Below are 126,960 nucleotides of genomic sequence, written 5' to 3'. Positions count from 1 at the left end.
CCTGACTTATTTAAGTAACAAAAGTGGAGGATTCATTTGGCTTTTATTTGGTTAGTTAAATTGGTGCACAGGACTATGCAATTGTTCTGAGGCCCAGCATGTGGCTCAGTGACAACTGGGGAAGAAAGCAGCAACCCTGGCTGTTCAAAATTACCTGCTGTGTGTTGTGGTGTCAGAGGGAGGGCCTTAGAGTTCTGTTTAAGTCTTGTAACACTGAAGAATATGTAATTTAACGTCAGCAAAGACTGACACAATCCAAAAAGACTAAATTTTGCCATTTCATATTAGTGTTAACTTCGGGTGCTGCTAGTTACATCTGAACATCAATGCCTTTTCATTATGAAAATAATGCAAGAAAGTTAAATATGCATAAGAAACCTTTATACTTGCACAGTTAGGAAAGCTTTTTTACGTTTATAAACCGTATATACCTTATGTGAGTTTTACTGCTTCAACCAAATGTTAGCAATTGTTTAGCACAATTGTCCAGGGTAGACATTTGAACAGTAGCTTTGGTGGTTCTTTGTCAAGGTCAGGGTTGGGTTGTTTTTTGTTGGTTTTTTGGTTTTTTTTTCTTTTTTTTTTTAAACTACATGTAACTTAAGAGCTGGAACATAATATATGCAACATAATCTCAGATTAATTTTATTTTAAATAAAATAAATGGTCAATCGTAGCACTTTGGGGAGGGGTTGGGGAGGTCTAGGATTTATAGTGCAAATAATTATGCATGTGTGTATGTATGGCTGCTGGTAAACTGTAAAAAAAAACTTTAAAAAGTATCCTTTTATAAGAAAATCAGTTGAATACAGAAAATGAACCCTGAAAATGTGTCAACTTGGAAGATTCCTAATTGTAGTATTTTTGAGGTATTTCAAAACCTGTAGATTAAACTTTTCTAGTTCATCTAGCAATGTTACATACTATACATAGCCAGTTAAGTAAAACTGCCCTCTGATACTTGTGTAAAAATAAAGATTACTGGCATTTGTAAATAATGTAAAATTTGTAAAATGTTTTGAAAAAATCTTTTATTTGAAATGACAGTATTTTTATGTATGAATAGCACAGCAACAACTGTGAATATTAGGACACTTATTTTTAAACATGCATAGCAATGTTCGTACTTGTGTACAATGAGCAATATGAATGCCTATTACCAATACGAATGGATTTGGCTTCCAGTAAGCACAACTGGTAAACACCTTTTAAAAGTAGCTGTAGTAACATCGATGTATTTCCAGTCTCCTTGCTTTGCTTGAACTGATCTTACCAGACAACTTTATATGTGACCCATGTTTACCAGGTATTTAATTAAATAATTAATTAAAAACAGCTAATTGAGGCACCTTTGGTTTTATATTTGACTCCGCACTCCATGTATGTATGTACTTAATAGTTGGTAACTAATATGTGATAACTTAACTTTCCTAGGGTGCCTGTTTATTTTTTAATAAATGTTCCCTTCCAGACATATATTTGTATAAGAGCCTAGACAATTTTTGTAACAGTAAAGACATTAACAAGTCTTGTAATTTATATATTTTTTCAGTCTTTAGAATTATTTTCTTGCAAAGTCCTCCTTATTCTAACTATCAGATAAAAATTTAAAGTACCTTTCTCTCCTGTTCCTTTTGTATTCCACATTAAAAAAAAAAAACAAAAACAAAAAAACAACCCCAAAAACTAACCAACCAAACAAAAAAAACCCTGAAAAAATGGAAAGATGGCTTTCCAGAGCTACATTTTTAAATAGTGACAGACTGATACTGCTACTAATGGTCCAAAGTCTTGCAGAGATGATGGTTCAATTACATTTTTTCAAACAGCAGAATTCAACTTCTGAAGTATTTCTTCAGTAAGCTAAATAGGTTTGTATCTGTGAAATGCATAGGGCAATCTTAATTCCATAATCCCACAGCCTTGGGTAACAACTGATTGATTAGTTACACAAGCTGTTTTGCTACCTTACGCTTTATTATGGATAAGTGAAATTTGTCTTGATGTATATATTCACATGCTTCAGGAACATATAAAATAGCTTGAGCCCAAGGCACCACACAGCCTGCATTTCATTACCTTTAAGTTTTTTTGAGCTAAGTAAAACCTTCCATGCCAGATCTGGCTGAAGGAGAAAGTTAAATTTCAGTGTATCTCCTAATAGTTTAGTTTTCTAAAGGATATTTAGACCTACACACGTGTCTTCCTTACCAGAAGAGAAATGGTGCAACAGTACTTCTCTAATAGGTTACTCCCTTGGGATTTCCCTGGTGAAATCATGTTAGGGAAAAAGAGGGCGGGGAGGAAAAAAAAAAAAAGTGAGCTAACTGTAAAACCTTTCTGTTGGTGAGAATGCAGTTGCAGTTCAGCATTCTTCCACACCACGAGCCAAGGTCCCAGCAGCCAAGATCATAAATGCTAGCTTCTTAATGGACAATGAAATGTCAAAGTCCTGAAATCTACTTATTTTTTGTAATTATTTGTGATAAACACCCAATAATTATGAATTGTACTTTTCAGAATTAGAAACTAGTATTCACAAGGGAAAAATACTCAAGATAACTGCACCCCCTCCTTCATCCACAGCTGAAGACTGTCTTCCCTAAAACCTGATGAGGTATAAAGCTTGCTCCATGTGTTTACATTCCTTTTCTTCCACTGGAAGGAGAGATTCCTTAATCTAACAGAGTTTTGAAAGTCCCTATAGTGAAACAGGAAATTTTGATGCACACCTGGAAGTTGAAACCTCTGTCCACTTAAAGTCATCCATGGACAGTGTATGGAAGAGGGTAGTTTGCATATCACCTGCCAGCTATTCAAGAAGGCTGCTGACAGAAGGTTGCTCTTTCACTCTTTATTTCAAAGAAAATCAGAACCTGGTTTACCTTAATTAGTGAGTACAGTAGGCTGCTACTGCTGTTAAACACTAGCATGTTTCAGAAGGCAAAGTAATTGCTGCAGTAGAAACACATAATAGAAAATCAAACAGCATCAAACCCTTATGATTAATTTCTGAAAGTAAACCAGCTGGGTCTGACTTACACACACTGAAGCTGTTAGAGCTGGATTTTTTTCTCAGCCATTCTACAGTCTGTTCTTTCGGTTGATTTTATTCAAACAGCATGGATGTTCATCTCTGCTTAACAAACCTTTAGGTACTAATTACAAAAGTACAGTCAGACTGTCATACATGACCCTTAAGACACAGTACAGGATACAGGTAAAAACCTGAACTGTAATACTTGGGATACAGCCACAAATATTGTAATGTATGTGCATTACAATACGATACAGATATACATAATGTAATATATATGCTTCCTGCATTCAAGGGAATAGTGCTCCCTGCTGTTTATGCTGCACAAACGGGCCTCCTCTTCCTCTGCTTGTTTCTTAAGGTGCATCCTGTGATTAGACAGTGGCTCTACAGGGAACAGAAAAGCCCAGGTTACTTTTGCAGTACTACACAACTCCTTTCAAAGATACAGCAAACATGAGAAAAGCATCAAGCATACTGTGATCCAAGACCTGATACTTTTTTTTTCGTGTTAGCACAAACAAGAAAAACCCAACCTTCTCTTTTGAAATTAGTTTTACGTTTCTTTGGGGGTATTTGTGCTCTCCAGGCCCTTTGAGGTTGGGCAGGGACAGGAAAAGCTGCTCCCAGGAGCCGCTCCTCAACTAGCAGCGGTATCTTCACCCGTGGGTGCCTCGGAGACGCACGGGCCGTCCAGCTGCTCACAGCGGCAGCTCCCCGGCCGCCGGTCACACCCTGGCCGCCCGCCGGGCCTCCTCCTCCCGCCCCGAACCGGCTCCTCAGTGCAGCACCTGCTCGCTACAGCTCGCCCTAAAGGCTAGGGGGAAGCCCGCGACAGACCGGGAGCTCCCCACCCCGCTGCGAACCGGCCGTGAATCCGACCAGACGCATCCGCTCCCTGGCGGCGGCTGACCTAGGCCCGGCATCCTCAGGGCAGCAAGTAGATGACCACGAAGAGCGCCAGGTCGAAGAGAAGGAAAAGCCACAGGTCCAGCCAGTAGGACTGCCCCGACAGCGACATCGCCTGCGCCCGGCCGCCATAGTCCGCCACATCCCACGGCTCCCGCCGCCTCGCCTCCGTCTCCATGTCCTGGAGGGTCGCCTACCAGGACCGAGATACTCACCACGCAAGCTCCAGCTATACTTCCGGGTAGGCAGCCAATGGGAACGAAGCGCACGTATCGCTGTCACGCCCTGCGGTCAATGCATACAGACGCTGCCTTTGCTGCCTAGCGCCGCGCTGTGCTTACGTTCTGCGGAGGGCGGGGGTCGGTGGGAATTGGTGGTCGGTGGGGTGTGCGTGGCGGAGTCCTTGTCGTTGTCCCTGTCGCTGTCCCTGTCGCGACCCTGTGGCGTGGTGGTGTTTTGCCCCTTTCTGCAAGCACGGCTGCTCTGCCTTCCTCGTTCCTGTCCTGGGAGTTGCCGCCGCGATGGGTACTTCCCTCTTGCTGCTGGGTGGCTAATGGCGGTGACCGGCGGGGTGGTATGGTAAAAGCCCTGGACATGGAGGGAACTCCTGCTTCTCTTGCTAGTTCTGGGAGAAGCGCTGCCTGCGGAGGCTGAGTTGGTGACTGACGTTTCTGCGGTAGTACTTGTGTACCACTGGTTGCCGCTCCCTGACAGGGCTCTCAGCCGGGGGAGACAGGTGTGGAGAAAAGCAGGTGGGCAGTCGTGTCAGACCGTGTTGGTTTTCTTCTGTGAAGCTGTACTGGGGCTTATGTGGAAATAGACATACACAAGTTCATTCTAATACGGTTTCTTGGAGAGCCGATGATGACCTGGAGGAAACTGAAAGACTTTTTTGAAAATCCTGATGAGCTTGAGGAAAATTCAAATCGTTCCAAGATGTTCTTCCTGTCCCTAAAGGTTAGGTTTCCTGTACACCCACAGCAAACAGGAAGGTTCATGCAGATTGTGTATACTGTGTGCTTTATTTACTAAATACATTGCTGCATGAGAACTTAAAAAATGTATGAAGTTTCACAAGCTGTATAACCTGACGCCATGCTCATAGTTGGGCTGAGCTACCCTTAGTCAGCCAGTACTCAGCATTGGAAGGAGTGCAGTTATTGTGTTCAGAAGAGAGACCAGCAACTTGGGACTGTACCAAGAAACCCTGCTTCCTTAATGCAGCTATTAACCCTCTTTAGCCTCATAGTAAAGGAAAAGGTAGTACTTATTGCAGAATGCAGAGCAGGTGTATCTGATCAGTTTAACTTCTCATAAACATGCACTTAGGGGTAGCTATTTTCCTTAGTAAGTTCTATCATTAGAAATAAGGATGACCTTGAATTATGTAGGACATATCTGGTAAGCACGTCTGTGTTAGGTGAAGTATGTAAGAGATTTTGGGGGGAAAACAATGACAGTACTTCCCCTTTAAGTCTTTATTGCTCATTTGAGCAAAAGGAAATGTGGGTTGTAGGCTTCCCCAAAGCAACTTACTTCCTATTAGGTTGCAGTGTAATGTAATTCTGAAATTACTGCAAAGGGAAAAAAAAGTCTCCTGCTCAAATTTAACTCATTCACATCTACTATAATCTTATCTGTTAGTTTACCATATCTGTACCGCTCTCCTCCATCTCTTTAATGATCTCAGTCTCAAGTACTGGAGACTGAGTCTTTAAAAGATTTTTCCTTATTTTTTTTGAAGTACAGCTGCTGTCCAGGCATGTCTGAAGGATTTGGAGTTGTTACATACTTCTGCTGTATCTTGGTTTTAGTAAATAATTACCAGTTTACTTTTCAGTTTGTAGTCTTGTATGAAGCCCAGAATGAACTAGATTAATCTCTCAAATACTTATCGAACAAAATACCCTACTGATTATGGGAGCCAATCAGTCAAACAGATCTGATAACCTAGATCAAAATAACTATGCATCAGGGTTGGGTGTCGCAGAGGCAAGTGCATTAATAGCAGGCATTGATAAGTATCCTCAGGGAAGGAGGAGAAAATGTATTCAGAAAGTTAATGTAACTTTCATTCCAGCCAGTAAAGCCTCTAATAGAAATAAACTGGCATTCTTCAATTTCCTGAAGCCATTGAAATAATTAATTGCTAATATACTTGTATGCAATTTAGAAGCAGTGATGACATGCAAATAATTACAAAGGTCAAGTTCTGTAACAGCACTTGGATGATTAGGGCTTCTTATAGTTTAGTCTGCTTTTTCAGGGCACACAACTGTCACAGAGTGTACTGCAAGCCGTATTTCTTTGTCCCTCTCCCTCTTAAAGGCATTAGTATCTAAACAAAATCTAAATTATAGGATGTTGTTTTTGTTTGGTGGGGCTTTTTCTAGTTTTTCATACCTTTGCTTTTCAGTTTAACATCTCTCTGTACTTGAAGGACTCTTTAAAATAGTACTCTTCATTGTGATATGTGTCTAAATATACCACTGAAAAGTGATTATGTAAGAAAAAATGTACACGGGAAATGTCATACAGTCAGTATCTGGGAGAGGAAATCCAAGGGTCGTCTGTCTTACTCCTAACTTGAGTACTATTAGCGTCATGAGAGCATTTTTGCAGTAGAGGGAGCTGTGAGACGCTGAAGTCCGGAAAAACACAGGCTGAGAGAGGATTCGGTTACAAAAATAACTGAAGGAAAACACTGATTTCTTTTTTATTCGCTTATGGCCAGCAAAAAAAGTCAAAGAGAGCAGAGAAAACAGGGGAGTAAATTTTGTGAGGTATTTAAAAAACCCACTAAAATCATAATGACAAGTATGGTTGCGTGTGAATCTTAGTTTAGGCCTCGGGGCTGTCCTCAGGCTCGTGTGGTATTGTGACCTTTTGGCAAAAAAACCTTACATGAATCAGCCTTTCAGGGCTTGCTTGTATGCTGAAGGACAAGAGTACCGGCAGCACACAGGTCTGGCTTGCTGATGCATCAGAATTGGTTCAGGACCAGGAGGCAGACTGCCCTTTAGACATGGGGACAGGACTAGCTGACCATTGGGAGGCATCGTTAGAGGGACACAGAAGATGTAACTAGCGCTGATCCTCAAGAACTTTTACTGCAGCCCTGAGGAAACAGTGCAACTCAAGGGGTGCGACGCTGGGTTGAAAATAACACAGACTGGACAGCATGAGCCGAACATGGTGCTTATTTGTCACCTGTAAGGAACACTAGTGTTTGGAGTCAACGTAGTTTGAAATTATTCCTTATCTTGTTAAGATCCTTTCAATATTTTTGTTCATGTCCTAAAAGAAACTTGCTCAGAGCCTGCTAATTCTCTTCCTGACACAGAATTATATGAACCCCTGATAAATGGCAACAACTGAAAATCTCCATGTTTAAAAGCATGGTCATATTTTTTGAAACAAACACAGTGAAATTACTTTCTGTGAGATACCAGAATATCATCACTACATGCTTTATATTATTCCTGTTGATTAGAGGAATGGGATATCATTTAAGACCTCCAAGTGAGCTGTATTATCACATCATATTTTATGTTTATTCCATTTTGTGCTTACAGAGACTTAGGTGCTCTGAGGTTTCTTTCGGGCTTTGCCATCCATATTACATAAAATTTAATACACAGAGAAAACATTTATCCATATAAATAGTATGGTAAGGAAACTAAGTTGTCATTTGAGAACCAATGCAAGAAATTATTTAAGTTCTGCTTACAGAAAATAATTTCTGTGACCTTTTACATTATGGCACTCAGATAGGACTTGGTGTAAACAACATTTTAGCATTGGTATCAAATTATAATTAGATTTTGTTTATTCAAGGCAAAACAATAAACATAAAGAACTAGCCTGTGTTTTCAACAGGGATAAGTAATTGCAGCTTAAGAGGTGCTGTGAGGGGATAAAAGTTAAAAAAAAAAAAAGGCAGAGGATATATAGAAAGATGGTCTTTTTTTTTTTTTCTGATGCTGGTCTGGGTGAAGTTCTTAGGCTCTTTTGAAGATTCTCTTGGCTTCAACTCCTTCATATATGTAAGTCTGTTAAGAAATTAGGAAGGAAAATCAGTGACTGGTATTACAGTTTCTTTCATGGATGCTATTGAGAGATGCGCAGTAGTGATTTAATGAATTGTGACTTGTGGCCGTGAGGGGCCTGCCAGTCTTGTGCAGACTTTGGGGAAAGAACATGAGAAAAGCAGCCTGTTGTCAGTAGTCATAAATTCTCTATGCAAGCATTTGGACTACCACAGGAGATCTTTTGGGGACTTAAGAAAAAACCTGAAGTGTTGAAGTCCTGTGTTCCCAGTACCACTGTTTAACAGGTTTCATCTCTGTGACTGTTCTTGTTAGAAGCACTGAAGGGTTGGACTGTATGTTTTGGTATCTCGTGTCTCACAACCATGATGTTGGTGTTGTGTTTTTTTTATTTTACCCTTTTAAGAAGCTTGTGTCCCTGTAACAGAGGGCATCCTAAAGCATTACAGTTCAGTTCAGCTACAGAGCTGTGAAACATTTCCCTTTTGTCTCAGACTTAGCCCTCTGTGCATCGTCTCCTGCCCCAACACCAAATTTGTTTCAAAAAGGGCACTTATTGGCCATTGATAGCATTACTCTGTAGTAAGCTGATGTGATAAGGCTTCTCAAGGCAGAGACTTCAAAAAGAACATACCTACATAGTCTGTATGTCTGTCTAGCTCGCTGTCTCTCTGTCTGTTTATATATATCTTCTGTATACAGGTTTTATTCACAGCCTTAGAGTGCATTGATAATATACAGGTCACGTGGGTAGAAAAACAGTAGTCACAGGTTGTGTGTTTTATTTTAAGTTGTTAAATTTTGATAGATTAGTTGATTTGAGAATTTTACCTAAAAATATTTTATTTGGCTTGAAGAAAATATTTCCCACTTTCAAAGAAGCTTTTAAGTTTTTTCAGTTATTATATTGTAAAGTTGTATGTAAGTGACCACTTAACTCACCTGAACAAGTTCGTCACCTATGATTTCTCTGTTTGCTTTGAGTACTTTTCCATTATCTTTTCTAGTAAATGTTCCTACAAGTTTGTTTCCTTCCATGTTCCAAGAGCCCTGTAATAGGAAAAAAAAAAAAAACAACCAACCCAACCCTGCAAATGTTTTACTATAGATATGACACTGATTTGATTTAAAAACTGCAGGAATGCTTAAAAGTGAGGAGAGATTAAAACAATGTAATACTGCTTTTTTGGACATTGAGAGAAAGGCTGGAAAAACAAAATTGTAATAAATCCACTAGTTAATTGCATAGTAGTCAAGCAAGATGTTCTTAGTGCCCAGCACTCTTTATTTTAATTAACGGTATCAACAAATTCCATATAAATACTGACTCTGCCCTCTAGCTTCTGGACTTGAGTATTGCAAGTAGTAAAATCGCATTTGCCTGGATTTCATGGGAAAATTGCTACATTTTGCTCTGCTTTTTGGACCCTCTGTGGAACCCTGAGTTTCATGGTACAGTGTTGAATCATTAAGACTATTATTGTGGTTTAAACCCAGCCAGCTACTAGGAAGAAAATTAATTCTATCCCAGCCAAAACCAAGATAAATACCTTGTGGTTTTGTATATAAGCTGTGAGCATTCCTGAACAGTCACACTTTAAAAGTAAAATTTAAATTAAAAACTAGGAGACAAACTATTCATCTTGAAACTGTACTTCATAAAGTTATTGCCATATATAATAAATATAATAATACAGGAAGTATCTTACAGCGAGTTCAGTCCCATCAGCCAAACTGTACTCAAAATCGACTCCCAGTGTGAATTCAATGTCTATGGTACGGAAGTTGCTTGATTCTTTGAGAGTAAATTTTTTCCCATCTTGTTGAAAAGTGATCTTCAAATTATCATGAGCTCCTAACTTTCTTTTCATCATGTTAACACCTAGGAAAATCAATTAACATAAATCAGAAAAAATAAAAGAAACAAAACCCACCACAAAAAACGGAGCATCATCTTTGTCTCTTTTTAGTGACTTCTATGTGGTGAAATGAGTTTATTCCAGCATTCTAACCCAAATTTTCATTCTTCTTCACTTTTTATTGAGGCTGTATTCACCAATACAAACTATCCAACTGGAATGGATTATGTTTATATCCATATATTGCACAGTTTATAAAAACTTAAAGTATCAGGATGTTAAAATTACTCGACTCATGTATTTCTGTAGAACTGAAGAATGATTTCCTTCCTGTGTAATTTTAAAAGTAGTTTCATGTTATCAAATTGATATTCCTGCTATAGAATTCTGCTGAAAGCGTATTCAGATTGTCTGAGCCTTTTACTCAAATGTAGACTTAGAGATTCTTTCCTCTGTTGAAGTGAATCTACTGCAGTTAAGTTGCTTAAGATTAAAATAATATAATTAAAATCAGAACATTTCACAGTTTCCCCCCTCCCCCTTGTGATTTTCTGTAAACAAATGCAGTACACTATGCAAGGGCAGAGCAGCAAGCAGCAAAAGGACAGGCTAGCCAGAAGGTAGTTCATAGAAAGCTTGAATTTGTATTCAGTGATAGTGGTATTATTCTTGTAGAAGGCATTGGAAAAGTAAGACTTACCCATTGCCTCCATGAACTTTTCATAGTTTTCATTTCTTTCTATTTTCCAAGTACCGTTAAATGCCATGTTTCTGCTAGTTGGACTCTTCTGAAATAACATACCTTTGCAAAGAGAATTTATGTACTAGCTTATCTTGACAGCAGTTTACAGGATGATGTGGCTGACTAAAGCTCAATGCACTAATTCTTTTCAAGGAGAAGATTACCTTACTTTAATCAAATTTCCAGTCATGACCGCACTGCTTTGCTGCATCTCCCTTACTGCTCTCAAATCATGACAGCATCTTTATTGCACATCTTAATAAAGAATTGCTAATCTGTGCATTTTATTCATTATATTCGAGTTATAGTGAAAATTATCAGTAAGGTAGAGAAAGGAGCCATACTTTAAGCCAAAACAGGGTGCTAGAAGTTGACCGTGCGTTACAGTTAAATTTTTTTTTTTTTCCAGACCTTTTGGTCTTAAGATGAGATTTGATGCAAGCTGGTGTGTTGTAGTTGTGAATACACATGTTCCAACTACAGCTTTTCCAGTTCAAGAAGACTCTCGCAGCAGTAGTTTGCAGAGGTTATCTTCGATCTGTCAAGGGAACTCCTTTGATGAGTGTTCCAGCTGCTGTTGTTTGACTTCCTCAAACCTGTGGTCTTCCATCTTAGAAGTGCCTTTTTTAGTTCAGTGCTAGGAAGAAGCAGCACCTGCCACTTTTCCTGTGCTTTCTACCTCTTCTTGCAAGGTAAAGAAGCCTACCAGATGGAAGGTGTTCAGGTGGTTTACTGTTAGTGGTGGTGAGGGAAGAATCTCACAATATCTATTTAAGAACACCAGTTAGGCCTTATTATGTAGTTTTTACATGCTTTTTTACATGTTTTTTTACAGTTTCTTCACACAGTTTCATGTGTTTTTTATCGCCTTGACTTACATGACAGTTATAAAATTTGCAAAGAAGAAGGCATAGTTTTACTAGAGAAAAATACTGGCTCTATATAAATATTAGAATTCCAGAACTAACTTTTTTTCGTGAAGGACAAAATTGAAATACTGCATCTCACTGTGAACTGAAGCCTTGTCTGGTATAGGCAAGGCATTTCAAGATATTTGACTTAGGGAAATATATGCATGCTAGCCCCTGGAACTGGGTAAAAATTAGCTAACTCTAAAATGCATAGTTGTGTTAGCGTGGTGATAAATCCAAACTCAGTGTCTCAAAAAGTGTCAGAGCCCATGCCCAGTGCTCTACTAATCACAGATGCCTATCGTACCTTTCAGGCAGCTCAGAAAATGGGCGAAATGAGTTTCTGTTAGAGTCAGATTACCTCTTTTTATTGCACTGGGGTGTTTCTTGACCCTTGTAGTTATCATTGTCAATTTATATTATTTATTTGGTATATATACATAAACAAAAATAGCCAATGTCTGGTTATAGTTTATCCAATTTATTGTTGAGTAATAAAGTTATTAACTCTCTTTACAATCTTTGCAGAAGGGCTCTTTCTGACAGTAAGTCAGTGTAGTGCAGTGCAACTTTTGAACCACTTCTCTTGTATCCAGTAGAAAATTGAAATTCACATTATTTTAGGTATATATAAAGTCTAACAAATAGGAAATTACCTTTATTTTGAGCATTTCAAGAAAGCTTGTCTACTTTTCCAGTGGGTTCTGCATTCTCTCCAAGAACCTGCCAATTCATTTCATTTAAGAAATGCTAAGTTATCTGAAGTAGTGTTTCTATATTTAAACAAAACTAATGTTAGTGATTGCTTTCCTCATTTGAATCCAGTCTGTCTTCTTAACCTTTGAGAAAGTAACTCAGAGTAGTGACATTCTGCAGGTTAAGAATGAATTTCTGCATCAAACTTATGTCAGCAGTTTTTCTGAACCTTAAAATACGGGGAGGGTCTTCCGGAGCAAGTCCTCAACTAAGAGGAAGATCTCTTAGATGTATTTTTTTTTTCTAGTCAGTTATCTCACAACTTGCCTTTCCCCCCTTGTGATTCTAATCTTCCTCAGAAGTCAGGCTTACCAAACTTTTTTACTTCAAACAGTTTTATCACGTGAGCAGCAAGTAGCTGGGTCCTGAATTTCATGTCAAAACTTGTTGCTCCATTTCTCTCCCATTTTTCCTTTCTGTAACATATCTTTTCATTGGGCATGAATCCTTAGGATCCTGTTCAGATCAGCCCCACAGATCTGTCAGTTAAGTAGGAATCTCCACAGGTGATCAATATTTATGAGCTTCATGGTGTCTGTATGTTGGTGTAGCACTGACAGGTCTGTTGGAATGTCAGTGCTAGAACAAGCAGCCATCTTTTTAATCTCTCACAATTTACATGAGTTACTTAGGACTATTAGCACACTAACATTTGAGTTCAGTTGTCTTACCAAAATCATATGATACACAGTTTAATCAGAATTCTTTCGAGTTCCTTTAAAAGCTGGGTTTCCTTCTAAAATTATAATTTATATTGTATTTACAGTATTTTTTGTTTAATGTTGGAATATTCCACAATCTTTTTCCTTCTTCTATGTCATCCTTGTGTGGTTTTCAAGACTACAGTTTTGGCTTAGATGGTGCATTGAAAAACCTGGGGTTTAGTGTTTCTGGTTGCATGTAAGTCATAAAAGCTAAGGGTGTGTATTCTTGGCTTTGTGGCTTTCTTTATCGTGTAAGCTTCAGAACACTGAAAACAGACAAACTTTTTAACTTTGAAGTTTGATCTTTAAATGAGGTGGATAGAAATAAATAATTAACTTATATGGTCATGCCAATCTGATCATGCCAGTCTGTGGTAATCATGCCAACCTGTATCATGATGGTAATGGACAATGAGGGTCCAAAGATCAGGGTGACAAAAATGCTTTTGTAGTGTGTTACATTCATCTATCCCATTTATTTTGTGATTTGTCTTCAAGTTGTTCTGCCTAAAATTAACCAGGACAGTAGATCTCGGCCAAAACTCAGCTTTACCATGGAGTGGTTAAGGCCTGGTGCCAGCATAAACATAATATGCTTATGTAAATATTATTATATATAATATTGTATATTAAAAAGAGATGAATCCCTGTCAAAATCATGCAGATTAACTGTTTTCTGTCTGGTAGCTGTGAAGTGATTTGTCTATATGCATGTGTTTTACTGCATGATTCTTCTGTATGTCTTGGGATGGATTGTGAAAATGGTTGGGCACTTAAATCATTCAAGTTCTCAGGATCCCTTATTGTGAAGTTTTACTAAGCATTTAAACCACAATACTTGATATGGTAAATAGGTAATTCTGTTTAAAAAGTAGTTGGCCAGTAAAGCCAACTTTAGCATAACGATGGGTGGCCTAGCAGCAAGGAGGTCAATGGAACTAAAGCCATCTCTTGGGTGAATAATTTCAAAGTAGGTATTTTAATTGGATGTTGTGTTGCTGCAGGATTAGATCATACTTGAGCTAGATTTTGTCCTACCCCAGCTGCCTGTTTGCCAAGTTTATGGTTTCATTTTCAATCAAGGAGAATCTCCTAGATGCTGTTGATAATGCAGTGTGCTCAACATGAAGATTCAACATTTGAAGATTATTTAGAAATGTGAGTATACATCCATTTCTCTGATTAGTTAGTAGTGGGCTGTGAATCTTAAAACTTAATTGTCAGTATACACTCCTGTGTAATGGCTCTGATCCATAAAGTGCTGCATGTTTTTGAGAGTTGATTATTGAACAGAACTGAAGTGCATGAGCTAGTAAACGCCAGGTTAGAATATCTAGAAGCAAAATACAGGTTTTTTTTTTTTAAGCAGTTACAACTCTGGTATTTACCTCATCCATTACTGTGTGCTAAAGTGAATCCTAGGATTACTTGGAATAGTAGAAGCTAACCTAGTTTTAATGAAAATAGGGTGACAGTGGAGAACTGCCAATAAAGACAAGCGTGCTTTCCCAGTAAAAGTTATATTGATCTCTAAGTATTAGTGCCATTTGTCGCTTGTCACATAGAGACTGGTATGTTGGTTGACCTGTGTGCTTTGTGTCAGGTTTATCTAAGGTATTAAAATGTATATTTTCTAGGCAAATAATAGCAGGCACATTTAGGGAAGTAGTTTCTTTTAGTTCAGAATATGGAATGTGATCAAAGTGTAGGACTGAGTTATAGTCCAATGAACTAATGATGTACAGTAAGTAAAGTCTTCATCAGTCTTTTCGGTTTCTCCAAAATTTGAACTGGACCTGTAGTTCATTTCACCACAGCTATTTGCTAATTATACACTTTTGCTCTTGATTATCATATAGCTCCAAACTCCACCAAATATTATTGTGATTATCTGGATTACTGACTTGAATCTTATCTCACGTGTAAAATAGTAAGCTTCAGAGTTATTTTGAGCTCAGCATCATAGAAAGAGAGCACCCTATATGGCTTAGATATTTAAATATTTATATATCCAAAAGGAAAATACGTCTTCAAAACAAAACATTCGTTTAATATCTCATATAAAAGCAGAATGGACACCCAGATCTTGTCTCTATTTCCAGCTGAGAAAGAGACTTTGTATGTGCCCTTGATCAATTTGATCCCTCTACTTACCTGTAAAATAAATTTCCCTGCCTTTAAAAAGCCATATATATCATAATGTGCCAGTGATTTGGTTAACTACTACAAAAGTTTTGTGAACTAATGCCTATATATGAATGCATCATGTGTAAATTAGTGATATGATTTAACCATGGATTTTAATACTAGTTTTTGTTAAAGATCTTTGATGATAAACATCATTAAAGTGTAAATGTATTTATCAGTGATTATGCACCACTGGGTGGGCAGTAGCAGGATATCGCTTAAACTGATCATCCTCATATTTCAGCAGGAAAGAGGATTTTATCTTTACTTGATAGTACAGATTCAGAACAGAAAATAATGCAGCTATTTAGAGAACAGTTCAGTCTTTCAGGAAGTGTGAAAATAAATTTGTCTTAAATAAAATAAAAGCTTTGAAATAATGGGGGGGAAAACATGCCACCAGGCATTTCAAGAAATTATGGATTGTAAATATCGAAGTGAAAATTTACTATGTTTATAACATGGTACGTTTCAACTTAAATTGGAATTCTAAAGTTCTGCATATGGCTAAGAAATGCCACTCTCCACTGAAGGGCTCAAAATCTCAATGGCTGTCAGATTCCATAACTTTAGATCCTAAAGCTAACTACTGTAACAACTCACACTTTTGAATTATTTCTGGAGAATCTTAAAGGGTGAGATTTCACAGGAATGTGAAATGTATGTCAGCAGTAGCTGTCACCACTGTTACTAAAAATATGGCTGGAGGAATGAGTTATTGTCTTTTCCATTTGTTAAAAAGGTATCATAGTTGTGCAGGATGTGAAGGACCAAGTATAATACTCTTTTTCACCTTTTCAATAACAATGCCCTCTTTTAAGGTTATATTCTTTTCTGGGTTGCGTAAGAAAGGTACTAGTACTCCCGTTGAAAACTGCACCATTTCTCAGAAATTAATTCAAACATTCAGCAAGACTAAGTAGGAGCATGACTAGGTTGGTGAGTGGGCTGGAAAGATTGTAGTCCCAACAGCAAACGATTACCTGATCAATGTAGATATACGCAGACAGTTGTTCAATTGCACTCATAAACTGCAGTTGGTTCAAGCAAGCAGTGCTTGTGTTTTGTGCCGAACTAAATCTGCCCTTCATAACTTTTTGAATGAAGCTGTTGTTTGTCAGGGATGTACATACTTTCTGGTTTTGCCTACAGCTAAAAAAGCCAGAAGTGTTGGTGTGGAGAACCTAATAGACAAAGAAAAGAAATTGCCTGGAAATCCATTGGTCTAGAATTACTTCTAGGATCAGCAGCTCACAAAGGATGAGGCTTTTGTTGTCAAAAATAGTTTTGTCACACTTTTGCTTAAAGGCATGGGGTTGACTATTTCCATCTCTCTGATGTGCTACTCCAGGGATACTTGATACTTGGGGTAAGAGGATGGATCTGTGTAACAGTTGTATTTGCTAGTTCTACTTATCCAATAAATAAACTGGTTTCTGACAGCTAGTAAGTGTAGTTGCAGTGCTCTCTGGTGGTTAGAAGCAGTGAATTATTTTTTGATGTTTTTAAATGAGAAGTACTGTACCACTGGCTCACTTACTTAAGTAGTACTTAGGCTATAAGTATCTTGATATTAATAGTAAAGTTTTTCTCTTCTGGATTTCTAGGACTGACAGAAGTTATTGTAAAATACACATTTACACAAGCAATTATTTGAATCAGGAAGCAATGTTTTGTTGAAAATACAGCCTCAATACTATTACTTAACAAACAGTAAAATTTGACATTGTCCTTTTTATTTTAAAAAGCATGAAAACAGTACAAAGACAAGAATGAGGAAATAAGTAATAAGCAGCAGTTTGACCTTAGAGAATAACCTGACTATATTCTTTCAGCTGTACAGTAAGTACTAATGATTCTCTTATGTAATTAGTTTTACTAAGCAGTCATAGGACAGAAGCAAGCAAGACCTTGTAACATTCAGAAGACTTTAATACTGCTTAAAGGCAAAGCATAATATGCAGAGTAATCCCCTTAACCTAGTACAAAAAATACTGTGCCCGGAAACAATGTATTTGTTCAAATATTTTTAAAAAGTAAAAGCATACAAATAGACAAACTCAGTGGCTAGGGACTGTGATTTAGATTTTTATTAAACTATAATAGAAATATATATTAAAACTATTTACAGTGCATTTCACACTACATACTTTGAGACATACGCAGATGTCTGCCATGTGAATAAATAGAGGGCTCAAATTCTAACTTCAGTTACATCTGTAAGGTACCTCAGGCCTCAGCAGGAATAGCTGAATACAGCAAAGAACAGGTGAGGCAGATGTTACCAAGGGTAAGAGTTTGGTCCCTCTTTATAGGTAAAAAAAAGGCGGATTTGACTCATTCCATCGCTTTGTATACAGCTCAGTCAAACTCCCACAGACCTAAATAGGAATCATCTAATTGACTTCAAATGGGCATTTGAGCATGCCTTAGGTGGCATGACAAGCTCATGCTGTGAAAGTTAGTGGAAATATTATTTATTATATTATAGCAAAATATTATAGCGAAAATATTATATAGCATTGTCAAAATGTGGAAAATAAACTTTCCTATGAAATGTCGATTCATCTAGGAATTATAAAGATCAGATATCTTGCTGTCACAATTTGCTGCATTTAGCAGGTGTCACTGATTACCAGGCCAGATCCTGTAATGTTTCTTGTTCTGTGAAAATCCAAACCAAAAAATCCAGTCCTCGTCATTTGTCATACTCTGGCCAAACTGATTTTGTTACTCAAGCTCCAATGTTCATGCTTATCTCCACAGCAGCCTTCCAGTATCTCAAGGGGGCCTACAAAGATGCCAGAGAGGCAGTCTTCATCAGGGACTGTAGCAGTAGGGCAAGGGGGAATGGGGAAGCAGTAGGGCAAGGGGGAAACTGAAACAGGGGAAGTTCAGGTTAGATACAAGGAAGAAGTTCTCTACTGTGAGGGTGGTGAGGTACTGGCACGGGTTGCCCAAAGAAGTTGTGAATGCTCCATCCGTGGCAGTGTTCAAGGCCAGGTTGGACAGAGCCATGGGCGCCATGGTCTAGTGTGAGATGTCCCTGGGGCACCAATCAGATGACTTAAGCAAAATCTCCTAATTTTAAGGGGCTAGGGATGACTCTTCGTAATCCTTCTGCATAATGGTTTGGAAATTCAGTTACCTACTAATTTTGAGAAATCTTATGTAGAAGTCAGACAGTGTTCTGATTTAGTCTGTGCCATTGCCAGCTAAAGTGCATTGAACTGGAGTTCAGAAGTTTATCTCCACATGCACACAGTTGCTGGAGGGTGATGCATAAAATGAGGCTTCAGTCCTCTCTTCTAAAGAGAGATCAGCTGGTCATCAATGAAAGAGCATTCACTTTTATCACTAGCCCACTTGTATTCTGTGAAGATAGGGGAGTAATCTGCTCTTAACTTTAAAGTGCTACAATGAAAAATCAATACCAACTCCAAAATCAACATTATGTTATGTTACCCCTCCATTCTTTTATTGTGTGAGATAATACAAAACCTAGACGTTCTACAGCCAATATTGGATTGGATTGCTGGAAAAGAGGTACTACAACAGCTTAAGAGACTCGCTGTTAATTTTATTTAGAAGAGGTAGGGTTATTTTGTGTATGTTAATACATATGACAAGTAATTTTTTCAAAAGGGGAAACAAAGCACAGAGCAAAGTGTACTTTAAGCATTAAACTGTGCTGTGGAGTGACTTTTAAAGAAAATATGTCCACATCTGAGAACAAATAGGCTACTGACTTAGAAGTCTTCATTGAGACAAGTATTACAAATTAATGGAACAAATCCTGTACCCGAAGACTTAAATATCACAGTGGCTCTAATGGACTTAAAACTGAACTGACAAACTGATAAACTCCATTGCAGCTTGTTTCTTGTATGATCCACACTGATTACTTTAGGTCGACAATGTAAGTTGGGGAGAATATGTTTGAGGCCTGACAAAAAAAAATTAAAACTCATAATGAAATTAATGGCAGCTGTATGGCTGTAATCCATGAGCTACATTTGAAAATGTTGAATTCTGAAGGCAATTAATTCCAGGCAGAAAACAACCTGGCTTTTCTTTTTTTTTTTTCTTGTCACTTACCTACATTATGAAAGGACTGATTGGTTTCTGAAAGCAGTTCACACAAAGCTAACACGAAACCAGCATACTCTGCCTTCAGGCAGAGTAAGACGCTAGATGAAGAATATGATCACTGAAATTTTGTTAAGTACAGCAGCCTATGCTTTTAAGGTTCTCAAAACAACAGTTTAAAGGGTTTGGTTTTGTAAAAATATATACAGGTCTTATGAAATTTAAATGGTTCATTTACTAGGAACCACATTTCTATGTATGTTCCAGTCTTTGTAGCGGAAGAGATTCTGTGGGATAAATGTGTACAGATATGTAATTAGATATATGCACATAATGTAGACCTGTTAATTTTATGTGAACCTTTGAAAAAATGCAATATCATGTCCTTTTTTTTCAAGTCACAGGTATGAGCCCAGCACTCCTTTGTAATAGCTATAAATTTACATTATACTAAAGGTTTGCTGAACACACAATATAGCAAAGAAATGCTGGGATCTTAATGGAAATGACATGTCACTATACTGTAGTATCACTGTAGCTGATTTGCCATGCTGTCACTATGAATTACTAGTCTCAACTGTACTAGCTAGAATGCACATTTATATACATACACTTAGTCATATTTATATTAAATATGTATCTCATCAGTTACCATAATAATTACATTTCAGGATGTAATTACATTTCAGTATCTCAAGCATTCAAGGAAAAGAATATACAAGGACTATGCAAATCCTGAAACAAAGTTTCCTGTTTATCAAGAAGAACCAAAAAACTTCTTTCTGGAGAGTGTGTTGGGAGGGCAGGCTGCTGTCATGTTTCTCAAAAGCTGTGACATACTACATACATACATTGTACTGTGTGTGCATATAAACACACATATGGAGCACTGCATAACAGTAGCCCTGGAAGTCTATTACTGTTTAATACCTTTTTTTTTTTTTAAATCTGAAAAATAATGAGAAATATTCTGTAGAATTTTTTTTTCAAATTCAGTTGCAATAATATTGCATAATATAATAGTAATTACAATATTGGTAGTCATTAAGGAAGTTTGACATAGGATTTAATCAGTGACAAAAAACTTAGGTTGGCAGAAATGCTGCAGACTATCAGAATACTTTGTACCTTGGGGTTGGTCTAATGTGTATATTATCTTGAATTGTCTCTCAATTTATTAGTCATCTTCATTTAAATAAAATACCAATGTTACCTTTTCCACTAATGCAAGTCAATAGATTTCCTACCTTTCGGAACATTAGTGGCTCAAATAAAAATGGCAAATCCCTGTAACATTCTTGGCTGGTTTATGCTTTCAGTATTCTTTTTATCCTATTACTTTAAGGTATTGTGACTAATCATTGTTAACATTAACTAATGATAAAAATGATTTTTAAAATATGTTAACATAAAACTTAGAGTGGTCATAGCCATTTCATAAAGCACTGGCCTCAAGAATTAGTCATTGATAGTCACCAGAAGTGTCACCATTTCTGCATCATTCTGATTTATCTCTTTCATCTTTGCTCTTGCAGTTATATTCTCTTCTATTATTCCTGCCTATGATTCAGTCTGTTAAGATGATGTTAAATTCAACTTCCAAAGGAAGTTAAAACCAGCATATAAAAATGACCTTGTTTAGTTTCCATTTCTCTGTGTGCTTCTTGCAGCTTTCTATGACAGCTGTCAGTTATCTTGTGACATTTCATTGACCTTCAAGTAATTTTCATTATTCATGGATATTTATGACACTCCTACCACAAAATTCCTAAGCCCCCCATTGCTTAGTAATTCACAGGTTTGGGTTTGGTTTTTTATATTTCTCTAAATGCAAGACATTTCCTAAGATATTTCTCTAGTCTGAATAAAACCTACTGGGTGCACAGATTCTGGGACTTTTTTCACTCTAAAGCCCACTTTCGTCTCCTGAAAGAGGTGAGTATAGTATATACTGGATTAGGCTCCCTAGAGGTAGTCCCAGTCCTTCCTCTGAACCTCTGGGAAGAGAAAAGGCAAGACTGCTCATTACTTTTAAAATGTAATGCAACAAGACTAGAAGAGGAAAAAATATGTGAAATGCAGCAGTCTTTAAGATACTGGCCACAACATGATCACTAAACAACTATATACATCTGTAAAGTAATAGGCTCCTGGGGACAGTCAAGTAACTGCATTTGTACATTCTCACAGAATAAGGTAGCAAAAAATACCCTTGCAGACATTTTTCCATCTCCGTCAGATGTAATAAAAGAAACACATTCTTTATATAACCTTGGCACATACATGGTCATGCTATATCTTGAAATGTGGAAAAAATAACACAGCAGTGGAAAAACATAAGCCAGATTCATACAGTGTTTAGCAAAATGCAGAACTCCCCTATTACTATGTTTTCTATGTGAACTCAAACTCGTGGTTGTTAAATCAGCATCTCAGTTCCGTTTGGCTTGATTGCTTTCTCCATTGATCAGATTCTTCTCTTGTTGTTCAGCTAAGGATTGCCATTTCTGCCTATTTTTTCTACAGCCATCCAGTAAAGGGTAGCAGGCCTCTGACAAATGCGTTAGGGCCTGAAATAAATCAAGAATATGTAAAATGTATTAAATTTAACAACAAAGTAAGTGTTCTTAAAGATTACCATGAGAGACCAGAATGAATTAAATATGAGGTATATATTTAATTGAAAACTAACATGTATTTTAAACTTCAAGGAAGACTTCCTGCTGCATATCAAACATGAACAAAATTACCTGGCAGTAGTGCAGATTAGACTGAGGTATGGAAAGAGTGTTTGAGCCCACTGATTCTGTAGTTACTATGACCAACGGCAAAGTACACAGAGAAGAAACCTGGCCCCTCTGCTGGTCACTATACAAAATGTAACATCAGTCAGAATCTCACATGCAATTCAGGTCTTGCTGAAATAACTTGAGGTAGCAATGTCTAGTTCTCCTGTTACTTTATATACAGACCCTACTGAGTTCCCAGCTTGTATAAATCTCCATAGATCCTTCTGGTTTTATAGGCTGCTGCATTAGTTCCAGTAGACCTAATTGAGTTATTGTTCATTTACACTATAAGAATAGGGCTGACATCTCTGTAGTTTTCCTATTTTATTTATCTGTATATATCTAAGCAGCATTTAGAAGTGCTAAATGGTATTTTTCAATTAAGAAAATGGAAAGAATGAAACACATTGCTTTTATTTTTTCACTTAAAATAAATACTTGTAGATCGTTCAGTTTAACTGTACTGATTACCTAGCTAACACAAGCCACAAAACTTCAGTTCATAGGGACCTGACCTACTCTGAATAACATGGTCAGTCACATACTCGCAGTGCTGTATTGGAAACTCATTTATGTTTGTGCTGTGTGTCACATTCCTACTGACTGGAGGAAAGTGAAGAAAACTCTGAAAAAGCTGTCATTGCAACCCTTGTTTGTTTTTATAGCATTTGAATATTGGGTGAGTGAAGTGTTTGCTTTTTCATTTTCAAAGTAACACTGAAGTTGTTTTACCATTTATTACTCACTAAAGAAAACAAAAATCTGTGTAAGCAGGTAGTATTCCCTACCTGTACACCAGTCAAAAAAAACCAAAACACTGGATCAACTCAAACCATAGCCACTTCCTTGAATTTACCAGTGCTATTACTGGTTTTGCCACTTCTTCCCCATAAGGCTCCCCATCTTCTTTAGTGCTCTCTGCCCTGTAGGTAAGTCACTGTCACTTATCTGTTGGGTTAGGACACAAGCTGGCATATTCTGAACCTATGTGAAAATCCCAGACACTGTCAGCCATGTGCTGTTCCAGTTCAGGTCAGACTTTGGAACAAGATGACAAAGAGTGATGCACTGAAAGCTGTAAGAGGCAACATGTTCTTATATCAAAATGCATTAATCAGACAAATATACCATTAATGATAAATGCTACTGTAATAATTTCTTCAACTGAATAATGAACCATATGTGATATATAACAGAAAAAAAAAACACAAAACAACCTTTTTTAACTAAGGGAGTAGTTTTGTACGTGATTTTTATTCTAATTTTAAATCTGCTACAGTGAGCAGTTCTGGATTTAGATGTTTGCAATTCTTGCTTAGGCATCATACCTCATACAGCTGCAAACAAATAGCATCTATGAATCCAACCTGCATGCTGGGAATTTTATTTTTCTTCTCTCTGTTCATTAAATCCTGCAGATAAGAAGCAAACAAGCTCTGTGTTTAAATGCGTTAAATAAAACCATAGCCAAAACCAAAGAGAAAGGCTGCAATTAAAAAGTGGCACCTTAACACGCACAGCAAGCTCATCACAGCAGGGTATCCGTACTTCTGTTACAATGGAAGTAATTTGACTGAATGACTTGCCTTAGGAGATTGTCTTTGGAATGACAGAGCCCAAATAGCTAGACAAATAGACACGCTTACTGGGTTTCCATAGCTTGCAAACAGGTACCAATTTAGGAATGTATTTCCTAGACAATACTGATTTAGAAGAAATAATGCAGTCTGTTCTTCTGGCTCAGAGATAACACCACATGATTGGTGTTTGAGAGCCACAGAAGAAAAGTGACTACTAGGAAAGAGCTGGCCCTGTATTCTGGTCAGTGGGAGAAATTGTTGCTTTTGAAAGTAATGATGTGAAGTGCCATTTGTAGAGGCCATTTTGAAAGAGGTGATTATTCATGACTTGTCACTTACTGTTGGTTCTATGTTGAGTTCCTTCCGCTCTTTATCTCCTTGGTCAAAGAATTCAGTAGCTATAAGCTCAGCAATCTGTAAGAGATTTCACACATGGAGAGCCCTAAAAGTTCACTAGCTACCTACAGCCAAAAGCTATTATTTCCTGTCTTTCCTTAGGATATATTGAATTGGGACCCCCCATAATGAAACTCTCCAGCTTAACAACTAGCTTTTAGGGTTCTTCATGCACACATCTGTACACAAACGAAACACCTGGCGTGCTGATATTTACTCTGACAAAACAGAGTAAAATGGCACATAGGCATCTTATCACTGATATCAGCTGCAATGATCAACAGAGAAAAAGGTCAACTGATACTAAGGTGTTGTATCAGTTGACTACTGCCTTCTAGTAACACAGAAATGTTGGAAAGAACAGGTTCCTGATTCACCTTTAGGTTACTGCTAACATGGTGACATAGCTAAATGCACAGATCTTGCTATAAAGACCTGAGAAAGTCTTCAGTCCACATACAGCACTTTGCAGGAGTACTTCCTAAGCATTCCACCACTGCTTTTGCAATAAGGACTGGATGGAAGGAGCAGAAGCTGTTACGCAGTATTTGTATTTAGCAGATCTTAAATTAAAGTATATACCCGTTGCTGAACTGGCCATGGTTTGGTTATGGCTGATAAATCACAGGCAGTCATCAGCATTGCTCTGTAGAAAAAAATAAAAAACAACAGAAAAAAACCCTATGAAATGTAGCCACCAAGTCAAGTGATTAATAACAGTATAAAATTTCAAAGAACATCAAAGAAACAAGTTAAGTTAAAGCGAAGTTATAAAGGTATCCAAGGCTCAGTGATGCAGCAGACTTTGACTTTTTGTGTGAAATGAGCATGCAGAAATGAGCAAAGCTGGACCAGCTTATTCGGTGGATTCACATCAAATGAACTGTTTCATTCTGTTTGCTACTGGACAGACATCACATTTATTTATTTATGACATTAGCAGTGACTGCCATTTTATTGACAGTATGAGGGCCAAGAACTGGAGTAAGAATAGATATAAAACATGACTAAATTAGGCTGTTTTTTAAAGGCACTGAATTTGAAATACGGCATCTTTTCTTTCCAAGAGAGCCTATGTAAGCCTGGTTTTCTGTAGCTGTGCATTACAATATGTCTCTGATCTTAATGCTTTCTTTTCTTCCCTGCTATTAAGGAATCTGCTTCAAAACAAGCTGCCTGTCCTCAATATTTAGCTATTAGTTTCAACAATTCTATATTGAAGTATAAAGTATCCACAGCAAAAGAACATGCTACATAGGCAAGAACCCTACACTCTTCTGGGAAGAACAGAAATGTTCACAGAGCTCCATGTGCTACTTAACAAAGTTTATTGTACAGGTTGCAGAGTTTGTAATTCAGACCCAGGGAGTCATTCAGTGACTGACCACTGGCCACTATGTGCTAGTGCCAGTTTGTACAAGCCCAGAGCACACAGATCTGCTGGTTTTAATGAAATTCACAGCAACATGGCATTGAAAATCAGGTACCTAATAATATTAGCTGACGACTTCATAAGTCTGCTTTTACTTACAAAAATAGCTCTTTCTGTGTAGGATCTTCCCAATTAAATTGCTTCTTCCTTAGAAGTTCAAAAAATTCTCCTCTTCTCCTTTAAGGAAGTTAAAACAAAAGTTTTTGCAGCATGCTGACACAAATTCAAACATCCAGCAATGACTATCCAGCCAAAGTTGCCTTTGACTTACTTTATGAATAGTGCTAGGTCTGTGGCAAGAATGGCTTGTTTTATCATTTTCAGTGTGGCCTTGTATTCTTCAATGGAAAGGCTGCCGAGAATCTGGTTTCCCTTTTACAAAAAAAAAAAAAAAAAAAGAAGCCGGGGCTATCAGTAAAATGGGCAACAGCACACCAGTTTGTTAAAATGTCTCTTGGATACTAATTCATTTGAGTTGCTTGCTCATATCCGATGTCATTCTTTTACCCTGCTTTCTTTTGCACATTCCCCAATTTAAAAATAAAAATTCCAGTCTTGAGTAATGGCAGAAAGCAGAACAGCAACAGCATCCTAAGCGACTATTACAAAACAAAACTCCAAGCAGAGCAACATCAAAGCCTTTGAGTTCATTCCATTCATCAAAATTAAATTTGCTGCTAGCTGTATTGTAGCATTTCTCTCTCATCTTCCTTCTGATCCTTCCCTGAAGCAGAGGCACTACAATAGATTCCAGTACCTGCCTATACACCTCACATAAATGAAAATATTTTCCTTTTATGAAGCAACATAACAATTAAATTCTATTACATAGTAATATAAGCTCAGCAGCCCACGGTTAAACCAAAGCACTATGGAGCTGGTGAAATAGCAACTTGCCTATATTTTAGAATTAGTTAATAATATAAACCAAGAACTTAGTTTCACTTGCATATTTACTTAACTTGGGTTTGGCTTCACTTTGGAATGTCAACATTAGCAGTGTTTGGTTTGGTCTCATCAGAACTGCTTTGTGTATGTGCAGGCTGGAATGTTTTTTGAAATGAGAGCAAGGACTTGGGTTTGTTTGGTGGTTCATAAGAGGTCATGAAAATGACAACAAAGCCTTTTGTTTCCTTTGGTCCAAGGAAGCAGGTACTCAAAAGGATATTAGCAAGGCTTCCCTTGTCAAGCAACATTTGGAAAGGTTTGGCGGCACTCAGCAATGGAACCGTGATTTCAAAACTGCTTCATTTGCATTCTTTACCCAAAAAGGAATAAAGATCACTTAGGAATGTAAAGGGTGGGAATCTATCCAAAAGCTAAAAATAAAAAGTAAATTAGGGAATAGTTTCCTTCAGTGTGCAAAAAATGTGGCACTCACTGGACTATTCAGGATCATAAGGCATTGATCAAAATGATGATGCTCCATGATTGAGTGGCAATACAGTTGAGCCAGTGGATGTTCACTTCTGCAGAGCAAAAAGACCGATCAGATTAAGAAATCAAATTAAACATACTACTAGTCCAGAAATGACTTCCCTCTTAATGTTATTTTCTCATTAACAGTTTTTCCAACCCACCCAGGTTTGTGCTTAACCAGTTCCTTTCCTCTTTCTGTGTAAATTCCCAAACAAAGCAAATACATTTGGAAGGATGCAGGGGGTGTAAAGGCAAAAAGACAATGCTGTTACTTTTCAGAGCATTGACAGCTCTAGTTTTCTGCCTTCTGTTATCTGTAGAGACCAGCTGCACACAAGGAGTGAGAATATAATACAAGGTTTTATGAAGAGTGAAAGTTTTTGTATGAAAGGGGAAGGCAACAAGGACTCACAAGCAGGGCCCAAAATTGTTGATCGAGTAATTTCCCAGTATTAGTAACTGTACCGGTAATTCATCACCACTCTCTTCATGACCAACTACTGCAATATCTTATCTTATCTTATCCTATCTTATGCCCAGGGTAAAATCCAAAAGGGAAACAAGATGTTGGCTGTACTACAGTCAGAGAAAACCAGCATGAAACCAACTGTGCCAATGCAGAATTTAAAGCTATCTTAGTCTAGAAAATAGAATTTACTGTTTGAGTGGCTTTAGATAAAGCATATCTAAACTTCTCCTTTCTGAGGGATTCTGATTTCCCCTGTTCCTCATTACACAACATTCTTAATTTTTTCTACTGTATCTTCATTTTCAGACCCTGGTCCCATGTTGCTTATGTCATCTCTTCAATAGATCTCAATTCATTTGCAAGTCTCTTTGGCTGCTGATCCTGAATCCATTACTCTTAATTATAATCTGGCCTACAAATGTTTAATCATGTCAGAAATTCTTTTTTAGCATACAGTTCCTTGGGACTTTTTGTATGGTTAAGAATCATTCATATGAATTAGTAGCTGCAGGACTGGGTCCCTGTGTAAGTGACTGCACACGGAGACTCAGTAAAAGTCCTAAGAGGAGGCTGGGAATTTCAGAAGCACAAAAATGTGTAGAAAAAGATGGAAAGACAAACTAAAATGCAGAAAGGGATATTAAAGGATGCAAGCCCCTGAGGATTATGGGCTGACTGCCCAGTTCCTCCTCTGAGACCACTGCAAAAGGCATACAGAGCATATTTACTTGTGTGTTTCTGGAGGGAAAAAAACTGTAGTATGGTGCTAATGCATGCTGGGTGAAAATTCCCATTGAGTTAAGTCGAATGCATACTGTGTCCCCTAAAGTTCATCCTGACTGAAGAGAGAAATATGTGAGAAATATCTTTTAGTTTATCTTCCCAAGTTCTGCACCAAACTAGAGCTTGCTCGGTACTTACAGACCCTGGCTGTCTGGGAAGACACAAGTGCTGGAAGTAAACTCAGGTCCTACTACTGTAGTACACAGCATTTCTGTTAAACCACTGCACTGAGCTAAAGAACACCACTGCCTTCTGAACACAGTGGTTTAGTTATGCACTATTCATACTCTGGGCTTGCCTACTTTACATGTGGGTTTGGAAGAAAAAGAAAATAAACCCTCAGCCTATCTACCAAAAGACCTTTCAGCAGTTTCTTTCCTGTAATTTCTACTACCAGGATTATTTTAATTTTTGAAACCTTGTTGCTTAAGAAAAAAACTATATGCTAAGTATCCACAAGATACTTAAGAAACAAAAGGGATCTGTTCCTAGAAACTTTTCAATGAAATGAGGGATTTAAAAAACAAAATTCATGGAACTTTCCATTGCAAAACAATTATTAAGCTGTAATCATTGCTGCTTTGAAGCATGTGCAAATGTTAGATCTTGCTGTCTGTGATACTTTCCCAGGACATTTCTGAGAGGAGATGACGCATCTCCAGATGTCTTCCAGGAAATTTATTTTTAAATAAATAAAGCAAAAAATAACTAACTGGTTCCAATCACTGCAAGGTTACAGTTACTGCTGAAATCCCCTTTTAAGAAACTAGAAAAAGGTTATTCTTTCAATTTTGGGGATTTTGGTTGTTTTTAATTTGCTTTACACATCAGTCTTAGTGTTACCCTGAACATATCTATATGAACGGGTGGAATTCTGCTTCAGCTTACTTACTTTCTGTCTTTCCAGTATTCTCTGCCTTGGACAAACTTTTCCTCCCCTAGTATCTTACTCTACACACAGTGAAAACAGCAGACAACTTCTTCCACCCTCCAACTCTCCCAGAAAAAGACAGAAGTATGCACTTCCGGGTATCTTTTCCCCATTGCTGGTCAGATCAGGACACATTGCCAAATCAGAGTAATCACATTATACCATGTTTTTTAAGTCAAGCTATTTATTTAAGGAAAGATTGTATACTGTTACTTGAATACTAAATTCACTGAAAACCACATTTTAAGCAGATCTGAAACTACTGATAAATTATAAAAAAACTAGGTATTTTTAGTTAAAAATTAAAATACGGAGAAAATTTTAGGAGAGTTCAGATGCCCTATTTTGATAACTTCAAAATAAAATATTTTCTTTAGTAAAAATATTTTGTTTCAAAGAATGTTTTGACTTTTTATGTTGTAAAAGTTTCTCTGTAATTCTAGAACTGATCAATGTTGAAGAGCATAGATAATACTAAATCAGTGCAAAACAGTCATACATTTGTGATGTGATTTTAAATATGTAACTTATCCAAATCAACTTACAACTCTGCAAAAACATGAGTTCAAGATGGTAGGGAGACACCTTGGTATCAGATAGCTGCGGATCTCAGCTCAGAGACCCACAGCTGGTTGAGACTAAACAGGGAACAGCTGGCTAGGCAGGGAGAAACCTGAAAAGCTCCACATTCCCTACAGGTTGTCCCTTAGCAGTGGGACCTTTTGCTGTCACTGTATGGGCAATGGGGGATATGACTTCTGAAACAGGAGTTTGAAGGTGCTGTCCCTGCACAGCTTACTAAGAGTTCACTTCATCTGCCATTTTAATTAGTCAACCACAGTGGTTGGGCTGTTCGCTGTAGACACTTCTGGCTGTTCTTGCACTTACTACTTTGTTAAAAACCTGCTCCTTTACACAGCCTCACATTGTGAAGTCAAATAGGTTGTACTTAATTTAGTGCTGTGATTTTGGTATTCATTTGTTTTTACTTAATTTCTCTCAGACTTACCTCTGTATGTAAGAGTTGTTCACTCCCCTGTGATCCAAATCATGGCTTAGAGTTGCTATCAGCAAAGCCAGTGTTTCTAAATCAGTCAGCTTGCTCTGTATGTAGACAGTAACATAAGTGAGTTAGCTTTGTGATGGGAATTTATTTGCACAATGTGTTTTATATCTGCTGTCTTGGCTTTACCACACAGCAGATACAGTTCTAGCCCAAGGAGGAGAAGGACATAAAATGGGATGCTGAGAATAAGGGGTATCTCTGAAGTTGTGGTGAACACTAATAATCATTCTCCTACATCTCAATGCAGACATCAATGGAGACATCTAGCCCTGTTTACACTGATGAGGAAGTGACTTGCATATCACCTGACAGTGAAGAGAGAGCGTGAGGAATCATTTAAAATTCTGACCCCATGACTTTTAGCTCAGCTATTCCATTACCTCAAGGGCGTTAGGCTACATTTCAGTATAAACATTTATTATAAAATGTCCTTGGAATAATCAGAAGGAAAAAAAAATACATGCTTTTCATTGATTACTGGACAAATAAGTGAACAGAATTTTAAAACCCATAGAAAACAAAATTAACCACTATCTGACTCATTATTTTGAGTTTCTTCTGGACCTCCAAAACAGATTAGTGAACAGGTTATAGTTTCTCTTTTGTGACTGTTTCGCATCTTAAATATTGTTAAGCACAATTAGATAGAAAATTTATTTAAATCTGTCCAGTAAGAAACAGAAGCTGGACAAAGCTACACTGTTGATGCAGTGTTTCATAATGGGACAAGAGCCACAGGCACAAGAGTCAGTTCAGGAATTTGAAGAACAGGTAGTGAAAGCACTGCCACTGGGGGGCTGCACCCTCTGTACAATCAAAGCCAAGTTTTCTTTAAGCAGTTACAACTTCTGTAGATTTACATCTGTTTTCTAGAAGTGAAGCCTGTCCTTAGTGTAGTTAAAAGACAAATCAGCTTGGAAATGACTGTTTTTATGTTTCTGCTAGGAAGATGTGTCCCCCATCATGTTTTTACCTCAAACTAGAGAAAAAATTAGAAACTTATGATCAACGCCATTCTGACTCCAGAATCTAGGACCCGAAAATCAGTGTGGAGTGAATCCAATGTAGTGAGGAATAAAGGAGTTTATGGAAATTACAGTGGAGACAGACAGGATTCCAAAAATAGCAAGCAAGCTATCAGGATCATCAGATCTAGACCACACACAGAGCAAAACTACCATGTCCACTGCAGTATAGAAGGAATATGAAGCCTTTTCTTTTGTCTTGTCCAGCACCTTTTGTCTTGTTGTTTGTTTGGTTTTTTTTTTGTGAGACAAGTTTTCAGAGGAAAGGAATGCCTCTTCATTATTGATACTAGGTTTTGGTCTACAAATAGGATTTATTTATTCTCTCAGAAGTATTTACTGAAAAATAATATAAACCAACTAATAACAATGGTCTGTAATCAAAGTAAAGAAACACGTTAATACAGAATAAATGGACACATTCTCTTTTCTTCAAGAATATAAAAAAAAATCTAAAAACATATTTTGAAAAAATCTTGAATTGGTATCTTTAATATTCTGGGGATCATATAACTCTTCAATATTTACACAAAAGATAGATTAAGGTTTTTTTAAAAGATATTATATGTCTTTTAAGTGGAAGCTTGAAGCATTGTTCAAAAGCGTTGAAATGAGCATTTAAATCTTGATTTCCAAAAACATTCTACTCTTTGTCTAAAGCTGTATTCAGCTCTGTTTGGACTTAAAAAATTTCCTGTTGAATACTATAAGGAAACACCCTGAAAGAGGGTCAGTCTTTTTCATCTCCACCTTTTTGACTTGCTTGTAGCATAAGAATTAACTTTAAAAAAGGACATAATCATGCATGTGTTTTATTTGAGATTTTCCCACTGTATCTACCTAATCATTTCCAGAGGATTTAACTGAAACTGGGTACATAACAAGATGACAGCCATTTCACAAACCAAGCCCTTAAAGCTGTAAACCTTCAGCAAAAATATGTTGATTTCATTAGCAGTGCCACAGGATGATGACCATCTTACTGACATGGCAATCAAACTATGTATCATTATAAAATTTTTTTAGAAGAAAATTTTTAGAAGATTCTTAATGTAGAAACAGCAAAATGTACCTGAATTTTACCAGATTTTAAAGCAGCAAACATGCACTGCGCTGTATTAAAGGCATGTCTCCAATTGTGATAAGCAACGTTTTTCCGGTAGTTTTTCTTTACACTTAAAATCCATCTGCAGAGAACCTTTAAGAAACAGCATCACATAGTTAACTGTAAATGTATTTGAAATCTATTTTTATGAAAACAAATATTTCTGTAATATTCCTGCTTGAAAACTCTCACAGCAAAAAAAATAGTTCCTTTTAAAAGTTCAAATGTAACATACTTGTAACTGCCAACATAGATAAGAATATGCTTACATCCACTAGTTCAGCCTTTCATTGAGTACGTAATACTTATGTGTTTGGGGTTTTATTACTAATGGCTAAATGTTAATACCAGATGCAGTGCTGTTAATTCAGAAACTGAGTTAAGTTGAGCTAACTGGGAGAAAAAAATCCTTGTTTGTAACAACATATTTGACAGAGAAAATGTATTTTTTTATTTACAGAGCTCTCTTAAGACCTGTTTTGATAATGAACTTGTGGCTCTTCCCTCATATCAGCTTGTCAAAAGACAAGTAGAATAGGACTTCTGAAAGGAAATAAGTATGACAGAAAGACAGCGATCACTGTATTGCTGGCTAGTATTTTTTTTTATGGAGGAAGAAAGTATGTCCTGGATGTTTTACAAAACAGTTTTACAAATTGTGGGTTATACTTCTAAAAACGTGAAAGGTGTGAAGATCAGATAGGAATTCAATGTGTACTAGAAAGGTCCTTTTGTTTAAATGAGTACAGCATACTGCTCTATGTTAAATGATGGCCTTGGTTTGTTCAAGAAAATTTCTAGTATTTCTAGTGAAACACTGTGTACTTACAGAAATGAAAATCCAGTATCATTCACCCACATAAATGATTCCACACAGAAAAAGCAGCAGTGTTCTCTACCTTTCCACTGTTAAAAAAGGAGTGCTAACCTACTGCCAGTTTTCTTTAGCTGTAGTATGGAAAGTTGAAAGTGTAGCTTCAAATCTGTCAATGTTCTCTTGCTTCTATTGAGATGTGTGATTATGTGTCTACTGTCATGGTGTTGTTCTGGTTTTGCAAATCCATCACAATTTTTCCACTAAGAACTAGAAGCCCACCACTTACTGGGCAGTACAAGTTCTTGGCCTTACTACAAAGGTGAAAATAAGTACTGGAATATTCAAGAGATCAGACTAGGTAATACAGTACTCCTTTCAGCCCTTGAACACTACTAATTCAAACTGGCCTATAAACTGGTGATCTAGAAAATAAATACCTGTTTTCTTTTACTAATTTGTTTGCCTATGAAGTCCTCTGAATAAATCTTGCTTTTTGAAACTTTGTAAGTTTTGTGCTAAACTATATAAAGGAAAAATAACGTATTTAAAAATGAAGGGGTTTACAAATAGAAATTGCGTGTATTGACTGGAAGATGCCTAAAAGGTTATCCTAGAGGTCTAATCTAGTCTACCTACAGGGCTGGGAGGAAAGTAAAAATACCTGGCTAGGTCACCTCTGACAGACATATCTACAACTCAGTCTATTAGTAAAAACATTCACAGAAGTTTCCATAGCCCACCTAAGTAATCTGTTTCAGTCTTTACTATCTTTATAAATTTGCCCCTTTTTGCTACTATGGCACATTATTGACTTTTACATGGTTTATAATACCAGCAGCTGTGAAGTCTGTTACCACTTCTGTTTACCATTTTTAATTTATGCATTTGACATGACTGCTACTGCTGAACCCAGGACAGACTGATTTTGTTAAGTCTTTAAATATTTGTTCTTACTGATTTTGAAATATTGCTATACATTCTCAAACTCATTTGAATTTTAACTGAGTCCTCTACTTCCAATCCCCAAGTTTTCTAAAAGTGTTGCACAGACCATTAACCGAATTACTGATTATTCAGTAAGACCAAACTAAGGACACATTCCAGTACTGCCCACTTTACATGACTTCCTAGTTTGCTAACTACTCTTTAATACATATTTCCATTTATATTTATTGTGGACTTATTTCACTGTTCTCCAATTTTCTAATACTTAAGTTGTCTCTTTACGTGAAACAACATTTGACAACATTCATACCTCATGTTTCATTTGGAAATTTTGCACCAGGTTGAGGTCTGTGAACATTCGTATTGTACACAGTGTTGTTTCAAAATCTGATAACTCAAAATCACTGAAGTTGAAGTCAGTTAGGTTGAGAGATTGTGCGGATGGTACTACAGCAGCCTAGAGAAGAATAACAGAACACAACTTAGACTAGGAAAGAAAAGCATAACATAAATACTGGCTTTTTCCACAAAAAAAAAGTAGTGAGATAAAATTTTAACTTTGCATTACATTGAAACCTGATGATTACTTCTCATTTATCTTTCCTTAGCCTTTCTCATTTAACATTGCCTTACATCCTTAGATTTAACACACACTTTGCCATAGATCAAAAGAATAAGGGAAGGATTAGGGAATTTGTGAATGCTCCATCCCTGGTGGTGTTCAAGGCCAGGTTGGACAGAGCCTTGGGTGGCATGGTTTAGTGGGAGGTGCCCCTGCCCATGGCAGGGGGGTTGGATCTGGATGATCTTGAGGTCCTTTCCAACCCCAACTATTCTATGATTACCAGGTCAGTCTGTCATCTAAACCGCCAAGGCAAATTGTAACCAAGAGTATGTATGAAACTGGGAGACTGAGAAGCTACGGCAGTGGAGTTTTACGTTTTTCTGGATGTGCAGACATAAAAATCTGCAACTGTTTACATTTTTCTAAAAATGGTGAGGAAAGAGATGTCAATAGAACAGAATTCCTAACAGAATCCACAATCAGCACTATGGTAGTCAGAACATGCCCACAGGCAGAGCTTTCTCTGGTCTAGAAACCTGAAAAATTAGGCTTCACCTGTGATCCATAATCTTTAAAAACTTTGGACTGTTTTTGATCTAATCTGAATACAGTCATAAACCTTCAATATGAAATGTGAAATTATAAAGTACACAAAAAAAAACCAGCTCTATACAAATCTGTAACTTCTATTATCAGTAACATCTCCATGTATTACATGTACTCCAACTTGGTTGTAATTAATTGACTTTCAACGTCAATGTTAAGGTTGCTAACAAAATAAATGGTAAGTCTTACACTATAGAACACAATTTAGTATCTTTTTCTTTTCAGTAAAATAGAAGGTAGAGTTGTCAGTGCTACTTCTTTACAGTTGTTTCACCTCAATATGAGTGTGGTTTAAAAGAAGGTCAGAGAAAACTGAAATGGTGAAAAAAATAAACCTATGTGTTCATCATCTTCTTTGTAATTCTAGGGGAAAGACATTTCTCCAGCATGGGGAACTGTGTCCTGGAAGGCTGAGACACTGAAGAGGAAGCATGTTTCATAATCTGCAATATTTTTACATGTAGCGTACAAACCAGTTCTCCCCATGTCTACCAATCTCTGTTCCATATAAATGTGCTGTTATGTTTCCTGGGTGTCAATACTGGAAAGTCACGAAAGATTATGAAAAACAGGATTTGCACAGGAAAAAAAATCCATCCCTCTTACACATTTCTTGTACCAGAAATTTTGTGTCCCTCAGTTTGGATTCATTTCGTATTTCACCTATGAGCATGTGAAAGAACCACGAGGCCAGTATGTTCAGTGCAAAATAAAGTGACCATTCACAAACTCTAATGACATAATTTTGAAAAACTGCAACTGCCGTCTGGTATTTCATGAGGAAAGGGGCTGGAAGGACACAGTAGGAGCTCAACAGAACACTTCGTGCCTGTGTTCTGACTTCATTCACAATTTATCTTTCCCTTCCTTGATCTCCTGCCTTTGACAGCTAGAACAGCAAGTTTCATTTCAGCTGAGAACATTTCAGGGTAAAAAACTTGCACATTGAAATCTTAGCTGTTCTTGAAAAGAAAGAGAGGTAACAACTACAAAGAAATTGAATCATTCAGATTTACAAAGAAAATCAAACTGCAAAAAAGCAGAAGATAACTACTTTCGTATTAGGCAACAGTCAGAAAGTCTATATGCCATAGGGGATGTTTTCAGTAATCAAAGTTGTAGAATGTGCACCAAAGAAAGAAAATAAGCTTTCTAAATAAAAGAATAATGCCTAAAGAAGTAATTTGAAGAATGGTCACTGAATTAAGTATCTTGTACGCAAAAGCACAAAGAAGGAACCAAATGACCAATGAAGTGGCTAGATCTGCACTGCTATACACAACAGGACAGGGATCATTCTCTAGCAGTGATGTGAAAGGCTACAAACTGATTTGTCCATACAACATAGCACTTGGTCCGTGGTTTCCTTTGGGCTCTGTGTGGTGCCCTGAGGTTCCAAGATACCCTTATATTTAAGGCCTGGTTTTCTTTTTTTTTTATTTTTCAGCTTAAATTATCTGAACTAATCTGATTGGTGTGTTAAAATTCAGAATGATGGTTTCATAGCATGAAAATCTTCTCTCAGTGAGCAACAGTGTGGTGGGACTTAGGTCCAAAATCTGTACAACACTAACTGTTCCAGAAATAACCTTAGTCTTGTGCCTTGTTCTGTGGCACCTTGCTTGTTCAGTCCAGTCCCATACTGCCCACCTTGTGGTCTTCTCTATCTGCCTTCCTCTCCATCCATCCATCCTTCCCATTTTTTTTCGTGCAGCAGGCTGATGCTATTTCCCCAGAAAGTCTCCTCCAACAGAGAGAACTGAAGAGACTAAGCACAGGCTATGTTTTAAACTATACTTGAAATTTTAGCTATAGTTATTCCTTAGGCAGTTGTTTCTAAACCCAGAATTAAACATGAGCAGAACAGGACACTGCACAGAAAAGTAACTGTAAAAATAATAAAAAAATTATCATCACATTAACAATTAAATTCAGAATTTCTGTGTAAGGCAGTAAAGTTGCACCCATACTTGGGATGCTTGAAATGTACCAAAGTTATAAAACATACAACATTCAGACTTAGCTGCAGAGAGAAGTGTTCTCAACATTTTGCTTCTGAAATACATAATTATTGTGTAACATTGCATCAGCTGTTACTGGCACTCAAACTCAGTTGGTATACTTCTGCTTCTCCTGCAAATAACTGCAGCTCTTTAGCCAACCTGTATCTCTCATTGCAATGTTTCTCTTTTATGTCATGTATTGATTCAACTCAGAAACTGATCAGTTTAAGCTTCACTGTATTTTTTATTTCTGGAAGATGTGCTTCTGCATGTTTAGGGCTCACATCCATGCCTTTGTTGTTCTATTAGTTGAGCATTTCTAACATAATAGTAAAAAATTTAATTACCGCTGTTACCTGCAGCTCCCTCGTTTCCTCCTCAGCAGCAGAAGCATGGTATGAGAGAACCTACAGAAAGAGGAAAGTAGCCATTAGTACAAACAAAAGAGCAATATAGTGAAAAGGTATTTTTCCTAAAGCAGAATTCTCAGTTCGCAGCTGCATGGCTTTGCATTGCATTGCTATTGCTGATGAAATTTAGTTTCTATGCAGCGCCCATGCTGGTTTTAAGGGAGCTCTCGGGAAGCATATGAGGAGATACCTGTAGCTTTCAAAAATCTCGCACAGCACAGAATCTTCTTGAGATAATTAGTTTCTATAAAAGAGCAAAGAACTCTGATTTTTTCTTTGGAAAGGTTTTATGCCCCACTTTCAAAGACAAATAATACACGAACCAGCTATAAATATGAGCCTGACATTGTTGCCATAGTAATCCTTTCAGGAGTTTCTTCAGACATAAAAGAAAGTTTTGCCCTAACTGAAACTTGGCAAAAAATCTGAAAGACAGTATGCTTGGTTTAAATTAACAAAATAAGCTCGTATCCTTTTAGCTGTTGAGAACCAAGGACATGAAAATGTTATACAGGTTTTTTAGCAACTAGAGACTGACTTTTTATGAAAAGAAGCCATCTTATATACCAGCCTATAACCTGTCTGGACTTTCTACGTTACCTATAAAGTGTTATAGTAGGAGAAAGAATTGCTAATTTGCCATGTAAACAAACAACTCTTTTTTTTATGCACTGAAATGGTTTTGACAATAATTTTACCACCTTTTTATTTAACATTGCTTAACAGAGGTCTATTTGAGAGTTTTAACATTTCTTGTAAAGGCTACAGGGTACATAATCCCCATTTAGGAATTCTGTAAACACTCTGTTTACATAATGAATGTTAGGAAATTCAAAGTCTACAAATTTGGGACTTTCAGCTACAAGTTATCACCTCCAAGTAACTCAGCTTCTCAGACTGAAGCCTTCTTTAGCTATTAACAGTAACCATTTCAAAGGCTGAGATCAAAAGATGTTCATCTTGTTATGGTCTGATGGAGTCTGAGGAAATTACTGAAAACCTACATTAATGCCGCTTTTACTCCACAAAATGGTTTGTCTAAAGGACTGAGCCAAAATCATCACAGAAAACCTCAGACAATAAAAGGAAGCCCCTAATCCACCAAACTGTTTCCTCTTCCTATGCAACAGAACAAAGCCATATTTTGCCAATGTGTAGCCTCATGTAGAGGAAAAGATGCATTCAGCTCACCACAAAATCACATGAGTAAGGTTAAAATACAATACCAAGTTAAATAGTCTGCTGGCAGATACAGAAACAAGCAGAAAAATTCCTGTGCAACTCAACAGGCCAAATGCTGTTCTTGTAGGGGAGAACAATTTCTGTTCAGTATCCATGCAAACAGCTGCACTTCTGTGTAGAGAGAAGATCTTGGAGAACTTAGGATCCATTTAAGCTAATGAAAGACTGCCTAGATTTTGAGCTCACCTCTAATGTCACCATTTGTTTGGCCATGGCTCTTTCTACAGCTTCATACATCTGTGTATTTTGGATCCCCAAGCCACAAAAGATGACAAATGCTTCCAGGAACTGTTCGTCATTTCTGTTGAAAGCCTTGATTTTGCCCGAATTTTCTTCCATCTTATTCACAAGTTGGCAAACCCCTATGCCAGGATACAGAAATTAAAAGATGTAAAACAGAGAACTGCTGACATATCACCTATGTATGGAACATCAAGAGAAAAACTGAGGCTACAACAGCTTAGCCTACAGTATAAACCAGCAACAGACATAAAGGTGACACACAGGAGTGCTACAGGATTTTCACCAGAGATTTTTTAGAGTAATTTCACTATATTACAGAGTAAATGCTAAAATGTTCTATATTTCTTAGTAGATTCAAAAGTATTTCTTAGGATTTGTAAACCACAAATATAGGGCTTTACAGACATGATTATCTTGTGAAATTCCAGGGTCATTTTATTATTACTAGTATTCTAGATTGATTTAATCCCTAAAGACAATCTGTCCTTTAGAGGCTAATTAGACTTTCGTAACCATGCCAAAAGAACATTTATGAAAGTCAGAAGAGTAGTACAGAGAGTTTTCACTTCCTTATTTGAGTCAGTACTGGAAATTTATTTAAATAAATGAACTAAACAGAGAATACCCAAGTTGAGGCTCAAAGCTAAAGTATACTCCCTGATTCTGTGAGGATGTGATTGAATTACAGCCTGCTCCAAAGACTGCTGAGCTCACTGAAAAGCATCTTTCTTACTGAATTTGACTTGTTAGGTTCAAACTTGTTGGTAGTTGCATCTGTTTATTTTTTATTAAGAATTTCTGGACTCTTGATGTGCACATGCCACTGACAGGTAACTTCTACCAAACCTTGCTGCAACTTAGATCCTTCACCTAATTTTTAAGCAGAGGGAAATTCACACATATACCTCACTTTAGTTTTAGGCAAGGATTTTTTAGGCAGTTTCTGCTAAGAAATCGAAGTATTAATTAAAGCAGCTGCACTGTAAGTATACATTGTCTTTGGCCAAAACTGCTCTGGGGGTGATTATTCTCTTTTAAGTGAGTCCAAATGTTTTCTCACTCTCATGAGTGTAAGTACTAATAGTTTCAAGCATAAAAGCAAGCATTTTCCTGGTCACATGCAAACTGTGCTTTTAGAAGAACACTGGTGTTGCATGTAGAAGTTTAATGTCTGTTGACAGTGTAACACTGTCTTGTTTCCAAAATACATTTTGTTTGGGGATCTTATTTTAGTGTAAAAGTCACCTGTAAAGCGATCAGTAAAAACATTGTGACTGCAGCTGTAAACTGTTGTGGCAGGGGTGTGGTAAATGAATACTGCAAACAGGATTCTAAACCTTTTTGGAATGAGATTACTATATACTTGAATAATAGTAAAAATACCTAGTCCCAGCAAATAAAGATTTAACTAAGAGCAAGATTAACATACCTGTGGTGAAAGCTTTAGATTTGAGAGAATGAAAAAGTTCTTTTCATCTTTCTTGTCAATAAGATTTGCTCGGTTTTGCTGTGGACAGTTTTTCCCACCCCATGCCCATCTGCCCAGCACACTTAACCAAATTCTGGTAAACAAAATGAAAATCTAAATCTTAAAAATGAAAAAGTAGACTTATAATAGTCTTACATAATATATAATATGCTAATGGAATTTCTGGGTATTGTCCCAAAGACAACTTCTTAACCTTGCCCTATTACAGATCTGAGCATTAGGCAGGCTGTGAAACCTTAAAAGAATTTAAGGAACATCTCCCAGCGAGAATTACTCAGAGTTGGAAAACCGACCTAAATGGGTAGCCTGATTAAAACTTTCAGTTTGAATTTCCACAGTAAATAACAGTAGAAAAAAAATATATGAGGTCAGATGTGACTCTTTTACCAGTACTAAAAGCATAGTGAGATATCTCTACTTAAAGTTCAACAGTTCAATCTTTGTCTTGGTCTTCTAGAGTCTGGTAGAATATTTAAACAAAGTAATAAAAGAACTAATTTGAGAAGCTGATATGAAAAGAAATTTCAGAGAACTCCATCAGGTAAAGATGATGCTTCTATTTCTGCTTCAGGAGTTAAAAGCAAACAAACCAACCCCAACACACTTAACCCCCCAAACTTGTCTTCATGGAAAAGAGACCTCATATTTACTATATACATTGGATTATGCAGTTTTGCCACAATTCTCAAGAAAAATTATTTGAAGATCATTAAAAAATGCATTCTTGGAACTCTTCACATTTACTTGCCAAATGTTTTTTAAGCTGTGGAACCTGGATTCATGCTGCTATCTAGGAATCAGTTTATATTATGTTCTGCTTGCTTGTGGAACTTACTGATGCCAGGAAAGCAGGCTGATACACATTCTACTCTTCATGGGATTGGAAAGTCCTGGTAATTTCCAAAAGCATCATCATCCCTATGTTTAAGGTGAACCAGAAACTCCGTGCAAGACTTAAGCTTATTCCCTGACCAGATCCTCAAAACTTTTTAGGTGTTGTCTTTGAGGACCCAGACTACAGCCACCTAAAAGTTTTAGGAAACTAGAGACAGCTAGACTTCTAAGTTTCCATAAGCATCTAGGCCTAAGTGATGTCAAATTACTTCTGAAAATGCTACACCAGGAAACTATGGCCACTCTTTAAAACAGAAGAAAACTAGTTCTATCAAAATGAAGGAGATGCTGCAGATATACTTACACTGAGTAGCTTTAGACACTTAAACCTATTGTCTTACTATAGTACTATTGGCTCCCAGTGTAATCCACAGATAGAAGTGGGCACATCCAAAGGACAGTTGGTAGTACCAAAAATGGCACAGCATCTCATCTGAGGAAACCGTCAATATTTGTGCAGTTCAGATCACTTTTTTCACATGCCACCACTGCTTCCTAAAAGCCCAGCACTACAAACAGCTCAGGCCTGAAGGGTTTATTTACTGATTTAGTTAGGTCTTCTCTTCCTTTCACTGCCTTGTAAAAAGGTCTGCACAAGCAATAGGGGTAACTGACTCTCTGAACAGGAAGCAATGAAAATTTTACTTACAGAAAGGTTTTGATTGCAAGTATAAAACCAGTGAAGTATCACAAGAGAGCTGTACATACTTGGTAACTTACTAGGTAAGCAATTTACAGTCAAGGTTGCAGTGTATGTGAAAACATGATGATTAAGGACCTTTTTTCCTGGGTTGAGATTCCATGTTGCTGAGATTCTGCAGCGGAGCACAGAAATATTTCTATGAAATGTATATTTTTTGAAAAGATACCTACCTATCACTTTATTTTTTCTCCCATTTTTAATTGGTGCACACAGCAAACTCTTTATGTGTTGACTTACATTTTCTGCACTGTCATTCTGTTAAACAAACAAAAAATATAGTTACAATTTGAAAGACTAATATTCAAAGTGAAAAAAAGTGAAAAAGCTGTAGAGCTGGGATCTACAGCTGTTCTTGGCTTACATAGTCCTTCAAAAGTAAACCATGTGTTCAGAGAGTTTGCACATCTTTGGCTGGACAGTGTAATAAACACCGTATCTGATAAATAAAATATGATGATGATCTTGATTCAGTAGGATTTTACACAGTGGCTTGTGTAATTGTGCTAACAGTGTGCTAACTTTGTAATAGATTCTTTCATAAGAAGGTACCACTTCCATGAAAATTACGAATGGTTCCACTCAGTGCAGCTGAAAAGAGACCAGATGGGCTTTAGGACACCTTTTTACTCTCATCAAGTGATGAGCTGTAAAAGGAATTGACCTTTCCCCTTTGCAGCTATCCCCTCACTTGCAATATGGCAATATAAGGAACAGAGAACAGATGTCATAAAACAAAAGTAACTACCTGACTTTAAGCTAACTGTGCATTTTGTGACTGTAAAATTTTCATTGACCCTTTTGGTTTGTTTGAGATCCCTTTATTAATCCACCAACAAAATGAAAGGAGGCTTAGAGAAGACCAAATTATGATCCTAAGAACAGGTAGGAAAACTACAGCTCTGCCTTGACACTGCTCCTACACAGTGGTGGAGCAACTGGGTGTTGAAAATCATTATCCAAAATTCCTGTGTAAGTAATCTAGATTCCAGGGTAAAATGCAAAAGAACTCTAACCCTGCTGACAAAGTGCAAAGGCCTTATTTAGACACACAGCTGTTTGGATGACTCTCAATTTTACCTTAAAATGTTTTCAAAATAATCACCTTTTTCTTTATTGGTCTATACAGTATACCTGCCTGATTCTGTTTTTTTTTCCCCTCCTGCAGTTAAGATAACTTTGAGCCCTGTACTGCAAAGTGGTGAGCACTCAATTCCTGTGTTGCTCAATCCTTCCTAGAAACCCATTCCAGAGCACCTATGAAACCCTGCACATGGAAAAAATGGAAGAAATGCAACTTCCCACCATGAGCCTGACCCTTCTTTCCACTTACTGAAATAATCACACCAAACACTGACCTTTTTTCATTGTGCATCTGAGGACAGAGTTAGGTAGAGCTATCTGCTGATCATAACAACTCCTCTCCCAGGTAGTACCCTCTCCCTGAGCCCCTCTAGCCAACAGGCTTAAATATAATAAAAGCAGATATCTTTCTAATTTTGGCATTGACAGGAAAATAGGGAATTACAAATTTTTTTTGTTTGTTTATGATGACTGTGAAGGCAACCTGACTGTAGTCTGAGTCTTGCCAAGTGACCTTGCCTCCTAACTCTCCATTATCTGTGTGCTCAGTAGTATACCGTATCGCAAGCTCACACTTGACAAGTGTGAAGCAAAAGATCCCAAAGAAAAGTGGAGTTGTTCCGTCTCCAAAACAGTGAAGAACTTGCATCTATAACATTAATCTTTGCCAGAATAAGAAGGGAAAGGGAGGATAAAAGGGAAGGAACTCATGAGAGTCTCCCAAAAGTCACTGTAAACTACTGAGGATTACTATGAAAACTTCCAACTTTCTTCACTTCAGTGTTTTCCATAGAACATACTGCAAGCTGTCTACATCGCACAGTCTATTTATTGAGAAAATAATGTAAAGCTTTTTTAACAATGGTTGTAGGGATAAATCACCCCCCCAGCCACCTGGCCCACTGTGTGGGTACTATACTGTTTCTTCACTGATAATTTTAGCAAACAAAGCTACCTTCCTTTGTTTTTGCATCATTCTGTGGCTATTAAATTAATAGAAATAATAAGAGGAAAACAAAAAAGGTTTAAAAGGTAAACAGAAAAACACATTTTCCGATTCTGAATTTTAAATCTAATCTTATTTTACATACTGTCCAGGGAAATCTTCTGTCTTTGCAGATATCTGGGATGTTGAGAGGCTCCATTGTATTCTTGACATACTGAGCATACATATAATTGATTTTGTTTGCATCACAGTCCCTGAAGGATACAATACTATTATTATTTCCTTAGTATGAAAATGGATCATTTCATTATACAAAGGAGGCAATTGCAATAACTTTCCTGTATGAGGAAAGAATATAACCAACAGATATATAACAGAGTGGAGTTCAAATCCTGTATCTTAATCCAGCTGTCATCACAAAACAGCAGAGTGGATTGATTTATATGTTCCACCATTTCTTTAATATTCAACAATGTTAACACTGAACACCAAACTTAAGAAATAAACAAATTAGTGCAGTTTATACAGATGAAGGATAAAGAATGAACAACTGGGTTTATATTGAAATAAACAAAACTTTTTGAAAACAAACTCCATTCACAAATCTGACACACCTGAAAAATCAATACTGGATGAAATTCACATTTTTTTAAATGGAGTGCAGCAGGCATGTTTGTGAATTTTCTGCTAAGTTTCAAGTTCGTTTCAAATTTGTTCTAAAGTAAAGGCATAATCAGTTGCATGGGGATTCTGTTACTGAAACAGAACTGTTTATTCCAAAGGAGAACATAAAATACCTTTACCGAATCAACCTACTTTTTTAGCCACAGTGTATTCAATTAAGGCATTTCAGTTCTCTTGGATCCTTTGCCTGCTTTGGAAAAGGACATACGTCCTAGTAATAAACCTATTCTCTTCAAGCTCCTGTAGTTTCCCTGTGACATTTGACTTGGCATTAGCAATCCTTCTGGTGTAAGGATGTTCACAGTGCTGGAGGAAGAAAATTGCTCTTTCATTATTTCCAAAGTTGGTTATACAGGGCAATGCCCCACAACTGTGAAAACTGGTCTGATTTGGGGTTTGATTCAGGGTCCTTGATTAAATAATAAACCTGAAATTTGTTATGTAAATTAATACTTCCCATCTAATCCAATATTTCTGCTATTGCCCAGATCGTGCCCTTGAAGCATAGGGTTCTAACTCCAAGTGTTGACCCACAGTACAGTCCTTGGCATATAACTATGATTATAAGACACATGTGATATATAAGATTCAGATATGCACTAAGCCTCCCAGATTTCTTTTTATCAGTTATGAGAAATAATTTACTGAGGGCCCATGCAACCAGTAAATTATATTTTGAGTCCATTAACTAGTAACCATGAAAGGGATAATGAATAGGAAGGGTAAATTCTCTTTACCATTTCCATGGTGTAGAAGAGGAGGTAACCAGGAACTCTGCCTTTCACCCTGGATCTTACTAGCCTGTGGTACCTCTGTACTTTCTCGTTGTACATTGTCTAAAATTATTCTACAGCTCAACAGTTTTTAGCTGCTCAACCCACACACTTTGGACATACTTTTCCAATACATGAAATTAAATTTGATATAACAAATGCTCACTGCAAAGAGATCGAAGGGGTACAGAAACCTCCATTTTCTCTCTGCACCCTATCTTTGAGTAGTCTTTTATATACAACTGTGTATAACTCTTTTGACATTATTTGAAACAACTGGTTTTGATGGCAGAGAAAAGTAATGGAGACAGTAATTTTCAAACTTCAATACCAAGGTTCAGGCTAGATTTAGAAACTATATAATCTGTTTATTTCAATTCAACTGTGCTTACATCTTTTCCTTCCTCCCAGTTGAACTTCATAATGGTTTCTCAAAAAGTTAGAACTTTATTCTTGATTTAGTCAGTCTTGTTCTTTGAGTCAGTTTCACTATGCATGAAGTATGAGTAATGATTAAAATAATTGATTAAAATCATAAATAGGATTTGTATCTATTAATGTGGCTACAACACAGTTATCTACACAGATTTCTCATAGATTAGTATTAGAGCAGCCCACCAATTTAGATTCTCACATCTTCACACATTCTGCATATTCCCATAGTTTAGCCTTGCAATACAACTATGCACTTAGACCTGACAAAGTGATCAGGCCCTGCACTCCTGTATTGCTCAGACCTTTTTAAGGCAATAATGCTTGTCTATGTACATTTCAGGGCAAAACCTGCTCTGTGAATATAGCAGTAATACATGGTACCCAGTGGAAATAAGGTCTGTTATTACGAAAAGAAAAAAAAAAAAAAAAAAATCATGGTTTCTTCAACATTCTGCTGGGATGTACAAAAGCTTTAATTCATTGTTTTACCTCTTCAGATTTTCAGCTGAATCTTCTAACTCCTCAGATTCCATGTGAAAGACACTGGAAAATGAATCCTGGAATACCAAGAGGATATATTAATTTATAGGAGTATCAGATTATCGTAAGTTAGAATAGTACTATTCATGAAAAGCTTGTTGCAGTTATCAAAACCTCATCTGTAACAAAAGACAAGAGTAAAATTACTTAACTTCATCCAGCAGCAAGCAAACGGGATCCTACCACAAAAATACCTCCTGATACAACTTTAAATATTATTGAAGTGTCTTGAATCTCTATTGATCACTCTGAGAAGACTGTATTTATAGGCTGTGCCAAATCTGACAACACAGAACTTCTTTATTTCAACATTCTAGACCAGCTTTGCTTTGACAGGCGAGGACATCATAACATTTTAAACATATTGACTGACCTCTTCATCCAGCTTTTTTAACAGTTGAGAGGTGTAAATGTAGAGAAAAATTAGATTCTCTCTGTACAAAAGATTCAAACTACAGACTGCAAACTAGATGCTGGAGTTTACCTAACTTGCAGGGACAGTGTGAATAGGTTAATACAAAAATTATCCAAATTCCTCTTCTGTAACCTTGCGTGCACAAGTGACTTTTCTACAGTGAGAGATGGAATTGTGGCAGATGATCGCAAGTATTGTGTGTTACTTCTGTATTACAGAACCTGGAAATGCTTCCTTACTTCTGGATCTTAGTACACCTGTATCTGTAACAAGTAGTAAAGGTAAAACTAGCAAAGCCCGTACAACACAAGCATTGTATTCTGCTCCTTTTTCTGCTGCCTATTTTCAATAGGAAGGAAACAGAGGTGGGAGAATTGCAAGGCAGTTTTGCTTTGCTTCAGTGAGACACAGTCTTGGGATAGGTCATGATTCTCTTTAGACACCTTGTTTGGATACTCCCTCCTTAGACATACTCAAAAAATAAAAAGTACTATCAAAACTGATTCTGCACAGGAAGCAAAGGCTACATTGTTTTTCTCCCCAGCATTTTCCTTGTTTCCATCATACACCTGTAGCCAAGAAAATGAGATATGAAAGAGTTTGAGAGAGCTCAAAGACAGAGTTTGTAAAAAGGTTGCTGCTTTTTTGTCAAAATGGCTGCTTAAAATGGCAGTCTAGCCTACACAAAGACCAAAGCCTCCCAAGTCAACAGCTAAGCTGAGCAGATACTGTAAAAGAAAAGATAGACAAAAAGGCAACAGAACATACTATGGGTTTGAAATTCTATTGAGTCAGAATGGAGGGAAGCCTATGCTGCTATAAGCACTTCTGTCTTCAGAAAAAAACCATACTCACAGTACTATCTTCATCCACTATGAAGATGGTACACCTCTGCACTTGCATGAAGGATATTATAGTGGCAGCTATCTTCTTCAGAATCACTTCCAAAGATTGCTGCTCTTCAAAAATCAGACTGGCAAGATCAAGAAGCACCTGGGGAAAAAGTCTTTTGTGAGATTTTGACTAATTATGATTTAAGCAATAATTATCATTTCTCCTGTCTTTGATTCTTTTCCTCTTGCCTGAATCATTGGAGTCAACATGTATGACTGTGACCAAAATTAAGTTTTGGCTCTCACACAGACTGCAAGGTAACAGTAAATAATAGCCAGTTTGATGCTTGATGAAAGAAATAAATAGCATAGGTAGATGTCTGATGTCTTCAGTCAAAGAGATATAGAATAGATTTAAGCATTAACAGTTCATCAAATGAAACCTGAGAAATCCAGACAAAAGTTATTTGTCCTTAGGAAACCTAATAGTTTCCTATGGCTCATGTGTGCATTCTAGAAACAGCAGTATTTACATTTCTTAGGCGTTTTGAACATAATTATTATCTGCTGTAATTCTAACAGATCGTAATGAACTTGAATGAATGAATTTGGTGAAAACATCATTTAGATAGAGTCTGCTGTATTTCAGAGCTGCCACTGAAGGAGTCAGCTGCTTAGGTGTGTACATATTATATTCCTTTTTTCCTCAAAAGAAGCATGGAGTCAATTTGAAAAGATTATCCAAATTTGTACCAATTTATAAACACCGATGGTCACTTGGAAACTCAGACCTACCAGAAAATTTTTAAAGCAACTGCTGCCTAGTTGTTTCTCCAAAATCTTTTCATACTGTATATAGCAGAAATATCCTCCCATAAAGTCCATGGCATTAATAACCCATCAGTTATAAAGGTGGCTGCAAAATACAGTTACATTAATCAGAAGGAAATTCAGTTTTCCATCTGGTCATTACCGAAAACATGGTTAGTGACTATTGTTGTACTAGACTAAAAGAGCAATCTGTATAACCTCTACTGTGCTGTAGGGATAATTCTTCTGAAATCTCTGTAGTACATACAGAGTATGTACATCTCTGGTTGTATAATACAGTGAGACATGGGATAACTTCAGGCAATTATCGAGCATATTGACATGAAATGAATTTTCTGACATGTAGCTTTACCTTCTTCCCCAACACAGTCCACTTTTCACAGCCCAAGGTGGAAAGTGCCCAGCTACTGCTCAGTGCAAGTTAGTTAGAGCTTTATCAAAGATACACAGCGTTCAATTAGAATAATTGATGATAGCCAATGATAGCTACCATATGAGAACTATGAGTAGCAGCCAGTGATTACTAGCCAGCCACTGTAACTTCTGTACTTTTATGACAAACCTGTTGACAATACCTGATTACGCCTGTTCTCAAGCAAAGATGTCTCATACAATTGAGCGTTGTGAAGAACAATTCCACAAAATGCCAAATACGCGGCAAAATCCTGAAGACAAATGAACATCAGACCTTTTAAAGATAATGTTTCACAGCATCTTAACTCTATTCAAAGATAAGCTACTGCAGTTTTATGGTTTCACTTTTAGTTATTTTTGGCAAACACACATTCAGGTTTGGGTTTTTTTCAGTTATTCCCTCAAAAATCTTGTCTCCCTTTTTTAAACAAATTATCTTCACAGTTTATCCTGGTAAAAGTAGGACTGATATAAGAAGCATATCAGAGGAATCAAGCAATAAAAAATATTCTGAATATTTTTAATATTCAAAATAGGTTTGTTGGGTGTGCCAGGAGAGTTGGAATCAATTAATAAAAAAATTATGTCTATTGAAATTTATGAAACTGCTTTCTAGTACATCTTAGTAGAGTAAGCCTATGTTTCAGAGATGTATGAGAGATACTATGCTGATCCAGAAATTAAACTATTTTACATCCACATTTCTCATGGCCTCATAAAGAAATAAATCTGCAGTATTACCAGAAATTTTTATTTTTTCAGACATGTTTAATTTTTAATAACTTTAAAATTTGATTGGGGCGAAAAGTAATAACACATCCATCCCCTGGGAAAATAGAAAAGACAAATGTCCAGCTTTTATACCTTTTCATCTTGTTCCGTGAAAGTGCCACCAATTCCAGATTTCTTATTGATTGCTTGAGCCACGCCAACAACCTTGTGAATTCCAAATTGAGTGATTAGGTAATTTTTAGGAGTCTGTCATTCGATTCTATTTCTATACATATTTATGAAAGATAATAAATCATCATTAAAGGTATTCATTTGGTTGACATTTAGGTAAGATATTTAAGCCTGTTTTTTTTCCTAATGTATAGCTGAGCATGAACCTGACATATGTATTTTAAAAAAAAAGCAAAAAAAACAACCAACCAAACAAAAAAATGTGGCATGAGTCCTGAACGCTCTATGAAGAGGGGTCAATTTGATCCAAAATTGATTCTGTAAATTGTAGCAATTCCTCACCAAGAAAGACTATAACAGTTTATGCTTCTGCAGTCAGAAGCCAGATTATGCCATAGCTCTCTCTAAAGTCCCATCTACCTGTGGGTGCAGGAAATATCCTTCCTGCTAGCTCTGACAGAATTCCCAAAAAATAGCCTCCTTACCAGATCTGAAATTTGGCTACAGTGACCTTTTTTGCATTTTGTATCTCTCTAAATCTGTCTGGATTTTCATCTGCTGAAAAATAGCATATGAAGGTTGTATTCCTGCCAGACTCAAGTTTGTTACTCGAACTCAGTATGTTATTAAAGGAAGGTTTTTACTAAGATGACATTAAACCAACACTGAGAAGAGATACTTTGTTATGCTTCAGCTGTTAAGACTGTCCTTGCCAAGACATGCTCATACTATGCTATTTTTAATTATTTTCCCTATAGAGCAGCTCATAAAGTAGGGAAGAATCCTGGTTTACAGGTAAAGAAGCTAAGCAAAGGGTAAAACGCCATTCACAGGTCCTGCAGCATATCTATTGGTAGACCTAAGAAGAAAATCCACATGTTCTGATCAACTTTAAAGGCTGTTAAGTAGTCCTTTCTGCTTTTGGCACATGGGTTAAATCTGAGCTTTCAAATGTACTAAGATCACCAGCCAAGAAGCTTCATAAATTAAAGCTGCCCATGTAAGTAAATCAGTGCACAGAGAGTAACAAAGAGGATTTACCTGAACTAGGAAACAACTACTATGATTTACATACTAAGGACATCAACAGACCAGTTCCATTTACTTTCTTTGTTGGCTTGTCTCCTTTCGGATTTAAGTGGAAGAAAATGGAAGCTGTGTGGCAATAAACCAAGACAGATTATATATCTAGTCTTATTCTTACAAAGTTCTGTCTAAATTATATTTCAGGTGATTCTTTTTAGTATAGAAACAATCTGTGATAAAATTTGATTTCAAATTTCTGGACATAATTCAATGGATTGGGAGATTAAAATATTTTTTTTCCCTTTAGGGACAGTCAATTAAAGTCCAAGCTACTGGTGCTTTTGTAACTGCAGGATAGTTAAGCAATAAAAATGATTTCTTGATCCAGGATGTTGATTTAGATTTTTGAAAAAGTAAAATGAATGTAGGAGAACAACAGAGCTGTTTAAGCATGATGTTTTGTTACTGCCGGTCTTCATGGAGTTCAATTCTGCACACTGGTGAGAGCCTTCCAGGAAACCAGTCTGTCCTGCAAACCCCAGGACTCCTTATAACAATGAAAGTGGAATTCAGATTTTTGCTTAATACTGATTCCAGTTTCTAATGCAAGCTCTAGCTCTTAACATTTGGGGGAAAATGAAACTGGGTGGTTGCTTTGGACTTACATACCTAACGTAGATGTCATCTGTGGTAACTTGGATCTGTTTTTCAGAGCCCAAGGAAAGCAAAGGAATTTAAAGAGAACTTCATACATGTCAGTATGAAGGAAAAGTGAGCATTTCTCTAAAAAAGTAATTCACTGGGATAGTAATTACATAGATTCCCCACTGCAGTTATTCAAGTTGTATACTGGCAGTAACCACTCTGTCCTGTAAACTAGCTTAAACTTCTAGATTCTGTGCTTATCCTTGTACTTCCACGCTCTTCTCTTCTGAACCATAAATTAACCACATAATTTTGTGGTTTTGTGGAAATCACTCACTAAAACCCTGCACTTCTTCACAGTTAGACCCTTTATTTATTTAAATGGCTGGATCTTCTGCTGACCTCAGTAAATCTGCTCTGTAGTAAACTCAGAGGCTAGAATGTGCTAGCACAGATGAAGCCCACCTAGACTTGTACAATAACATGAAAGATTACATGGTAAGAAGCCATGAAGCATATGCAAAACTTCTGATTCTTTTCAGATTTTTTGGCACATTTAAAACAAATTATTGGCAAAGCTGCAAAGAACTTCCTTTGTTTGAGATCCAGCAAATGTAAGAACTGCACAAGGTGCGAATGATAGTTCTTTTTTCATCTTGCTTTTGGGGGATAAATGGTATCAGAAGAAAACTGTGTGGTGTACAAATTTAAAAAGCTGTATTTAACTGTTCATCATTAAATTCATTATTGTTAAACTGAAGGAACGCAATCTGTTTTATTTTTGTAATGGAAAAGAAGACAATTTACTATCTCTCAGCCTAGCCTTCCCAAAATACTGATGTTACAAATAAGGTCATCGTTCTGCATCGTGAATCACTGCCAAATGTGGGCTAAAAAACATCTGTCTGAAATGAAGCTTAACTGTCAGCTCCATTTCATACAACCCAGCTTTCCCCACAGTCAACCTCTCATTTACTTCTGTGAGGAATATTTCTTAACCTGCAAACCTTCTTATTGTAGTAACAATGTACAACTAGTCTTGTGTACTTCTGTAGCAGACTAAGAAATCTTTAACCAGTCAATACGTGTTTCTGTTAACCTACGTGTGCAGAGTTCAATAGTTAGGCCTTTTCTCATACTACTATCTTCTGTGGGTATTTTATTACATTTGCATTTTATCTTTTTCAGTTTTGTTCCAGCATGAGCTAAGACAACTTTCATGAGGTCAGAGGCTCCTTAAGGCATCCAAAAGGTACTTTCATATTTTATAAACATAGCCTCTCTGTGAAAGGCAAGTCTGTGGTGCTTAAACAAAACTATAAAAAAAGTTAAAGGACAATATTAATACAGCAGAAAGACTAATTAGGCTCCCTTTGTTAGCACTACAGGTTTCTGATACATTAACAAAGGCATGTGTTCCAAGAGCATTTGGTTATTTTTAGATCTTTGTCAACATCTTTTAATAAAAACTTTTAACTGAAGAGGGAGGAATGAGAATAAACCTACTAAAAATTCACATTTGTCCTGATGATGATAAACATTCTGTGCAGATGCAAACCTTTTTGTTGTTTCAGCTGCATTTTAAGCTGACAACTTTGTAGTGTGTGCCATTTTTTTCATGCAGAACAGTTTTAAAAATTAAACTGGTCTAAATTCTGGCCTCATATATAGCAGTACAAATTCCAGTAAACTCCACTAAATTCTGCAGAATGTGGCATAGAGACAGTAATGAGTAAAAGTTCAGATGGATATTATTTAGCCATTGAAGTCTTGCCTACTACCAGGTATTTAGGAGGAGATGTAGGAAACTCAAGAGGATCTGTTCCTGTTACTAGAGTAATTATGTAGTTAGGAAAAAAGCAAATCATGTGGTAGTATTTTAGGCCATGGAGGACATACGCCTCCATTTTAGAGAATACTAAACATAGTATGAAACTCAAATCCTCATTTTTAAAACTTACTGTAAACAAATCTAAGCAGTAGGCCTGATCTCTGAATCTCTATCTGGGAATTACGTTCACACCAGCAGAAAATTTGAATCAAAGGTTAACTACTGCTCTGCGTTCAGCTATACAGAGAATTTATTCAGCTAACAGGTACATAGAAAGTGTGAAATCTTTGTGGCAATAAACGAGATATTGATATCTGAGATAAAGCTGGGAGAATACTGCAAAAAAACCACGACAGTCCACTCAAACACTTGCTCATGAAAGCCCTGTTACAGTCTAGCAAAGGTGGTTTAAGTAACTTACGCACAATATTTTGTCTTCAGTTCTCTAACAGGCAGTCACCGACTGAACTTTTATGAAAGTTGAGTCCCATAGCAATAAAGCAGAGATATGTATGTATGATTTCTTGTCATTCTCTTACTATGCCTACAGAATTATCCTGCATATTTCTTGGTCACCCATGTCAAAACCAGTAGGAAAGAAAGAGGACAAAAACAGCTAGGGAAAGGGAATGACCACTAGAAAAGCTAAGGGTAGAAGACTGGACTGAAATAAAACAAGACTAAGGGAGAAGAAAGACTGAAATAATTTTATCTGCTTATACTTTGATACCTGTGAGTTTATGACTTAATCCCTAAAGTAACTAGTGAGCTGTTTAGTGCTATGTGCTCTTTTTCACAAGCTTTACTTGAACAGATTACAGAACAAGGTGTATCTATAGTAGTCAAGCAGTTGCTAACAAGAGCCTTCATCCAGGTTTGCTGTATTGAAAGCACAAAAGAAGGAGCAGAAAGGAACACACTGTATGTAAAGTACTTTAGCGGTCCAGCTTTCTTTGAAGTCATTTGGAAAAATTCCCCTTGGGTCAGAAACCAAGTACTTTGGTATTTTCCATTCAGATCATGAAAGAGAGACATACACCATGAAACAAAATTTTGATGATGGAATTGTTCTCTATCACTTAGTAATTGTTGGAGGGTTTTTTTCTCCCTTCTTGGGACTAAGTAATAGTAAGATACTGAGTCAGTTCCACACCTTTTTACCACATCTGATGTAGTAAAATTTCTAACTGCATTCCTAATTGAATTCTTGCTGGCAACAGAGGTCATCTTCCAGTATTGCTACTTGTTCTGTAATCTTTCTTCTCAGTCTGTACCAGTTATCCCATTTAATACAGCCTGATCCACATTACAAAGAGATATTTTTTTCTAATTATCAGAGCTTTATTTTTACTATTTTCTTGCAATAGCTGACTCCTCCCTCCAAAAGTAGCAGGCTACCTAGAGTACTACCTAGCAGGCAATGACTGATGACTTCAGTGCTAATGACTGTGCTCTGAATTTTATCTGGATTGCTTCATGCTGCAATTCTTTGCACGTGATAATTACAGGCCTAACTCTGTGAAAGCTGTTCAGCTTTACAGGAAGCTACTGTTCTTTATAGTTGTTTTTTACTTCAGCTGACTTGACAGAAAAATGTAAGTAGTATAATTTTGCTTCCTAAGAATATATGGTTGTTTTTTTATCTACTTGGCTGGCACATGAAGAAAAATTACAGTAAGCCAAGAAATGGTAACGGGAAGAGGGAAACTCAACTTATATCTCATTTTAAAGATGGGAACGCACTTGAGAAGACAGACCAAGTGGGCTTAACTTTACTTTGCTCTCCTGGTCTTGCGGGGGTTTGATTCAAGCTTGTAAAATTATCCTGCAGGGACAGAACTATATTTACAGGCTTTCATTTTTAATCATCAAAACTTTCCCATCCTCTTTTATCATTCCTGCCAGCAGTAGCCAGCACGATTTCCAGCAGTCTAGCTATTATAACATGTCTCAACATAAACTGAAAATCCACCCAAGAAGCAAATTACTGATCTCCATGCTTCTGGAACTTGAGTCAGCTGCTTGAAGTTACAGCTGAGCTCAGGACAATTGGCTAGATCTATGCTATACTGCAGTGACTGGGATGTATTGTACCTGAAGGATTAGCTGTGGGACAGAATAACTAAGAGTAACATGCCTGGTCACATTTTATACAATAAAATTCAATACAACAGCCTTTTTAAAGGCTGTTGTAAATAGAGTAGCACCCCTAATTTGTTGGAAAGAGCTTCCTACCACAGGAGATAAGACAAAGTAAACAAGAAACTAAACTATTGGAGTGAGCATTGCCAAAATAAAACATTTCCCTGCCAATTAGTAGGAAGTTCAGTCGTACACACTCAGAGCCTGGAAGATTAGCTCTCAATTAATTCAGCTAAAAGTTCCCATATGAGAAAATCCTACAGATTTGAGTAGAAATTAAACTGAAATTAATTTTATGGAAATTATTTTGCACAGCTGAAAAAATGAAAGAATTTAAGACCAAACAAAATCAGAAGAAAGTGCCACTGCATTTACTGACTTTATTAAAGGAGCTCTAGAATGCAAATGAGTAGCATTTATAGCTTCTAAAAAATTAAAGGTTTACGGTTACACCAGGAAAGAAAAGTTACTTTTTGAGATACACAGTGCAGACCTGCCACAAACTTAAGTCTTCTGCCAGTAGTGGTAAGACCCCATTTTCTATATAAGCACTGAAATGGTTAGCATTAACAGCTGCAGCTAAAGCCTGTGGCCAGCAATACCAGCTTCCTCTTGCAAAAGAAATAACCATGATAACTCTGTGGTACAGGCTGGCTAGTAGTAACTTTTAATTGGTGGCTTTTGTACTACTGAGGGTACAAATTCAGTCTGTTTTGAAGGGTTTGATGTGTTCTCTGATACATGTTGATAATCCAAGTAGCAAGTCTTACATACTGATGTCTAGATAAATATATACCTGCTCTTACAGAAGAATCACCAGAAGAGAAAACCTTCAAGGATCAAAATGCAGTCTTTGCCATGGCTTCAATTCACCTTACGACAAATGTGAATACAGGAACAGATGATTAAATTATTTGACTTAGAACCATTATGTTTTAATTGTTACGTAGAATACAATTCAAGTTACCCAAGGCCTTTCTTCCTCCTTGTTTTCTTCAACGGCGATAATCAGCAAATGATGCAGCCTTGCATGCCAGAAAACATCACCTGATAATCCTTTCAATCCATATGATGGGATTGAAAGAATTTCTGTTTAGTTATTAGAGATTGTGTAGGAGGGGTTTACAGATATCAGGAGACTGTACAAAGCCCCTGAAGTGAGATGCAAAGCTCAGTCACTTTGCATTTGTAATTTTTCATGGGAAAATGAGAACTCTTCATAAAGCTGACATATGCAAGCCTCTATGATCTGATCTTAAATAACATAACCAGCAGAATTTTCTGCATCTGAAATGCAATGTGTCTGTGGCATTTCTGTCAGCAAGAATAGGTTGATTAGGGGATTAAGAAAAGCTCTTTTACTATTAAGTGAACGTAATTCCATTCTTCATGCACATCTGTGTGGAGTTAAAGTCCTTTTATTGCACTGTTTTTTTTCTCACTGATACTAGTTCCTGGGTCCTTTCTATGAGCTTTTCTGTGAATCAAACTGTTTTCTTCTTTTCATCTATGGAGTTTCTTACTAGCTGTTATTTTTAAGTAAGACTTTGGTTTCCCACATGCCTCACGGAAATATAAGCAAATGTGAAAAACATCTACTGGAAAAATCTCCATACTTTAGCAGGCCCAGAGGATTTAATAATCAGCTTGAGATTTTCTTCCTTTCAATTACTCTTTTGTTTAAAAAAGAAATAGTATTAATACTAAACAAACACACACACACAAAACCTCAGTTGCTTCTCAGTGTTTATTTTTTGATGTCTTCCCGAATCATCTTTTGACTGTTGTTGCTGACTTCTTGGGCTAAGGCAGCACTTACTAGATTCAGCATTACTAGAGGGGCTTTGAAGATTTTTAAATCTTTTTTATTTTATTTTATCTTATTTTTTAACAGGGAGGAGCCAGTTTGGTTTTGTATTTTCTTGGGAGAGGTGGGGAGGGTTGGAGGAGAGAGGAGGTTTAAACAGAAAAAGCAGCAGAATGCACATGGGAAATTAAGGACTGAGTGACTGACTCCCACATCTCTCCAGAAACATATCAGCCATTTGTTATGGTGTGAGAAGGAGAAAAGACTTCTGGTAGAGACTTTAAAATCAGAAAAAAATTTAAAAGTGCCATCCTTTCCTATAAGAAACACTATAATTTAGCCCCTTCAAATTACTGCCTATGAGTGGAGTGTAACACACTCCTCAAACTGAAGGTCGGCTGAACATTTCAAAGTAAACCAACTCCTGCTTCATTTCCACTTGCTGAAGCACTTAGGAGTAGAAAGCTAGCTAAAGATATGGCCAATTGCAGGTTTGTTCAGCCTGTAAGTCATGGTGTATTGGACCAATATAGTACAGCTCTTACTCTTTTCCCCCCCTACCAGCATGACCCAGTGAGAAGTAACTACTTTCACACTGCCTGGCTAGCAGGATCTTGTCATTCATTCCTGATCCAAATTATATACAGAATAGCATTTTTTTTTTAACAGAAAGTAAATGTGATGGAATAAGTGAAATTTAAAGCCTTGCGTAAGCTTGACATGGATCACTGGTCCCCAACAGCTCTACACACAACATCTGCTTTGCTTATCAGCTGGCCCAGGGCCAGCAATGGCTGCTGACAGAAAGGTGAAGTTCTTTAAGCAGGAGAGGATCAAGTGCTGTCCTTGGAAGAACTGAAAAAAATATTTTAAACCAAAATTAGCAGTAGGTGAAAAAAGAAAGTTCTGGCTCATCATCTGGGTCAGCTAGAATCTTAATTCAACAGACAAGTTAAATCAAGAGTTTAATCAATTTATTTAATGAAAAAATGTTCAGTGCAGTCAGAGTCAAGGTGACATATTCCATGAGAAGAGTGAAAGATGAAAGAGCAAGAAAAAGAAAGTATGATGTCTTCAAACCAATTTTGGCAGCATTTCTTTTTGGAGTTTGAGCTTTCTGGACACAAACTATAAGTACTCTGAAAAAAATAAAGTAATTACAGTACAGAAACTGTCCATCTTAAAGCTCTGACACACCCTACAGAGCACCTTACACTTTGTGAGCATTCTAAGAACTAATGATGTGGCCAAAGGCTATTACGTTTAGGATCCCTAAGTGAAACAGTGGACCTCCCTTTTTCTTCCATTCATTGGCTTTCACTGACTATACCGATTTCACTCATCAAATACTCAGTGCAAGAAGGCAACATTAGTCTTTAATAAGGACCTCATGAAGTTCAACAAAGCAAAGTGGAAGGTCCTACAACCTGGGTCGGGGCAACCCCAGGCACAGCTACAGGTTGGGCAAAGAAGAGAGTCAGAGCAGCCCTGTGGAGAAGGACTTGAGAAACTTAACCTGAGCTGGCAGTGTGTGCTGGCAGCCCAGAATGCCAGCCGTATCCTGGGCTGCATCAAAAGGAGTGTGACCAGCAGATAGAAGGAGGTGATCCTGCTCCTCTACTCTGCTCTCGTGAGACCTCACTTGGAGTATTGTGTGCAGTTCTGGTGTCCTCAACATAAAAAAGGCATTGAACTGTTGGAACAAGTCCAGAGGAGGGCCATGATGATGATGACGAAGCTCAAGCACCTCCCGTATGAAGACAGGCTGAGAAAGTCAGGGCTGTTCAGCCTGGAAAAGAGAAGGCTGCATGGAGACCTCATAGCAGCCTTCCAGTATCTGAAGGGGACCTAAAAGGATGACAGAGAGGGACTCTTCACTGGGGACAAGAGCAACAGGACAAGGGCTGATGGGTTCAAACTTAAACAGGGGAAGTTCAGGTTAGATATAAGGAAAAGGTTCTTTCTGTAAGTGTGGTGAGGCACTGGAATGGGTTGCCCAAAGAAGCTGTGAATGTTCCATCCCTGGTGGTGTTCAAGGCCAGGTTGGATGGAATCTTAGGTGACATGGTTTAGTGCAAGGTGTCCCTGCCCATGGTAGGGGGGTTGGAATTAGATGACTTAAGGTCCTTTCCAACCCTAACTATTCTATGATTCTATGATAATAAGAATTCTCCCTACAGTATATCAGACAGAAAGAGAGAACTTCCGTAAGAAGTAGCATGGATGGGAAATACCTACAAGCATTCAATGATCAGATTCACATTGTTTTAAATTAGGAGTGATACAAGTTACATTACTTGTGGATGAATTTTCTGAATCACATTGATACCGTATGTTTTCCAATGCCTGATGCTAAGCACTTAACATGTTTCTTAGCTCTTAAGTAATAAATTTATAGAATGTAAAACCCAACCTCTTAAGACAATGGTAAAACCCAATTTGTGTTCTCTAAAGAAATAACGTAGATACAAGCCAAGCTGAAGTACAGTAACTCTTAATTGCCGTCTGAGAATGCACTGAGATAGACCAATAAGTATGCAGAGAGCTTTAATGCTGACAGATACTTGGTACAGGAACCAGGAACAGCACTTCTAGAGTTAAATACATATATTCTACTTCTGCATCTGGGATTAAACTCTTCTTGACAATTCCTTTTAGCTTACATTACTGAAACTAGATATGATATTGTTAAATTCCAAGCAAACATAAACAGTCTTTAAAAAAAAAAAAAAAAGAGATGGTTTTATACTGTAAGATAATGACTGCCAGCTAACAGAAGTTTAAAGCATTAGTATATCTGAAAACAGTACTATATGAAGTAATCTCAATACTGCAACTTACCTCTTCCCTATGATTCTTTATTGGCATACAGAGAATACTCTGAGTCTTATACCCTGTGATCTGATCAACTTCTGCATTGAATCTTGGATCCTGGTACAAGAAAAAGAAAAAAAAACAGTATTATTTGACTACTGGCCTATAGACCAGTTCTTTTTCTTTCCTGGTCTAAAGGTTAAGAAAAGTACAATATTTGACTTAAATGTTACCCAGGATAACAAATGTTCCCTCACTAGCTAATAATTATATAAAATTGCTACTATCAGGGTGTTAAAACAACAACAAAAAAAGCATGTATGTGGAACATGATTTCCTGTGGATAAATATAACAGCCAGAAAGAACTGAAAAAAAAACCAAAACACTCATACCCTAGGAGACACCTTTTTCAAGCCTAGACCATCATCATAATAAATGTATACATGGACTAAACATCCCTGGTATAGCTTTTATCATCAAAAAGAAATTACAGAAATACACAAGTCCATAAAGGAACAAAGTTTCATGAAGGTGGTTAATGTTTTTGCTTTTACCAGAGAGTGCTTGTTTTTATTTTTTTTCAGTGGAAAATTGTTAGAAAATGCAGATTTTTTTGAAATTTTTTTTAATACTTAATAAAATAAAACAGACTGTTTTTAAAGGCTGCTGATCTTTCTCTGGTAAATAATTTCAAGTTGAGCATGATGGACCCAATTCAAGAATGAACTTTTAAATCATCAGTACAGGTGATGTCCTGCTGGAAGCATGCACTTAGCAATTTTTAGACAGTTTCTGAGACAGCAAACAAACATTGAAAATAAACCCATATAAAATCAAAGTGCTCTTTTTTGCTTCTGAAAAATCCACTCAGTAATGTTGCCTAGTTCTGTAAACGTGCTCAGATTAACTGAGATATAAAGCACTAATTTTCAGCTCTTTATGCCTTTATTACTTAATTAATTAAAATGTCCCTAAATTCAAAATACAATATGAGCATATCCAAAGACCCTCGAATGAAGAGATGTTAAGCTGAAATGTAAGAGGTATCCTCTCCCAGTACTGGATTCTCCTTTTTCATCTGGCCTTATACTTATATATAACTCAAATTGCAGAGTGTCATTTCATATAGGAGACCTCTATTATACAGTTCAAACTCTTTACCTGGTTCTCAGTCATTCAGCTCCTATTCTTTGTATCTCAGGTATGATAGAATTCTCTGAAGTATTTTTAGTCACAGTGCTCCAGTTTTGCAGACAACTACACTCACAAATTAATTCATTTTGGTGCAGAAGCATCTTACATCCTTACACAAGCAGAAATATAATCATTTCAGTGTCCAAAGATAAAAATGCAAATACTGGTGTGCATTTAGCAGGTTCAAATGGGGCTGATATCTGACTGCTAATGTCAAACATATAATTTATTTTGATGTTAGATAGTCATAGCTACATATTTCTGTATAAGCATTTATCTATTATACATACATTCTAACCAAAAGCATGGTATCAGGTTTGCATCTTGACTGGTTTAAGTCACTATAACTCCAAATACATGTACTAAAATGGCAATATCACACCAGCTGATAATATGGCTTTTTCTTTTTTCAAGAATTATTCAAGATAAATTTTCTTGGTTTACCTCATAGGCATTCTTGATGTTCAGAGGTTGGCCTATAGCTGCCACATGCCCAACAATGCCCTTGTTCCACGCCAGGCGAATGCAGCTGTTGGAAGCTTCTTCCAGGGTAGAGCCTTCTGCCACATCAAACAGTCGGCTTACAAGAAACTTCTCATTAGAGCTGTCCTCACAGACCAAGAAGAGGGAATAGCGATCAGCTGCTATAAGCTCATGAATATGTAGGAAAATTTTATGGCACAGCGCTGTGACATCTAAGTGACTAGAAATATCTTTCACAAGTTCTAACAGTCTTGAGCACTGATCCCCTGCACTGGTCTCAGTTCTTGGAGATTGCAGAGGCATCTGTTCCTTCTTTTCAGAGCCAGAGAGGAAAGTCACTGCTCCTACTGAGTCCTTGACAAAAATTGGCCTTAAGGGTCTGTCAAATTCAGAAGCAGAGATTTTCCTCACTGGGGCCCCAGGGTTGGTGGTCTCAGCACAGACAGGCTGGTGACAAGCACAGAATTCACTCTGGGACTTGATTCCTTCCTTGCAGACTGGGATGGTGTGAACTCTCTCAGCAAACCATGCATTAACCATTTCTCTGTAAAAGGAAAATAAAAACATAGTGAATGATGCAAGTTAAAAGTACTCAAGAAGTAATACATATTTGAGGAGGACACTGCAAAGATAGTAATTTTAGACCTTTTCATACAGTAGACATGAGTGCACCTTTAATGTTCCCCTGTATCAATGTTCTCATACTTTACGCAGCATTTAGCCTAGATTAAGCAGTAATGGCTTATGCCCCATAAAAAGGAAGTTATTTCTGCCTAAAGGAAACAGGTGAACAGGCAGAGGAAGACTCCTTACACTGTGGCTGTGAGGATATACATCGGAAGTTTACACTGTAATTTTGCACTTGAAAAGTTCTGGTCCCTACCATTGCTAAGATTTGGATTTCTGTGTACAATGAATACATATTTAGATGAAGACAAAACTTGCTGGTTTAATTCTGGTTTTCTAGACCATTCCTAACTTCTAAAAAGTCAATTTTGAACCTTAATTGTCTCTGTCAAATCACCTGCAGCCCTTGCTATTTTTATGTCACCTATACACTATTTTTATGTTACCTTCCTCTGCTCTCTCAGGGTTAATGAAAAATGCTGATTTGACTCAAAGCACAAAGTTTTGCTTGAAAACTGTCAGGCAGGAATATGAATATTTCTAATTCAACCTCCCTCAAAATAATGAAAAGGCAGGTTGTTTTCATGCATCTCTCCTCTTTCCTTTCCTTGCAGCTAAAACTCATGCCTCACTCAACTCAAAATACTGAGTACCCACAAAATTACACTTTTGAAGAGTTTGCCACTTAACTTTAGTTTTTAACTAAACTCTAGTATTTATTTCTCAAATTAACTTAGCACTAGAATGCCAACCCTAATAATATGCTCATCATAATAACTAAGTACAGCATATCTTGAATTATTCATAAGCACATGTCATCAATAACATGAGTATACTTTTTTTCTTATCACCATAATATTTTCTTGTCAAAAATCTGTTGGGTTTTTTTTGTTTGTTTGTTTGGGGGTTGGTTTTTGGATTTTTTTTTTTTCTGGTGGTGATGGTTTGTTTTTGTTTTCTTCGGTTTTGTTTGTTTGTTTAATAAAGGGCTTTTTATTTCACTTACTCATTGTCAAGAATTTGTCAGAGCATACGACCAACTCTCAGAAGAAATGTTTGTTTTCTGAATTACATAATGTATGGGCCTATGAACAGCAAAAATTCTATTAAAAGTCTTATCATTTGGAAAACTTTTTGGTGGTCATGTTTTAAATTTGGGATATTTTTTATTTGCTCAGCTCACCACAGGAATTTCAAGAGAGAAGCTGGATGAAACCATGGAAATTAGTCAGGTTAGTCAGCTACTGATCAGTTACATGCATCAACATATGTTCAGTATGAAAAGCACTGTACATAGGCTTTTTTCCTTACAGAACAGCTTCATCTATGTTGTAGAATGCAATAATATAAGTAATTAACCATTAAATTCAAAGTAAAGTAATCAATTAAAATCTAAAGTCCATAAATATAATTTTATTAGCATGCAATCCACAACAGGAAACTTGCTTGTCTTCTATTAGGAAGGTTTGAAAGAGTTGTTCAGATTTTGCAAGCATGTATCATTTGGAGATCTAAACTATAGGCAAACATGCTATAAGAAACTGAATTGATTTGAGAAATCATGTGAGGGTAAAGGGAGCACCTGGGCAAGAAGTCATGTTATTGCACCCATTCCACTTCAGTGCTAGCTACCTGGTAATTTTTTCCCCTCAAGAAGTCTGGCTGAGGTAAGTATCACTAAGCGTAGCACTACAAAACCAAATTCTACTCTTATTCACAGAAGTGCAACTCCAAATAAATGGATGACAGCCTATTCTTTATTTTGGCTTCTCTCTGCACACTGTGGTCCCGATCACGCAAAACCTTATGTACACAGTTAGTATCATTCATAGCCCCAGTGATCTTCAAGGCTGACTGGTCAGTGTGTTCACACAGGACATCTGTGTATCTTCTAACGAGTCCAAAACCACTGAATGAAAAGTTGGACACAATTAATGTGGTGGGAGCTTTGCCCACTGCAGAGCTAGGATTTCATCTCATGTTTTCACATTTTCCATGAAGTTCCTGGAGCAGTGCTAGCTGTAGCAATAATATACCTCAATCAGCATCTATTATAAATTTTCCAGCAATCTAAAGCAAGTCCAGTTACTGGAAACATGCTGCCAGAGAACACAATGAATTCCACTGTTACTCTGGAAAGAGTTTTGGTTCATTGCTTAGCTACTTATTTTTAAAGGAAGCTCTGATTTTTAAGTATATTAATAAAACCTACCAATGATCCTTCCTTATTACAGTAGGAATACGTATTTTCATGGAGCTACCTCATCCAAATGTTCTGCACCATAAAAAAGCATAAAGAACAATTATATGTTATTTAACTTTGACTTTAACAAGATTACTTTATAGTACTTAAACAGGATAAATATTAAATGTGGAGTCTGTGACCATGTATTACTGAAATACACAGTTTGCGTACAGCAATAACACATTTGCAAAAGCTGTTTCAATGACAGTCAAAGTAAGAAGCTAGGATTTGATAATCTTTGGGATTTTCATTTATTAAACTGAGAAGACAGAATCAAAATTTGTGATGAAAATGACCAAAAGTATCATTAAGAAAAATGAAAAGCTTAAAATGCAGAAGTTTATAAGTAAACACAGTACAACCTCTAAAATCAGTGCTGATACTTTTTGTCCTTGTATGTGCTATGTTTATGTTGTATGTGGTTTCTTTTTGTTTTACCCTCCTCTCCTCAAGAAAAGCAATTACCTGGAGATCTTAGCCTTTTCTACACAAAATTTAGCATAAAGGCTGCAGAAAAGAACCTGAAAATGGGAACTGGGTGTGTTTGAAGCCTCAGACACCAGAAAGTAGATAGAGAATAATTACTAGCTGTAAAAAGTTTGTGACTTGACCCAGTTCTAGAGTGTGAGTGCTGACTTGATTTTTTTCTCAACACTGAGGACTGCCATTAACATACAAGATTTAAAAGTAAACGTAATAGCCTGATATCGATGGTAAGCATTCTTAAACTCCAAGTGACTAGGTATAGGAAGCTGTGTACTTTGTCTAGGCATGTCTGAAAATGCAGGTGGGTGAACCTGTATTATTGTGGAGTGACAGCTACTTGTAGAGCAATCTGAATGACTGTTTATTTACACACGAGGAAAGGAGAATATACAATGCTATCATTTAACCTAGCTCTCTTTTATGCTGAATTTACTATGGAAAATAAACATTCATTTCTCTATTTTATTGAGGGTATTGAAGGATGTGGAACGTAACTGTAAAATCATTTACATGAAAGTAATTACGTTTCTTTCATAAGAACTGACTACTTGTTGGGTATCTGCACTATTTATGAAGCACTTTGACATTGAACAGAACTATATGTGAAGCTGCATAATTCTGAGTAACATATTCCTGTCCCCTTTAACGTCTTTTAGATGATAGCCCAATAACTTGCCAACATAGAGGGCAATTCTCAAAAAGCTCTGTAGGTTAACAACAAAAAATCCTTAACTATACCGTTTAAAGCATGGTTTTCAACGTCCAAGCATTTAGGCATTTTTATTTGGGCAACAGGAAAGCCATTCAAATTCAGCAGGAATAAGAACAGTGTTCACTGACCTTTACTGAATGCCTCTTCTAACAAGGAAACTATTTAGCTCGCTTTACACACATGCAGGTAGAAAAACTAGCATTTCACATTAACTGATGTATTCAGACTATTTAAAATCCATCAGACAAGGACTTGACATACATTTGCTTGTTGATAATCCTATTTAACAATGCATGACAAGAAGAGTATTGTTACTAAGACAACTACTTTCTCAGTACAGAATTAACTTGACAGATAACATACCAGACACATACTGAACCACAGGTGAGGTTACTGGATATGAGTAACAAGCACTATGTATGATTAATTAAGACATTATTTTTAAAAGACTGCAGGAAGAAACAAACATGTGGGACTATTCTATTCATATAAATAGTCCTCAGGCACTGAGATCATCAAGAGCTGATTGTAAGAACAAGACGCTTATTGTAGAATTAAGTTTAGAAATTTCAGGAGTGTATTAAACAAGAGCAGATACTGATCCATAGTGACCTACACAGATAGTTAAAACCAATGCAATGTCTCCATCCCAGCACAGCAATTGCTGCATGTTGAGGTGTTGCATGTTGAGGCATCAGCATCCATTCCTGATGAGCAGCATGCATCCTGTACTGCACTATGAATCTTTACTGCAGTGTGAGCCTCCGCTAGAGAAAACTGTAATTTATCCCAGAGTTCATAAACAGAAAGAACTGCATATGAAGTAACCATTATTTAGTCATTACCATCAGCTAAATCTAGTCTTTCCTGTATAAAACACCCTATAAAATTTCAAAGGAGCATGACAATAGTGACTGCTGAATTTCGTTGGTGACCTCATCAGCACATCCCAAAATTGGAAAGGAATTTTGAAGAGATAGGGAGAGAATGGGACGAAAATACAATGTCAGGTAAAACATTTAAAGAAAAAAAAATTGTGGGATCCTCCCCTCTATAATACTTCTTGTATACATATGCACTTGTATATATATGCACATCTGCACTCCATGAGAACTCAGCAACTTCAGAGGAATTAAGGTTCTTTGGCCCTGACAGATCTAACACTGTACAGAAAGTAGACCTGTCCCTAAAGCAGGAAGTTTTCAGTATGAATAGGCAACAAAAATAGAAGATCACTAGGTGAAAAAACACAGGCACAAAGAAGCAACATGGTTTGAGCCAAGTCACACAGAACACCACAAGTAGACCTGAAGTCTTCAGGTCTGTGACTTGATGAGAATCTTGCTTTATTTCTTCTGCTGTATGTATCAAACCACGCTGACCTGACACTATTATTCTACTCATACACTGGGAATATTAAATAATTTATTGTACCCACCTTTTCTTCATTGTGATTATCTTGAAAACACACAGCATACTTTTGCAAAAAAATCCAAACAAAACCAACCAGTACAGATGCTTAAAAAGTAACAGCCAGATTACAATTATATTGCTCTCACATGTAACCACACTACATATGTAAGACCATAGCAATGTGAACCCGTAGCAGGTTTGTGGTGTCTTTGGAGAAAGTGTGCAGAAACAGTAAAAAAGAAACAATGAGATGCAGCAATGACAGCATACTGCATCTTACTTATCTTGCACAAAGAATGCATAATAATTACTGTACCATAAAAGTAGTGAGTAATGAGTAGCTTTCAGTGAAATAACAAATAATTCCCCATTTTCTCTGTTGCTCATAAGTCTTTTATATTTACAATGTGCCACCTTTCAGCAGTTGTGTGGCCTGTTTGCTAATTTGTTATGCAAACCAGCAGCTACCGAAGACACACTTCAGAAGACGGATTCAATACAAACTTGCCTACTAGAAAACACTCACTTTCAAGTATCTGAATTCCTGTGGCCTAATCCTACCAATGCTGAAATCAGCAATATTTTAAACTCAGCTTCATATTTTCTTAGTTGCTTTCCTTAAAATAACCACTAGATGTCTTCAAATTTCTTTCACGCATCTTGACATAGAAATTATTTGAAGCACTAACAACAGCTCAAAAACTATTCAGTTTAAACAAATGAGTTTGAAAGTCAGTGGCACTTGAATATTATGCTTGCCTTCCCCTATGGCCATGGAAACATTTAAATAAACTGTGTAAGGCCTCAATAGATGGGAATAGTAAACTGACTGTAAAAGAAGTGTTTTCAAGTTAACTAAAGAAGTAGATTGACAAAGTCAACAGCTGGTTTTCCTTGAAACCTTTCCAACTGTAGTTACTAGAGATGCTATTGCTAACACTGGTAGGCAAACAGTTTTTAAAGACAAAGCGTAAGTTAAAGTCTCTGTCAATTTTTTGCACAATGCAGCCAAATATATAAGCATACATTTAACTTTAAACATTTTAAGTGGCCTGAGTTCTGTTTGAATGCAGATCTAAATTAAGAACTTTAATTCTTGATTCAAACCATGCTCATGGAAGAGTGAAATACAACTTTTTAGGACTATGAAACAATGTAAATCTTGTCTGAATGCTCATATTATTTTTTAAAAAAGGAGGCAGAGGTTCCTTTATTATTTGAAGCAAAAGTATTTGAAATGGAGGACTACTACTAACAGGCTATTTATTCTTGGTTATTTTCAAGTTTTCTTTAACAACCAAACTGCAAGTTTAGTTTTTCACAAGAAAGCTTTCCTCCATATAAGGGACTTTCTACTCACACTCTAAAGATAGACAGAATAAATTCTTGGGGTCAAATTCTAAAACATGACCTTTATTTCTCCTCCTATTTTTGAGCTTCTTGTTCCAAGCTCAAAAGAATTAAAAATAACTATGTACCTAACGATTTTGTTGTGGAAAGCAATAGGACAATGCTGATGGTTTTGGTGAAAGATGGATTAAAAGTTAAATTCACACCTGCCTTGAGACCTCACTTAAGTCAGGCACCACTTCAGTTCCATTTAAATTCCTAAAATAGGGGTTAAGTAGGACTTAAGTGGTGCAGAGGCTTTAGGATGGCTCTCAGTGCTGGGCTGAATTCAACATAATGCACAAATAAATGGGAAAATATATATCTTTTACTAAATGAATATATTTTGTGGCTATATTTCTGTGCCAGAGCTAACACAAAATTACAGCCACTGAGTTATTCACAAGGGCCACTTTGTATTTTTTCTTCTTTTTTTTTTGTGTTCAAGTAAATTATATAAATGTACAAATAAAGCATTCCATGTAATTGTATGTATACTTCTTTGCCAGTAAGGGAGAGACCTGTATTATGTCATTTCATTAATTATATTTATTCATGACAAAAGCAAAATGCTTCCTCTTTAATGGTGAAAATGAAAATAAGTGGTAGCATATTAGCTCAAATCAAGAATGTAGTATTGTCTAAAATTGCTTTGTTTGTAATTCTTGAGTCTCATATTCCTACATAACTGAGCTTTAATCTACCAGTCAAATAGGCATTAACACAGGCTACGATACATTCTAGTTGATCTGAAGACATCACAGGTGATGTATCATGCATTTTGTCCTTGTGTAGAGAGCTAGCACCATGTCCACACATTATGAAAGTCTCACTTCAGCCTCAAAGTTAGACTCATCATAATTTTCATTCTATATATGTGGTCTTGGTCCTAATCCTGTACAAAGACATGAATTTCCTCCTCACATGGTGGTTCATCAGCAGATACCCAACACAAAACGTTCATGAGCTTCTACAATTTAGAAATATAACATAGGTATCAAAATTTCTCATCACCCACAGACACAATGTATGCCTCAGCTCCAGTTATCTTCCTAGTTGCCAGAAATTTGACCCTGTCCTCTAAAGTGTTCCTAGTAAGAGCAAAAAAAATGGAAATGAGATTTCAAACACGGTTGGCATTATCAAAAGTACTATAATATGAAAACAAAGTTACCCTGAAATTACAGAAGGCAAAAGGGCAGATTAGGTGTTAAAGTAATTCACCCCATCTTATTTTGTACCTGTTCTCTAAGGTTTACCAGTTGTACTTTAATTCATGTATTGTGTATGCACATTTGTTTATTACCTAGGGCAAATATTACATAGTGAAAGCACATTCTCCTTGTAACTGCTCAGTACTACCTGCTGACTAGTGTTACCTTCACACCAAAAATTCTGTGTAGGAGTTCAGGTTTTGGGGAATTAAAGATGTAAATTGCTAGTAAGCTAGTAAGTGATTTTTTTTATCATTTCTCAAATGACAGTTTCTTCAGTCTATAGTAATTGGTTTAGAGAGTGTTTCCAAAATAATCCAGCACAATACTAGCTTTATTTCCAAGAATAAATGCCAAAAATACATAATCACATTTACAACTTCATGAATGTGAGTAACATTCCTTACCTTCTTGGGTGCTTTTTGGATCTGGAGTTCAAAATATTCTGGAAGGATCTTAATACTTTGCAGTTATCAAGAAAGGCATAGAGACATAAACACCTTATTTGTAAGTGGTACAATTATGGAGATGGCTAAACCAACAAGAAAACTTTCCAAGATTTCATAGAAACCAATTTTTTTTCTGTACTTCATTCTTGGAAAAGCTCTGTAAGCATCTAATAAAACCAAGTAAGTGGGAGAAAATATTCTGATCCCTGCATTAACACCACTACCTCCTGTGGTTTTCAAGCCATGGTTGAAAAAATCAATGGTCTGCAGTCTTCTTGTACATGATTTGCTCAGGATAACTTAGAAAAGCAAGACCCCTTTCAGCATGTTTGAACAATCTGCATAGGATTCTGTGCCTCTACTAGAAAACTGTTAGTGGTCCTTCAATCACAGAAGTTTAAAACCCACTGCCTACTTACTAAGGTCATGCAAGGGACAAATATGGCTCATAACCTGTCTATTTTTAGGATTGTTATTTGTATGTCAGCAATATCTCTTGAAGAAAAAACACAGGCCAAAGCACATTTCAATGCAGAAAATCTTCAACAGCTCTGTCTTTGAAAATCCAACTTTTCATGCACTTACTCCAAAAATTAATTTTCTTTCAATTAGAAAAAAACTTAAGTGCATGTATATTACCAAACAAAACAATAACATAATGCATATGATATATAATATTTATGAGGTTGAACTTCAAATAGCTGGCTCAAAATGAAAGACCTTTTTTTAAAAGCCCTCTAGACATGGAGATTAGAAGGCAAATATCCTAAGTAATTAAGTACTCTAGACAGCACATTACGAACTGGTTGTCCACCTGCCATCATTAAGAAAATAAACCCAAACAACTGCACTTGAGTTTTTCTAAAGTAATAAATGGAATTGATATATTCAAGTTGTGCAATCTCTGAATTCCAGCAAAGTACAGTTTTCCAGTAAATGCCACTTCTGGAATCCTAAATTAAGCACAATGAAGTACCATGCTGTTAAGGACATTTCTTTTTCCAAATACAAACCCACCTTCATTCATTTATAAATATTTCCTAACCTTGCTAATATGCCAAGATGTATTTATAATGAAATAATCTTACTTCCAGTGAAAGGCATACAAGACCTAGATTAACAATTTGTATCTATCATGGCATTCATACATTTAGGAAACCAAACAAAAACTGCAACTGCAGTTGCCACTAATTGAGGGGAGAACTTTTACTTTGGCTATTTTGGCAGTCTGCTGCTTCTGATCTCAAAGAGCACCAACAGAGAATTTTTAAGAGTAGTGACAAACAAGATGTTAGAAATTCAGAAGTATTCCATAAGGGTTGAAAACAAGTATTATGTTTGAACACGACAATGCATGGATTGTTTTTCTGAAAGAAACATAAAAAGGTAAAACTTCACGAAAACCAAAAGAATGTTGATTTAGACATAAATGCAGTAGAACTTTGTCGCAAAAAAAAATCATGCCTTTATAGTGTCTAGTGAGAACAATTATATTTGTAGCAGCAGCTACAAAGAGCCATATAACAGTTGGGTAAACATAAAACACAATATAAAGGAAGAACCATTTTACTTCAAAATGTTTCTCCTTTCTAGGAAGCCAGACCATGATAGCCAATTCTAGGACTTTGGAAGGGGAAAAAAATAGCAAGAGGAGCTGAGGAAAAAGAAAAAAGAAGGAATAAAATAAATAGCTAAAATTTAGTAGGAGCTAGGTATTTAGAAATGCTGGAACCCCTAAGCATGCAGTACCAAACTCTCCAGCCAAGTTTGTCAACTAGCACACTTAGTCAACGAAATCCAACTGGTCACCAGCATGTGCTGATGACGTACTTCCTCTTTGCTTTTCTGCACTTCGATCATACCGGTATTATTATACCAAATGAATTACAGCTATAGATATATTATCACTGTATTTCACTTGTACCCCTGCTACAAAATAAAGTAATAACTGATTCTATTGCTTCCTACTCAAGGGATCACAATTTATTTTACTTAAAGGAGGGAGCAATGTAAAGCTATTCTCCTGGATTCTATGCTTGTAGGATTGTAACCTTGTGTTGTACAGGTGGAAGTCAGTCACTGCAGGTATACTGCAGGTATACTGCAGAATATGTCAGCGCACTTAGACACCAAAGCCTTGAGGAAGGCACTGATGTGGCCCGCCTGTAAATGCTATCAAACTCAAGGCATTGCAGGATCAAAATACAAGCATATACTTTTCTTCTACAACACATTTTAGGGGAGAGGAGGAAAGCAGAAACAAATTAATCAAGTAGACAACCTGCAACCCTCCTCCTAAAGAATCCAGAATATGGATTTTTCTAATTGCTGTCAAGTTAAGAACAATAGCTAACACAAGCTAATTGTGAAAGAAAATAAATGTTTTCTTTTCAAGTGCCACCTTGACAGAAAATACAATTTTTATCTAAACCATGAAAACTGATACTGATATCACTGACCTATGCAAAATGGAACAAGAGGTTCCACTTAGAAGAAATGGAACTATTCAAAGACTGCATGACATGATCTGATCTCTATACTTAAAAAAATAAAAAAAAAAAACAACAAAACCAACACAAAACCAGCAAAACAAATCTGCAGCATAAGAGCATTTGTTTTATAAGTGTTATTTAGACACCTAATTAAAACATTTTTTGTGGAAACGAGCTACTGTCTAAAACACTATGGGAATTAATTAGTTGCAGAGAAAAAAAAATTAATACCTGTCATATACTTGCTGAATTAGGCTCTGATTCAAAGTTCATTACTGTCAGTGGAAAGGGCTTGTATTACTTTGTAGTAAATGCTTGTGCTGGTCATCTTTTCCTATTCCTGCGTATAAATATTTAAGAAACAGAGACGGAAACTATCCATTTGCAATTGTGCCTTGCAGTATGAAGTAGAATATGCATCTGTGCTCTGAAAGGTACCAAATTAACTCTCCTTTTAGTCTATTGCTTTTAGCAGCCATGAGGACTTTGGCATGAAGCAAAATAAAAACTGAGAAGCAGTAAATTAAGACTAGAAAACAGATGAAACTAGTTCAAAAAACTCTGCTTTACTTGACAGAGTAAATGTAATGCCAAGTGACAAAACACTAACAGCACAGTCTTTGTTCAATGTATTGCCGTTGTAGAAAGATTCCACTAAAACAAAGCACAGCATTAAATGTTTTGGCATTTAACATGAAATGTTAACATTTAACATTAAATGTTTCCATGTTCTAAATAACACTCCAGTATAGAACATTAAACCTTTTGTAAAGTACATCAATTCCTTCAAACTGCTCAGCTTTACAGCATTCAGTGGGTAAAATCCAGTTACTTGTTTTCTATTTATATCATAAGGACAAAAAATATCCAAAAACCACTCTAAACCATTCCATGCAAGACAGCAGAGACTTTTGAGACACACGCAATGTTTCAGCACTTCAAACACATCCTAGAACTGTGGCCAAGAAAGAATTCAAAGTCAACAGTTTTCCTGCAGAATTGAGAGCATCGCTATCATGGACGCATGCCCAAACTGTATTTGTGACCACTGCCTGTTTCAGACCCACACAAACATCATACTGTGTCCAGTATTAAAAAAAAAGCAAAAGAAAAACAAGAAAAAAAAAAAAAGACCAACCAAACCTGTCCGTGGGGAAACAAATCTGACAAAGTGCGTACTATTAATTAGCACTCCTATTTGTTCACTGCTACTTCCATTTTCCAAAGGAAGTGTTACAGGCTGAACTAATAAAATGGGACTTCTCAAAGCTGCTAACACTGTTTCCTGGGGAAACAAGTTACCCTTCAAATACACACCATGCCCTACTGTTCTGGAGAAGATCATGGTTAACTACTTACACCTATGCATCCAACACCTATGCACAGCCTTTAAAAACCACCAACATTAAAAGACATTTTTAATGGCATCTTTATTACTTTTCTGTTAAATAAACCTAAGAAAGAGAGGAGACTGCATGACAGATGGTCACAAGAAAGCAAGTGATCCTGAAGCTTTCAAGCTCGCCTCGAGTCAATTATTAATGGTGATTTCTCTTCTTACCACCCCATCCCATGCAGAGAGGAGCAGCAGCAAAACCCCGCTATGAATGCAATCCAGCAAGCCCTGCTAAGTGATCTGGGACAGCAGGAAACCAGCATCGGTGAGCAGATGGTGCCAGCGGCTCAGAAGCAGAAGAGCAAAGCGGAGAGGAGGGAAGCGTGCACGAGGAACCAGCCAGAGGACTTACTAACCCGAGCTCTCAGCTAAGATGTTCCGTGGGAGCTGCAGACAGCCGGTGCTCTGCATCCCCACTGCTTTGTTTATCGGAAAATACTCAAAATGGAAACCTGACTCCACTTCTAAAAATAGCGGAATTTACTCGATTTCAACTTTAAGTCCCACTGCTGAAGTGTGAGAACGGTTAGCAAATACCTCGCCTTATCTCCAAAAGGCAACATGTCAAGCCATGAGAGAAAAGCCCAGAAGAGCTCTCCAGGTCTTTCCATTAGGTTCCTTGCGAGAACCAGCACCGAGGACAGGCGCGGCGCAGCCGCTCCCCCCTTCCTTAAACCCTCCCGCCCAGCGGCGACCAGCAGCTCCGCCTGCTCCGCGCTACCCCATGCCGGGGAGCCTCTGCCTCTAATGGAAGACTGCCCTCCTGCCCTACGGGGAGCCTCTGCCCTAGTGAGAGGCTGCCCCCTGCTGGGGACTCTGCCTCTGCCGGGGAGACTGCCCTTCTGCCCAGGGCCAGCGATTCCCAGCTTGCTGATTCTCCAAGGCTGCAGGAAGGAGAGAGGAGCAGAGTGCAGGGACGGTGTGCAGCACGATGTCCCCGGCTGCAGGAGCCAGCTCCCCTCAGCGGCTGCGCTCACACTGCTCCTCGGGCAGAGCTCGGCTCTCCAGTGCTCCCCGTACGGCACCAGCGGCCGCGCACGGCTCGTCAGCTCCCGTGGCGATAACGCACCGCCTCCTCCTCCCGACGTCCGTCGAGCTGTCAAGAAAGGTGACAAGCCCGCGGGGCGACTGAGCTCTTGAAAGAGCAGCGCTTTGTTCAGAGATTACTGAGGAGCGACACAATGCGCCGTCCTGAAGAGAGATGTTATCTAGGCTTCAACATACTTCTGCTTAGTTGGCGGGGAAGGGAAATAGGTATTGCTTGCTACTCGCAAGAAGTTGGCTATGCCTGTTTTAAACCACGGAGACAGCAAAATAAATCACTCGAACCCCGGGCAGGGGACTTTGCGGACTCCCGAAGGCCGGGCTGGGGCTGGTGCTGCGAGCAGCACCACGGCGGCCCAGCCCGGGAGCCCGCGGTATGTGCCCGGCGGCGGCTGGAGCTCCTGCTCGGTTTCAGTTTTCGCTCTTTTGGTGAGGGGGGGAGGGGGAAATCGCTTTTTTTCTCCTTTATTTTCTTTGTAGACAGCTAAGGTTAATGGAAGAGCGACCTTTTGCTGGGAAGAAAGGATCTGCCTTTATCCACTGCCGTTCCAGGCTTACCTCGTAGCTTTCCTAACAAAGTAAGAGCGGGTGAAGTCGCCGTGATCGTCCAGCCACGCTTCCACCGCTTCCTGCTCCGGCAGGGGGGAGCAGATGCTCTCCATGCTCCGCGCCGCCGCTCTGTTGCCTCCTGCCGCTGCTGCGGCTGCTGTAGTCGATGTTCCCCAGTCTCAGTCTTACTCCTGCTGCCGATGCCGTCGGCCCGAGACGGCCGGCGCCCCAACTCTACTCCCAGGTGCGCGGCCGGCAGGAAACACGGTGTTCCGCCCCAGCGCCGCGCCGGCAGCACCACCTCAGCGTATCTCCGGCCTGTCCGCCTGTCCCGCAGCGGACAGCCGGCTCCGGCTAGAGCTCCACCTCCGCCGCGGCCCCGCAGAGCCCTGGGGGTCTGTCGCGCCCCGGCCCCGCCCAGCCTGCCCCGGCGGTGCCCAGCGCGGTGGCGGGCGAAAGGAGATGGGAGGGAGGCAGAAGAAGGCGGTGGGACCGCGGCCCGCTGCTCTCGTGCGCCGAAGCCGACCGGGAGCGGTTGGCCCAGGTGGTCCCCACGGGGCTGGGGAAAAAAAGCGATGAAGAAGTAAATTGTTCTCCCGCAGTCTGGCAAAAGGAGGTTTTTCTCTCCCGTCCGCATTTCACAGTAATTTTCAGCCTCCTTCAAAAAAGTGGTAAATTGGATGTCGCTATAGAGTATTTCACTTTTGGGTATCAATACATGACTTTGGGCAGACCTCGGCTGGGCTATGAGTAATAAAGCCATGGCTTTTCAGTCCTCGTGCCTACACTGAGGCTTTTAGATCTATTTGGGACATTTAATAGGCACAGCATGGTTTGAGGATGCTCAACTCACAAGCTCGTACTTTACTATTAGGCAGTAAGGATTGAAATTTTGGTTAAAGCTGAACATCACTTTCATGTATTATATTTCCATTCTAAGGCATACATGTGCACACATTTATAATAATTTGGAATCTGCATTTACAAAAGACCTTGCCCAAATAGTGATACACGTTTGATTTCCTATGTCATCACATGCAGTATCTTTGAAGGTAAGATAGGAACAACAAATAGCAGCATGTTTCTTGGGAAAGGGATAAACAGGGTCTTTAAAATTATTCTGTGTAAACAGTTGAGAAATATCATATGAAATGTTTTGTGCTGCTCTTAAATCCCTTTCAGTACATCCAAGGCAGTGCACTTCAGATAAAGCAGCCATCCCTGTACACCTTAGCAATTTTGTTGGTGTACTGTCATTCCCTGAATGGTCTCATAGGGAATATTGATCCTAGTACTGCTCATGCCATCTCAAAAAGCAACAGTAGAATTGTCAGAGGGGATTGAGACAGGAAAAATAAGAATAACAACATGTATGGAAATACCTTTTCTGTAAAGATGCAGAACAAGTTTGTTTGCAAAAGGATGAATATGAATATAGAATTTAATTACTGGTATTTAAAAAGTAAGATAGGATTTTCTCTGTGTCTCCTTGGAGAATAACGAGGTAATAATGAAATTAAGTCAGCTGGAATACATAGCACCTCATTTCATGTAATTAGAAGTAGCGCTAATAGAAATAAGCATTCATACTGGAGTAACATCCAATAAGCCCCACAAGAACAGATACTGTACTAAGCACTGTAAACATGTAATATTAAATACTAAGCTAACAGAGAAGCATGCAGCATCTGTGGACTTCATGCCACAAGGTGCTGGGTGGTGTTGGGTGAAGCTGCCTCTACTGTAGACAGCTGCCCAGGTGCGGCCAGGGTATAGAAAGGAGGGGAAGCTGGGCACTGCCACCGCATTGTGTGCTTCGGTTGAGGCTGGCAGCCACACGATTACTTAGCCTACAGATAAGAATCTGTAAAGCCAAGGCAAATTACTGTCTTCCTGTGGATTCAGTGACAAAGCAGCAGTTCAAAAGATTGATACCCAAGCAAAGAATAGCAGTCTTTCCCAAAAGAAATAAAAATGGAACTGTTGGGGGGCTAAAGGGATACTTTCTCTGTATCTGATGGATTTCCATGAATAATAATGAACATGCTGTTTTCATTTTGAAGGTGGCAGGAGGGGATGGAGGCCAAGCATAACTTAGTAATGAACGGTAAAAGTGGAAAAATTATTCTGTAAGTTGGCTTCCAAAGTGCTCTGAAAATGCTCTGTGTATTTTAGCTCACACCCAGCTTTCCAGTTTGTTTCCAGAACCCTGATGACAGACTTGATGTGCAGCAGCTATAAACCTGAAAAGGATTTGTAGTAATGACATACAATTATGTCCAGTTCACTTTTAAAAGCTGGCTGTAGAAAAGCAGCATGCTTTAGAGCTCAGTATGGAAGCCTGAATGTTTTTCCTGCAGTAGGCCATTCTATACAGGACTGGTTGACGGGAAAGCTTTTTTGTCAGAAAGACTTTAGCTGAAGTCTTTCTTTTGCATCTTTCAAAAATATTGTCATGCAAGGAGGTAAGAAAGATCAGGGGTTTTGTCTGTGCCAGGCACATAAATTAGAAATACTGCTAACTTATGATAATCAGTAAGAAGAAATATGGAAGTATGCAGTTGGAGAAGTTTGCATGTGATATTTTATGCTCAAAGAGCTGTATATTTGTTTCCCTTTGAAAGAGAAGGCTTTAGTCCTCTAGTTGACTTACTTGTCTAACTTACTAGGTGACTTGGGGTAGCATTTAGCTTTGCCAAGAACTGAGAATTGGCCCTTTTTCTACGAGATTTTAAATCTGGAAAAGAGTTGGTCTTTTTGGTCCCTAAAACAAGTTTAGCCAGTAATAATAGAATATAATAAGGTAGAGGAAACCATTCTGCTTCGTTTATTAGCCAGCACTTTAACATGCATATGCGAACACACAAGCAGTGGAATAATCCTAATATTAGGAAAGCAAGTTCCTATTTCCCTTCCAGTATTTAAGTTGCATAATGAGTGAAATAGTAACCAAATGCAATTCATTTAAAATCTAATTGTTAATTTTAGTGATTAAAATACTAAACCACAAGAATGTCTTATCAGTTTATTCTCTCAGTTCAGTCCAAATAATTACTGGAAATGCTTCCCAAATAAACATAGCTATGCTGAGGAGCTCACACATTGCATAACCTAGTTTATCCTCTGGGACAACATTGCATACGTCCTGCAGGAAGCCATGTAAAATAGTAGCTTCCTTCTATTTTTATCTGAATGTGATTGAGCATTTGCCTCAATCAAAGTACCATGAAAAATTATTGTTAAGCTCAGGAAAACAGCAGCTTCTCAAAGTTGTTTGTAATACACAGGTATTTGTCTGGAAAATACTGTAACTTTATCTCACGAAAAATTTAATTTAGAATTTGAGTTTAACATATTAGCATTTAATATGTCAGAAGAGCATTATGCTCAGATTTTAACCTTTTCTACTTTGTATTGGAAGTCTCAGGGTAGATTTGAAGACTGTCATCTAGTCTCTTAGCCTTCTCTCCTTTAAGCTAAGCAGTGCCATGTCTTTCAATTCTTTCTTGAACATTGTTTTCCAACCCTCTGATCATCCTTTTTCATTTTGGACAGATTTTCCCAGATTGTCTCTACCATTTCTGTGGTGTCGCACCAACCTGGATCAAGTAATCCAGCTGAATGTATATCAGTAATAATGAAGTGTAAAGGATATTTGGGGTACGTTGGAGGCTATGTTCCTGCTAATATGGTCACCCTTAGATATGCCATCTTGGCAACAGCCTGATATTGTTGGCTTGTGGTGACCAGCTGTACTGCGTTCCATTTTTCTAAATACTTTCCATGCAGTCAGGCATTGCCATACACGTGCTTACTTCTGCCAGACTGCATTTTCTTGCTGTTGAACCTTTTTCATTTCATCCTGTCTTGCAATCCATTTCTCCAATATCTCAAGATTGTTTTGAGTTTTATGCCTGTCCTCCAGCATGTACTTGACCTCTCTGAGCTTAGTGCAAATTTGCTTAAGGACACAGGTGTGGACAATCACTAGGTACAATGCTAGTAGGTGAAATTGTGGGTGGACTTCTCAGCATCATTACTGGTTTAGCTGGCTAGAGCTTCTGGTGCTTAGATGCAGACACATCCCTGATACGAGTGGAGAGATCACGCCATGGCTGTACCACATGGGACAATCTGACCACCCATGTTGGCCATTTCCAGTTGCATTCCACAGTTCCTTCTGAGCTTCTGACCCAGCTGCAAATTGAAGCTGCGATCAACCTGTTCTTTCTTTTAATGTTTATGTGGAGGTTGTCAGAGTTTATATAGAGGTAATAGGTAAGTAGGAAATTTATGCAAGCCAGATTTCATTCCAGGCCCTTCTCAAGTACATAACAAATCCTTTTATTTTTATTTACATGATACATGTAGCAACTACTGGCTAGTTAGTTGTTTTCAATTAGCAGTTGCTCTTATCATTACTTGTAACTGTGATTTTGAAGTCTTACTTTTATACTTCTACTTACAGATACTTATGAAGTCAAATTATAAATTCTTTTTTTTCCCTAACTGTGGTCATAAGGAGGAGACTCAGTAATGAACTATATAAATCAAAGATGAATCAGATGTTTTTCATGTGCATATCCTCACAATTTGAACCGTGTTGTTTAAGATTGTATGGGCTGCTTAAGCATGGGTGAGGAGGAGAGTCCTGACTCCACTGGAGTAAGGGCAGTAACTTCACCCATGTCAATGGATCCAGATTTTCATTTGATTCAGTGTCTCTGTATTTTCAATTGACAGTTAGAAAGAATTTCCCTAGTGTGCAGTATCTAACGGTATCGTTCCTATCACCTTGCAGCTCTATGCTGGTCTTTTTTTTTTTTTTTTTCATTTTTCTTAATGCTGCTTCACTTGAGGCTTTGCAGCAGAGAAATTCTGTAATTGCAGAAGAGAGCAGGATACATATGCAAATCTGTTGAGGATCTGACCAGTGCTGGCACACTGAGCAGCAGGATGTACAGCTCAATGATTTCTGCTGTATTTGTATAACGTAGCCTGCCAGAAATGGAACAGGGGGAGAATACTCTTGTGGGGAAAACCAAGAAGTAAATCCACAGCAGTTTGAAATACAATACATGACAATCTCATAATGTTTTCCTAATAAAAGGCTATGGAGCCTCACCCAGCAGTTCAGCATTGATGCAAGGTTTTAGAAAGACATGTCCCCGAGTATGCTGCTCACATAGTTAGTTTGCTGCTGAATGATTCTTCTGGTTTTGCTTTGCATTTATTTCTTTTTAGCAGACTGTATGGACCCTACTATGTTTTTTCCAATACATGAAAAAGACATCTGCTATCCCATTTCTGTATTCATAGACCATAATTCTCTGTTAAATATCTTGCATACTAAGCTAACAATTGGGATTTCTGTAGACTGCCTATCATCACAAATTATTAGTATTGTTTCTCTTAGGAAAGCCTTTGGTTATTTGAGGTGTTTTGAGCTTTTTTCAGCACATTTTCCTAGTATTGATCTCTCTGAAACCACATAGAGGTGTTATCAGCAACAATGACTTCTACCAGCTATCCCTCATCCTGTACAGTAAGAGTAACTTGCCTACTCTTTGCTCTGAGAACCTTTGTCTGCTTGGGCCTTGTTTCTTTTCAGTCACCGCTTTTCAATTGTCTTCATTCTTTTAATGAACAACTTTGTCTTCTCTGTGTTAAAATCTAGTCCAGACTTCACTTAGTGATCTTAGTTGGTCTCTTAATGGTCTGCCCTTCTCATTATTTATCTCTCTATCATTTTTGTAATCTGCAGCTTTTTCCAGCAATAATTTTATATTTTTGTTTAGATCATTCAGAATGGTTTGGGTCCATTTAGTATTGACCACAGTGATATCGTACATTGCTGGGGGTCTTACAAAAAAATGCTGTAAGGTTGTGAGCTAAAACCTTACAGAAATCTTAAAGAAGTTCCCTTTATCAAACTAATTCATAATCTCATGGGAAAATAGGAAGTTGTGTTTTTTTTTTTCTGACAAAACTAATTTTCTGTGGTGACTGGCATTACTTGTACTATCATCCTTTAATTGTACTCTGATTTCTTCCTGTACCAGCCTTTCCATCAGTTTTCCTGCAATTGCTGCCAGGCAAAATGATCTGCAGTTTCCTTATTAAATAATGGAATAGTGCTTGCTTATCTTCTGTCTTCAGAAACTTGTCTGGGATTTGAAGACGTGTTTTTCTTGGTTTGGTTTTTCTGGATTTTATCTTACTGAGGTGTAGGGTTAATACCTGTTAAACAGGTATTATTTTACTTCCTGATATTTTGGAATCTTAGTAGTGAACATATGAAGGTCTGCTTTGACAGATCACATGAGGAATATCTTAGTGGCACAGAGCTGATTAATCTTTCTGGTACTGTTTGTTACTATCACTATGAAATCTTCATAATCCAAGATATAATATTCATTAAAGCATATATGTAGTTAATTTCATTGTTTTTCATTTCACCATTATATGTAAAGCTGTTGTTTAGTCATTGACCTGGAAACTCTGTGAAGCATCCTCTGTCTAAGCATACACTGTCTAAGGTGCCCAGAAAATATGTATCACAGTACAGTCCTGCTACAAATAGATAAAAGTAATAAATCTAGCTAGTGCCAAAGTTTTAAAACATTTTATGAATCTAAAATTATGCTCTCACTGAAATTGTTTACTTAGAGTAATAGAGGACTTGGTCTTGTCCAGACCCTGAAGTAATTAAACTGTTGAACATTTTCTATTGATCTATGTGGAAGACATTTTTTAAATATTAAGTGTTCCTTTGACTCAGTTTGCACTGTACTTTACTGAATAAATTAACTCGTTCTGACTCATGAGGAAGAAACATACTTTTGTAGAACTGTGATCTGATTTACTCATGAGAACAAGTATCACTGGTATTCTATATGCATGGTGGGTTCTGGAAAAATAATTATGAATTAAAAACTTCACTATACTTTTTAAATACCACGGCTAAGTCAGAACTTCTTTGTACTGGAAGCTGTACCACAGATATATCTCTTGCTTGGGTGGGTATATGCCATGATTTAAGCCCAGCTGGTAACTCAGAACCATGCAGCCACTTGCTTACTTCCCCCCTTCCTCCCCCTGCTCCAGGAGGAATGGGGAGGAGAATCAAAAGAATGTAAACCCCACTGGCTGAGGTAAGAAAAGTCCAGTAACTAAGGTATAACACAAAACCGCTACTGGTACCACCAATAATAACAATGATAAAGGAAATACAAGGGGAGAGAATATAAAACTAAAAGGGGAAACGGAAAAGAAAACAATAAACACAAGTGAGGCACAATACAATTGCTCACCACCCGCTCACTGATACCCAGCCAAACCCAAGCAGCAATCTGGGCCTTCTGGGTGATTCCCCCCAGTTTATATACTGGGCGTGACACGCTGTGGTATGGAATACTCCTTTGGCTATTTTGGGTCAGGTGTCCTGTCTCTGCCTCCTCCTGGCTTCCTGTGTCCCTCCTCACTTACAGAGCATGAGAAACTGAGAAGTCCTTGATTGGAGTAAACATTACTTAGCAACAACTAAAACATCTGTGTTTTATCAGCATTGTTCTCAGGCTAAAGTTGTAAACACAGCACTGCACCAGCTACAGAGAAGAAGAAAAGTGACTGCTACTGCTGAACCCATGACAGAATGCCACCAAATATTCATATATTTTTTTAATGTATGGAAGGAGGAAGGGGAATGGAGAAATTTATAACCTAAAGGTATAACCACAAAATCTTTGCTCTTCTGAACAAGCAGGAGAAATATGTAAAAGATTAATCTGTAACTAAAGCTAATGATGGCTTGGCTTTGTGAGCGAAGTTTTGGGAAGGGCTTTAACCACACTTACTACAAGCACGATGACCAAGGGCATGTGGGATATCCAAATCTGGCTGGAAAAAAAGGCTTCTTAGGCAATCAGGAAGTGTCCAACCATGACTGTCAACTCCTGAGGTAACTCGAGCGACCTGTGCGCTGGTTCCCCCGCATGAAAGGCTGGATCTGCAGCTTCCCATGCACCTTGTCATCTGCCATTTAGACCCTCACCTGTCCGTACGGACAAGTGAGAGTAAGCCCTTCCAGCCTGTGCAGTGGATTTTTTAAGTGAAGCACAGCTTGTGCAGAACTGGCCCCACCCTTTACACCTGAGGTTTAACTGCCACGGCCTAGCTAGCTAGGGCGGTGACAGTTTTACCCTACTGATGATGTGTTGTTGCAATGGTAATCCTGCTCAGTACGAGAGGAACCGCAGGTTCAGACCCCTAGTGCGTGCGTTTGGCTGAGGAGCCTTGGCGCAAGGCTACCATCTGCGGGCTTATGACTGAACGCCTCTAAGAACCCACCTAGATGCTTGTTGTGCTATTGCATCATCGGTCGCTTGTGATTGACCCAGGAGATGACAGTCTTGTTCAGAATGCATGGGTAAAGGTCTTTCCGAATCTTCATTAGCAAAGATAGGTCTTCCTCATAGGAGAAGGAAAACTCCTGTCTTCAAACTAAAGCTAGTGACACACTGCTAAATGGGCTTGTATGGGATTTCAATTGTATGAGGACAGTCAGGTCGAAAAGAAGCTGCTATACACAAGTGTGTGTCTATTTCTGGATCCCATTTGATTGTTATTTTTTCTTTTGGAAGGATATGGCATACTCAGGATCCTTCCATTTTCTCCTTCAGTTTTCATGCCTATCCCTCAGGACATCTGTGGTGTTGACATTTGTTCAGCCAAGGGAGTCTGAGTGAGTGTATTGACAGCATACTATCACTGATCCCAAATCAACTGCAATCTGATGAGGAGGTGTTCCCCACAGTGGCTGCTCATGCTGTCTTACCTCTTTTTTTCTCTAAAGCTTTGGCTGACCTGAGGACTTTGAGCCTTCAAAACCTTTTGATGCTAGGTAACTAGTTTCTGTCTGGTAAATAAAAGAAGGAAACTATCAGAGCAAATCAGCAAAATGGATCTTTAGACTCTCCCATCAAATAGCTTGGGGTCAGCACCACCCTGCCTTTCTGAAGCCAAGCTGTATTTCTCAGGAGAATAGTGAATGATCCAAGAGCTATCAGGTCAAAATTATTATGGCTACATAACTTTTCACACTTGGTGCTTTGTTTTTGAAATGTCTACTTACATTTCATCACTGTCAGGCTTCACACTGTTAGGTTTCTGAAGCAGGGGTTGCCTGTGGCTGTGTGTTTCTGCAGCATTTAGCATAGCCAGTACTTCACGTGCTGCTGTAAAACCAACACAAATGACAGAGTAAAACAATTTTTGTTGGAACCCAAATACTATTTAAATCTCTTCAAAGCTTTTCTATTAATCAGTGTCCCCCAATATTAGATCAATTAAGATAGCAATAGTTGTCACTGGTCCTGTGCTACAGATAGCTCTAACAAAATAGCAGGATTATGTGATTTCACTTAAGCTGTAGAAAAGGTTCCTGACGTAGCTAAAATTACATCAAATGAGTCACTTGTTTTTAGTATTGTGTTTAGTCTTCTAAACCATTGGGGAGCAGATTTTTCATCTATCTGTACTTTCTATAACCATGCAGTTAACACAGCTACTTCTGTCAGTTTATACCGTGTCCTAGGAGAGACAGAAAGAGTTATGACGTCAACAATGCAGCAGACCTGATCTGACATCTTTGTTCCTAAACACAAGCATTTGGAAACAGCACATTCCTCACTGGTGACTGCCTGATCTGCTGGCCTGTGGGCAATTGGTGAAGGAGAAACCTGGCCACTCAGCCCTGAAAACGGGTAGCTGGCTTATCCCTGAGCAGGGCCAAGCTCATAGGGGTGCTCTGAGGGAGCTTGGCAATAGGCAGTTCTGGAGTATAATAGGGATTTAGTGACTGAACGGGACAATGGTATGGATATAGGTGGCTCTGTTCATGCCTTTAAGCATTCGGCATTTGGTTAGATACCTTCGGTTTTGAAATGCTAGCAGTGCCTTATGTAAGTACTCCTGGAAGTCACAGCCAAGTATCACTAACCAGCTACCTCAGATTTTTCACTTTAAAAATTCAGGCATGAATTTATTTTCTTAGATTATGAAAATGTGAACTGTGGCTTTCATCCTTCAAAAGCAAAAGGTTTAATTTCCCATGAAGGAGGCAAAAACTTTAATGTTAGCTGTTTTGGCACCACTATGCCTTCAGCACAGATTTCAGACCAGGGGAGAATCAAACTGTGTGAGAACAAAGCTGTCAGAAAGAGCTAGGTACACAGGACAGTGATGCGGAAATAAGCATGTCAATTTGCTAAACTGTTCCAATTCAGAAAAACAGTGTTAAGGAGACTTTTGATTAGCCTAAAACTTCTTCAAGCTGCTTGTGAGCTACTGGCTGCACCTGACATTCCTGCTTTCCGGCTGCAAAGTCTGGTCTCTTTTTAGAAACCCACAGAAAAAACACTGAATTGTTATTTGAGTTTATTGAATTTATTTTAATCTTATTTATTTTCCAAGTGAAATGGCTATGTGGAAACAGAAGTTTGTGTGGTGTTCTCATGGCTCATATAATAATACAAGCACCCTTGAGGAAATTAAATGTGACACAGCATGGGCCAGGCTGTGAGGAATTATGAGTACTTGCAGTCTACAGCCTGGCTTCTCAGTCTCTCCTGCACCAAACATTCATATTCCTTGCTATTTTCCTCCTTTCCATATGAGAGCGGATGACGATGACAGAGGGTGCAAAATGGACGGAAAGGCAGGATTTGTGTGTGTGTCATGCCTGCTCTTTACCTTTTGTTTTACTTTCCTTTGTTAGTGATCTAGAAGAGGGACTCCTGTAAGAATTTTATGTTACCGAGGGCGGATGGTGCACACTGCCGGTACAGTGATATTAACAGGTAAGAGCATATGCAGAAAAGCATTGCAGTATTGGGCTATAAGTGAAGTACATTTATACAGATTTCAAACTCATTTAGACACTGTGAACTGAATTCACAGTGCATGCATTTCAGTTGTAACTGCCAAAAATCTATTTTATCTATCTTTGACAGCTGACTTTATGGGGTTTGTGAAGAAAAAATATTGCTGATTAAACTTATTGTCAGGATTGGATTCTATATTTACAGGAAAATGGCTACTGCAGGCACCCTTCTGTTCCTCTGTTCTTACTTTAAGGTCCTAAAACCCCAGGATAAATTGGGAAACATTTGCCACTGTATGTTCTTTCAGTGTAAAGGAAACCTGCCATGTTATTGGTAATTGAACAGAATAGTTCTTTTGAACTATAGTCTTCCCTCAATATGGTGTTTAAGTGTCTTTCAGATGTGGATTGATTTATTCTTCCAGCATTTCTGACCTGGGCAAAATCTTTTTGCTAGTTTATAGGAGATAAATCACAGCTATTCTGTTTAGTTACTTAGTGGCTGACTCTTAATTTCTTTATCCTTTTCTCTGTGTGAATAAAAATATGACCTTATTTTGCTACTTGGGGAGTTAAGAGAATGAAGTTCTATGGAAGGAAAACTAGCAAAAGGAAAAAAAAAAAAACAACCAAGCAACAAATCAATCTTCTTGATGGTTTTGAACTTTTAATGAATTGAAGGATATTAATTTTATATGGATTAATATTTTCACTGTGCATGGAGTCTAATATTACTACTAGAAAAACCAAATTTTGCCATTCTTGTAATCTTGTATTTCAGTTGCTTGCTAGAGTATGGATAATTTAGACTGGAAAATGTATAACTAAAAGGATATAAATATGTATGTATAAACAAAAGGAATGGGAACTTAAATTCTATAATGTTTATAGTTACTAATAAGGAAATAAAGTAGACATAAGATTTTCTTAAATGAATCAGTAGAGGTGAAAGTGAATGCTGCAATTTCTCCCAAGTGCTTTCCAGCCATGAAAACTTGTAGAATGTAGATTTAACACAGATGCAGCTCTGTTAAGCACTGAGCTAAAACATGCATGGTATTTTTGTTCTCAATTGCTAACAGTCCTTGAAGGCTTAGGCTGTTTTTCATTCAGAGTGGCTGAAAGCATTAGGGCAGTTTGGTCACTTTACAACTCAGTAGGAAACCTTCAGATTGAAACAACCTCCCCCATTCAAAAATAATGCTTCTTTCTTTTTTCTTGTCTTCTCCCCTTCTCTCTCTCTATCCCCCCCCCCCCCCCCCCCAGTATTTCTGCTGTTTCTCAAGAGCTATTCTTATGAATAGTATTATAAAACACTTGCTGAAGCTTTTACTACTAGTTATTGGGGGGGAAGTGTGAAATATCTTTCAGTTTCTTTGCCTTTGAATATCTGCCAGTTCCTTTAATCTCAGGATCCTTCAAATCCACTAGCCAGCATTAGGCAAATCTGGGGGAAATATGGAGATAAAATAGTCTGAACACCTGAAAAAAAAAAAAAGAGCCCCATTGAAAAGAAACACAGTGTTAAGGCCCTCATTGAGAATCAGTGTGTCACTGAACATCTTGTGAGAGGACAGTACCCACACAGTAAAGCTTCACAGCCTGTGGGCACTGGAGCTTCAGCTGGAGCTTTGTACTACCCCAGATCAGTGTTAGTTAAGCCTCTCCTGTGCAGGTTCTTTGCTCTTTGTGGTTTTAGTATAATTCAATTAAAATTCTGTCAGTCACAAAATACAAATTGAAAAAAATGCATCTGGATTTATTTTGATGCTCTTAGAACAAATGGCTCTCCTGCTTCTGACGGGAATCTACCTGCTGTCTTGCTTCTTTCCCTCACCAAAGGGTTGAGCTTAAACATTTCTTACCCACAAGTTCAAAAACCAGTGTGGAGATAGTCTAAACTTTCATTCGCCCTCCTATTTTTAGTTTCTTCTGGAAGTGATTCGGAGAAAACTCCAGGAACAAACTCACCAACAGTTGACCAGCAGGTATTATGTATTGCGGCTCCGGGAGACACGGGGGATAGCTCCTCCTGACGTGTGTCCCCGAATTGCTATACAGGTCATCCTTATATGGTCACTGAGCATGTTACAACATTTTCCAAAAAGTTTCCGGCATGCAGACAAAAATGTGGTGGTCTTTAAGGGTCGTTTACTTTTCCCAACAAGCTTAATTAACATTACAGACATAGCATCATCCTGGCCTTCTACTTATCAGTTAGTTTAACTGCTCTCATCCTGGACATCTGCTAGTCCGGGATACTCCCTAGTAGATTCTTACACCAGCTTAAGGGGTTTATTAACACCTCAAGCATAGCAATCATCCTGTCCATTTACTTATTAGTTAGTTTATCTGTGCCTACCCTGAACATCTGCTAGTCCCAGATACTCCCCATCCCCGGGTCCTGTCCTATTCAGCTTTTCTCACACCTTTTGTACTGAGGTCCTGAGGGCCTGAAACTATGTCAACTACCTTCAAGCATAGCAGTTATTTTCCATTACAAAGCCATCAAACTTAACATTACTTAGAACTGATTACATTTTGTACTTTTGTGCCTCCTTGTTTCAGAAGGAATCAGAGAAATGGCCCTCTGTATACTGCCCATCACCCTGTAAATACCTCTCCAGATTCCAGGTCAGGAGTGAAGTTATTTTCTGGTATCTCTAGTTTTCTCGCCATATTTCAATATGTTCCTTTTCATTTGCACTCTTATTCTCACCAGTGCTTAAAAATATCTTAAACTCTAGTGCAAAAGCACAATATCCTCTCCTATTCTAATCTCCCTCAGAAAACTCCTCTTTTATAGCATTTAGAAAGACAAGTCAATAGCAGTAGAGAATCATCATTATGACTGTGCACACTGGTGGTTCTTGCTTCTTGCTGTCCTTTTGATCTTCCTGTACACCTCTCGCAGATCCGTGCTTCCTAGTAAAGGTCCTTGGGACATGGACCAGACCTTTGTGTTTTGTACATAGCTGTGTTTCTGTTCCCTGTCTGGATGTCTTGACCAAAGGCAACTCTGAGCCTGTCAAACTGTATTTTGTTTTATTTAATCAAGAATCTTATTCAGAGGTAGCAAATCTCTGTTACAGGCCTGAGATTCTCTCTGCGTACTTGATGCAGAGTTGACCAATGTACAGGGGGGTTGTACAGGGAGGTTGTACAAGGGGGTTAGAGGAATTTGCTTGCTTAAACAAAAGTATTGTCTGTTGTAAATGCCTGCTAAGCAGAACAAAGGCACCTGGTCCTATTGATAAGGAAAAGCAGACACTTGGTCCTATTGATAAGCAGCTATTGATAAGGAAATGCAGGCACTTGATCCTATTGATAAGCAGCTATTGATAAGGAAAAGCAGACACCTGAATCTACTGATAAGGGGGAGAAGCAGATGGTTTATGGCTGGGATACCGACCAAACCCTAAGGCCATATGTGAAGACTGAAAGGTGAAAAGTGCAAGAAGAGGAAGACTCATTTACTTCATCTTGAAGACCCCTACCCACAGGAGGAAGACTCAGTTACTTCATCTTGAGACCCCTGCCCATGACCAGAGGGGGCACTGCGCAGGTGCAGAGGACCTTCTGGCTCATTATAATACGAAGCGGGGATAGGACATGAATATGTATAGGCGTGTTGTGCAACCTTATGAATATATATAATATTCGAGAATAAATGTAGAGGGAAACAACACTGAGGTACGCATGACTTTGAGGAATTATCCCCGTGCATCTCAGCGCTGAATAAAAAGCATACCTACTTTACAACTTTAACGAGTTGTGGAGTCAATCCGCGCATCATACTCTTCATGCCAGGCCAACTTTGCTCACACAAATATTCACGAAGCTCAAATAAAAAGAGCTATAAACACAGAAGAAATGGTTTTCAGAAAGATGAAAATAAGCTTTTCTTAATGTTTACTTTCTTTCTTGTTGACAAGGTTAACCTGTTTTTATTCCAAAAATGAGAAAAATATAACTGATCTGTTATTCCTCAGCAGAGCAGATTAGTCAGTGAGCTAAGCACCACACAATGAAATGAAACAATTTAAAGAAAGCCACTAAAGGTAAAAACATTTGTGTAATCAACAACAATGTTCCCTTCAGTACAGCCATCACAAGAAAGCTGGCTTTGTTTATTTTTACTGACTACAAAGTAGAATAGAAACTTTTTACATAAATCCTTAGGTGCTGATACAGGAAGATGGCTGTGTAACCTGAGCTGTCTGACCCTGGCAAAGTAGCAGACTGTAAGCTCACTGCCTAAAGAAACTATTACAAAAACCAGTGCTGGTAGGAGAACTTGCTGTTTTTGTAATGCTTATCAGATTAAAGGACTGAAATAATTGAAGCAATATGAGCTGTACATACAAGCAGGGGAGTAAAAGGAAAAATTGCTTGTGAAGTGTGCCATGGCCTCTCTTAGAGAGTCTCTCATCAATCTTCCAATTCATCCTGTGAAATAGCTGGCGTGGTGTGTGCTCTGCAGGCAGACGAGCAACATCATTCATACAGCTGTGCTATCTAGAGCACTTGGCCTTGGTAGCTCCTAGCAAGCTTCCCGAGCTTTGGCAGAATCATTTGCAGATGTTTGACACATAGAGGTCGGACAGAAATTCATAAGAAGAGGTAGGAAGTTAATATATATATATACTTATTTTACAGTGTCTTTATCAGATTCCAAAGTCCATCTCTGTGGATCTAGTAGGAAATTATATATGCACATTGCATTACAATTCCTGAAAATAAGTTATATATCCCAGAAATTAAGTAAAGAAGCCCTTCCTGCTTTATTTGTTCATAAGACTTCCAATTTGCTTGTGAAAAGCCCTGAGTTATCACTGCTAGGGCTGAGGTCCTTATCCACAGAACACAGGACATGTTTCACTCTTCAAAGAGCCTTTTACCTGCCTGAACAGTGGCTTAGATGTCCTTGTCCTAGATGAGTCTCTGTGTTCATGTCCCTTGGCTCTCTTAGGTCACTGCAGGTTTGCCAATAGCAAAAGAAGTAATGACTTTCTTATGTTAACAGTGTCTACTGGAAAGGGACTGCAATGAAACCCCTCACTTCTTGCACACTGACAGACAGCCTCCAGATGGGTGGTGGGATTAGCTCCTACTGAGAAGGGACTAATGAGAAATGAGAAGATTTCATTGAAGGAAGGAAGCTGGAGACAGCCCAGACATGTTCTTTATGTATAAATTGCATGCTCTCTTACTAGTTGTGGTTTAACTCATTCTCTGTGCCTGGCTGCTCTGCAGCCTCTGGTGCTCTAATTCGTTGCTGCTGCTGGGCATCTCAGCAGCCTCGCAGAGGCATAAGTCTGGAGTAGCATCCTTCTCAATGCCACACATTTACTGGGGGTGGTTGACTAACTTTCACATCAAGAGCTTTTGCCCACGGAGCAGTTGCACAGAATACTCCCCAGTGCTCTTCAGCATTGATATTAGTGTGGTAGGAAAGTTGCTTGGGATTAATGCCAGCACATGAGAGTCCAGAATTTAGACCAAAAACCTTTCTCATTGTTTCTAAGGACTAAACCTGTCCCCGTAGAAATCAGTGGAAGTAGATGTGGGCCTAAGCATACGTTTATAGGATAAGAGAAAAGCAAATCAGTGACAGACAACAAATGTTTTAACAAGAGAATCTATTTTTTCCTTTTTTCCCACATGTTATGCAATGTATGGTGGAGCACTGTATTTGCTGCCAAAGGAGGAAAGTCTGGGGAAGCTATTCATTTTCCTCCACATTTAAACAAACACTTTCTCATAACCATGACCAAGAAAGGAAGCAGAAGTACTCAGCAAACTTCTATTAAGTGTTCTAACTCAATGTTTATGTTCTGTTCCTGAAAAATATACTGACTGTATTGATAGCATAGTAGCGTTCAGCTCCTGCAGTCTGATGTGGGAGAGGGCTTACAGAATATTTTTTACCTTGTATGGAAACTTAATTTTGTTTTCAAAATACCTGCAGCTCGGAACAGTCTGAGCCATTCTGAGGCAAAATTTGTGGCCTTCAAAGAAAGTTCATACCACTCCCACAGGGTAATCCTGTCTGGGAGAAAAAACCTAGTAGTGTCCAGAGATAGGACTCCTGAGGAAATTTATCGCTTCCCCTAACTTTCTAGCATTTTGGTAATGTGGTTGTAAGAGGTCTTATGAGCACCAAGGATACTCCTATAGGAATGTAATTTCTTTCAACCAGAATACTGTCTTAGATTAATTCCAAATCACTATGCAATGCCACTGCTAGCTAAGGTTTTACAGATTTGCATTTAATGGATAAATCTGTGATTTCACTTGCTAATCTGGAAGCTCCTTAAGATAAACACCAATGTTTACAAAATTGTACTCAATTTGTACTCAAATTGAAATTACAAAATTGTACTCAAATTGTCAATCAAACACAATGTTTACAAAATTTCCGTAAGTCTGTATTTTCAGGTATCATGCCAGAAGTTCTTACTTTGGGAAATGTAAATCAGTTTTTAAATATGTGATTGCAAAGATAATTTTGTCTTGAGAAGCAAAAATATTTAAATTTTGTTTACATTTTATTCTCAGCTTATTCATTTTGAACATTTCATGCTACAGTTCCCTTGTATGTAAGTAAACTACTATTAGTTAAGGATGAGCTGCAGCTTTCAAATGCAATTTCCAAAGAAAGAGGAAAAATAATGAACTATGGTATATTTTAAAAATAAATCTAAAAGACTTGAACAAAATATTTTGATTTCTTTCCAGAACTTATCATCCGAATTATTGAAATAGTAGCCCTGCTGCCACAGAAAGATAAGTCATAAGCTGCATCGTGTGGCAGATCTTGTATTTTTAATGAATAGAGTTGTCATTTTGTGGCTTGGTTTTCTTCAGGGAAGTCCACATCTTTTGCACAGTTGAAACAAAATGTTTTGCTTTTACTTATTACCTGCCTTGAAATAAATTATGTTAATTATAATAATGAAAAAAAGAGGAATTGTGAAAAATACTTTATGGCAAGGAGTGGCTCACTGTTTCTTATTTTGGTGGTAATGATAGGATATGATGCTTTCATTTGTGTCTGTCATTAACCTCACCAAACGCAGTGATGCAGTGGAACATCAGAGGTTTAGGATGAAAAACTGTTGCAGTGATGCCTGGATTCATCTTTGCTGTCCTCTTCACTGTCATATTCTCATCACTACTGCAAAACTAAATAAATCTGAGAAGCACAGTCACTGTTTTTTGGTAAGGGTCAAATTCTTCTATTTCCCCTACACTGTATATTTTGAGTGACTCATTTCACTAGTGTTTATCTAGTAGTGAAAAGTAGAATCTTATTCAAAATGACATTTTTTCCTCTTTCAGAGATTTGCACCTGAAGCAGTGTTTCTATCAGGAGTGTAAGGAAGTGCCAGGGTCTCACGAGAGCAAGAGTAGAGGGTCAGGATCACCTCTTTCGATCTGCTGGTCAAGCTTCTTTTGATGCAGCCTAGGTTATGGTTGCCTTTAAAAGCTGTTACTATGTATTTTTTTTACACTACCAGATTCAGATTTGTCTAAAATACAATTTTTGCTGCTTGTGTACCACAACAGTTTACAGAAATAGTTATGGCTATCTCTCCAGTCTGTCATGGGAATACTTAGTGCTGTCCATCAGTCTGAATATCTCCGAGGGACTAATACAGGGGATAAGCTATATCCGCCCTATGAACTTTGCTACCATGCAGGGAGTACAGTAATGTGCAGCAAGAGCTCAGTGAAGATACAGGTTATCTGTGTGGTCAAATGAAGTAAATAGATAACCTCTGGATTCAAGAATATTTGTTCTGATGTTTTAAGGACCATATTCTCCCTAACTCTGTGAGCTGAATTCAGTTTTACATTGGAAATGAGAGGAGATTCAGGTCATTTGTGCTCATAAATGACAGGTATAAAAAGGAAAACAACAAAGGGTCTTGACAATTATTTCTTGGCAAATCCAACTTCCTGTTAGAAGCAAACACACACACATGGGTTTGTTTGTTTTTTTTTTTTTTCAAAATGATGCAGATGTCTCCTCACACCATAACCTAGGGAGATGCAGATGGACTCATGTTTTGAGAAAAAAACAACAGGCAGCCAGTTTTGAGAGGAAAAACAGGCTTTGATATTTTGTGGCTGTTATATTTTGACACACGACTGCAGATGCAGTCAGCCCTGCCACAACAGAGGGAGAGGCGGGTAGCCCTGCACAAGCACTTCACCCTGAATCAACATCACAGCCAGTGGTGGTGTGAGTCAGTGTGCTCTGCTGTGCATGGGTGGGACGGAGGGAGTGGACAGCAGCCATGGGCCGGGTGTGGTGAGACCTGGCCATCACCTCTGTCCCCATAGTTGGGCTGCCAGGATAGCAGGAGGCAATACTCAGACACAGCCAGAGACCTGTGATGTGGAGGATTTAGCATGGGCCAGGAGCACACGTCTCACTCGGCCTGCTTTTCTGTTTGAATTGGCTTCTTCAGGGAAAAGAAAAATTTCCATCTCACAAATTGATTTATGGCTACAGTGCAGAGCCTAGCAATAAAATACCTGTCGAAATGTAGGGTGGAAAGCTGGAGCGATGAACCAGAGATAGATGCTGAGTACCTTAGTGGCTCAAGATCTCAGTTTCACAAGAAAGGTTTCCAGCAGTGCCATTAGTTCCCATATACAAGCAGGGGTTTAATTATCCTTTCTTCTGGTTTTCTGTCATTTTTGTCTAATTGGCTAATTTTTAATGGCTCAATATAGCAAAGAGTCAGAATTCCTCTTTGCAATTTCTACCACTGTCATCATAGAATCAATCATAGAATAGTTAGGGTTGGAAAGGACCTTAAGATCATCTAGTTCTCACCCCCTGCCTTGGGCAGGGACACCTCACACTAAACCAAGGCTCTGTCCAGCCTGGCCTTGAACACCACCAGGGATGCAGCATTCACTACTTCCCTGGGCAACCCATTCCAGTGCCTCACCACCCTTACAGTAAAGAACTTCTTCCTTATATCCAATCTAAACTTCTCCTGTTTAAGTTTTAACCCATTACCCCTTGTCCTATCACTACAGTCCCTAGTGAATAGTCCCTCTCCAGCATCCTTATAGCCCCCATTCAGATACTGGAATTATTTTTGTTGTGATAATTTTTTATAATTAATTATTGATTTATTTATGGGCATAAATAAAACACAGTCCCTGACCAAAATAGTCCATAATACAACATAAGGGATAATTTACATTATCTATTAATCTTTGTCAGATTAATTCAGATGCAAACCAGGTACAAAATATTTATTTTAATTTGAAAAAGCATTACAAGCTTTCCTTCATGACCAGGAATCAGCAAACTGTCAAACAAGGGTTTATTCCACTTGCTAAAGCAAGGATTACATGTTTCAACATTTCTAACCAGGAAAGAATTTTGTCTTCTTTTGAAATTCCCTGTACTGTTGGTGACACCAGGCAATATTTGCACCAATGTAAAAGAGTATAAGGGAGATCAGAGAAAGGGAGAAAAGGGTTTAGTCAGTATCAGTTCTGAACAGCAGGAGAAGAGAGGCTGTTACTTCATCGCTGGAGTAGATACTACTGTATGTGACCCCTGAAAGACTCCTTAAGTCTTTTATCCAAACAGGCAGTGAAAACTCTTGTATCTCTGTATCTCTATAGCTACAGCGGTCAGGCATCTTTCCAAATGATAGTCTCTTGGCACAAAGTGTGGCCACCTTGTATGTCAGCTGGGTTTCTGCCTTGTAAAAGGAGAGGTGGTAAACTCCACTAATACCTTATCAGGGAACAAGATGGATCAGTGTACCTTAGCACTCCTACCCTCAGTGTTCTAAGGGTTTTCTGTAATATGGCAGGTCATATTCCTACTGGAAAAGAAGACTTGTTATGCCTCTGCTTCTCACAATGCTTTTATTGTCCTGGGCAGTGATTTTACTTCTTTAAATGTTTTCCCCTAAAAACAGGTAGATAATTCACAGCAGAAAATGGTTGGTTGAACCAAAGTGTTCAATATTAATGAAATGGTTAAAGATCTGAAACTATTCAGGGAAATAGGCCTGTTTGCATGCAGTGTTGTAGAGAAGGACACTTTCCTGACGCCTTTCACATCCTAGATGCAGGATTTGTTTCTTTCAGATGGTTGGTTAGTGAGGCTGCTGAGCTGGGTCCTGTTCAAGCTCCAGCTGACCGGAATGATAAGGTTAGTGCCCTTCAGTACAGTTTAAAGTTTCTCATCAAGACTTGCCCTTCTTCCAGAAGATGTTACTGATCCCTAAAACTTGGTTCCATAGCTGTTCATAAAATCTGTGCTAAACACCATTCAATTAGAGAAAAAAAAGGCAACTCAAACAACTCTTAGCAGTACTTAAACTAACCTAGATTATTTTGAAATATCTGTCTTAAGAACCTGTGGATTATATCAACAAACATAAGGAGATGGTAATGTAGAAGTCAGATTATGACAGAAACCTTTTCATCCAGTTGATGTGCAGCCAAAAGAAGACAAGTGGCTTCTTTTCCAAGGCCTTATGGTACTGTCTGAGAAGTAAGGCTTCTCTGAAACCAAAGATAGGCAGAAAAAAAAAGAACAATTTAATTTGAAATATAATTTAGAGTTTAATTTAATGCTGAGATGGAATTCTGAGAAGCATGATAGTAATATAGCTGAGGGAGGGTGAGATAAATAAGCTTGCACTAATGGCAGCACTAATAAGGATCCTGTTTTCAGCGCCTGAAGTAGTGTGGTTAGAACTGGCTCAATTATGTCTGTGCTGTACTATGGCATGCAGTGCAGATAAATTCAAAAAAGTTGTGTCTGAAGGCTAGCTTTCATGGCAACAAAATATTTGACATGATTCTGGATGTGCTCATGGGGAATTTTCAGAAATTCTTCTTTTCAACTTGCAAGGAAATACATAGCTTTCTTTTAGTTACTTAGAAGAGAGTTTCAAAGAATAACACACAAGGATGTGAGTCTCACTTCAAAAGCTGCTACAGTTTTCATGATAATGTAAGAGCATATTCTGTTGTGTAGTGCACCGGATTGGAAGTTAATAGAGCTGCTTTCTAACATTTCATCTCTTGGAGTGTTATTCCTCTTTTACCACTAGTCTGATAGGAACTAACAATCTTAATCTACAAAACAGCCTTGTATTACAGATATTGCACAGTCCTAAATACAGTGGGAACACATCATTCAAGAGCTATTGTAAGACATAAATGATATTAAACAATACCTTGAGAAGTCACTTTTCAGTTTTATGGTGGGAAAATAAATTCCACAGGTGTGGCATTCAGCTGTGCATATGAAGGCTCTGGAAGCTTTAAAAATGCTAGTTGTTTTAAAGCTGTTACTTCACTGTGAACTTGCAGGCGTTTCAGATAAAATGCTTTATTCTTTGAAGGTGTGTGTGCATGGATATAATTGGTCAAGCGTGTACAAAAGCCTACCTACAGAACTTGCCTCTGTACACATTTAGGGAAACAGAGAAATTGTTTCTATAAATAATAATAAAATGTACAAATAGTGTAGAAAATTACAAACATTGTGAAATGTAGACTGAAAATTTCAACCCGGTACTAGATACAAATTGACTTGGAATTCCAAGATCGGGCATAAACTTATTTTTGCCTTTCTAGATTTATATAAGCCACTCTAGATCTCAACTAATTTCCTCTGAGTTCTCAGAGCTGTATTTATATTTGGTTCATTTGGCCTACTCAAGCATCCTTTTCTACTGCTAGTGCCTAAGTTTGATTTTCAAATTGAGTCCTCTTTTGGGGGTGCTCAGCACATCAGTCCCTTGAGGGCTAAATTTGCAAAGCATGGGATCATTTGTTACTATTAACTGCCTTTAGAGTATATTGTAGTATGAGTTAAATGGTAGATTTCCCAAAGCTTCCTAAAGAGCCATTTCCTACTTGGGGCCAGGGCACATGCGTTGCTATCTGTTTAATAAAGTGACAGAAGGAACAGCCATAGTCAAATACCAGAAGAGGAATGATTATCTAGCCAGATAATTTGAACATCTTAAAAAATTGACTCCACAGCACAGTAAAGCAGAATTAGGTTTTCTTCCAGACATTAAAAATGTTAATGAGAAGTCACTATAAATTTTAATCGGTACATGTTCAAATCAACCCAACTGTAAACTTCTTTTGGTGAAATTCTGAAGGTCTACTTTAGTCCTACCTAAATGATTTTTGTCCTGATGTTGTGCTGCTTTTGCAATTCCTTTGTTTTAATACCAGCAAAGTAGGAGGCTGGGCAGCCATTATTCTTTGCAGTAGAAGCTGAAAAGATCAAGAAGGACTCTCAATGATATCTTTAGGAAATAAATAGGCTACTGACTGAGTTCAGGAGTAATGGGAGGTGAGTTATTTCATAACTAGCTTGGATAATTTCCACAAGTTGATTAGAGACAAATGATAGTGTTCTGAAGCAATAGCAGAGAAAGCACAAATAGCAAATTATTATAATGAAAGCTTTTGTAGGCAAAGCCTTTCTTTATAGCTGTTAAAAATGGGCAAAAAGGCAAAGTGACAAGTATAAATATGTTTTGTTTTTTTCTTTGAAGCAATGCCCAGTGTTACTTGAGCTTCATTTGTTCAAGTAAGTAGGAATATAGTGATACAAATGTAGCTGGTGGTTGCTGTTATTAGATAAGAGATGTTTTCTTATCCCTGAGAGTATGCAGTTAAATGTAATGCATTTATAGCCAGGTTGTGTGAAATGCTGAGCTTCCTCAGCTCCCATTAACTGCCAGGGCAACTGGAGGGGCTCAGTACCTCCCAAGCAGTGCACAGCACCTAAGAGTAAAGGGTCTTATTATCTGAACTCTTCACCTATACACTTTCTTTTGAGATGTCCTGATCCTCAGTTCCATTTAAATCACTGTTCAGCATCTTTGGGATCACTCTCCTGTAACCCTTGTTAGGCTTGAAAATAAAGATCTTCCCCTCTTTCAAAAATTGATCAAATGCTATGGAACTGTGTCTAAAATGGTCGCTCGATGCCATTATGTGAATGTAGAAATCCCAGTAAATGGTGACCTTATCGAACCACACCTGCATACATTGCACGGAGGTAATAAAGAGAGATAAAGACAATTTCAGCACTCAATAGAAAATGCTCAGTAAAAATTAAACAGTTCCAGATGCTGGACAACCTCCCCTTGAACTTAACATTTTTGCAGTACTGAAGTATTGGGCAAGCCCTCTAACCAGCCTGGATCTGAGTGTCTTGAGCATGGCCATCCTGGAATTATCTAAGAGATTTTTTTTCTCCTTCAAAGGAGGTTTCCTTTAAAATGGCAACCAGCATTTTTGAATTTATTAATATGGACCCTGAGATAAGGCTGGAAAATGCATAGAAGTCAAAGTCAGATTTAAAGAGCCACTGTACAAGGTTATAAAAGTTAAATACAAATACTAAGTACGCATATAAATATACTCCTTATACATAATGCACAAATAAATGCACCTTGCAAAGCAGGGCTCTGGCAATCGGTGTTTATTAAAGAGGCACTTAAAATTGGGATCACATTGTGAGAAGCATTTGTTGAAGTTATTTTTCCTAGATTTTGTGATCTCAGTTTGACATGACTTCTTCAGCTGCTAACAACCTTGCAATCCCCCCAGCTAGCACAGAGTACTTTTCATCCCCACTGCCACAGCATCCAAGCACTGCACACTAAGCTCCATGTAAGAAATTCCTTACTAGTGATAATTTCATTAGCATTCATTAGGAGGAGTTTCTCCGTGGTTACTACTTACCAAATTGAAATCAGTAAGAAACTAGCTCTTCATTATTTTAGGGCTGGTTGTGTAGCACAATCACCCATTCTTAACTTCTGGATGTTACTGCATACTCTAGATACATCCAATTACAGAGCAGCTCTTAACATACTTTAAGAAAACATGCCCGAGGGTTCGTTCATCCTTGCCTTAAAAGTTTCTAGATTTGTGCTGAACCTCAGCTTTGACCTTCTCTGAATTGAAACAAGAGATAGTGACTTCAAAGTTAATACATTTTCTGGGTAAACAGAGTACATGACCAAGTTTGTATTAGCACATAATATAACATTTTTTTAAATAGTTAATTCCAATATTATTTTGTTTTATTTATTAGTGTTACAAATGTGATGATTCCTTCGTATAAAATTGCAAATTTGATTTCACTTCATGATTCTCAGCATTTTGAAAAGCAGGTTTTCCTTTGTAGCCTATGAAATACTGTCATCTGAAAAAAATAAATCTCCAAGTAATTGCTGCTTTTAAAAAAGTGGGTATCTTATACCAGTGTTCTCTAAATTTCTCTCTTTTTTAAACAATGCTGTACTTTTGTGTAAGCAGTATGCATGCCAGACACTTGCATGAAAAATATGATGTGTATACTGCACTTCATTTATTACTTGACATAACAATGTAAGTTAAAAAACCACAGTAGTTAGCAGGAATTAAATTATGACATAAACCAGACTATTTGTGTCAAGAGAAGGAGAAAATTTGCAATTAAAAACAGAGATGAGGACTAGCTACATAGTTCATGCAAATCTTACGTGAATTGTATGAAAGTATGAAAGTGACTCACTGCGTCCATGTGACAAACTGCATAGTGTTGTCATTCCAGGACAGATCACACTAGCAGTATGAAGTACTGTTTTGTTATGGAGGAACCCAAATACTAAATCTAGTAAGCAGACAAAACCCATTGGTTATGGAAGTCCTGGATGTGCAAATGCTTGATCACCTCCTGTGACCTGTGAGGGGTCTGGGGCCAAGCTCACTGGCAGCACACCATTCCTTGTCTGCAAAGTGGGGAGATCAGTTACTCCAGAACTTTGACACCAGTAGGAGTTACAGCATCACATTAAACAAAATGTATTGTCTGCGTGAACTTATGACATCATTTCAGGAGGAGCAGGCCAGCATGAAATAAATATTTGAGGTTCAGTCCACTTTAGGCAATTTGCCCAAAATAATAAGATGATGGGTAAAAATTATATTTGTTTTCCCAATGCTCATCCAAATGCATTCCGCTTGGCAGCTTGACAGAATAGCCAGTTTTTACAGTTTTATGCCATTAAATCAGAGGTTGCAGAAAGTGTAACTATCCAAACATTAAACTAATTATTACTACCCAATGCCTGTAAAGGGCTTTGTTTCCTGTCGAGATGCCTTGACACTTTATCATAAATACTGCAATTCTTCTCCTTGACCAATCCCTCTCTTCCTCCACCCCAACCCGCACAGGCAGTGGCATTTAAGTAAGACTTTTCACGCTATGTCATGAATATTAATGACACGAAACTCAGGACTTCGTATTTTTCATTAATAGTCCTCCTCATCACTGTTTCACACCCAGACTGTAGCCAGACCCTATGTATGTGGCTGGCGTTTTTTCAAACAATATTGAAGTGAAACAAAATTCTGAGATAATTTATCATAAATTCAAATTGTTGGCAAACCCTTGTTACACATTGTGTGCTTGGGATGTTATTTGGCATGACTTCTTGAATAATGCCCATGTTGGCTTGGCATGGTGTGACTTGTAATTACAGTTTACGCCTTTCAGCTACTCCCTACAATACCGCCAAATGAGCTGTGGGTGGAAATTTGATACAACACTTGGACTATTTTGGAAAAATGAACACATGTTTCCTTACCCTCCAACTTTTCTAGTCATCTCCATAGAAGGATTAATGACACTGTTGGGAATGCAAGATTTCTTTCCTGTGGTCATTTACATCTTTTCTGTCCTTTCAGTTGGAGCTGTACCAATTACTTGAAGCTGTAAATTAAGATATTTAGGACAGTGTTCACAATGTAATTTTCTGTTTTCTATCTGCCTGAATGAAATACATACAGCTCATTCTCCTGAATAACACTGACAGCTCAATCCTACAAGATAATGAGGTTTCTGAACAAGCTGACAGATACTGACATGCTTCCTTAAACAGCAAATATTTGTTCACATTCTTCTTGTTCACGCACTACTTCACATAGGCTTCAACAGGAAGCCTAGGTTGAAAAGCTTTTCTTGCATTTCATTGTTTGCCTGAATAAGGACTACAATATTCACGTCTCATAGGCTTGAGCCTTCAAGTTTCTAGATTGCCACTCAGAAGCTGGTGTTTCAATAAAGCAACTGGTTCAAATGAGAACAATACTCATTTGTCTTTTGCCTTCAGTAGGAAGTGAAAGTAGAAGGTAAAGAAGCAGAAATAAAATGTATTTCACAGTATGATGTACGTTATGACCTTTAGTGCTTTGAATTAAGCAGTATAAAGAACAAACAGCAACTATAGATCATAGGGCTAGATGAAAAATTCAAGTCACCTAATCTGAGGCAAAGCAACAACCTTTGGGTCCTTCATGAGAGGCGCTCATCAGCTGGCCTTGGAATCTTCAGACACAAACCCTCAAGCAAACTCTTCTGCTGTTCATGGCCTTTTCATCATGAAATGTTTCTGAGGATGTAATATGAATCTACTTGCTTGAATTTTAGCCTGTTACTTCTGTAGACACAGAAGTAGCCTTCTGAATGACTGATATAAAGTGTTTCCTTGCTCTTTAGGGCCAAAAATCACACTTATCCAGTATTTTATCATAATTCGTATTTTATAGAGCATATATCATTTTTATTGCTATCTTTGGAGCTGTCTCTGACCAGTTAATAAATTTCTTGAAGTATGGTCCCTGACCTAGGCTCAATAATCCAGTTAGTCTTATCAATGCTTAGTAGAGTGAATGGGTTATTCCACTAGCTTGTATGCTGTCTGCATTCCAGAGTGACATTTCTGTGTCAGCAGCAGCACGTTATTGTTAACTCACATCTGGTCTGTGGTCAGCTGTAATTTCTATACCCTTTTCTGTATGAATTTCTTCCTCCTAAGCTCATCCCTGTTTTGTCTCTGTGCAAGTTATTATTCCTGAGTGTGGTGCTTGCACTTGTACAAGTTGAAAACTACCTGAAGCTCTCCTGTTTATCATTACAGGCAATGTATCTTCTGAAAATCTTCTGAAAGATTCGGCTTGATATGTGTTTAACTGAGTAACCCTTGAAAGCACAACAGTAAAACCAGCATTTTAGATTGCTTTGCTTTTCCTTCAACATATAGTATGAAAATATCAGGAAATACTATTTTGGTGTTTGGGGCTGGTTTTAGTGATTGCTGTTACAGCCCAAGAGCCTTACAACAAAACTGTAAGCCTAAAAACACTGCTTTGAGGTGATGTCCTCATAGATTTGGTTTCAGAGAAATGTGGATGTGTAAGAAGCTATGCCTTGATACCATGCCAAATTTACTTTCACAATTAAAAGCTAAAGATGAGATCTTCTTGTGTGGCTAGATAAAAACTGTATCCTCTCATACAACTGTGAATATATGCTATGTCTTAGTCTCAAATCTTCACCAAGAAAATATTTCTGATGAAATGGGTTGGTCTATTGTTTATTACATTTTACTGCTAGTGTATCTTACAGAAGACTGTATAGTAAGAGCAGAGCAACAAAAACATTATAGGAAAATATTAATTATTTTCCCATCAAATGCTTGAACTCATCTTTATTTGCTTGCCATGACAACATGTTTGCAGAAATAGATTGTTGGACCTTAAATTGAGACTAAGTTAATGATGAGATAGAGTTTGTTTCAAACAAATTTAGTCTGGAAGTCTGTCCAGTCAAGTTGAGGCAACAGTATCAAGGAATTGACATAGGCAAACAGCTCAGATACTTCAATTGTAAATATCGAGCACTCAGGAAAATTTCATTGGGGTTGACGTTGGTTATCTTGTCGAAATGAATAGTGAGCAACTTCACGTATTAAAAAGGCTGGCTGGTACCTTGACTGACATCTCAATCTGAAATTCAGCTACCTCTGCTGCTTCTCTGTTTTGTTCTTCTCACTCATGTTTAGTAGTGTTAATACTTCATAGAATATTCCATTTTAATTAATTGGTTTTATTAAACAAATTATACCTAGCTAACTAAAGAATAAAGAACATGATTTTGCCATTGCCTTCATTCTTCATTGTCTATGTCTAACTGTAGAAGTATCCTATTTTCCCATTCTTACATAAATGAAACTCACATAAGCAATGCTCTTGTTGCACATTCCCTTGGTCTGTCTTGCAAAAATCACTAGGGCCTGACTTCTCCAGAAAAGAGAATGCAGAATGCAGCCTGCTTGTAAGTTTGGGATTCATGCCTCCTGTCAGAGCTACCAAACCAGTAAAAACACTGGAATGCAAAAAAAAGTAAGCATGATTATGTATTTCAGGAAAACAATTCTCTCAAGAATGTTTCTGGAACATATCGTCAATGTTTAGCTATTTCTAGTTGACATTTTAGGGATGGAATGCCTACTGGCACCAATTTGTTCTATGAAATGGTCCCACAGGACATTGCTTTTCTTTAGCGTGTTTAAGGTGTCTTTTTTTCGGATTCTTGTAGCAGCAAATACTTTAGCAGCTCATTACTTAACAGAAACTAAACAAAGCTTCTTACAGGAAAGAAAATGTTGATCTCTACCACGCCATAGTGAACTTCTTTTCTCAAATACATAACACATGCTTTTGGAAAATATCTATGGATTAATCTGGACACTGTAAACTCCAAAGGCAAAACTATATCCTCATTCATCCATCTTGCACAGCCCAAACCTCAAAACTTTCTGGGGAAAAGAAAATGAAATGCAGAAAACACTTCTTTTTGTGTGTGTATAGAAGTCTACTTGTGTGCTGTGACCAGACTTTTGTCTGTCATTCCCATTTAAAATAGCAACCTACATAACTAAGAACTCAGGGGCAGGCTCTTATACATAGATCTTTTTGTAGTACAGTATGTAATTCGGACTCAAAAGCCATGACATGAGTAGCTGATAACTTAATAATTGGTTTTGAAAAATATACAGTAATGACACTGATCTTTGATCATGAATATCATACTCTTAATGTACAATACTTAATTCATTTAGAGCACCATGGGATCAGGAGGAAAGATCTGCATCATGTTTTAGTACTGCTGTCATTTGCAAAGACGCAGTGCACTGTTTTAGTGGACCCATACTGGAGGTGTGCTGCCACGCTGGCTATGACTTGTGCTTTTGCAGATATATTATTAGGATTCTTTCAGCAGGAAAATGTTTCTGCATAGAATAAAGCAGCCATAATGCATAATGCCCTGAGTCTCATGGAAGCAATGAACAGAAAAAAATGACGAGCTATTTTGCAGATGTATTTTGGAAACGTGCTTTCAAAATGTTTGTTCTTTCAAAGCATTAAATTACAAGATTTTATATCTAGGTGTTACTGTTCTGAATTTACACTGTAGGAAGACCTGTTGCTCCATTTGTCCTCACTGTATCAGTGAACTATTCCCACTGGAGAAGTCTCAGCATGTGGAAAAGAAACTATTCCTGCAATCAGAGAACTCTGTTTCAAACTGCCAAAGCAAGGTGCTCCTGTTTCTCCTCCCACTTAACTCATAATTCCTGGAAGTATACAGTCCCAGGTATAAATGTAGAAACACTGAAATTAAAACCATATCACTTGCCTTTTCTTTTGAGGACTGTGAAATTTCATACAGTGTGTTTATAGAATAGCTACTATCTAAATGCAGAATATATAGCAAAATAATGCTTAGTCCTTATGCCAGATTTATATTTGTGACTTTTTTACTTTGAAGTAATCACTTGTGATTTACAGCAGTATTTGTAATAAAATAGGACACAGTATGTTCTACCCTAAAGAACCTAAGCTTTGAAATAAGTGAATAAATCAAGCAAATAATACACCAGATCTGCTATCTGAAGTCCACTGCATTCACTTCCAAAGTTCTGTACCAGTCCCTGGTTTACATTCAGGTAACTGAAGGGCAATTTGCTTAGTACCTCTAGCAGAAGTTTGGGTTTTTAGAGGAGATGATAGTTTTCTTTTTTAAACATTATGACCAGATCAGCCTAGGTTTCTCTAGAGGTTATGCAAATAATTGATGCTATTTTTGATTACACATCTTTCCTTGGTTTAACATTGATAGCTTTTCAGTTCATTAAGTTTAAATATAACATTAAATGCATGGTATGATTATTTGTAATGAGTAAGATGTACAGAAAGTAAATTAGTGCTTATGTTGGTTATATAGAATTATAAGGTTTCCTGAACATTATGAAAGTCATAGTGACATGAATAGGATGACAAGCATTCAGCACATGTACATCGTCATGAAATATTCCCCCAGATTCAGATTATCTGATCTCTTTTCCATAATTTGTCTGCAATACCATTCAGCAAGTTCTTATTACTGCTTATGGCATGTTATCATTGGAAAAAATCCTATGGGTAAAGGGCCAGAAATAAACTGTTTTAGCTGAGTAGGTCTATATTTCATTCATAGTTTTTTCTTTTTAATTAATATTCCTTATTTTCTCTTCCTCTGTTTTTTTCATCCCTCACATTGCTTCTTTGGCTTTCTTCCCAATTTACTATACCAGAACAAATATCTACGTGTAAGGTCTTCACTAGCAGGACTATGTATAGTGCACAATTGCAAGATCACACTTTCTGTCTTCTTCTCTAGCAGAAAAATCATCCACAGGGCAGATTTATACTAAATAACAAAGACAGCCTTTTCAGTCTAGCTGGAAATACCTAGTAAAAAAGAATATTATGCAAAAAATTCTAGCCTGTCTGACAATGTCAAGGTTACAGCCATCTGCTAAAAGTATGAGAACTGAGTGTCCAGTTTGCATATCTAATCTATCACAACGTAACTTCATAGTAACTGATCGATTTCTTCATAACTTTCAGTAATAGAAGGTGTTGAAAACTGTACTAAATTGGGTGCATTTCATGTAGATTTCTTGCCGTGATCCTTGTCCATTGGCAGACATCTAGATTCACTACTTCACTGTCACTCTTATGGCCTTCAGCACAGGTTTAATGCCATGGTTATGTGCGCTAATGAGGCATGAAATCATGGGAAAGTACCATGAAAAATTAACCAAACGGTCCATAAGGTCAATTCTGTTTTATGATTTTGTAGCTGTTTTTGATTCTATATACCTGGCTTGCCAGAAATCAGGATCATTCCATAATACATGATATAGGATTATCAGGTTGGGATTATAGACCCTTCAGTATCTGCGCAGAATCATAGAACAGTTTGGGCTAGAAAGGACCTTAGAGATCACCTAGTTCCAACCCCCTGCCACAGCAGGGACCATTTTGGATTTGTTTTGGAAGGGACATTGAATGCTGATCAGACACAAGTCTCATCACTTAATCTTGCTTTAGTCTTATGAATCTCAGTATGATTCCACAAAGTTCAGGGAAGTGTCTTCAAAACAGAGGCCTTACAGAAAAGAAACAGAGATAGTCCAAATAGAATAATAACTGTTCAAAGCATCCAAAGGAGAAAGACATTTTTCATGTTTTTTTTTCATATTTTAATGATTTTTCCAGATCTCTATATTGCCTTCAAAGCATTTCTCATATTTTCCTTAAAATATAATTCTGGTAATCCAACTCTGTGATAATAATATATCTAAGTAAAATAAGGGCATAGACTGCTTTTTCTTTCACAAATAGCTTTTTTTAATTGTGAGGTTCAGCTGCTGGATATTTCTTGATGGAGGATGGAGTAATGAAGGAGAGACAGACAGGAATGTGTGTTTAGAAGATCCCTTATCAGATCTAAGTCTAATTTGGTTAGGTGGTGGCCTAAGCTATAAAGAATAAATAGCAAACAAAAAAATGAAAGAAACAGCTGATATTTCAAAAAAAGGTAACTAATGGATATTACTATAGAATTAAGTCCTTGTCTATAATTCAACATCTTTGATTCAAACCAATTCTTTAAAAACTGGCATCAAAGTGCTCATATTTCAGCATTTTGTCATCCCTATAAAAATTCCAAATGCTGTTGTTCCTTAAAATGCATGAACGATTTGTTGTATAGCATCTGCACTGCTCTGCAGCCCTCAGTGTTTTGGTAGTCACACTCAAAGTGCATGATTACCTCCTTACTACGCTTTGGGAAATATGTCTCTAATTCTACATACAGAGCATGAAGACATTAAGATAGATTAATAAATAAATAACTAAAGAATTATTATTTTCCTGCTGACAACAAATGCCTTTTGTTTTACCCAGTACCAATATCCTTCTACAGTGTTGGGTTTGTTGTTTTTTTTTTCAGAATACCCCTAAGGTGGGTATGGGAACAATGATGTCAGAAAAGCAAAAGCTGTAACGCTGCTTGGATGTGTTATCTAAATGCACCCATTACCCAGGCATCACATTACAACAGGCATCACTTTGAAAAAATGTTAGACTAGTCCAAGGAAAATAACATGAGGAGAATAGGATAAGCATTGTGTGCTACAGGGGTGAAGATGTGCTACAGCTTTTGTTATGTCCTTTGGCTTTCTGAAGGACTTTGCAGCATGTCCTCCTTCCCCAGTGCCACAGTGCATTGCTATACCTCATAACTCATGTCATGTAAGGACTGCTGAAACTCAGGCGATCCCTCTCTGTTCCATTACACTTCCTGGTAACAGCCAAAATTTGAGAGATTTAATTAAATTTCTGGAATGTCAGGTGGAAGTTAATAAAAATCACATGGCAGTTTACTATTATGTTACTCTGTTTATCTTTTTCAGGTCTTTGCTAGATCTTAAAACTAGCGATCATCCAGACCCATCGGTAGCAAAGACAGAGAAACAACATTAAGGGTCATGAAAATAAGGTTTGCTTAGAAAAGCCAGGAAAACAGGTAGGGAAACATTATTGGTCTTCTACATGCTCTTCAATCACTCAGGGAGCACCAGTAACCTGGCTTCAGGACCAGTCCCACTTTTTGAAAACAACAATAAATGCAGAAAATAAGTCTTATAATTTAAGCCCTAGCTTATCAATTTTTTCTTCTTATACCCTGATAATGAGAGGGAAGGAAGCAGAAGGAGGAAGAAAAAGCTGCAGAAGAACTGGAGCAGTTAGAGGGGAAAAGAGAGATGCATAAGCTGTTTCTCTTCACAAACTTGCTTAGCTCAAGCCATGGCCCTAAGAGTATCTTCAACTATCCTTGATTTGTAAAATCAAGCCTAGTGTGGTTAGTGGTGAACATTTCTGTTTTCACATTCCTCAATTTTTAGGGTTTATGACTCCTTAAGGACATTGTAATGTATCAAAGTTCATCTCTACATAAATAGTTAAGATATGTGGCTGGCTGTGTCTGTATCTAACTTTTGTAGGAAAGCAGGGAAGAAACCTAGGGTGCTAGGTCACTTGTCTCACCATGTTTAGTCATGTCACTCATTAGCTTCAATAATAAATCCATTTCGGGTAAGTGTCATCACATTGACACTACATTAGCAACGAAAATGTTGATTCTAATTATTTGCAATTTTCTGTTTGCTGTAAAAATAAGCCTTTTTTGGTAGATAACTGAAGTAGTAACTAATCCTTTACCCAAATTTAATTTTATTGCAGAATTCTGTAGCTTTATACTAGCTTAAATATTAAATTTCTACCTCAACAGCTTCATTATGCTGGCTGGGCCAGATGTGCATCTGGTATAAATTCACATTGTTCTGTTGATGCTGTAAGAGACAGGAAGATTTCTATCAAGCAGTAGTTGGTTCCTGTATCATTAAACATACATTATGTCATGCATTTGGGTATAAAATGCTTTTGAATCAGGATTGCTTTGCAACTGCTCTGCACTTCATTTACCCTGTATGTAGTAATGGTTATAGAAGGGGTAAAGCAAGGAACCAATCTGGCCTGTATGTCCTTAGCAATACATACTCAGCTGGGATGGGGGAGGGAGGAAAAAGGGTGGCTGTGTCACAGGGTGGTCTAAAGGCATCCCAATGGGAAAGGGATGTTAGAAAGGCAAATAGGTGGCTAAGAAACTGGGGGGACAGTATTTTACTGCTTATGATGAGAACTAGCAAGGATTCAATGAAAACATCAAACAGCTGGTTGAAGATACATGAAAAGGAGCTGGTTTTCACACAGATGTGGGAGTCCTTGCAATTGCATGTTGTGGAAGTCAAAAATAGAAAGGGGTTCATAAAGCATTAACAAGCTTCGTGAGAGCAGGACTATCAGTGGGTCGAAAGTATGATGAGCTGGATGCAAACTGTGCCTTGAGAGGTCACTAACTCACTAATTGCTCCTTGTAAAGCTGAAACCCTATAAGGAAAGCTCACCTGATACATCTGTACTTTCTTATGCTTCTCTCTTCAGTACTCATGACTGGCCAAGGCTGGCGATGGCTATTGGGTCAGCTCTCCTGAGACTCTTTCAGGCTCTATTTTAATGCTGTTCATGATCTGTGCTGTATCAGTAGACATATATATATATATATATATATATGGATGCAAATGCATCAGAACATGATCCAGTGGAATAGATCATTGGCTTATGTTAGTAATCGCCTTGGTTTCAACAGAGATGTGCTGGCACATGGCAGCTGGGGAACTGGCTTGGGAGAAGCTCGTCTGTTCCAGGAATGATCCACCAGAGTGTTATTTAGTTACATGCTGGTGTAGTACTGTTAAAGTTAATGCAATTATAGAAATGTAATATTGGAACAATATAATACAATAAAAAAGTCAGGAATTGCAATCTTTATGGATTATACTTTCTTCTTTATAGTAAGCTCAACTAAAATATGTCTCACTTAGCTTTAAATCCTCTCTTACTAATGCTATTGAAGCATCTAAAAGTAAAGTGAAACTGAGAAAGAAAAATGAGATTCAAGCTGAGTCCTACATGGAACAAGTCATGAATAATGAGAAAGAAACAATGTCGTGTTCTGCCCTCTTCCGTAACACTTTTAAAACACACATTTACTGCAAATGTCTAGCACAGATCAAACTTAGTAGAATGAAAAGTGTGGTGCATCAAGCTAGAGTACCGAAAGTAGAATTAAATATTAAAGTATGTATGATAAATTCTTGTAAGGTGATCCATGTGTATTAATGCCATAATGCTACTCTCAAAAGAAATGATTTGTCATAAAGTTTGCCCCTATGGAAATATTTTCAAACATATGTATTGTGCACCAAGTAACCTCAGTGCAGGGCCATGACACTATTAAATAACCACAGGCTGTTCTTTCAAATAACATTCATCCAAGAAAGTAGGTTTCTCTGAGACTGGTCAAGTGTTTTGTTTTAAAATGTAGAAAGTGAAAATTTGAATTTGAAACTCTGCTTGAGATTAAGCTTGATTATATTCAATTAATACTTCAGTCTCACTAAGTGACATATAGTACGATCAGGTGACCAAAAATTCAATTATTTACATATTTCTACTCAAGCTGTTCAAAAACTTGTTTACTTGATATTGATTTCTACATCTTTTATAATTATATACTCAGTGGATAAAAATGGGCATTTATCATATATATTCTCAGTTTAAGCCCTGATCAGTAACTTTTGATTCTGATCTAGAGTAGCAGCTTCATTCCACAGCAGACAGAGAAAGTCTTTAAGGTTCAAATCACAAGTATTTTCGTATTACCCTATAAACAGAGAAGATTACTGTAAAATATGGCACAACTGTGCATATAAGATTGACAGATTGTTGAGACCTGCTTTATAACAACAAGGTGATTGGTGACAGCCAGCACGGCTTCACTAAGGGGAAATGCTGCCTGGCCAATTTGGTGGGCTTCTATGATGGAGCTACAGAACTGACGGACAGGGGTAGAGCAGTTGACGTCATCTACCTGGACTTGTGTAAAGCGTTCAACACTGTCCCACACGACATCCTTGTCTCTAAATTGGAGAGACATCAATTTGACGGATGGACCACTTGGTGGATAAAGAACTGGCTGGATGGTAGCACGCAAAGAGTTCTAGTCAATGGCTCAATGTCCAGCTCAAGACCAGTAACGAGTGGTGTCCATCAGGGATCGGTGTTGGGACCGGTCTTGTTTAACATCTTTGTTGCTGACGTGGACAGTGGGATTGAGTGCGGCCTCAGCAAGTTTGCCGATGACACCAAGCTGTGTGGAAGGAATGCCATCCAGAGGGATCTCAACACGTTTGTGAGGTGGACTGATGCCAACCTCATGAAGTTTAATCATGACATATGCAACGTCCTACACCTGGGTTGGAGCAATCCCAGGCACAGCTACAGGTTGGGCAAAGAAGAGATTCAGAGCAGCCCTGCGGAGAAGGACTTGGGGGTGCTGGTCGACGAGAAAATGAACATGAGCCAGCAGCGTGTGCTTGCAGCCCAGAAAGCCAACCGTATCCTGGGCTGCATCAAAAGCAGTGTGACCAGCAGGTCGAAGGAGGTGATCCTGCCCCTCTACTCTGCTCTTGTGAGACCTCACCTGGAGTATTGTGTGCTTTTCTGGTGCCCTCAACATAAAAAGGACATGGAACTGTTGGAATAAGTCCAGAGGAGGGCCACGAGGCTGATCAGGGACTGGAGCACCTCCTATATGAAGATAAGCTGAGAAAGTTGGGGCTGTTGAGCCTGAAGAAGAGAAGGCTGCATGGAGACATCAGAGCAGCCTTCCAGTATCTGAAGGGGGCCTATAGGGCGGCTGGGGAGGGACTCTTCATTACGGACTGTAGTGATAGGACAAGGAGTAATGGGTTTAAACTGAAACAGAGGAAGTTCAGGTTAGATATAAGGAAGAAGTTCTTTACTGTGAGGGTGGTGAGGCACTGGAATGGGTTGCCCAGGGAGGTTGTGAATGCTCCATCCCTGGCAGTGTTCAAGGCCAGGATGGACGAAGCCTTGATTGAGATGGTTTAGTGTGAGGTGTCCCTGCCCATGGCAGGGGGGTTGGAACTAGATGATCTTAAGGTCCTTTCCAACCCTACTATTCTACGATTCTATGACAAATGTTACTACTAAATCCTACATCTGTTTCTGATTACCATTCTTCAGTAAAAGTTTTTGTGATTTTCTGTGGCAGCTTTGTTAAGAAATGATGAATGACCATGTTCTGAATAGCTTCAGAGAAGAGTAAACTAAACTCCTTATTGTACTTAAAAATAAATAGATAACAAATTATAATGGTTTGGAGACAGAGAAGATAAAGTGAAGGTTTCTAATATTAATTTACCAAGTCTGATAACAGGCAAACAGCATTTCTAGTTTGATTCAATTTGTTGCAGATATTTCTCAAAACATTCTTTCATTATGGTGCGGGGTGCTTCCAACATGAAAAGAGCAATGATGACTGGTAAAAAGCATGAGGGATCCCACCCATTCATGGTGAAAGCAGTTATATATATTTGTGAGGTGCAGAGTGAATAAATCTTGACGTTTGTAGCTAGTGCTAGTAATATATCATAATCTGTAGACTTGATCCAAGGTCCACTTAAGTTGGGGAAAGTGCTCCACGAGCTTGTAATTTGTGAGACAGTTCCTATCATGAATTTTTATGTTGGTTAGACTTCTTTCAGCCTGTTGGTGTCTCGTGCCATTTTTGTGTTGGAAAATGGGCGTTCTTGCATTTTCTTTTGATATTGTTTCTATTCTAGGTGAGAAAGTATGTTTCTGGCCCTGTATCTGAAAACTACCTGTTCCTACCCTTCCAAAACACTGCCAATGCTGCAGGTGGGCAAAGCAGCTTAGGCTCACCTAGCCGTTCATAGCATGGGTTATACAGTTCACATAGTGACTTCTCACACCCACTGTATTGTTTGTGTATATATACAACTGATTATACGGTTATGGTTCCTTTCTTCAACCTATTACTCATCTATACAGCAATGGGTTATCAGCTCTAAAAATTAGCTCTACTTTTGCTCTAAGTACACTTTAAGTCTTTTCTGATACTTGACTCTGAGGATGCTTTAAAATCTTACACAAGAACCAAAGCAGGCTGTTTCTACCTCTGAAAGAATAAATGGAGGTAGAAAAAAAACACAAGTCAAGAAAGTTTCCAGGAGAGGAAGCAAAAAACCTGTCTGTTTATTTGTAGCCAGATATACTTGTTTGCATTAGTCCTGGCTCAGCTTTCACCTTGTTTGTGGTTTGCAAGTATGAATGAATATTATGACATGCTGTCTACCCACTGTCCCATGTAAATAATTATGAGGAAAGCAGAGGTAGATTTTAGCAGATATTCTGAAATTTCATACCTAGACAAAACACAGAATACTGCTTAATAGGCGTCACTGCCTTCATTCATCCTGCTACATTTCTGCTGTGTGTAACAGGGATTGTGGCAAGCAGCTCCTAGCTGGAAAGGAGTATGAATGAATGAATTGTTTAGAAAACACACAAAAGGCAATTCCAGTTGCTTATTGTGAAAAGAAGAAATGAAATGCTATAATTAAGAAAAGACCAAGTTATGCACAAGTTTATAGTTAGATAATAAATATTTTAATGAATTAGTAGAGAATGTCAAGCTTTCAGTTAGGAGCTCTGAAAGGTACTTGAGAGATAAACAGCTAAGCAGCACTGAACTTTGAACACTAACAGGCTCTTCACCTTCTATAATGTTCTGGAGTAAAAGCAGCTCCAATCAGAAGTGAAATGCCAACATGCAGATACAGCTGCATTGCGTGACAGGGACTTTCAGTGGGGACAAAAGAGACAGTAACCCCCTACCTGATGAATTTGTGCAGGTAGCCACTACCCTTCTTCAAAATCTCTGACTACCTGGGAAGTATTTGAATTCATGTTTCTCACACCTCTGTGATGTAAAGAATCACCATTTTGCAGATGAGAAGCCTTGAGCATAGCCTGGTCTTCAGAGTTAGTGGAAGAGTCCAACCTAATCTGAAGAGAATAAGGCTCATGAATATTCACAAACTTTGCAAACTGAGAGCCTGGGAGTGAGGAGCAATCCTCATGGGCTGCCCTTGGAATGTGGTGTTGCTTTGGTAATACACAGTTTTAATCACAAAGCATTTCCACTTAAACAAAATGAGACTTGGGCGGTGATACAGAAAAAAGATTGGCTCCTTTATTTTGCAGGTTTCAAAACTGATTAAGTTTGTGTTTGACAGGTTATTTATACACCTCTGGAAACTCAGCAAAGGCTGAAGAAGACAATGTCAGTAGACAATGTCATCCTAAGGAAGTGAGAACTTTGGTCAAGTGATATTGAGATTTGGCTGTACTGCTGATTTTAACCAACTGTGTAAATGCAAAGACCATCTGGCTTTGATTACAGTTATTCAACAATTTTGAATATTGGGACCAAGCTCTGACAGCAGGCTAAGCATCAGACAGGAGTGTCCAGAGCTTCTAAGGAGTGCAAGCAGAGACTATTATCCCCTGTCTAGTAAGTGCTGTCCCACTTACTAGATGTGGAAGAACCCTCTAGTTACTCAGCACTTTGGGCAATGAGATCAATGGTTCTTCCTACCCTTTCTCTCTGGGTGGTCCTGTCTCCCTCAAATGCCATCTTTTCAGCCAAGGTAAATGACTGAAGTAATGCTATTAGAAAAGTGTTGGCTGACTTCATGAAGTAACACTACAGTCCCCAATTGACTGAAATTTACTTATTGTTGACACAAGAACTGTGTTCTTTACACATTAGTACTTCATATCTGATGAACCGTAAAATGTTTTTCCTCAGGAGAATCAGAGCTCAATTTTACGCATTTGAAATGATAATTGCAAATAATCACACACTACTTTGCAGCAGATGAAAAATGTTATGTTACAGGAAGCAGCTGTGCATATTATTATGAGAACTTTTCACTGTCAGTGCAGGACAGCTGGATAATGTCAGAGTGTATTTTGGTGCAAACCTGTGGTGACTGATTCACCAGGTGGAAAAAAACATAATTTAAAGTTTGCTTATAGGAACTCAAGTATATTCTAATAATTCTGAGATAGAACATCTCTGTATGCATAGAGAACAAAAATATCTCTAGAGCATACCCAGACTTCATTTGCTATGCCTCCAAACAAAACTTTTCCTTTGTGCACAGTTATGTAGCTGCGCACAGTCCTGTTAATAGTGTCATTAATCTTTCCTGCAGTAATCTCTACCTCGCAGCTTTATACACCTAACACCTGGGTCAAATTTGTCCTGACAGGTTTGTCCTTGAATATTTTCATTTACAAAGTCCACATTAAAAAATATCCATGTGTTATCAGAACTGTTGCATTTTATCAAATATCTGCCACCAGCTCTTACCTGAAATAGTTGATTTGCAAGCTGTTGCCACTGAATTATGGAAACCAACTATCAGTCAAAAGCTTGTTTTGCTCTTTTTTTTTTTTTTTTTTTTTGTATCAACAGTAAATGAACTGCAGATGCAGCACTGTTTATACTTTCCCATCATCTCTGGAGTGCCTGGAACTGTGGCTGTGATGTCATCACTTTTGGGCATGATATAGAGAAAGCAGCAACACTGGAAATGCTATTTACTGGGTTAGGGCTAGTTTGACTAGTAATGCAGGAGAACACTGAGATGCTTGAAATGGAAGGCTACACAACTTCACCTTCACCTGGAGTGGAAACACCACACAGAAGAAAAAAGTTTGATATGTTTACTGATCAAATAGAAAACACGAAGAAGTTTTCCCAGATCTGACGTAGCTTCATGTACTTCACTGTTATTAATGTAATGTCTCATTCCACAAATAGTTTGACTTATGTTAGTCTGTCTGGCCTTGGAAGGGGGGAATCCTACTTTTAAAAAGTATAAAAGCACTAAAGCACATACAACCCATGTTTTCTACTCATATTGGTTTTGTTTGGTGGGGTTTTTTTGTTTGTTTGGTTTTTTTGTTTGTTTTTTTTTTTTTTTTACTTCAGGAGTACTCATTGACTTTCCAGAATCAGAAAATTTAAGTTATACTGCCCAGCGGGTTTCTCTGGTTCTGCCTAGCTGTAGGTGCATGCAGTAAGAATGCAGGTAAATTAGATCATATGGGAAAGCTGGGAGAAATGTTTCTTTCACTGAGCAAAATCCCACAATTAACTATGATGGTAAGAATCAATCCTCCACTGTGGATAGAAGGAAACAATGAAATACTCCAAATCATAGGAATAGTTGACATCAGCGGAACAGGCACTGTTTTGCAGCTACAAACCTGCACAGAGAGAGGACTACCCTGCCTAATTTAAAAGATTTTGCCCTTGGACTAATTTTACCCTTTGACTAAATTGAAATTTTGGTTATCCTAGAGTGAGTTAGGCATAATAACCTCACTGACATAGAAGGCTCTGGTGAAGATGATATAACTGTGTTCTTGAAACTGAGGTCAAAACCAGTAAATTTTCTGGACAAGTTCTGCCCAAAATGAATGGGTGGAGCAAGGTCAAGCCTATGATTGTATTCCTTTCAGTGGGCACTTGCACAGCTTGATATTTACAGCTGGCTTTGTTTTCTAAAAGACCATTTTTTTTGGCATGTGAACTGGCAATTGTCTGACCACAATTATTCAACTGTCCTGTTCTTAGGGGTTTAGGGGTAGGCAAGATTGCAAAATAAACATGTAAAGGAGTATGAAGTGATTTTTATGGTTGTGTAAGACAGCTATATTGGATTCTAGGGGTTGTTCCAGGCTATTATAAAAATGGAGCTTGCTCTTAGCCTGGATCCATTTTCTTCTTGCACTTTAATTTTTAGTGAGCCATGTCTACAACAGAGATGAAAGTCTCAAAATACATGCCTGTGAATTATTTTCGTTTTTCTTTATGATAGAATGCAGGCATCAGGCAACTGCTGAGATACAGAACCAATTTCAGGTGGCTGTGCTTAGCTATGTGGCCTTCCTAAACTGGAAGGGTGCATCAAGGGCCCTAACATAGAACATTTCTAATATGTGGAAATCTAGCGGCTGGTTTTATGTCTTACAGTTTTTTTGACTCTGGGGGAAAAAGAATAATTACTTTCAGTCATGATCACAAACCAATGAAAGCTCAAGCTGCTGGTGTGGGACTTTACTGCATTCACATGCAATGTTATGGTAAGGGACTGATCTTAAAATAATGAGTAAATTAAAAATATACCCTCCAGAAGCAATTTAGCCCCTCCTCGAGTAAAGGTTGAACGTATTAAATACTCATAGCCACTAGGTGGCAATGAGATGTGGCATTGTAGCTGGAGACATGTAAGGACCATATGCAGTAATGTATGGAATTGGATGTGCCATATTCCTGTGAAGTGACCAGCACTGCATACTGGGGCTTCTGACAGCTCTCACCTTACTGACAGTGACTGCGCTTTCACATATGACACAGTAGGTATGAATCTGTTTTCATTCCCTTATTTCTTTTGTGTCATTTGTCACTTATCAGTTTCATCTGTAGTATGTTTTAACATTCTCCATGCCCTTTGGTAAGTAACCATGTTGTGTTATTTCAGCTGTGATCTGATAATTTACTGAAGTGATGATGGCATTTTTTAAGAAAATGACAGTTATCTTGTGCAGTTACGATGAGCTCAAAATCTCCTCAAGTTAGTGTATACTGTTTTCAGCAACAAGAAATAACAGCGTGTGGGTTACTCTGCTTTCCTAGCAAAGAGATATTTTTAAAATCAGTTGAGAGAGAAATATTTTTTCCTGGCCTATCCTGTGGTTGTACCTTGCGAAGAAAGGGGTAAAAATAGTCTACCAAGATTTTTTCCTATTGAGGCAAGATTATTACCCACAAGAACACCAGCAGCAATCCTGTCAACTTGCAGAAGGGTAGGCATTAAAAAACCTTCATTTTAACAGATGATCTGTTTGTAGTGAGGCATTGCTCTGTAGGCATCACACATAAGCAGTTTTAGTAGTAGTAGAATACAACTTCAACAGCAATAAAGGCTTCATAGCCATTTCCTTAACATCTAAGAAGAAACTGCTTCTGAAGGGAGCCCCAGGCTGTGCTCTTCACATCACTCCCCACTTCTAGTTCCTAATGGGGCAATCTGAGTCAACAGAATTGACAAACATGTTCTGTCTGCATGAGGAGTAGTGTTTGGTAGTATGTGCTGCAAGTACTTGTTACAGAAATGATACTAAAAGAAATTGCTGTAGCCAAGTCAAATACTACAGTCCTAGAGCAGCAGTGCTATAGATGTTAATGCAAGTTAAATTTCTTCCATTTCTGTTATGGTATCAGTCTTTAGTTATGTGATCAGTCCTATAGTCTTCTCCCATTTTCTGTTTATTTTCTTTTTGCAGGAGACAAAAGTGTATTCAACTAAAGCTCTGACTGGAACACAGAGAAATAATGACACTGTTATGAGCACAATTTCTTGTATAATCAGGTTTACTTCCAATCACTTTGTATGTATGTACAATAACAATATATTTTGGTCAAGTGATGTGATCTTATCAGGTAACAATGAGAAAACCCCATACAAAGTTCAAAAAGGGCACAAAGCCAGAAAAAGAATACGGTAACAGTGAAAAAATTAAATGACATACACTGAGAAGCAGTCTCGGCATGCCCATTGCCTAGCCAAGACAAACCACACAATAAGTTACTGTGTAAACAGAGAATCATGAAGTATGTGATCCTTTAATCTTGAGATGGCATCACTGCAGTTCTGTTCTAGTTACCTTTATTATGGATAGGAGAATCTAACGTGGTTCCAATTCTGGAAGAGGTATGTTAATTTTTCATTTCTGGGAAATAAGAATGCATGCGAAACCATAGTATTATCTTTCAAACTCAGCTGTCAGATGTATTTCTATTTAGCTATGGTTTGGAAGGTGTTTAAGGAGAAGGGCACTTTAAGAGAGCATCTGAATCTCGCTGAAGACCTGTTTTTTGTTTGTTAATATCTTGTTACACTTTCCAGCTGGGCTGATAGAGGCACAAGGAGGACAAGACATTGCTTCAAGTCACAAAGCAAATTTGTATCTCATCTTCAACTTGAAAGCTTTGTTTTGCCTTATGCTTTAAACATTAACTGTAAGAGCTTTCAGTACTGCTTGGCAGTATTTCTGCTTGTCTGTTGAAGCTCAACTTGTAAAATGTAATAACATTCCTTATTTTGGAAACAACTTTCAAAAGGTATTACAGAAGGCTTTATTTTTCAGCTTTGTTTGGTCCACTGGTGCATTTTTGTAGAAATAGTTGAGTAAGACCAAGAGCACATGCGGGTGGTTGTGTGTCTCATTTGATAAGACTCCTGGCTGTATGCAGCACTGCTTCTGTGCACCTACATGTCAGCACATTGGAGTGCCCCACTTGATTACAGATATGCTTGTGCTGGAAGTAAAAAGTAAAAAGCCAAACCTGGAGCTTCAGGGTAAAATGTGCTGTATGTTAAAGGTTATCAATACCTGGTTCTTAATACAGATAGAGAAGTAGTTATGAGTCTTCCTGCTGGCTGTCCACCTTCTTAGTATCTATTTTCCAATTATTTTTTAACTGAAACTTTTGCTTTCAAAACAAAACAGAGCTGCAGTCGCATCCATATTCTGATTGTTGCCTGCTGTATTCCTTCCTCACAGGACCGTTTACGTTTTTGAATTTGTTGTTCTACCACTCAGTTAAACTGCCAAAATGCAGAATGTAATTAAGAAATGTCTTAGTCCTCCTGTAAGGAAATCCAAAAGGAAATTCCACTTGTAAGCCTCTTTGGTACTGTTACGCAACCGTGCATATAATTTGCCTTACTTAAAGGGGAAACCCCAGTCCTAGCCATTTAGTTGGAGATGTGTGTAATCTTGGCTGTGCTGGCTGTTTACTACTTAAGTAAGTTAACACCATTTCTGACATCTCTAGATCATATTCTTTGGACTACTGTGTAACCTGGCCAAATTATTTCAATGTCTGAAGTGGAAAGAGAAATTTATCCTAGGGTTTAATCTGAATGCAGTACGTAATTTTACAAGAGAGATGAAGGGGACTTTTGAGACAGCGAATAGCAATACATCAAGGAGCAGCCATTTTGAGGGTATATTCATGTTCACAGATCTAGTTACTATTAGTGAACTGGAAAGATACATAGGCTCAACTCTTTTACACACTGCTGATCACAGCTATGTAAGCCAGTAACTGAAAAAACAAAGAGTTTGGCAAACTCCAAACACTTCTTTTTTTTTTTGTTCATGATCCATTCAGCAAAAGGCATGGGTGATTCTAATTTACTTTTTATCATGTAGATGAGATCAGTTCATCTCTTACTTTTGTGGAGCAAGGTATTTCCTAATGCAAATTACAGTAGCCACATGGATGTTCTCTCAGAGGAGCTGTTCTTCTAGTTGAGATCACTGGGATACTACCTGCTCCCTTTCTTCCTGCCTTACCATTTGAATGGCTCCTGTGCTCATGTGGTAGAACCACAAACCTGCAGGAGTGCAAAGGAGCCTTGTGAGGGCTATAGGTTTCAACCACTGTATATAACCTATGGTTCTCTTATGTGCAGCTGCAAGTGTGATGGGTCCTCATCAAATTCCTGCTTTTATGCAGAGGCATATATATTCCTGCAGCTCTGACAGCAACAGCATCACAATATAATCCTTTTGGCTGTGTATCTTTGAACAGAATTTGAGGCAGACTGCCCATCCAATTTCTCTCTTCTTGATCTTCTTACATAGCAAACTGATAGGATATTTCTGTCCTTTTTGACCCAGTAAAGAATGATAAGGCAATTTTAAAGGCTGTGGACTGTCCTGGGAGTTGGGTTATGGATTCTAGCCAAAAGCATGGAAGCTGTAATTGGTGTGAAAGATTTTTCTTCTCTTAATCATGCCTCCATATTTGATCTCTTTCCAGTCTTCCCAAAGAACAAGTCATTAGCCACTCCTTTGGAAGAAAAAAGGTGCGATGCAGCATAGCTTGAGATTTGTTTGACCTTTCAGCTCTGCTTTTCTTTGAAACCGGGTTTACTTCTGCTGTATGCAATTTGGATTACGCAGGGATTCCAAACGTCTGAGAGAGTGACGGAAATGACAGTTTTAGGGTCAGACTTTTGAAGGAGCCTGGCTCCAGTGACTGAGACAAGGAATGAAACTTGTGGGGAACCCCCATATACTTGCTGTTATGTTTTTTTCAGAAACTTTAAGTGTTATCAGAGCAGTTGCTGAAGCTACTTGCATGAAAATCTGAGGGGCTTGAATGAAAGGGGAAGTTTTGAGAAGTCTAGCTGCTTACCCTGTGTTACATGTCAAAGGCCTGCTTGCATGAGAAAAATATTGGAGTAAAAAATCCGTATGTAAAAGGAAAAAGTTAAATAATACAAAAAATTGGGATATTCTTCTTAAAATGCAATGTTATCATACCAGAAAACCCCCTACTAATCACAGTATAGAATTATTAGCATCCTGATTACTCAACCCATTTGTAACCTACTATTAATACAGCTAATCCATATCTTATGTAAGCATGTTGCATCAATTACTATATACTTGTTTGATGGTGGAAATAAACAAAACTTGTTGTGCTTCTTGTTGGAGACTTAGGGCTACTTTTGGTATGCTCACAACTTCCGTTGTCAAGATCATCTCCTTGAGGAATGATGAGGAATGAAAATCGGTGATTCAAAGCACTAGACATTGCTATGGAAAATATGCAGTTCTGCATGTGGTTGCTTCAAAACATCTGGAGCTGCCAGTATGTGCCAACGTAATCTGTGCCGAATATGCTGCTCTTCTCTACTTTCTCATCATTTTGAAAGGATCACCAGCAATGCTAGGCATCTGTGTAACAGGATGCATAACTTTCATTGAATTACCTGTTCTCAGCTTGCATTATAAGGTTATTTTTCTTCCTTCAGGAAGCACGTATAAGAGAACATGCCTCTGCCTAGGGAATTCAGATCTGTTGTATGAATTGACACTATGATTAGTGTCAATTGGAACTGCAAATAATAGCTTTTTTATTGGGGTTTTCCTTTGATGTGTATCTTGAGGAAGCATGCAAACCACATTTCTGGTTTATCTGACCTCTCCGTGGTAAGTTCCAGTCAGATGCAGTTTTCATTTAGCTACAAAAGTGCAGGATTTTAAAAGCTGTAAGTCCAAATTAGCCTCAGCACAAGCCGCAAACAGGTGCATTTTGTGCTGGGAAATGCCTTGGAGGCTGAAGGAGGGATCCTTCTCTCCAGACCATGTAGATGTTTTACAGCTGTGAATATGGCCTTGATGTTAAAGGCACTTCCTTGGAGAATCCATTTGTAGATGGGCTGGCCAAGCAATCCTTGCAGTTATGAATCATGACCCTGACTTGTTCTTCCAAATGCCTCCCTGTGGGGGGAGGAATGTGAATACTGGGGATCTGCTCATCTTCACCTTCTGAGGCCCTGCTTTCAGTACTTTCTTTGTTACCTCACTTTGCATATACTTAATACATTTTGGAGCCCTGCTAAAATGTATGGACAACCTTGTCTGATCCCAGTGTGAGTGTGGCCATGTCTCAGAAGCAGCATATGCCTGCCTGGGTGTCAGGTGCTGAGTGGTCTTATTAACAATGAAGGGAAGCAGAGGAGTCTTGGGCTGGAAACTGTGCTGACGAAAGTGCCTTGCGCAGAACTTTGCAGATGCTGTACGGATCCACTAAGCTCTGATCTTTGTTTAAAAACAAAATAATTAAACTCAAAATGCTGTTTCTGCTTTGTTATTTCTAAACTAAGCATATTCAGGAAGCTTGCCTCTTGCACATGATTATAAATTGCTGGTGAGGGTAAGTTATCTAGTGGCAGCTAAAATATAATAAAGTATTAAATGCATTTTTGCATCGTATGCATTGTGTTTATGTATTATTCACCAGAGACTGCAAATCTGCTTCAGAGTCATAAGCAGGAGTGGGATGAGTTCTTTTACTGGTAGCAAAAGCAAGATACAGAAGGAGATATTTGACCTACAGTTCTTCCCTTGAGGAACTTTGCTGTTAAAAGATATGAGGAAAAAATAAATAAAATACCAGGATTTGACCTATTGTTATTTATGTGAGAAATATACAGGAGAAAGTCAAGACTGGATTATTTTTAAGAAGGAAAAGTGGGGAGCAAAGTGTATCCTTAAAAATGAGAATTTTCTAATTTGTAGGAATAACAGCAGGTTTTATTAGCAGCTTATGAACAAGACTGAAGCCTAGAAGTGGCAATTAAGAGCAGCCCACAGCTTGTGAAGTCCATGATAGAAGTTTATAATTCATAAGCCATCTGGATGTGGCAATTTTGTTGAAAACAGCACTTGAAATGAGCTCCTCACTTGGTGTTGAATACTCTTCTGCAGGAATGCATCCTACAGAACAGCAATAGAAATGGGGGGCAACAATTTGCAGAGTAAGGAGTGATAAATTCTGCAAGGGCAGGAGGGTGACTTTATTTTCATCTTTGACTTACGAGTATTATTCTGAGTTCAAGAATTTCAGTTAGTATGCAGAAGTATGGGTGATTTACAGCAGTAAAGGAACCATGTTTGCCAAAGAAGAAGGAATAGAAAGGTTGATAGTGAACAAAGAACTATCAGAAGCTTTTATGGCAGAAACCTAAACCAACCAAACAGCTAGTATTTAGTGAGTAAGAGGAGAGAAATGAAATTTGGAGATGTAACTGCAGAAGTGGTGGTTCTCGGGGAGGGGAGAATACCCATCCTTATCTGTGTGGACATGTATGGTTTTTCAGTATCTGAAGATACTCTGCTTGCATTTACATTCTGGGCTGCTTTTGACAATAAACCTTCAGTTTTCCTACTCTGACTAGTCACCCCCATGCTTTGCTAAGATGTGCTGTTGTCCCATTAGTCATATTGTTGATTCTGCTAGTCATCCCAAAGTCTGGGCTATGTCTCCTGTGAGTTTCTTCCTTATGTATTCTTTTCTTCCAATTATTGCTGATCAAGCACTGTATTAAAATAATTCTGTGTATATATTTTATACTAATATGTGTTTGCTTATTTTGATGAAGACTTTCAGGATTAGCTTTTAAAAATGCTGTACTTACTAAAATTGTATTTGCACTGAAAACACTGGGACTTCCCTAAGAGATCATTGAATTCCACAAGATTAAGTTACTATAGGACCATTCCGTTAGCATGGCAAAGATGTAAGAGATACCTCAGTTTAAGCTTGGGTCAGAATGAGACTTTCTAGTACACCTGATCCATACTGTTGCCCTTTATAGAATCAAAAACTATTAAAATCGGAGCTATGAGGACCTCAAAGTCAATTAAACCATTCTTGAGTGTTCATTCATAGCATATAGTTAGGAACACTGACTTTATTAAACCTTTGAGGATCTGCTGAGAATTGCAAGTTCAGTCATGCCTAAAACCAAACCTTACAGATATATTCTTTACAAAATTAGAGCCAAGAATCAAATTTATTTCTTTTGAAATTGGGGAAACATAACTCTGGTGTTCTATGGGTTTGTCAGGTTTGTGTTGGTTTTTGTTTTGTTTTGTTTTGAGCCATGTCTCAAAGTCTTTTCCTCTAAAATTTAACAAGAAAATGACCAAAAAAAAAATGTATTAAAATACTATTATGTTTTGTGTTCTGCTTTATTTTATACTACATTGTTTTATATGGTACACAATAAAGAACCGTCTGATCAAAAAAAGTTTCAGAAATCATGGTCTTACAAGGTAAGTGAAGAATATCTCTCAAACTGAAAATCACTAACTTGGAGAAGTGATATCTGGTATCTTCTGAATGAAAAATAACAGGTCTTTTTGACATGCATTCTTGCTATCTGCTGATCTTGGCATTTAAGAATGTTTCAGAATAGGACAGGATTTAATTAAAAGAACTTGGATGAGTAATTTCTCTCGCATCTCTTTAGGAAGTTATAATCTGCAGAAGAATTTCAGTTGTAAACAATCTCTTCTATTTAGAAGGTAGAAAGGGAAAACTAAAAACCTATTGCACTCATCCTCACATGTATTAGCCAGGTTTCTCTGAGGTGGGGAGAAAACTGGAAAGGTAATTGATTTTTTCCATAGTGGTACAAAAATTTTGTGAACAGATGCTGCCTGACTCCATTCTGTGCTATTGGACTGGTGGCTCTCTTAGTGTTTGTTCGGGGCTGCCAAGTTATGAAATGTTTAATGTACAAGCTGAGTGTGAATAAAGGTTTTATTACCTGAACAAGACATCTTGGCTCAAAAGTCCCTTGCTCACATTTACATGGATATTAATAACTTGTTAGAGGTGGATATAAAAATGTCAGATGGTCTAAAACAGATCAAATACTTCTTTTTAGTTTTGCCCTTTAA

The 126,960-nt window shown here is 37.9% G+C and overlaps 2 protein-coding genes across 8 annotated transcripts; both read right to left on the bottom strand.

Annotated features, from left to right (window-relative positions):
- Positions 1-7,905: 7,905 nt before the first annotated feature.
- Positions 7,906-10,821, bottom strand: FABP2 (fatty acid binding protein 2). Its single transcript, XM_057429921.1, has 4 exons — positions 10,555-10,821; positions 9,705-9,877; positions 8,938-9,045; positions 7,906-7,998 (listed from the first exon to the last, which is right to left on the bottom strand). The coding sequence occupies exons 1-4, from the start codon at positions 10,652-10,654 to the stop codon at positions 7,948-7,950; spliced, it is 432 nt and encodes a 143-aa protein (XP_057285904.1). The 5' UTR covers positions 10,655-10,821; the 3' UTR covers positions 7,906-7,947.
- A 10,105-nt stretch (positions 10,822-20,926) lies between these two features.
- On the bottom strand, positions 20,927-85,175 carry PDE5A (phosphodiesterase 5A). 7 transcript variants are annotated; one of them, XM_057429900.1, is made up of 22 exons: positions 74,732-74,765; positions 64,792-64,854; positions 61,914-62,496; positions 60,302-60,391; positions 49,971-50,042; positions 49,268-49,357; positions 47,884-48,021; positions 46,563-46,630; positions 44,327-44,435; positions 42,326-42,410; positions 39,013-39,188; positions 37,522-37,581; positions 34,311-34,457; positions 32,206-32,331; positions 30,052-30,146; positions 26,822-26,909; positions 25,712-25,812; positions 25,540-25,617; positions 24,591-24,654; positions 23,952-24,026; positions 23,361-23,444; positions 20,927-21,813 (listed from the first exon to the last, which is right to left on the bottom strand). In XM_057429900.1, the coding sequence occupies exons 3-22, from the start codon at positions 62,490-62,492 to the stop codon at positions 21,676-21,678; spliced, it is 2,463 nt and encodes an 820-aa protein (XP_057285883.1). In that variant the 5' UTR covers positions 62,493-62,496; positions 64,792-64,854; positions 74,732-74,765; the 3' UTR covers positions 20,927-21,675. The 7 variants fall into 7 exon arrangements, with proteins under 7 accessions (XP_057285883.1, XP_057285880.1, XP_057285878.1 ...); XM_057429897.1 differs by lacking the exons at positions 64,792-64,854; positions 74,732-74,765 and adding an exon at positions 85,102-85,175; XM_057429895.1 differs by lacking the exons at positions 64,792-64,854; positions 74,732-74,765 and adding an exon at positions 75,978-76,136.
- Positions 85,176-126,960: the final 41,785 nt, after the last annotated feature.

The sequence above is a fragment of the Pezoporus wallicus genome, unplaced genomic scaffold (assembly GCF_028554395.1).
Source record: "Pezoporus wallicus isolate ANWC-B61680 ecotype Strahan unplaced genomic scaffold, APGP_CSIRO_Pwel_v1 contig_5690, whole genome shotgun sequence".
NCBI lineage: Eukaryota > Metazoa > Chordata > Aves > Psittaciformes > Psittacidae > Pezoporus > Pezoporus wallicus.
This window is presented reverse-complemented; position numbering and strand designations above follow the sequence as displayed.

Coding starts and splice junctions, on each gene's coding strand:
- FABP2 (XM_057429921.1), bottom strand. CDS start 10,654: ATGTTATTTCAGAAGAGTCCAACTAGCAGAAACATGGCATTTAACGGT. Junction 9,878..10,554: donor AAAGTTCATGGAGGCAATGG/GTAAGTCTTACT, acceptor TGATTTTCCTAG/GTGTTAACATGATGAAAAGA. Junction 9,046..9,704: donor CTGATGGGACTGAACTCGCT/GTAAGATACTTC, acceptor TTCCTATTACAG/GGCTCTTGGAACATGGAAGG.
- PDE5A (XM_057429895.1), bottom strand. CDS start 76,081: ATGGAGAGCATCTGCTCCCCCCTGCCGGAGCAGGAAGCGGTGGAAGCG. Junction 60,392..61,913: donor ACATCAAGAATGCCTATGAG/GTAAACCAAGAA, acceptor TTCTTGTACCAG/GATCCAAGATTCAATGCAGA. Junction 26,910..30,051: donor AACAACTCTTACATACAGAG/GTAAGTCTGAGA, acceptor TTTGCTCTGCAG/AAGTGAACATCCACTGGCTC.